Below are 144,179 nucleotides of genomic sequence, written 5' to 3' on the forward strand. Positions count from 1 at the left end.
CATCATCACTGGAAGATTCTCATTCACTGGGTGGGTTTTCAGAACCAGAAGACTGCTCCAACAATTCCCTAATTTCCTCATCTGACATACCTCTGCTTCATAACATTTTCACTTTGCAAAACAGACAGATTTAATGAAGTAATGCACCAAAATAAACATATGCTTATCACAAAGAGGACTTTTGAACACAGAAAGAGTAACAGTGTGAGTCAACGACAGAAAATTATGTATGAGATGCTGTGCAAACAGACACCTGGTTGTTGAAAAATTGCTTCTAACCAAATGGGCCTGTGACGCCCATATGGGAGGAAATGTGCACCAACACCTTAACGTGGAGTCATTCTTTTGAAAAATTATGACTAACTTCACAAACTAGGAAAATTCATAAAATTTCATTAAAATAAAATATATAGATAAGATATTACACATCAAGGACAGGCCTCTGATGCCCAATGGTAGGTAAAGGGTTAAAAACAAATTAAAAGAATTTCTGAATAACGTTTCCTTATACTCAATATGAAGTAGTCACAGCAACAACAAAAATTAATTATATTGTGTAAAGAAACCTTATGTTAAACTAACATGTTCCACGATATAATGAAAAGTCATATTCAAGATCTATGGAACAAGTCTTAATGTAATGCTAAACCAAGACTTGTTGAACGGCTACAATGACTCTTTTCCTCAACTTGATCAATAACCATAGTTTCCAAGTTTTCATATTACCCAGATACTACCATTATTCTCTCTCTCTCTCTCTCTCTCTCTCTCTCTCTCTCTCTCTCTCTCTCTCTCAGATCATGGAGAAATCTTTCACACACACACACACACACACACACACACACACACACACACACACACACACACACACATGCTTTCATGTGTGTGTGTGTGTGTGTGTGTGTGTGTGTGTGTGTGTGTTCTTATATACAAATATTTCTGAACTAATACTTGATATGTCCACTCCAATACTGTTGGACAAAATACTCCATGGACCAACAAATAACATTTAATAATAATCAAACTTCAATGAGATACATACACTTTATTAATACAAAATAATTTCCATTCCCGTGGCTACTAATCTATTTTGTAGACAGTGATGTGACTTTAAGACACAAAGGGACAGAAATATTTATACATCTCCATAGCTGTAAACATATACCCTGCCTGTTGAATAAGCAGCTGCAATAATTTCCGTCTTGCCATCGCCATCCAAATCAACTGCAACGGACTTGCCTGAAAATAAAGGTTTCATATTTACAAAACATTCTGTAACATTAAAGCAACTTCTTTTTTGGGGCCATCAATGTCATTTTCAATACTGATCCAGATTTATAAGTAATACTGGAATGTTTCAGTGGAAAATATCTTCAAATATACCACCTGGACTTACATACTAAAATTTTCAGTATAATCACTGCTGCCATCCTTGAGATCTAGTAAAGGCAAGCAACATTTTCAGACAACGAAATATCTTACCCATTGACAGGAGAAAACTGAAATTTACAAGGCACATTGCACATAAGTGATGTGAACCTTCTATTTAAGAAAAGATAATAATTTAGAAGGAAAGGTAACAACTCACTGAACATTAGAGGAATTGAGTCATTGACAGGCACATAAACAAGACGTGAAACTTTGCTATTTAACCTAGAATATATAGACACCTGTTATTGATGTGGTGTGCCTTCTGAATACTTAATGGTAGGACTGTATATTTCCGCCCCCCCCCCCCCCCCCCCAACACCACAACACAAAACACACACACACACACACACACAATACAGCTAACAGGTGTGTCTCTGTGTGTGTGTGTGTGTGTGTGTGTGTGTGTGTGTGTGTGTGTGTGTGTCACACATGTTCAGTGGGTTGTTAACTTTACTCCCAAATTATTTACATTTTACCAAAACTTTCCATTATCACATTTATTTTAAAAAAGAGGAACACGTGTATCTCAACCAGATCAGTAAATCAATTAAAAACAGATTTGCACCTAACACACATATTGTAAAAAAAAAACAGGCATTGGAAGACTTTCTACTACCTTCTTGGATGGTGTAATACCATACTTGATTTCTTTTTATTCTGTGCAAATTGCTTCTGCTCTGCTTGCTTATGATGTGCAATATCATTAGTAAACTGTAAATATTCCAACAATCTTCAAAAACTGAACTTGTATTTTGCCCCACAACACAGATGTATCAATTTGCTATTGGTTTGGCTCAAATATAAAAGAGTTGTTGACCGTACATTGGAAAGACATGTACCTAGCAGAACAGTTCATAATGGGAGGCACTTTCCATGGTACACAGTCACTGCAAAGAAACTTTCATAGAAACAAAGATTACTGCATAATAGATGTAAAACAAAGCATAGGGTTATGGATAGAGAGATTCTGATTACATGTGTTTTGCTGTCAAGGGAGGAATGCGTGATGCCTTCAACAATTACCATAGCAGAGTATTGTCAAATGATATTTCACAAAATCCAAAGAAATTCTGGTCATAAGTAAAGGCTTATTGTCAACAGTATGATCGTATGGAGTATAAAGTGAAATTTGTGATTGCAGTTGGATAGATAAAAAAACATCTACTCACCAGGCGGTGGCAGGAGAACACACACTTAACAGAAGGTTATACTTGTGCAAGTGTTTGTAGCCAGTGGCTCCTTCTTTCAGCAGAAAGGTTGAAGGAAAAGGAAGATGGGTGAAGGAAAGTAAGAGGAGCAGATTTTGGAAAAGTCATTCAGAAGTGTGGGATGAGAAGAAAAGTCCTCTCTTCTCATCCCATCCGGTAAGAGTCTTTCCACTGACCCACAGTTTAGGGTGACTTTTCCAAAATCTACCCTTTTTCCTAAACCTCTGCAGTTCTTTTCCTTCGCCCCTTTTCTTTCCCCTTCACCCCTCTTCCTTTCCTTTCAACCCTTCTGTTGGAAGAAGGAGCCACTGGTTCTGAAAGTTTGCATAAATATAACCTTCTTTTATGTATGTGTTGTCCTGTCACCGCTTGGAGAGTAATTTTTTTATCTATGCAATTACATTTTTATATTGTCAAAAATTGATTATTTTTGTTGAAATTTGTGACTGGATAGAGTACTTGTTTGTAGGGAGGATGTAGCATGTTACCTTGGATTGAGAGTCAGCGAGAGATGTATACATAACTTCAGGTGTGCCCAGGGAAGTGTGTTGGGACCCTTGCTGCTCATATTGTGCATCAATGACCTTGCAGACAATGTTAATAGTAACCACAGACTTTTTCTATGATGAGGTACTGTCTGAAAGAAATTGTATAAATATTCAGTCCGAACTTGACAAGATTTCAAAGTGGTGCAAAGACTGGTGATTTCATTTAAACGTCAAATTGTACTCCTCACAAAATGAAAAGACATAGTATTCTGTGACTACAATATTAGTGAGTCACTGTTGGAATCATACTAATCACACAAATACCTTGGTGTAACACTTTGGAGGAATGTGGAATGGAATGATCAATAGGCTCATATGTGGGTAAAGCAGTTGGTAGACTTCGGTTTATTAGTAGAATGCTGGGGAAACACAAACAGTCTACAATAGGACTAACAGGGGATATTGAACTTATACAGAGAGGTTTGTTTGATCCATAGGAGAGTGTCACAAAGATACTGGAGGAACTGAACTGAAAGACTCTTGAAGATGATGTGAACTATCCTGAATAAGTCTATTAAGAATGTTTCAAGAAGCAGCTTATATGATGACTCTAGAAATAGGCTACAACCCCTTATATATTACTCAAATAGGGATCATGAGAATATGAGGAGACTGATTACTGCATGCACAGAGGAATTTAAACGACCATTCTTTCCGCACTCCATGTGTGAATGGAATGAGAGGAAATCTTAATGGTTTGTACAGAGGGGCATCCCTTCGCTATGCACCTCATAGTGGTTTGGAGAGTGTAGATGTAGATGCAGATGTAGATGAAGAAGACAGAACATAATGTAATGGATACTGACTAGCAAGAAGTGTACATGGAATCATTTATTATGAAATATCAAACTATTTTGCCGCTCATGGAGAAAGTGATATGAGTGCCCCTCTCCCTCAGATCCTGTGTACATACTTGCCCAGAAAGTGCAGTGTTTTCAATGGTCCAACATATAAAACTGTGTCACAAAATTTTAACCCTGGAGAGCTGATGCCAGTAGGAACAAAACTACGGAAACTTGGTGTCACACGCTCTGATTGGCCTTGGAATTGCCCTGTTGCCATTTGTCGGTTGACAGACAGCGCTATGACTGTCAGTTCCCACATACCAATTTGTTCCCAGTACATCTTATCACGAAACTAGTCAATGGATGTGTCACGACGCTGGCAGATTTGCCACCAAGGGCCAATCAGAAGGTGTGGTGCCAATCTGCTAAGTTGAACTTTCTATTAGCACTTCAATATATTAGCAGATGGTACCTAATTTATTGTTCATATAATTCATACTTAGATTATCTTTTATCCATTGTCCAAGGCATCTAGTGGTTTTCACAGTTTCTAGTTGCTTTCTAGGTAGAATTATTTCTGCATTATGTAGGTGATCCTCTCTTAGGCATGAAACTACATTCAATTATTTGTGGTAAGAGTGTTTTTGGAGGACCACTCTGTGATGTTCAAAACACAGATGTGTATTTAATTCTGTTGTTCATATGCAGTTTTCATTCTAATTGTAGCTTTGTGCCATCTACACTTTTACTACTTTTTTTGGAATGGGAAGGACGAGTCTCAATAATTTATGAAAAGCAAGAACAGAATAGGGCCTAAGATTGATTTGTGAAGTACAACTTATTTTAACATTTGGTTTCTCTGAATGGCATACATGCATACTGTTCCCTTACTGTTTATGGCCTTTGACTATTGTTGCCTGTTTTTAAAGAAGGACTGACTCTCTTTATTTATATGCTATACCCAATATCTTAAAAATTCCAATTTTGTGAGTAACAGTTCATGGTTTATAACATCAAAGGTCTTTGTGATGTCTAAAAGAATGACCGGTGCATATTTCTTACTGTGTAATGAAGTCAAGTCCTCAGTGATAAAACCAAGGACAGCACTTTTTGTACACTTGCATTTCTGAAAACCATTGAGTGTGTTGAAAAACAAATCTTTCTTTATGAAGCGTACAAGTCTTTTGTATAATAATTTTCAAATATTTTATAACATACGGGTAACAGTGGGACTTGTCTACATATTTTTACATTTTTGTATCTCTTTCCTTCAAGAATGGCCAAAATAACAGGTGGTAGTGTCACAGCTTTTGTATTTCTACCAGTACTGTCTTAAAAATGATTATCAATATAGCATTGTGACTGTAGCTGGTTACAGTAAGAAAATGCTGTTTCATTTTCACATCCCACTTATGGCAAAACAGATAATGGACATAAGACTATAGAAATGAACTCGGAACAAGCTATTCAAGGCAGGGGCACCATCCTCCATGGGACCACATGGAAACACGATTTGTAGCCGCCAAGGAATATATATGCGAGCAGCAAATGCAAGCTATGAAACCTTCTAATGTTAGTGTACATTTTCTGCTTGTACAACAGTAAACAAATATTGCAAATGTTGAACATATTAAGCATATTACTGAGGGCAAAAGAAAAGTCAGTAGTAGCACAAACTCAACTGATTACATGCTAAGCAAATGACATAAGTGATAAATTATGAAGAAAGCCATGAAAATACATATAATGATAACATATTGGAGCAGACAGGCTTATCAATAAAATCCACAAAATCAAACAATGGACATTGCAGGTTTGAATATCAACAGTATATGAAAAGATAGATTGCTACTTACCATAAAGATGACATGTTAAGTTGTAGACAGGCACAGTTAACAGACAACAATGGAGGAAAAGTCAGATTCCTACTTACTTTCGTGTCATGTGTAAATGTCTTTTAATTGTGCCTGTCTGCAACTTAATATGTCATGTTTATGGTAAGTAGGAATCTATTTTTCCTACATTGTTAATAAAATTTACAAATAATTCGAAATCTAAATCAGTGTGTTATAATTACATCCCTTTCAACAAAACCCAGGGAACAGATGTGAAGTATAGCTGAACTGACCTCAAGCAGAATTCAGTACAATTCTTAGCCTGTGACCAGATCAAGAGTATCAAACTTCAGAAATGAAATGTCAATTCTGCAGCTGGTTTAGCAAAATTGAAAATTTCTTTCCTCTCATAATTTACAGACCAAAAACCAGGAGAATACTTATGTTTTTCACCAAATTGTTTTGTGAGGATGAGATCCAAACTAACTGCTCAGCTTAAAGTAAATTATCTGAAGTTAATCAATTTAATATGTATTTGTTCCCAAAAACTCACCTGTAGTAGTACCACCTGTTTCTAAGTAAATATTTTTCTGATAACTCCATTCATTTGCATCTTGGCTTACTGCAGTGAGGATGTAGTGATTTCCATCATCATCACCAGACAAAAGTATATAGGGCTTCTCGCTGTAAAAAATCAGTGTCATGCTCAGTATCATGTCAGTGGAGCCAAAGTGGCAATTAAGTAAGCACAGTTTGAACACTGTGTACTATTTTAATGCATATTATTATAAAATGCTACAAAAGAAAGAAAAGTCATAAAAATGAGTCAAAAATACAGAAGATACATAGTGCTTAGATCCATTTTTATGTGTTCGCCCATGTTAAAAATTCAATTTTTCTGAATAAGTCCAAAACCTACACAAAGAAAAGCTAGAGAAAGAGAAAAATCCTTTGAAAACATCATCATGGTTGCAGAAAACACCACTCACAGGAAACACAGCTCACTTTTTTCACACATGATATCTCGATAATAGTAGATACAGATCAGTGGATGGCTTCTGTCTTGTTTATTTTCAAAAGGCATTGGTTAAGGTACCACAATATTTACTGCTAACTGTGAGATGAATATACAAAGTGTGCAGCCTGTGAGTGGGTCAACAATATTTGACTGGTAGAACCACTTATATTGTCTTTGTCGAAAACACTTGTAGCGTGGAATTTACCCCAAGGAAGCATAACAGAATCGCCAATATTCTCAACATATGTATGTGGTTTGTCACATAAATCAATATTTCCATTTAAGATTTTGGTCGTGACAATGTTGTCGGTGATGTCTGAGCACTGAATGCCTCCGTGCTCAGTTAAAACACCAGCCAAGGGTCTTCAAGGTGATACCACAAAGTGATGTGAAATGTAATTAACATAAAACATTAGGGATCATAAATTGAAAGTCAGGTTTGTTGAAAAGATTCTAAGAAAGTCAGTTCATATATTACAGAAACTACATACATGTGATCTATTCTACAGTATTATCCACAATGAATGAGTTCTATCATGCAGGCTTAACAACAGATGGAAATAATTCACTGACACAGTGCTAGGGTTGTAATAGGTTTATTTTATTCACAAGAAAGTGTAACTGAATTGCTGAAAGACTTTACTGAGGAATCTATGGAAGGAAGAGGACATTGTTCTCACAGCATCCTGCTGGGTGATTGCAGAAACTGTATTTTAGGTAGATTCTGGAGTAATTCTGCTATTTCCACTGCATATGTAGAGGAGAAATATCGAAATAAGCTAAGAATTATTAACATGCATAACAGAGACAAACAATATCGCAAAAGAAGATCAGGTAGTAATTATTGGTGGGGAAAAATGGACACTTCACAGCAACTTCATTGCTGGAATGCTCCTCACAATAACTGTGAAGATCATGCCACTCTTTGGGTGATGCTACAAGCCCTGCATGTAGCATTCTGTCAAAGATGTAAATGCACAGCTTTAGGAGTCACCCAATTGGCTAGGATGATCATACATGGGAGTGATTAATTCCTCAGTTCTCACATAGTAGCACCACATATGATATAGCCTACATCTGACTGTTTCAGGTAAAAGGTTATTTGTATGACTAATGTCCACAAGCATTCAGTTTAACCAGAGATGTCAGTAAAATCCCTGTAATTTCCACTTTTTCCACTAGGCTGTCTCCCAAACTTTGCTTCTACCTCCATCACATTAATGGCCTCATCTACAGTTTATGCCACTCAGTGTGTTCACACACACAAATATCAAACACCACAATGTACCAGCACAATTGTGTGAGGGGTTGTGTTGGTTATGGTGGAAGAGGGGATAGAGAAGCTGAGAAGTGACAGGAGGGTTTGGGGTAGAGTGGTTGAATTTTGAGTGGGAGGGACTGGAGATACAAAGCATAGGAATGTGATATTCATGATTTCATTGTGGTTGCAGATAGGGGAGTTGTTGGCAGTGCACATCAGCATGGAGGAATGGATTAGTAACACCAATGTTTATTAGTTGAAATGTGACAGGTTCGCAGTCTTCATGTAACCATTAAATAAGATTTATTTTCCACTTATGGGTGTTACGTGAAAATGACTGTGTTTCTAATGTTCATATTAAACAGGTTTTAACTATTCCAGTGTATAGAGAGCTGATAGTGTTGTGTAAAATCAGTATATTTTACGTAGGTGCTTAGAATGAAGTAGCATGTGAAAATAGCAACTGTGGTATATAAGAAGAATAGCAACAGCCTTTTTACCAGTATAGGTACCTCCTTCTTAATATATAAATCTACAACTATAAGAAATGCAGCTAGAATGGGAAAAATGAGGATCTTACCTAGAGATGAGTTCATAATTCATTTGAATGTTCCTTGGACAATTGCATTAATTACCAGCTGATCTTTTAACAACAAAGCTATCATCACATTGAAAAAGAGCTTAGAATGGACATTCTTACTGACAAGTGTCATTATAATGTAAATTAACATTGCAGTGAAGGGTTTCAATATGAGAGGGATGTGTCTCCTACTCGAACATTCACAATGACAGTACGGCAGTGCTGTCCTTGACAAGCCTACCATATAGGTGCTCTTTCTTGGAATTATGGCTATACAGGATATGCAAATTCTCTTAATAAACATGAATAATGGAACCACAAATTCAGTTTCATTGTTGAAGAGCTCAGAAATTTTCATAATCAACCCATCATGTTTGTGAAGAGAGCCTTCAATAGCCATTCAGAATACGGATACTGTTGCAAATGGTGAGGCTGTTGCTGACTGGGTGGACTCAATTAGCCCAACTATGTTTTACAATAAAGACATCCCAGCTTCTTTAAACATTGGTCACTGAAATTGAAATTACACTCAAAGAATTCAGCTAGATAAGCAACCAACATCGCTCAGTTTTATGCCAATAAAGGTAGCAATCCAGCAACAGATTGGTTTATTTAATTGTAGATGTAATTTTAAGGAAATAAACTGACAAAAAATTCAATTCATGAACATACTCTCCATACAGAACCTCTTCTAATTCATACAGTGATTTTGTGCATGTTTTGAAATACTGGTTACTGTTGTTGTATCCAAAGGTTTGTCATCAGATTCTTATAAACTACTTGAAATGTATCAGGGGGGTAGGCAAAATTCCGTTAATGAAGTATTCAAACCAAATCTCAGGTAAACTTCACAATTTGAACTTGTATATGTGTGATGCAATACAGGTGATCACATAAAAATAAGCATGTTATCCAGTATGGGTTGTAACTAATACATGCATTTCTTCTGAAATGTATAACATATAGTAATGAAAATTCATCAGCTCATGATTTATTTGGAACAGAAGAGACACTTGTAATTATAAAAGAAAGATCTATCTTTCTTTTACATACTGTTGTCTTCTACAACTTTAAACTCTCACTAATCCAGCCCTCAGTAGTGTGGCCTCTAAGTAATGCAGCCCACATCCAACGTCTAGTCACCCAAACAGAAATGATGCACAAAACAATGAATTATTGAGTGGAACTTTGTTGTTAGTTAATAATAATGCTAAGTATCTTTGAAATTATGATTTTTGTTACAGTTCAGTATCATGGCTTCTAAATGTCTGCATATTTCACTAGATTCCATGCAGAAACTGGAAATTTTTGAGTAGTTGTACTGAGTTTCTTCCCAGAAAACAATTGCTGCTGAGTATAATGTTCGACAAGCAACTATTCATCACATGAAAAAACAAAGAAAATGTTATTTGACAATAAGCAGCCCCAAAGAAGAGCAACTTGGGAAAATAGAAGGTTATGTGAAAGAGTGACAATGAAGAACAGGACATAGCTCTTTGTAGATGGTTCATACAGCAACACAGTAAAAGAATTCCATTCAGTAGCTCTATAATAAAGGAAAAAGCAGTTGTATACAGCAACACAGTAAGGGAATTCCATTCAGTGGCCCTATAATAAAGGAAAAAGCAGTTGCATTTAACAAACAACTGGGTTACAGCAGCTTGTTTGCAGTGAGAAACAGTTGGCTATAAAACTGCGAAAAGCGACATGGCATGTGGCAGCTGACAGTCACTGGAGAAAGTTGCTCAGCTAACGAAAAAGATACAGAACAGTTTGTAAAGAAGATATGGAAAATAATAGGTAAAGAAGATTTAACTGCTGATGCTTTGTACAATGCTGATGAAACCAGCCTCTTGTAGAAAATGCTTCTTGCAAAAGATGAACGAGAAGGCAGTTTGTGGGTACAAACAACAGACACAACACACATTATAATGCAAATTCGAGTTGTAAACTACTGCTCATGGTGACCGGGAAATCACTACCAGGGCAATATTTTGATCAAAGGAAAGCATGTATGAACAGAGGAATATTACCTTTGCGGTTCCTGAAACATTTGTACCAGCTGTGAGAAAAGACCTGAGGAAGAAAAGGTTTCCATTGAAAACTATCCTTGTAATTGACACTACTTCCAGTGACCCTTCCAATTTGACTCTGAAGTCTGATGGTCTATAAGAACTCTTTCTACCACCCAACGTGACATCCTTCAGCATATGGACCAGGGAATTATGCAATCAATTAAAATTCATTATCGACATGGGCTTCTCACCTCTTTGCTGAACAAATATGAAAATGACTTTATCGAAGCTATGCTGAGTGTGTGAAAAGTAATCAACTTACATGATATTGTTTTCCAAACAGCAGAAGCATGGGATAAAGTGGAAAAAGCTACCATAATGAAGAGCTGGAGAAAAGTGTGGCCATTCACTGATGTAGAGGTGGGAGCCAGTACTTAGTGACAGGGGTGAGCAAGTCAATTCAGAATCATCAGTTGCTGACACTTTGTAGATTGACATGTTCCACAAATTTCCAGGAGGAGGGGAAATTGATGAAGTTGATGTTGCTAAGTGACTGAACAAGAAAAACTGTGTCAGAACAAACTTTAATGTTCAGGAAAGTAATTATGAAAGTGATGAAGAAGAGAGCAGTGATGAAGAGAGCGTGAAGTTTTCTCACACTGCTGATCCTGAAGCTGCAGACATCTTTCGGAAGTACATTTCGCACTCAACACTCAGAAACACAAGTGCTGATGTAATGCTTGTACAGCAGTTGCATGATAAGCATGCAACCATCACATATCATCATTACGAAAATTAAAAATTTTGAACATGTTTCATGGTGAGTGATATTGTTGTATATGTATATACACAAAGGCATAAGCTTTCTATGGAAATGAAGATTCTTTGAATTTTATTAAGCGTAGTCCCTATGTAGAAAGAGTAGGAAAAGGAAGAGAAGGAAACATAGTGGGTGAATATGGATTGGGGGAGAGAAATGAAAGAGGAAACCGTCTGGTAGAATTTTGCACAGAGCATAACTTAATCATAGCTAACACTTGGTTCAAGAATCATAAAAGAAGGTTGTATACATGGAAGGATCCTGGAGATACTAGAAGGTAACAGATAGATTATATAATGGTAAGACAGAGATTTAGGAACCAGGTTTTAAATTGTAAGACATTTCCAGGGGTAGATGTGGACTCTGACCACAATCTATTGGTTATGAACTGTAGATTAAAACTGAAGAAACTGCAAAAAGGTGGGAATTTAAGGAGATGGGACCTGGATAAACTGAAAGAACCAGAGGTTGTACAGAGTTTCAGGGAGAGCATAAGGGAACAATTTACAGGAATGGGGGAAAGAAATACAGTAGAAGAAGAATGGGTAGCTCTGAGGGATAAAGTAGCGAAGGCAGCAGAAGATCAAGTAGGTAAAAAGACAAGGGCGAGTAGAATCCTTGGATAACAGAAGAAATATTGAATTTAACTGATGAAAGGAGAAAATATAAAAATGCAGTAAATGAAGCAGGCAAAAAGGAATACACAAGTCTCAAAAATGAGATCGATAGGAAGTGCAAAATGGCTAAGCAGGGATGGCTAGAGAGCAAATGTAAGGATGTAGAGGCTTATCTCACTAGGGGTAAGATAGATACTGCCTACAGGAAAATTAAAGAGACCTTTGGTCAAAAGAGAACCACTTGTATGAATATCTATAGCTCAGATGGAAACCCAGTTCTAAGCAAAGAAGGGAAATCAGAAAGGTGGAAGGAATATATAGAGGGTCTATACAAGGGCAATGTGCTTGAGGACAATATTATGGAAATGGAAGAGGATGTAAATGAAGATGAAATTGGAGATATGATACTGCGTGAAGAGTTTGACAGAGCACTGAAAGACTTGAGTCCAAAAAAGGCCCCAGCAGTAGACAACATCCATTAGAACTACTAACGGCCTTGGGAGAGCCAGTCCTGACAAAACTCTACCATCTGGTGAGCAAGATGTCCCACCCCAAAGAAAGCAGGTGTTGACAGTTGTGAAAATTACCAAACTATCAGTTTAATAAGTCACAGCTGCAAAATGCTAATGCGAATTCTTTACAGACGAATGGAAAAACTGGTAGAAGCCGACCTCGGGGAAGATCAGTTTGGATTCCGTAGAAATGTTGGAACACGTGAGGCAATACTGAACCTACAACTTCTTAGAAAATAGATTAAGGAAATGCAAACCTACATTTCTAGCATTTTTGGACTTAGAGAAAGCTTTCGAAAATGTTGACTGGAATACTCTCTTTCAAATTCTAAAGATGGCAGGGGTAAAATAAAGGGAACGAAAGGCTATTTACAATTTGTACAGAAACCAGATGGCAGTTATAAGAGTCGAGGGGCATGAAAGGGAGCAGTGGTTGGGAAGGGAGTAAGACAGGGTTGTAGCCTGTCCCTGATGTTATTCAATCTGTATATTGAGCAAGCAGTAAAGGAAACAAAAGAAAAATTCGGAGTAGGTATTAAAATCCATGGAGAAGAAATAAAAACGTTGAGATTTTCCAATGACATCGTAATTCTGTCAGGGACAGCAAAGGACTTGGAAGAGCAGTTGAACGGAATGGACAGTGTCTTGAAAGGAGGCTATAAGATGAACGTCAACAAAAGCAAAACGAGGATAATGGAATGTAGTCGAATTAAGTCAGGTGATGCTGAGGGAATTAGATTAGGAAATGAGACACTTAAAGTGGTAAAGGAGTTTTGCTATTTGGGGAGCAAAATAACTGATGATGGTCCAAGTAGAGAGGATATAAAAAGTAGACTGGCAATGGCAAGGGAAGTGTTTCTGAAGAAGAGGAATTTGTTAACATTGAGTATAGATTTAAGTGTCAGAAAGTCGTTTCTGAAAGTATTTGTATGGAGGGTAGCCATGTATGGAAGTGAAACATGGATGATAAATAGTTTGGACAAGAAGAGAATAGAAGCTTTTGAAATGTGGTGCTACAGAAGAATGCTGAAAATTAGGTGGATAGATCACATAATTAATGAGGAGGTTTTGAATAGAATTGGGGAGGAGTTTATGGCATAACTTGACAAGAAGAAGGGACCGGTTGGTAGGACATGTTATGAGGCATCAAGGTATTACAAATTTATCATTGGAGGGCAGTGTGGAGGGTAAAAATCTTAGAGGGAGACCAAGAGATGAATACACTAAGCAGATTCAGAAGGATGTAGGTTGCAGTAAGTACTGGGAGATGAAGAAGCTTGCACAGGATAGAGTAGCATGGAGAGCTGCATCAAACCAGTCTCAGGACTGAGGACAACAACAACAACAACAACAACAACAACAACAATGACAACAGTGCCTATGTGTTGACACTAATTTTAAATCTCAGATTCTCTCCATAATCCATCACTTCCATTAATCCGGCACCAAAATGCTCAATTAATGGTCTGATTAGTGGGAGTCTGATGTATACAATCTACTGAATTCATAAAAATGGCTGCAAAAATTTCTGAAATTATAAAAAAATATTTAATATGATTTGGATTGAAATTACTCAGGATTTAGATATCTGTTACCTATTTGGAAAAATGGAATTAGTTTCATTGGAAACATGTTATTTAAAGAAAATAATCACAGAATGACAACACAAATAAAACAGGGATTACATAAGATTTCAATACACTCAAAAGTCAATTAAATTAATTGTCACCCACCTTAATAAAAATCTTTTTGGATCAACTGACAAAAGAATTAACTCGCCTTAATCAAGAAACACACCTTTCAAAACTGTTGTTTACAAAAGAAACTTTCAGGCACCAGAAACTTTGAATATAAATTGAAATTAATTTAAATAACAAAAATTATCCTTCTGTGGCACTAAAGTAATACTTTCTGAAAACATTTACTGTTGTTGAAAAGTATCTTTTAATTGCAAAAGTGTAATTTTCTAAAAGAATTTGTGGCAAACAAATAGGTTATAAATAGACAAAAAAAGCACCAACAGTTTACTCGTTAAGTTCAGATGTTGTTCAGTATTTCAGTTGTTCAGTCACCCTCTTGTTAAAACAAGATTAGGAAAAATGTTTCTGATGTGTATTCTCACTATTTCATCTAATAAGAAGTGTTCTGGAAGACAAAAAATGTCAAGAATTAAAGTGCTGAAAAGTGTTTCAATCAGAATGATAGTAAAATTGACCCTATTGGCAACGAGACGAGATGTTCTGCAAACTACCTGTAAGAAAGCCAGACAAGATAAATATATTCAATCAGTATTTGTAATTATTAGTTCCTAGTTATAAGTACATAATGTATCAGTGATTTGAATTTACACAAAAAAATGCACTTACAGTGATTTATGTCCAGCTTTATGATTATAGTGTGTCTGGGAAGCAATTTTAAATCCTGCAGGAGTCATTGGGATTAAATTACTTTCAGTGATGAAAAACTGGAAGCCTGGAGACATATTAAGAAACCAAGCAGTGACTCAACAACTACTGTAAAGCATGCGTAGCATACTACCTGTCAATTAGTCCTTTTAGCTCCTCATGAATGTCAGAAGGTGGAAATGTTGTATGAGTTTCCCACTGTTAAATAAAGTGGACTAAAGAACATGAAACCAATGAACTAATGTAGCCCCTTATAATATCTGAACTGAAATATATCAGCTGATAATTCAAAGAACAGTGACACAGCAGATGCAGGTGACATCAGAATGAAACAGATAAAATATTGCAGAAAGGAGATGAGAGAATGGGTCCTTGAACTTTGTGGTAACTGTCCCAAAATGTAATATATCCCAAAATTTTGGAGGAAAACATGTGTAATATCTGGTTTGAAGTCAGATCCTAAAAGCTATAGACAATTAATACTGTTGTGTCACTTATACAAAACTTTTGAAAGAATGTTGCTGAGCTGCTTGCAGCACACGACGGAACCTGCATTATTTCATCAACGGACAGGTTACAGACTAGTAAAAAAAAGTACATCTCAGATTCTTAATTTAACCCAGACTTCAGATTCTTAATCTAACCCAGTATACAGAGGATGGGTTGGAAAAATGTAATATTGCTGCTGCAGCTTGCATTAAACTGACAGCTGCTTATGATATTGTCAGTCAGTGTATACTGATAAGAAAGATCTGTAAGCTTACCAAGAAATATGGTTTCCCCAAACTTTTTCAAGGATTAATTAGAAACAGATGGCCTAATATAGACTTTCTGGGAAAATGCTGTTATGGCTATGTTTGAAAAATGGCTTACCACAAAGATGCCCTGCTCTTTTTAATATATATGCTAATGACCAGCCACTTCCAGAGCACGACAGGAGTTTCCTTTACGCACATGATCTGCCTTTAGTAACTCAGGCTAAGTTATTTAAAGATACAGAACTTTGATTTATAGCAGTTTTGAAGAAGATGGGTATTTTATGACTATCAGCTGCACCCAAACCCCGTTCAAATTCAGCTGTGCACTTATCATGATAAATACAGACAGATACAATGTAAATACAGCATACATGGATGCAGCACCATATACAAAATATTTACGTATCACCTTGATATACAAGCATCATTGGCATAAAACAAGGCTGAAAGTGGAACCCAGCAGTAACATACTTAAGTATAATTGGTTGTAGCTGGTGCTCTCAGTCACAAACATTAAGAACAATGGTGTTATAAATCTGCTACTCCATGGTATGCCCTATGTGATACAAGGTCAACAAGTCAATAAAGTAAAATGTAATGAAAGCTGAAGCTTTATGCTAAATCAGGACTGGAACCAAGATTTTATACTATTTGCAAGCAGTCAACTAACCATGAGGCTATTGAGAACACCAGCCTGGTTCAAACTTTCATTGTCACTGATGTTTTCAACTATAATTTTTGAAACAAAGAAGGTGTTGCATGAGTCATGAAAGCTTATTACTGACCACAAAGAGAAATGATCTACATGATGCGCCCTCAATCATCTACACTGAAGGGTTTGGAGTTCCAGATGTAATCACAAAAAAATGACAATTTCCAATTATCACTACTAACTGCATTTGCAGAGAAATGCAAACCAAGGTTCATTTGCTCTGCTGCTTGACTGTATCTCACATTCTGCAAAAAGGAAGATTTACTTCATGTGTTGCCGAAATGCTCTTTAGATTGCTTGTTTTGGGTTATTCATAGTGTAATCTGCACTTATACCTGGAGATGATCACCATTATTTATATCATATATTCTTTACTTTTTCCTTTACATTTTGAATTAAAGGTCTAAAACTAATTTCCATAGTTATACATGCTGGCACACTAACAATGGTCTTAAACAGCTGTTAGTACACTTTACAGAAGTAGTCTGCAGTGGTTGCTTTTGTTTGTTAATGTATAACTTCATTCACTGCATGTACCTTTTCTCAACTCGTTTCCTCCAATTTTATCTGTTTCTCCTAAAAATGAGCTACCTACTGAGGCAGCCTTGAATTTGATACTTCTTTTAGCTTTGTTTCAGTTTCTCCAATTCTGTAATTTAGTAAGATGTGGTCTTCCTTCCTGTTATGTAATTTTAATAAGTTAAGAGAACTTTATGCCAACATATGAAATCAAGATAATGAAATGTAAATAAATTCTTAACGAATTTATGGTGACAACATTACACTTACCCTGATTGTTCATGCTCATCAGAAATGTAAAACAGATGTGCAGCACCAGGTGTCATAGATTGACCTCCCAAAATGAAATTGGCCTCAAATCCATCTGCAAGTGTATGTCTTTCAAATGTTCCTGTCCTAAAAAAAAAAAATATTAAAACATTATACACAGAATGAGAACCGCAATAAATGGCCAGTGTACCAAAAATTCAAGAGAGTTTATCAGCAATATGAAAAACAATTTTTTGGATCATCACAGTTATAATATGATTAATTTTTTCTCAACAGCATATATTTTTTTCAATCCTATGCATTATCTAATATACGGTATTAACACAGAATTCTCAGTTAAGCTTATCAGTTATTCTTATATTTGCCTGTTACTTTTAACTAACTTCTTGAGAAGATAAGCAAGTACAGTGATGTCGTTATCCAACACAGACCTTTGTCAGGGAAACAGTACAAAAATTGAAAAACAAAAAGTCAGCAGACATAGATCAAGTGTCAGACCATGTACTGACAGTGTTTACAGAAAGCAAGTAAGCTCTCTTAACTAACATAATAAATGACTCCAACTCTGGTAACTTCCCATCCAAAGATCATAACCCTCCTTAAAAAAAAGGTAAAGCAGTAGACATGGAAAATTACAGGCCTGTCTCTTTCATCATTCTAAACAAAAATAAAGAACAATTCTAAAAGATAGACTGTTGAATTACCTGAACAAATATAACCTCCTCCACAAGGCCCAGTTTCATTGTTACGGTAGCAGAAATACTGAAGCAATTGTAGTGAAGTTTGCTAAAGTACTAATTATGGTAATGGATAGTAATGATGAAGCTTATAAAGTAAGCAGTAAAGTTAACAACAAACATTACTGTCGAGACACTGAATGGTCAACAGAAACATAAAGAGAGACTGAAAATGTTTCTAAGCTTTTGTGTGGCATCCTTTTTCTGAGCTAATTAGAGTACTGCGCGTATGTGTGCACATGCACTCACAGACATACACATGCATGCACACACACCCCCCCCCCCCCCCCCCCCCCCCCGCCCCACACACACACACACCTGCACTGCTCTATTGTCCTAGCAAGTACTAACACTGCAGCTCAACTGGAATGAGGGGTTTTGTCAAGTGGATTGGCTGAGGAGATAAAGGAAAAGGAGAGGGGGAGGCAAAGTTGGAGAAGAAGATAGGATGGACAGACAGTAAGTACATGGAATAGGAAAGTGGTGGAGTAACGTTCCTGACTCTGTAAATAATGATCGCTGCCCTGTAAGGCAGTGAGAGTTAGTATGCTCTGTATGCTCAAAATCCTTACACGTGTTATGTATAAGTGCTTGCTAATGAACAGTGTGGAAATCATATCCCCATTCTGCACAAACGCTGACCATTCCGAAAAGGGCTGTGCCCCCTGCCCTACAACTGCCATTTACAGGACCATAACAAGTGCTGAAACATGATACAAACACTCTTGACATCATAATTGCTGGAAAATAAATAACAGTCTTGGTGATCTGGCTTACACCAGCATGGATTTTAGTGGATCTGTCATAACAGATATTCCCTACCTAACCACCTCTTATGTACCTGTTAGTCAATTTCCAAGGGCATAAGAGTCTCCACAATTTTCTGTCTGATGGCATATCCATCACATTGTGTGATAATGACCTCATGTTTACTGCTACCTACATGGACAGGTGGTCGGATGCAAGCATTGTCACACACAGTTTTATACAACCATCCCTGTTTTGCCAGAAGTTGACATGGAAGATCTAACCTCCCATTTTTCATCAGATGGTACACTCACCATCACCATTTTGGCTTATGCCACCGCTGGCTCCGCAATGCCTCCTATGGATGCAACAATGCAAGGCAACGCTGCCAACATGCCTCCCTCTTCAAACACTGCCACCAAGCCAGCAACAATTAAAAATGCTGCCAAGAATACTTCCTTATTTGCTAATGCTACCAGTGGCAACCTGTTAGTCACACTGCCGATGTTGTGCTTTGGGCATACCCTGCACCCCCTTGGTGCAACTTGCTGACTACAACACGTCTTCCATCATATCCACCATCACACTCCTGCCTACATCACTTCAGACACACGACACCCAGGCACAGCTTCTCCTTACATGCTCCACGCTACTGGATGGGGTGAGAGGAGACATAGTGGTGGCATAACATCTCTGTCTCTGTAAATGAGGATCGCTGTCCCCCGAAGATAGTGACAGTTAGTATGCTCTGTATGCTCATCACGCTTATATGTGTTATGTATGTGTGCTTACTAAAAAACTGTATGGAAACAGTATCTCTACACTGTTTCACTGTTTTGTTATCACACTGATAGTAACCTATTTCTCACGTGAATGTGGCAATGTGGCATCAATGAGCTCACTGTGTCATTGGCTGGGAAGCTGCTCGTGGTGCACAATGACACAAAGGTGAGGACTGGAAGGGAGAGACAGAACAGAGGAAGAGGGTGCCTGGAGATAGTGGGTTGAAGGATGAATAGATGAATGGTTGAATCTACATTAGTCAGAGAAGCTAGAGTTGGTAGGTAGGATCTAGATGGCTACAGGTGTAAGTCAGCCTTTGAAATGCAGCATGTCATGCTCAGCAGTGTGCCTACAATTGGGTGGTGTAAGACACCATAAAATAGACCAAATCTACATTCTGAAAAAGACAGGGACCATTTTTGTTTCACTATTTGATACAATTTCAGACTTATACAATGTTATTATTTCTTTAATTTGTCAATAATTACCTTACACAGTCACAAGTTCACACAATATGTAATATTTCATAACCAAAATTTGTTATCCCATCATTTCTTTTGGAACAGTAAAGAACAATAAAAGGTAAAAATAGGTGATATTGACATAATTAATACTAACTTCCCTTTTGTACACTTAATGAGAAGTACACAGAATTTGTAACTTTAAAAACTTTGTTTAGGAGATTCTGATCAAAATGTTATTATTCATTACCTAATTATATTCCTCATGAATTTAATCATTAAATTAGTTTTGTCAGAAACAGAGGGTTCCAAGAAAAATACTTGAAAAGAAGAATGCAAACAAAGAGTGCACAAGCCTTATCATTCTAGAAAGTTCAAATGTAAAACTGAAACTAAATTTAATTGACACCACTATTTTGTAACATTTAAACTGGAACTTCAGTTTAACTAATCCCTATTTTGAAATTTGTAAAACATTCCAGAAGCTTTACTACATGTAACATGCAATTAATTGTTATCTGAAAGAGTTGTGTTAACTTCTTTGTGGGCCATTCTTTAGTAATTCAAGTACTTCTGTCACGATGTTTTAGGGTGTAAATAATGGAGTAAACTGTAAGACAAATTACCAAAGAGTGTTTCAGTCTACTAAGAAACGAACAAGACATTTATAATGATTACTCCTACAATATAACATTATGTCCTCAACAACTGATGTAATTGAAAGATAAGTAAGTTTGTAAATTACATATAATACATTTATTTGTGAACTTTATTTACAATATGCAGTATTAATAACAATAAGTATGAGAGTATGGAAAAATCTGTTTTACTGACTGAAATCACATATATGTTTTTTAGTGGCCAACTCTTCTCTTGACAGCAATTTAATGATGAACATTCATTTCAGATTGACAGCCAGTTGGCAGTCATATCCACATAACAGGCTGTGTGAAAGCATGTCTGATTTTATAGGCAGCCCTGTCTCTAACTGCATGGGACATGTCTGTGACATGATTGGAATACAAAATGCCAGATGGGTTCATAGGACAGGTCGTGTATCTAAATCTTCCAGAGGAGCATGGCCCCTTTGTGAAGAGGCTGGGAATAGATGCAGCATAAAGAAGGAGTAGATGAAGCATAAAGATGCATCAGGATGTTTCGTAGACTAAAATGGGCAGCAGGATATCACTTTGAGAGGCATGGGAAGGATTGTGGGTAGGATGTTCCTCATTCCCATTCCTGAAGCCCTGGAGAAGGATGTGTTTGTTGGTGGTAAGGAATTGCTGGAAAGTGACCAGGGGGCGGATAGGTGAGAGTGTGATAAGAGTCACAGTTTGTTGGAGGTGTTAACTGGGAGAGATAAGGCTCAATACTGACTACTGGTCAGTTCTGCTCATAGGGGTTGATAATAAAAAAAGTTTTCCTGCTGCAATGATCAGGGAAGGAGAAAATGTCTTTGACAAATACAGCATGAATGAATCTGGGTGTGGGGCTAAAGGTGAGGCCTTTGGCTAGGACTGAAGCTAGCGTGGGACTGAGGATTTTGGTAGCTAGATGAAGAGCAGTATTTGATTTTGGTTTGGGTTCTGGATTTTGTAGGATGTTGGGAGAAAGTTTTGAGGATGTAGCAGTTGCAAAATTTTAGCAAGGCAATGTCTAGGTGCTATGAGAAGTTGACATGCAAATATAGAAAGGAGTGAGGATATTTTATGGTTGGGGTTAAAACAGATATTGTTGGCCACTGACACTCCAGGATGGGAGTAGGATTTCAGTAAATTGGAAAACTTTTGGATGTGGTATCTGAAGTGTTCTTCTAGTTGGTGGAGGACAAGGGTTTCTGTGGAAGATGGGTGCAGGTAATGTGGTACTTCATGCACCAGCTAATGATTATGATGTGACAGGCATATTTTAAATCTACCCAAGTCTTTGATGCAAATAAAATAGAAAGAAACTTCCACATGGGAAAAATATATTAAAAACAAAGATTCTAAGACTTACCAAGCGGGAAAGCACCGGCAGACAGGTACAATGAACAAAACACACAAACACACACACAGAATTACTAGCTTTCGCAACCGATGGTTGCTTCTTCAGGAAGGAGAGGGAAAGACGAAAGGATGTGGGTTTTAAGGGAGAGGGTAAGGAGTCATTCCAATCCCAGGAGCAGAAAGACTTCCCTTAGGGGGAAAAAAAGGACAGATGTACACTCGCGCACACACACACATGCATACATATCCATCCGCACAAACACAGACACAAGCTGTTGACTATAAAACCCTACTGAAGAATGTAGAATCATTAAGAATAATAAGAGAAGCAAATGAATGGTTCCAAACATACCTTGACAGGAAGTGACAGAGGGTAGAGATGTATTCTCGTAAAACAATTTACCATATCCAAAATACAAATTCATCAGTATAGGAGACTCTCAAGAAAGTTTCTTACAACTATTGTTGATCTAGATATAAATCAGTACCTTTTTAGACAATGTTGCCAATCTTTTGTGTATGAAAGTAATTGTAATCACAGATAAAACACAATAAATCCTTATAGAGAAAGCAAAAAATGAAATCCTCAACAATGTTTGTAGTTAGTCAATAAGTAAACAAATAATGGTGAACAAGAAGGAAACAAACAGCATAAATTTCAAATTGAAGAATGAAAACAACACTCACATTAATTGAAGATCAGAAATGTAGATGTAGTAATCATTCTAAGGTGATGAAGCAACTTCAGTTGGCTTAATGCTGGCTTTTACTGAGAGTGAAGTCACTGTTTCTATAAGAAGCTGTATACGCTTTATGATAGGAAAGAGTGTCTCCTTATCTCTCTCACCTTCTTGACGACGTGCTGAGACTATGGCATAATACCAATATTCACAAGGATCACCCATCATACAAATACGATGACTGCCCACTGGATCACACGACAAGCAAGTCTCGCCATTGTACAAGAAAGGATCTGGTATATTCATCAGAGACTGGACACAACATCTAAAGAATTGCTCATACTCCATTTAGAGATGGCTTGTTTACTCTTTCCTTATTTCTGGGAACTGGATGACACTGTCTCTTGAGTTCAGGCAGACTGATCTCAACACAATGATACAACCAAATGAGTCTCCAAGTTCACAAGTCTGGCAGCAAGAGAACATCAGCCACAAGAACAGCAATAATGACAATAACAAGTCTCATGGTGAAAGAGATTGATGACATGGCGAAGCCATTTTTGAAAAAGGGGCTTAATTTTGCACCAACACCAACTGCTATACCTGATGCAGATTTCATCACTGGCATAGAGCAAGTAATTTCTACCCTCCTGAGAAATTATGTAGAATAGATACTTTGGGAAACATGCTTGTTTAGTCACTAGAGCCATACCACTGAAGACAAACATTCCAAAAGTGGAAACATCTGACATTTGAGAACTATGGAATGATCCTCAAATATTCATTTTGACATTCAAACAAAGAAAATGTCGGTTGACTACTTCTGCTGTCAGCATAGAATCACAAATAGCAGAACTTATTTGAGAATCCACTTTACAGGAAATTAAAAGGAGACCTGACCAAGTAGAGTAAATATTAACATCATCAAGATCCTATGCCAGTCTCTGGCAAAGGAAACCATCAAGAAGCTTTGACCATAGACAGCTGCACCACTGAGCCTCTACAGCTTATCAAAAATGCACAAACAACACTCCTCCATGTCCTATTTTAAGCAACATGGATGTAGCTCCATACCAAATAACTGCAATACAAAGCCCATATGTCAATAAAAGCCAGCACCACGTCAGGAATCCTGTACACATCATTCAAAGGCTACAAGAATTATGCCATTGTAACAAGAACCTTATGGTCAGCTTTGATGTTGTCTCCCTCTTTACCGGTGCTGCATGCTGACTCCCTCGAGCTGTTCGTAGAGAATTTCAACCCCACAATGACTAAACTCTTCAAATTTGTCCTCACATTTACATTATTTCCCTTCAATGGTGATTATTATGAATAAACAGATGGCATAAACATAGCGAGCCCTCTGTCACTACTCATGAAGGATTTAGAAGAGAAACATCCAAAAAGAACTGCACTGAAGCCCAAACTTCTTTCCAGATATGCTGATGATATATTTGTGGTGTGGCCACATAGGACTGCAAAGATTTATGGCTTTCTCCAAAATCTGATCTCTCTGCACCCCAGTGTCATAATCACTGAGGAGACAGAAGCAAATAGTGGACTCTCATTTCTGAGTATCCTAGTCAAGCACATAGTGGGTGGCACTATGTAACACAGTGTGTAGAGGAAAGCCACCTAAACTGATTTGTATCTCCACAACTCCAGCTGCCTTCACAGTGTGAAGGTGTGGTACATATATTGGTACACAGGACCTATGAATTATAAAGAAAGCCTGCCACTGGGGCTCAACCACCTTAATGACCTATTCAAGAAGAACAGAGACAGTGGGGGATAGTGGTGATGTGCTTTCAGGTAGGAGGTACAGAGCCAGCAAATAGAACAAGATGAGGATAAGACAATGTTGTAACTGACATACACTGGCAAAGCATTGAATAAAATCAGCAGAGTCTCAGCTCAACAAAACATTAAATGAGTTTTCTGTCCACATTTGAAAACATGTGTGCAATTATGTATGGCAAGGGATGACTTAGGAGCTCTTAAATCAAGTGTCTACTGTATTCCATGCGGATGCAGTACGGCACCCATCAGGGAGACTGTGCAGACAATCGAAGAATGGCGCCAGTAACACAGGAGACTCTCAAGAAAGTAACAAAATCTGCATAACGCTGCATAGTATAGAATTTTAGACCATATATTGGGTATTTCTATAGTGGGTTTGGTCATGTGTTTACCAGCAAAACACATGTTGCTGTGGATCAGATTCTTCCCTAAAACTTTGCACACTCTTAAATTAAATATTAAAAATTGCAACACCATCTTTTGATACCTATAGTTGTACGATGTTGCAATAGTCAACTTATGTTCTTATGAACAGCAAAGAAAAGATGATTTTAAAGAACCAATATTACGACTACGTTTTCAACACGCAAACAATCAAAACTAACAGATTCAAACTATTTAAGCATGAATGTCAGTCAGTCCATTTTGATAAAGACCATGACTTTTGTAAGAGACTGCAGAGCCATCTGAACTGTTAAAGAATACAAAACAAAACATAATTTTGTGTAATACTTTTTTTTAAAAATCTTGTGAGAATTTGTTGCTCATCAGAATGCTTAGAAGACAGAGTATTCACAGTGTACTTTAAATCTTGTCAAACTTGTTGTACTGGGCCATTATCAAAACATGAAATATTTAAATTGTACAGTAAATCAGAATTCCATACCACACTCAATTTACAAACTTTTTGACACAAGAATTCTATCTACGTGCTTACATTATTAAAGTAATATACAAACTTAGAAAGTCACTTTCAAAGAAAAGTAAACTTTAAAATCCAAGTTTTCTTAACGATTATTGGGCTCACATTCATTGTACCATTAGCACTTTGGAGAGCAGCCACTTAGAAGAATACTGGGCCTAGGAAACTAGCCATTTATGCCATTATTTAACGCATTAATAGCATGTATGTAATTGATGTATCTTCAAGAGTAACACATACTAAAAAGGACCAAGCTCCAAGATTTATTTTTCTTATTTACTTTAGTTGTTTGATGGATTGCAAATTTTAAAATAATGATGACAGAAAGTACAACTATCCTCTCAAGAAAATACTATGAGGTGAGTTATTGAGCAATTTCTTCCTCTTGAGCTTCCAAAATTACTTGCTCGCTCAACTGACATATTTGTAGCAAAATTACAGAAAACTGCAAAACCTAATGTGTACATGCATGAAGTTACCTCAAAACAATCATAGTAACTCAGGTGTTTGTAACAGCAGCTGCTAAGTTCACTATGTTTCTTGTGAAATAATTCTAGAAATTGTCAACAGAAGGCCACACTAGTCAAGGGACATGTGGTGAGACATCCGCACATTGTTCTCATAAGAAATGAGTCCAGTTATGGAGCAATAGGTGGCTTGTGCATAAAAAAAAAAAGAATTGCAGCCCAACCTATACTCGGATACTATGCTAGGGCTTGGTCTCCAAAGTGTGAAACACAGAAACTGTAACTTATATTTCTGTAGTTAATGATCACTACATGGAAGCAGAATTAGTATATGAAAATCACCAACATCTGTTTTAGCAACAAATACTGTCTTCCATTTGTCACCAACCTAGGACATTAGAATGTATTAAGACTAAATCAACCATGTTTGTTAGTGATACATCAGAAGTCGAGATGGTGTTTGGATTTCTGAGAGACAGCTGTGATTTATGGTCATGTGTATTTTACGTTATTCTACTGAGCAATAGTGGCAAGTCCAGGACTGTGGCTACTGTACAATAGTGTGACATGGTAAAATGGTGCATGATTATGAGTTCATGTGAACCTGCTGAGCAATATACCAGAGATTTTAACTAAATTTGTGACTAGCATTTTTATTTATGAAAACACAGAAGCACTATCACGAAAATTTACAGTGCAGAATATGAACTTGGAAAACCAACTACACACTTTTAACACCGACATGAACATCAAAAATTAAGTTAATTATTATAAACCAGAAAGAACTAAAGGCTCAAATGGACGCCAATATATTGGGAAAAATAGCTACATTTTAGCAACAAAAAGTGAAATAGTTGAGGACAGAGCACTCAGATTTCTGAGGTCTGAAGTGAGCTAGGTGGACGAGTAACGGCTATAAGTGGAAAAATAGACAAGTTGAGTGAGAAAAGAATAAGACAGATGACTGGTTAACTAACAGAGAATCCCGAATGCAAGCAGTAAATCTGAGAGTGACTGAAATAAAGCCAGGACTCAGAGATGAAATTTCTGCTGTATATTAAGAGATCAAATTGAAATTGTCAACAGCCAAAAAATTGTTCATGTTAGTACTTTAAATAAAACGACTGGAAAGGCAAAAAGTTTGTTTCAGGCTGCATATAACAACTGGTCTAACATACCTGTGAAAAGTTTCGTTGGAGATGGATTTCATAGAACACTGCAAAGATAATCAACTTTTTGAAATGAGAAATGAAATAAGAATTAAGTTTGTAAAGAGATTTCTTGAGATGGAAGCAGTGTGGTTTTGTATACATAACTGCTGAAGATATATTGTTAAGAAAAGACTGAAATCTCAGATATAGTGAAGTTGTTAGATGCTAAAGGGGGTATGAAGAAGAAGTGAGTTATCTAAAGTCTGTTGTGTTGGAAATGCCAAAGTCTGCTCAGGAATCAGATATTGGGGAAAGGGGGAGGGAGGGGGTTGAAGGTCATGTAAATACCAAACAAAGTTTGCAATGTGTAAAACCCGATTTTGGTGACTTCAGGAAAAATGCCTCATAACAATCACTTTTGAGAAAAGCTGGCAGTAATAAGTAAACGACTGTATCCACAATGGTGGAGAGTATCAGAGACAGTTTCATAAATGACTTAAGGGAAGATTGAGTAATCTACACAAAAATTCATTATATGAAGAAAAAATGTCTGAAAATGGTAGTGAAAATGTGATGGCTCACAACCATTAACTGAATGTTAAAGTAATGGAAAAAGTAACTGATCTTAATAACAGTAAAGGTATTGAATCTGATAACACAAAGTGATTTGTTGGAAGTGTATGTTGATTATATACAGGTGAAAGTGGGAAACCCTATATACATAAGGCTTAAACATCTATACTGGTACTTAATGACTACTGACTGGAAAAGAAAAACTTTTCACAAACATATGACATCAAGGGAATAGTCATTCTTAGAATGCCCTGCACCTGGCAAACAAAAAGTCTCTATTGTGCAGTGTTATTCTCCCAGTGTTAATTATTAGCATTGCACTATTTTTTGTGTTCTGATTTGATCCATTCTGGGTTTTCCACAGTTTGATTTTATTTATTGTGTTAATGTATATGTTATAAATGTCTTGCAATTATGTTATAAAATGAAAATTCGAAAATTCAAGTAAACTTTACTTATACTATGATAAACATGTAAGAAACATGGTTATTGCTTCTGATGATAACATTTCATCTAACTAACATGATACTTTCTCTTTATGTACTGACTGGTTTTATGCAAACTTTATTTCTTAAAATTCCTTGTGTTTAGTAGGATACATTGACATTATCTACACTTTCCTGTGTGTCTATTCAATGTAGCATTTACTTAGGGCTAAGTTTTCAACATACACACACACACTTTAGTGGTCAGGCAGAACAAATTAGCTTCTCTTGTTGTTAAGAGTTGCTTATTAACACACCACATGAAGGCTTGATAACTGTTTCTATGCCAAAATCAAATCTACTTTAATTTTTAACACAAAAGTATAGCAGTATATTGGAGGAATCAAAGTCAAATACAATGATATCTTAGTATAATCTCCACTACTATAAAAAATTTAACACAAGTATCTGATGTACAAATATTAGACCTACTTGCAGAGAAACAAGAACTGTTTGTTTCCAGCATGAATTTTCACTTGGCATGAAAATGTGCACTGATATGAAATTTCCTGGCAGATTAAAACTGTATGCCGGACTGAGACTCAAACTCAGGACCTGTGCCTCTCACAGGCAAATGCTTTACCATCTGAATTACCCAAACATGACTCATGATTCACTCTCACCACTTTATTTCTGCCAGTACCTCATCTCCTACTTTCCAAACTGCTACTCAGAACAACTTGCTGCCATGTTTTATTGCATAGCTGCTGTTTGTCTGCCATTAGTAGCTTACATTACTTTGATTAAAATGTTATTTTTCAAAGAGAATACTTTTTACATCTATAAATAATTCATAGTATATTTAGGGTGTATACATGGACAAGGAAACAAAATTCCCAGATTTTTTCCGGATTTCCCAGTTGAAAATACACTTTCTCCCAGGTGAAAATACATTTTTTCCATGTTAAGTGACAGTATACTTTTCCTCGGCACTGTAAAACTTATCAGTCCTTTGAATTTTTATGGTTTTATACACAAATGCAGAATTTCCCGGCACTTAGAAAGTGAAGCTCAGGGGGAAAAAAATATGTTTTGGAAAGATCTTTGATGTGCAGCAACATGTACGCTGCATATTTTCGTGTTAAGAAGGTATAAATTCGAATTCCACCAAACACCACATGTTACTTTCCAAAGCATACAAATCGAGATTGCGACACACTTTTGTAAGCCACTCATAGCTCACGTCACATGATCTCACCAGCTGATAACAGTGTAGGATACATGATGTAGTCAGCCAACAGCAAGATCACTTTTAAGTAGTGTGAACACACAAATAAGGAAAGTTAATGGTTTAAATTAATGTACATAGTGTTGCTACAAGAAAAACAAAGTTTTCACATATAATATTGGTCTCAAAGATTAATAAGTTGCAAGAGAAGCTAAGCTTCCACATATAATGTTGATCTTTTTTGCGCGTGTTACACTTTAAGATACATCACACAAATCTGCCAGTAAAATTTTTAATAACTATTGTAAACGTTGCATCATCTGGGTTCAAAATTCTTCTAGGTGGGCATCCTTGAAGAGTTGATTTTTATATGAGAGTTAAACGCCCTGTGATTTAAGAAATTCATCGTACATTCTCGCACATTGCTCATCTTGCGTAAAAGGAAATTTACTCTGAAAGTAACGCTTTTCAAATCACCATTCGCAATATTTTCCCATGACCTATTGGAAATTTATCTTACATTCTCGCACATAGCTCATCTTGCGTAATTCTGTTTCTAATTTTTTGCAGTTTGCTAGATTAACTGCCTGTGTAGAAACTTCCTTATTAGGTGCATACCTAATTATTATTATTATTATTATTATTATTATTATTATTATTATTATTTACTCTGAAAGTAACGCTTTTCAAATCACCATTCCCAATATTTTCCCATGGCCTGTTAGAAATTTATTTGTTTCAGCAGTTGCCAGAGAGCACGAGAGAACAGGCATCACTGCGCTTGTGCAGCTACGATGATGCATGAAAACCGCATGTTCATACATGTAAAACACTAAAAGATCTTGCATTCTGTCATAAAAGGAACAAATCATCATACAATACTTCAAGAGCAACGGAATTTCGTGAACCATACTAAAATGCATAATTCGGCTTAAAGGGCACATTCGTATGTCCAGATTCGGATGTAAATTTTCTTGAGTATCAGTACTGTATTATCTCATTTTCGGTTCTTTATTATGGCATAATGCCATATGAGCTAGAAGATGGAAAACATGCATTTCAAATGCAGTGAACAGTTGAAACTAGCCAACAGTGTGAAATTAAACACTTCGTTTCAAATAAATTGACTGCCTCACTGCAAAAAATTAATAAAAGCCAAATATTTTTAGCAAACCGACAAAAATAACTTCATTGTTCTGCAAGGCAATTAATGCTTGACTGTCAGAAAGGTGGAAATAAAACCTGAAACTAATAACATATTTTAGCTTTCCGTAATTATGCGAACGTATTTTAATTCATTTGAAAGCTCCCACCCATGGAAATCCATTTCGCTTTTGTTTAATGTGAGAGCAATAAATGAAGAGGAAACAGCAAAATCACTAAATGTAAGCACAGGTCACGTGGAGACTGCCACCATCCCACTACAACTGAGACTGCTCTGTAGATCAGCCCCAGATCTCCAATATTTCTGAACTGGGGCAATATTAGACAGTGGCACCCAGCCACACATCTGTAGCCAGAAGCAGGAGAAGGCACTACTCAAATGCGACTCTACTGCGCATTCACAAGAGCCCGCGCGCAACTGCTCAAAGGAATCTAATATGAACAGCTGTCACCTCGGACTCATCGGAGGCAATTTGTTGTTATGAAGCATTGCATAGTCTTCCTAAAGACTTTGATACACTTTGCTGTTGCCAGATGCTTGTATGAGCACTGTTTTTTATTGTTGTATGTGGCGTATTTCCTTTGTGATTTAAGTTGAGAGGCCAGACAAACGTGTGGTTCCTGAAGAGGGGCAGCAGCCTTTTCAGTAGTTGCCGGGGCAACAGTCTGGATGATTGACTGATCTGGCCTTGTAACAATAACCAAAACGGCCTTGCTGTGCTGGTACTGCAAACAGCTGAAAGCAAGGGGAAACTACGGCCGTAATTTTTCCCGAGGGCATGCAGCTTTACTGTATGATTAAATGATGATGGCGTCCTTTTGGGTAAAATATTCTGGAGGTAAAATAGTGCCCCATTCGGATCTCTGGGCGGGTACTACTCAAGAGGGTGTCGTTATCAGGAGAAAGAAAACTGGCGTTCTACGAATCGGAGCGTGGAATGTCAGATCCCTTAATCGGGCAGGTAGGTTAGAAAATTTTAAAAAGGAAATGGATAGGTTAAAGTTAGATATAGTGGGAATTAGTGAAGTTCGGTGGCAGGAGGAACAAGACTTTTGGTCAGGTGACTACAGGGTTATAAACACAAAATCAAATAGGGGTAATGCAGGAGTAGGTTTAATAATGAATAGGAAAATAGGAATGCGGGTAAGCTACTACAAACAGCATAGTGAACGCATTATTGTGGCCAAGATAGATATGAAGCCCACACCTACTACAGTAGTAGAAGTTTATATGCCAACTAGCTCTGCAGATGACGAAGAAATTGAAGAAATGTATGATCAAATAAAAGAAATTATTCAGATAGTGAAGGGTGACGAAAATTTAATAGTCATGGGTGACTGGAATTCGTCAGTAGGAAAAGGGGGAGAAGGAAACATACTAGGTGAACATGGATTGGGGCAAAGAAACGAAAGAGGAAGCCGTCTGTTAGAATTTTGTACAGAGCATAACTTAATCATAGCTAACACTTGGATCAAGAATCATAAAAGAAGGTTGCATACATGGAAGAATCCTGGAGATACTAATAGGTATCAGATATATTACATATATAATGGTAAGACAGAGATTTAGGAACCAGGTTTTAAGTTGTAAGACATTTTCAGGGGCAGATGTCGACTCTGACCACAATCTATTGGTTATGAACTTTAGATTAAAACCGAAGAAATTGCAAAAAGGTGGGAATTTAAGGAGATGGAACATGGATGAACTGACTAAACCAGAGGTTGTACAGAGTTTCAGGGAGAGCATAAGGGAACAATTGACAGGAATGGGGGAAAGAAATACAGTGGAAGACGAATGGGTAGCTCTGAGGGCTGAAGTAGTGAAGACAGCAGATAATCAAGTAGGTAAAAAGACGAGGGCTAGTAGAAATCCTTGGGTAACAGAAGAAATATTGAATTTCATTGATGAAAGGAGAAAATATAAAAATGCAGTAAATGAAGCAGGCAGAAAGGACTACAGACGTCTCAAAAATGAGATCGACAGGAAGTGCAAAACGTAAGGATGTAGAGACTTATCTCACTAGGGGTAAGGTAGATACTGCCTACAGGAAAATGAAAGAGACCTTTGGAGATAAGAGAACCACTTGTATGAACATCAAGAGCTCAGATGGAAACCCATTTCTAAGCAAAGAAGGGAAAGCAGAAAGGTGGAAGGAGTATATAGAGGGTCTATACAAGGGCGATGTACTGGAGGACAATATTATGGAAATGGAAGAGGATGTAGATGAAGATGAAATGGGAGATATGATACTGCGTGAAGAGTTTGACAGAGCACTGAACGACCTGAGTTGAAACCACGCCCCCGGAGTAGACAACATTCCATTGGAACTACTGACGGCCTTGGGAGAGCCAGTCCTGACAAAACTTTACCATCTGGTGAGCAAGATGTATGAGACAGGTGAAATACCCTCAGACTTCAAGAAGAATATAATAATTCCAATCCCAAAGAAAGCAGGTGTTGACAGATGTGAAAATTACTGAACTATCAGTTTAATAAGTCACAGCTGCAAAATACTAACGCGAATTCTCTACAGACGAATGGAAAAACTAGTAGAAGCTGACCTCGGGGAAGATCAGTTTGGATTCTGTAGAAATGTTGGAACACGTGAAGCAATACTGTCCCTACGACTTACCTTAGAAGCTAGATTAAGGAAGGGCAAACCTACGTTTCTAGCATTTGTAGACTTAGAGAAAGCTTTTGACAATGTTGGTTGGAATACTCTCTTTCAAATTCTGAAGGTAGCAGGGGTAAAATACAGGGAGTGAAAGGCTATTTACAATTTGTACAGTAACCAGATGGCAGTTATAAGAGTTGAGGGACATGAAAGGGAAGCAGTTGTTGGGAAGGGAGTGAGACAGGGTTGTAGTCTCTCCCCAATGTTATTCAATCTGTATATTGAGCAAGCAGTGAAGGAAACAAAAGAAAAATTTGGAGTAGGTATTAAAATCCATGGAGAAGAAATAAAAATGTTGAGGTTCGCCGATGACATCATAATCCTGTCAGAGACAGCAAAGGACTTGGAAGAGCAGTTGAATGGAATGGATAGTGTCTTGAAAGGAGGATATAAGATGAACATCAACAAAAGTAAAACGAGGATAATGGAATGTAGTCAAATTAAGTCGGGTAATACTGAGGGAATTAGATTAGGAAATGAGACAATCAATGTAGTAAAGGAGTTTTACTATTTGGGGAGCAAAATAACTGATGATGGCTGAAGTAGAGATGATATAAAATGTAGACTGGCAATGGCAAGGAAAGTGTTTCTGAAGAAGAGAAATTTGTTAACATCGAGTATAGATTTAAGTGTCAGGAAGTCATTTCTGAAAGTATTTGTATGGAGTGTAGCCATGTATGGAAGTGAAACATGGACGATAAATAGTTTGGACAAGAAGAGAATAGAAGCTTTCGAAATGTGGTGCTACAGAAGAATGCTGAAGATTAAATGGGTAGATCACATAACTAATGAGGAAGTATTGAATAGGATTGGGGAGAAGAGAAGTTTGTAGCACAACTTGACCAGAAGAAGGGATCGGTTGGTAGGACATGTTCTGAGGCATCAAGGGATCACCAATTTAGTATTGGAGGGCAGTGTGGAGGGTAAAAATCGTAGAGGAGACCAAGAGATGACTAGACTAAGCAGATTCAGAAGTGTGTAGGTTGCAGTAGGTACTGGGAGATGAAGATGCTTGCATTAGATAGAGCAGCATGGAGAGCTGCATCCAACCAGTCTCAGGACTGAAGACCACAACAACAACAAACATGTAAACAATGAAAAATTCCCAGACTTCTAAAAAATTCCTGGGTTTTTCCCAGTTTTCTCCCAGATGAAAAAATTCCCAGGTTTTTTCCCAGATCTCCCGGTTGTCCCAGGTCATATACACCCTGATATTCTTACTTGTCATACAGCTTTATAACAAACACCGCCTCTCAAATGATGAGACCTATAAATAATTATAAATTACTTCATGGAAAAGCTAGATTTGAATACTTTGCTATGATCTGATAGCTAGATATTATATTTTTATAATCAGTAAATCATTAGTAAATACTTTACAACAGAATTAAATTTTTTAAATTCTTGCTTAGTAAGATATAAAACCAATTTGTCTATGTTATGTTCCTGTTCTTCTTAATATATCTAAAAACAAAGATGGTGTAACTTACCAAATGAAAGCATTGGTATGTTGATATAGACACTAACAAACACAAACACACACACAAAATTCAAGCTTTCGCAACCCACGGTTGCTTCATCAGGAAAGAGGGAAGGAGAGGGAAAGACAAAAGAATGTGGGTTTTAAGGGAGAGGGTAAGGAGTCATTCCAATCCCGGGAATGGAAAGACTTACCTTAGGGGGAAAAGTGGGACAGGTATACACTCACACACACACATATCCATCCGCACATATACAGACACAAGCAGACATATGTATATAAGGTAAGTCTTTCTGCTCCCGGGATTGGAATGACTCCTTACCCTCTCCCTTAAAACCCACATCCTTTTGTCTGTCCCTCTCCTTCCATCTTTCCTGATGAAGCAACCGTGGGTTGCGAAAGCTTGAATTTTGTGTGTGTGTCTCTATCAACATACCAACACTTTCGTTTGATAAGTTACATCATCTTTGTTTTTAGATACATTTTTCCCACGTGAAATGTTTCCCTCTATTATGATCTTCTTAATATTTATTTGAACTGTGATTATTTGATAACTTCAGTATCTTATGAATATAAATGAACTGTCTTCCCAAGTTTCTCAGCCAGATATTTCACTTACCACAAACAAAACTGTTTCACTGTTGTTGAAAACAATTTTTAATCCCAGTCCCATCAAAAACCATAGTTTATGACATTAAAAGCATTCACTGACCACTGTTATATCATTGGCTTGCATAAGTAGATGGAAATGTATTCTTGTGTAAAGTTTTCTACTGTTGTGTCAGATAAATAACATGTTTCATCCTTGATGGCCTACATTCCCTAAATAATTTTAAATCATTTCACATTACATTAACACAAAACTACAGCTCTAACAAGATAATTAGCAAACTTGCTTCACAAGGAAATGTAAAGTATAATACAAGGTCAAAGGTATGTTGTCAATTTTTATAATTATGTCTTGCAGAGAATCAGAATAGCACATATAACTCACCTGAAATCTTCTGGTACAGTGTAAGCATACACATTTCCATAGCTGCCATTATAGGCTGTCACAACTATTTCTTTCACACCATCAAGATTAATATCCCAGTAATACACATCAAAAGGTTGACCAATTGTGTCATCAACAACAACTTCCTGCAGCTGTAAAAAAATATAACAATATTACAAATCTGGAGTCTCATAATCAGACTTATATTTGAATAAGTGCTGAGGTAAATTTTATTATGAGAGTAAATAAATTATTAAATTTCTTTGACAAATTTATAGGTCAGTATAAAAAAGAATATAAACCAAAAAGCACAAGCAGAAGTAAGACAATTTTAAAGCAGTAAAATCTCCTAGGCTTTCTTGCCTCATCAGTTTGCAGTGTGTACACAATGCTTTACAAGACATTTTATTTCCTTCCAAAATGTCACAGAACACTATGGTTTGATTCTGCAAAAAATCCAAGAAGATAATCGCAGTTACAAGAAATTAGAATATTCATTTGTATATTGCAGTTTAATCCAAAAGACCAGATTTAGGGGTACTGAGTAAATTGTTGACTTGCATCTGCTTTATCTCTGTCTCCAGACAGCAAGGTTGATAGCACAAGATCATCACTGCAGTACACTTTGTCAAGTGCCACGAGACATAATAAGAAGGCTATTATATGGCTAGAGCCTCTGACTTTATACAACTAATATAACTCATTTTCTAGCTGAGAACAATCACTCTGAAATGTGCTGCATTCTTGTTTACGTTTCTTACTGTTTCTGTGCTCCATTCTGCCTAGTTTTGAGTTATCACTATTTTCTGTCTACTTATTCAAACTGTTATACTCGGCAGTTGATTCTGTTTGGACATGACTATGGACTTTCTTGATGGATTGCAATCTATCATGTTTATGACATCGAGGTACGGACTGGTTTTGCATGCTATTAGCTTATTCTGTGTTGTGTAAAGGATAATGAAATAAGACTCTTTTTCTAAGCCATCACAAGCAGTTTCATGACAGTGAGGACTCCAATGAAGTGTAGGTGATAGGCTGACAGACCAGTTTTTCAGTTAAAAAGGATCTTATATTGATGAAACTGTGGCAGCAACAATTGCAACTTCACACACCCAGCAACAGGTATATCAATTGCAACAACTGGAACAGCAGCAGAGGAGCAGCTTGCTCATGTAACAAAAAGCTAAGCAGGCTGCACAACAGCATCACATACTACAGCTGCTTAACATGTCAGTGCAACAACCATTTTGTCCAGAAAATGGAGACCTGAACTTTTACTACAGATGTCCATTGTTTCACTGCCAGACTAGTAGTATCAGTGACATAGCTCTGCAGCGCACTTTCATTAGCTAATAACCAACAGTTAATGTGTCTTCTACAGAAATTGTAACCTCTTACTAAGGTCGAATGCATAGAATTATTGGAAAACTCATGTTGTAGCTAACAAACTCACATTTTTTCATTGTTGTAAGAAATCAGATTAACCACACACTGTGTGGGAAGCTGAAGTTGAGGTCCAACATAGTAGTGACACCTGTTATCTGGTGCTCTCTAGCAACTGCTGAAACGAACCAATTTCTAACAGATCATGGGAAAATATTGCAAATGGTGATTTGAAAAGTGTTACTTTCAGAGTAAATAATAATAATAATTAGGTATGCACCTAATAAGGAAGTTTCTGGACAATCAGTTAATCTAGCAAATTGCAAAAAATTAGAAACAGCAAAATAATTTGTAATTCCAGCTGCAGTAAACTTAATGTGATTTCTATAAAACAACATTCCAGTTCATGCCACACTAAGAAAGACCAGAACACATGCAGTATGTCGTCATCAAATTTGGGAGTGAAGCCTGATATGTAAATAATAAAAGCTCACGAGGATCCACACAGCAGCTGCACATGTTTCAGTCTTCACAGGAACCCTAATCAGCCCAAGGCTCTGTACTGAAATTGCCTAAACTGTTTTTGAAATCATTCTCACACTCAGTGCCCATACAAGGAAATGATCTGTGTGCTGTACTAATACACAGGGACAGTTTGCCAAAGTCACATTGTGTCAAACTTGGCAACTACATCCTGACAACAGTACAGCATAAATATACTTCAACCACAGATGAATCCTTTCACACCATGATCACAAAAGTTTTCTCTTCCGTTAATAATTAACAAACAGTCAACAGATTTTCTTGTTAATGTTGGTGTACCAGACCCCATCATAAATGAGAAGAAGCAAGTCTATATCTAGATTGGTTCACAACCACCCCAACCTACATAAGGATGACTAAGATCCTATAGCAAACAACACATCATATTGGGCAGAGTTCAGTGAATTTACAGTAACAGTATCGTATGAGAAAGTCAAGTGAGCCCTTATATTTTTAGTTGTTCCCTCACCAAGAGCAAAAAATATATTGACAACCAACACTTACAAAACTTCTGACTTTAAATGATAGGTTGTGCTGATATTTCATCTGCAGTGATACCATTCAGTGATTTCAAATTTTGGATCTCTTTGCTATAGGTTTAAGATGTGTCAGCAGTTATGTAGTTCATATTTAATTCAATTCTTTTCCAAGACATCTTTACTTAGAAACCTGACGAGTCCCAGCACCATTGTGACAAGACCTCAAAAGTGAGTTATATGACTTAGTGAAATATGATATCCTCACTTCTATTCCATCTAGTCAATGAGAATCCTGTTGATACTTTTACACAAACCAAATGTTTATGGTGATTTCAAAGCAGCTGTAAACCCACAATTGGTCACTGATTTGCATTTTGTTCCATGAACAGAAGAACTAATGTTAGAACTACCTGGTGGCCAGTACCTGTCCAACATAGACATGGTTTAAACATACGCTGCCTGACAAAAAAGTAAAGCATCCAGGAGAGGTGGTTGGACTTAAATTTAACTTCATACATGTATATGTATTTGTGACAGTAGTGTTTTTCATTTTTATTGATGTTACCAGACATGGTAAAGTACATAAGGGGTGTGAGCAACATCAGATGTTGAGTTATTACTGTGAAGGACAAGGAGATGCTGCATATTCATGTGAGACAACGTTATCAGTACCTGACAAATTTTTGAAGATGCTTCATGCTGGGTTTCCATTTCTTTGGCCAGTCAAACTGGGCAGTATCCAGATTTATGTGGCATTCAGATGTGATGGTGGCACAATGTTAGACTGCATATGAACATGTAGGCAGATATCCCCTTCATCAAGGTTCCTATTAATGCCACCCAATCCTCATAAGGGAGTGTGCCATAAATTGGTACACCTTTGCTTGTGGCAAGGGATTGGCACATTTTCACAGTGTGTAGGCTAGATCATCATGAGTGCCAGTGGCAGGAGGAGAGGATGGGCACAGGTCAGTTGGAGCACAAGTATGACCAGAAAAATTGATTTGTACAACATGATGTACGACTTTTAAAAGGGTACCATAAGGATTTGGTTGATGCACGGTATGTCTTGTGCTTTGGAAGCAAGTTATATAGCTGAAATCCAATGAGAGTTTGACTGATGGATATGCTGACGCTCATGCTTTAAAGCTATGATACTGCACAACTGAAGCTGTTGGACATGCAGTGGAAAAGGATCATGATAGTGTTGGTGAGCCTTATTACTGTTTATCATACTTTTCACGGCCTTGTCAGATGTTCTGTGTATTCTAACCTTTGTGGAACCATCGCACCTAATTTGTGTTGAATGCCAGGTTCTCATTAATGAAGTGGACCAGTGTTTGTTGTAAATGCCTTCAGACTGCAGGCTTGATTTCTGTACATGCTTGTATTATGCTAGTTTGTTGAGGCTAGCATATGATACTATGATGGTGTTAGGGAACACAATGCTTGTCAGTTATTTGTGTGCGCACAAGCACTAGGGTGTAGGTAAACTCACACCGAGTCTACATCATTATTTGTAGTAAAGCTGAGTGAGTTCCTATGATCTTTTATTGGTTCTTCAGTCAAGTGTTTGTTATCGTGTTACAGGTGGCTTTTAGCTGAAACCTAGTGCAGCCACTTCTCCTTAAGACTGTTAGTATAGCTCAGGATTTAGATTATTGGTTAATAATTGGTATCTGGCTTGTGGCTGGAATTCTTCTTTACACTGTTATACAGTAATTCTTAACAGTGCAATTTTTAATTTCATGGTTCTAAGTTATGGCTGTCAAAGGGAAAAGTGCACGCACTAAGAGCAAAGGGAATTGTTACTGTATGTTCCTGTGGTCAGATTCTAATATAGTTTTCCTTCAGATGGCTCTATTGTGATATCATTTATATTATTTGTGTCAGCGTCATTCCATGGACTGTTCCACTATATACAACTAAGGTGTCCACTTGTGCTGATTGTAATGTGGTGGTGGACCAACTGACTTGAGCAGATTATAAGATTAATTCAGGTTATGTATTTTGTACATAAATACTAACTGTGGTGGTAAAAATTTGAATGATGATTCAAAGGAATCCTTAATTTTTACTGTGTTTTAAGTTTTTATTTAATTGCTTGGGTAGTTGAGAAACGTTTTAAAAGGGCACTCTGCACTTAATGGACCCAGTTCCCACCCTACTCCTATATGCGTAATAGAAGGATCATCATATAGCACAAAGCCCATCGTAACCTCTTCACATCAGTGCCTGCCACCCAAGAACAAGAAATGGACTCTTTGCAACAATCTGTGTCATTCTGCTCATTACTCAGAGACTAGCAGCATAGGACTAGGGAATTATCGTTCCATGCGCAGGCTGCTGTTATAACACCACAACACAGTTGGCTGTGTTTGGAGTGGCGTCGTGACTGGGAAGAGTGGACTGCTGATGAATGGTGTTGCATTGTGTTCAGCAAATGAGTCACAGCTCTGCACTCTCTCAGATGATGGTCACCAGTGAGTATGGCAGTAACCTGGAGAGGTGTCTTATTCTTCCAATGTTTTGGAGAGGCACAGTGGTGTTACACCTGGTGTCAGTGTGAAGGTAGACATCAAGTATGACTTCAGGTCACGACTGGTAGTTATTGAGGGAGTACTGGTGGCACAATGGTATGCCACAGACATCCAGTGCCCTCATGTGTTACGTCTCATGTTACAGTATCATGGAGCCATTTTTAAACAGGACAGTGTTCATCCACACATAGCATATGTCTCTACAAACTGTCTGCATGATGCTGACATATTCCCATGGCCAACAAGAACGCCAGATACATTCCTGATAGAGCACATGAGGGGCCATCTTATATACCAACACTGTTCTAGTATCAGTATCAAGGATATGAAGGATCAGTTACAATAGTGTGGGCTGCCTTGCCCCAAGAGGGGATGCATGGCTTTGTGAAACCATTCTCAACTAAATCAGTGCATGCATTCAGGCAAACAGTGGACACAAGATCATACTGATAATTGGACACTTACTGCCAAGTTCTTTGTAAATTTGACTTTATTTTGATGGGTGAGGGATAGGGTTTATTGGAGATCTCAGCCAAGAGGATAGCACAATCAAAGGGCACTACCCATCTATGCAGTTCAAGGAGACTGTGTCAGAGAGGTTGGGAGAGGAAGAAGAATCAAGGTGGCATGGTCTATGAAGCAGCAATGTAAAATGAGGATGTTCTGATGATAGACATTTACTGCCATTGAGTGGGCAACATTGAACTTGGCATAATCCATATCATTTCAGGCATGGAGGGGGGGTTACCTTTATAGTCTCAGATATTATTGAATTTGGCATATGTTAAAATTCAGGAGTAAGTAAGAAACATGTACTTTTTTGTTTTTTCCAAAAAAAATTCATGCCCCAAGATACATGCCTCCAAAGATGACACTGCAAACACCATTTTGAAGATGCGAATTTCGGAAAAAATTTTAAAATGCTGTATCTCTGTAACAGTTCTAGATATTTTGTTAGAACTTTTTATTTGAAAGATAATTGCTTTATGATTACAATGGTATCCTCCATTTGGATATATCTGTCAAAGCTCTTTTACTTCCACCTTTTGAATTTTTTTATAATCTACAGAACTTTTTTTTTCAAAAATGTCAATCCAGAAAAGTTAGATTTTTTTCTATTGATTAATACCATGTGGTACTCTATTCTCTGTAAATGAGAGCTTCTGCTTTTAAGTTGGACAAGTTTTATTTTAAAAAATCATTTTTTAACTTTCAAGGGTAATGTACGTCTTCACTGAAGTTGTTTCTTACTAATTTCTTTGCTACAATGTTTATCTCTATTGTCTCTGTTGCAGTTATTTCTTATTACTTTCTTTGCTGCAGTTATTACTTTCACTTTCATTGTTGCAGATATTTCTTACACTTTGTTGTAGTTTCTTGTTAGTTTCTTTGTCGTGGTTATTAATTGCTGGTTTCTGTATTGTAGTTGTTCAGTGCTAATTTGTTTACTGAAGAGGCTTCTAAGAAATCTGAAACCATCCAGTGAGTTCTGTGTTTTCATGAGAAATTTTCTAGTTGACACAGTTGCTGTGTGTTTAGTGAAAAGGACTGTTTGAAATGTCTTCTGACTGGGGCATATCCATAAAAGAGTGATATATAAGACAAACAAACAAAAACAGACTTTGTTCTTGTTGGGAGTAAGTGTTCTCATTTGAAGTGAAGATGTTTCCACTGACGACTTTTTGTGTTCTAAATGTTTTGACAGAATAACAACAATGATAGTATCTGAACAAGGTGAACATACAGATTTTGCATCAATAGAGGAAGAATTAAATACCCTGAATCAATCAGTGAGAGAGGTAGGTGTTAGTCCTGTTAAGAAACTGTGGTCAGTCAAGTCGAATCATAAGCTCTATGCATCAAGAAAGTGCAGAGAAATTACTGGAGCTATGGATGAATATACTACAGCAAAACTGACTGCACTCTTCAAAGTACAAATTCCGTATTCAGAAGGAAATGAAACAAAGCACTCTTGCACCTCTTGCCAGGAATTTTCACAAATATCAATTCTGCTGTTGAATATTGTGCTTCATAAAGTGAAAAAATGCAAGTTTTAACTATTATTCCAGAGACATTTTCAAAGAAAACGATTTTGAACCACTTTCCATCATTATCAAAGTACATGGTAGACAAATCAAGAAATGTGAGGTTGTAAAAGGAGTCCTTGGTAGACCAGATCCCTATAATGGTCTTCCTGTAGAAGCTCAAGTTCAAATAGTGCACTCATTTTATCTGGAAGATAAATGGAACTGTTCTTTCCAGAGTGCCAACAAAAAAGGAACTATAAAAGGTCAAAATGTTGTGAAAGTGAAGAGGTACATGACTCGCTGTATTAAAGAAACTTTTGCAATTTATAAGAGCAAATATACAATTTCACATATCGGAAGATCAAAATTTTATGCACTATGACCCAAAGTGTGTAGTGCCATACCCAGCTAGAGATGTCTTTTTATGTGTGTATTGTGCAAAGTTTGAACTTTGTGTGGTAACTTTAAAGAACTTACTGAAGCACGTGACATATGACACCTTGGTTGTGAATGTGATGTCATCAGTAGTCTGTGACATAAAGCAAGAGACTTGTTTGTTTCAGGGATGTGGTGACTGTCCTGGAAAAAGAGGACTGTCTTTACAGACAATTGGCCTGGAAAACGTAGCAGATAACTCTGCAGAAATTACACATGCGACATGGGAGAAAAATGAACTAATTAAGAAAACTGTTGCCTTTGACAGTTTCATTGATGAACTTGGTAAATGGTCAGTGAAAGCAGTAACACACTACCACCTGAAGAAATTGCAACAACACATTGCAGAAGTCAAAGGGTGTGCACAGGCTGAAGAATTATGTTTAGTGCTTTACTGTGATTTTGCTGAGAACTCATCTGTAATTCTCCCACAAGAAGTACAAGAGTATCATTGGAGTAATGACCAGGTTTCAATTTTTACAGGAGTGACAATTTTCAAAACAAGACCACGTATTGCAGTCATAAGGATGACAAAGGACATGACTCAACACATGCTTTGCTATCAATGTGCAAAATTCTTCAACTGCAAACAGGTGCAGAGAATATCATCATTATTCAAAATCGTTACCAGCTGTTTGAATTGAGTAAGTCGCTTGTGCCAACTGACTGGGTATACAGTGCTACTGATCATGGGAAGGGGCATTATGATGGTGTAGGAGGCCTGCTGAAGCACCATGGTACAAAACATAATCTTTCCAGACCAAATACATCTGCAATTCAGAATGCTAAGGATTTTACAAGAGTCGTGAAATCTTAGACATCCACAGCCCTCGTTCTTTTGTCCAAAGAGTAAATCAAAGAATTCATGAGCAGTAAAAAGAACAATGGTCCAAACAAATGACTCCTGCGAAAGCAATTCAGAAAACACATTTTTGGACTCAAAGTGATGGGCAAACTCATATTGCATGCACTTTAAAGAGCAAGAAAGAAGAAATGTCATTCATTCAGTCACCACCTCAAAAACAGCAGGATACTATTCAGATTCATAACCTGAGAAAGGGGAGGTTTGTGGCATGTGTGTATAACTGTAACTGGTGGACTGCAGAGATTATAGACACCAGTTATGAATTAAACAAAATTGTAGTGAACTTTATGCTATCACATGGACCAGCTGCTGGATATAGGTTTCCAGCTGAAGGGCAGCAACGTCACCATCAGTGCTAACTTCCTGTTCACAATGTTTTGAAGATTGAAGTGCTCCAGTTCCTATTGGTTCAATAGGAAGGCATCGCTTTATATCAAAGGAAGATACCAAAGCAGTGGAACACATTTTTAGTTCATTGACTGGCTAATTTCAGTACAAAACAGAGTGCACAGAAGTTGTATAAATTGAAACTTGTAAGTTTTTTGACCTTTCACACACATTTTGGAACCATTTAAAATCTTAAAAAATGAGTTATTACTCATCTTTCAAAACTACAATTATTTTAAAAAAGGTTAGATTTTGATTTTTATGAGCCTGTTATGTGATAATGTGGTAATAAAACAGGTTTTATGTGCGGCAAAATCTTCATTTGTTTATAAAACCTGTTCAAACTAAAAGTGAAAGCTCTCCTTTTCAGAGAATGTAGAACTATATGGGAGTAATAAACAGAAAAAATCAAAATTTTATGGCTTGGCATTTTTGAAAAAAAATTGCCATAAATTATAAAAAAAGTTAAAAATGCTGTAGTAAAAGAACTTTGACATATAAGTCCAAATGGAGGATTTCTTTGTAAACATAAAGCAATTATCTTTCAAATAAAAAAATCCAACAATATATCTAGAACTGTTCCAGAGATACAGCATTTTTAAAAAAATTCCAAATTTCACATGTTCAAAATGGTATGCACAATGTCTCTTTGGAGGGCTGTATCTCAGAGCAGAAATTTTTTTGGAGAAAACAAAAAAATATGTGTTCCTTACCTAGTCCTTCATTTTAACATTTGTTAAATTCAATAACATCCTGCCTGAATTGATATGGACTATGCCACTTGACTATAGACAAACCACTCAAAATCCTCTGCACCACTTCATTCTGTGTCACCTGGAATTTCCCCTGCCTGTGGCAGGACAGGCCCTCCAAGCCACATTCTTTCCCTGTTCCCTGGGTGACTTTCACACCCCATCTGTCACCCTCCCTTCCTTTTACCTTTCCCCTTCTCACCCACATCCAACAGACACACTTCCTCTCCCCAGTCTGGCTGCAGCACCAAAACAATGTAGTGCGTGTGTATGTGTGTGTGTGTGTGTTTGTGTGTGGGAGAGAGAGAGAGAGAGAGAGAGAGAGAGAGAGAGAGAGAGAGAGAGAGAGATCATCTTGTGACCCTTCTCTTCCTCCCAACATAATTCACTGAATGATTTATGACCACAATGAGGTTCTGACACAGGTATCAAACCACTGGGGCTGTCATTAAACACCCATTCAGATCTCAGAAAAGTACCTGTTGATACACTGAGACTGTGCCAACAAGTGCAGTAATGCATGAGAACCAACACTTTGTTACAGTAAGGAGAGGTGGGAGACACTCTGCACCCAAAACAAAGTGACATCAAGGACAGGTGGAGCACCAGTATACATACCCAGGCATGGACCAAGCATGAAGCAATGTGATGTAGAAAAAGAAAAGATATATACTGCACGCTCATACTGAGATGGTCAGGTCTTCAGTGCACTTGAGCTCAATGAAGTTATATTGTCTGTTCACATAATAAAACTGTACAGGAAATGCTGGGGAAGTATAATCTGCCTGTAAATTGAAAAGCCAGCTGTGATCATGGTAGGGGAAGTTGCCTTTCCCAAAAAAATGCTGCAGCTGCCATACAGGATGACTAAGAACCAGTTCCCCTCTAGAGTGTAGAAAAGTGTGCACAGATTTACACAGATTATGTCCAAATGTATTCTTGTTTTAGTATTATTAGTAACTCCTATCTATATTCCATGCAGGGTAAATGTTCTTTGTAGAGCGGCTTCTTGTGTCATAGTGGGATAGATAGTGGGGAGTCATCAGCTCCCTCTTCAGTTTGTAGATTTATTAAAGAAAAAAGAAAACATGACCACAATCCAATGACATTCCTTTGCACTTCTCCTCCCCCACCCCTCCCCTTTCACTCTGTTACACAACCAGAACACAATATAGGCATTAACATGGCTCTACTGCACTTAAAAATGGGACACACATTAAATACCTGTAAATATTTGTTTCGATGTCACTTCATTTTACAATAAATATTAGTTTTATACCATGAAAACACTATATTTAATAATTTATGAGATTCCATCAGCTGCAGCCTGGAAACTTATTAGTCCCAGAGAAACAATGAATAGGAGCTTTTTTGTGATAAATTTAATGTAGTTTAATTTTGTACTGGGAAACATTTTTGCTAGCAGCAGCTGCTTTTGAGTTACTCACAAAAACCATAAAAAAGTTACCTTTAAACACAGACCCACACTTACATGCCAATGGTGGAGATTTTTAAAATGCTGCTACTCCCTCTTACCACTATACTAAAAATCTCTCTCTCTCTCTCTCTCTCTCTCTCTCTCTCTCTCTCTCTCTCTCTCTCTCTCTCTCCCCTCTCTCTCTCTCTGCACATTTATAAATTCTTTGTCTAACATTTACAGTAGTTTTTAGGCTTCATTTGTGCCTTGTACATAAAAGATAAAAAATTCTTAGTCATTTTTCTCATGACTTAGGTGATATCCCTGTATATAAACATGTGGAAGGAGTGGACATACTTTTAGTGATGGTACTTACCTCAGACGGGTCTTCCCAGAAGTTTGCATTGTTATTCCCGTAATATATTGTGAGTTTTTCATTCCAGAACTCTCCATTGATCTGGACATCATAAGTTGTTCCCCCTGCTGTCAGTTGCTCGACTTGGAAATGTATATCAGCTCCATCCTCTTTTACCATATGCTGAGTCCATCCCTCTAGCTGAGAATTACCGGGATTCTCAAGCCACAAGGACTGTTTTGTTACACTACCTGAAACATATATAGATATATGTTAACCATTGACTTTACCAGAGCAGAGTGGTAAATGATGCATTTAATTACATTAATGTATAGCTCTTGATATACAAGCTACTGAGACTCCTTACAACCCCTCATAATCAGGAAGTAAAAAATTGATTTAACTTATAGGACATAAATGCTTTTGATTTATTATTCTCAATCAAACGACAAATTTTTCACTCATGCTTACCTAAGAGACCGGTGTGGAAACGAGCTGTTACTGCATCCAAAAGACCATCACCATTAACATCCTTCCAAATTACACGATGATAAGAGTAATCTTGGTCCTGAAAAAATAAGCATTGCATAATATCCAACTAGAATTTGCTGCAACACATACTAATAAAAACATAATGTTAAATTCACTCCAGTTTCTTTAGACTTTCAAAGACATTTAAATCTGTTGGTATTGTTTAACTGCCTGGGACCATAATATCACTTTATGTGGAAATGTAAGTGCTTAAAATCTAACATGAAAGCTCTCTAACAACAATCACCTTAAATTGGCATGGCACATTACCTGTTTATTACAGGTTTCATGCTATGTTTGCAATAAATTTAACTTACATCTAGAGAAGCAATGTTGTAAGGCCCATCAAATGGCTCTGTACCAGTAAAGTAGATATTCAAACATCCTTTAGTTTTGGTGGGCACAAGAAACCCAGATGTCCAAATTATTCCCTCGCGGCCCACTACTGAACCTGTAATTCAGAGAAAGCAACTTGATGTAGTAATTCTAATCATATGTATTACGTCACAAATTTTATATTCATGAACAAAAGATTGGAACAATCCAATTAGGATGACATGTAATGATGAAAGGTAATTTACTGAATATCTACTTGATAACATTTCATAATATAATGAAAATGCATACTGTCATGTTAAAATAATAAGAACGACACAATCATATACGTATATTACAAGAAAGGCAACTAAATGGGTCTTCCTCTTCCGCTGTTGTTCTTCTTTTTTTTTTTGGGGGGGGGGGGGGGGGGGGCTTTATCAGCTATCAGACTGCTTTGATGTGATTCATCACAGCTCCTTCTTCTGTGTTGACCTCTTCATCTCAGTGTATTACTTACATCTGACACCGTACATTATTTGTTGGATATATCCCAATCCCATCAAAACCTGCAATTTTTACACACTAAAGCTCTCTACAACACCATGGACATCATTTCCTGCTCAAATGCTCTTTTTTATCTGATACTTCTTAAAATGAATTTATGTAACTTTACACAGAAATCTGTAAGCTGCCTCTATAATTGTAAAGTTAAAACCTGACTGATAAGAATACTAGGATTATACTGAAGTCAAGATCTTCTGACAAATTATAGAAGAAGCTAAAAAGTATTCTTTCACTATACTTCTGAATATCTGAGAACTTTTATTTCCAGACTCATGTACATTGGCAACCTGTTATACACTTTTGAACCAGAACTCCATTTTCCAGGGTTGTGCGGTAGCATTCTCGCTTCCCGCGCCCGAGTTCCCAGGTTCGATTCCCGGCGGGGTCATGACCATAGATGTTAAGTCCCATAGTGCTCAGAGCCATTTGAACCATTTTTTCCATTTCCCAGTATGGTTAGTGGGGCAGGTTAGGGATATTCAAGTAGCAGAGTGGCAAGCAGGTGAAAACTTTGCACCAGGCAACAGAGTCACTTGGAATTATTACATTATGGATGAATGTATTCAATTTCTGTGAACTCCAATTGATGGCTTGTAATGCATAGCAAATCTGTAAGAATACCTTTAGATTTTACAATTTCCTGTAAAATATATGAGATGACCATCTCTCTTATTTGATATCCTTCTTATATTTTGGCAGAAAAGAGTTAGAGTGTATTATCCTTTGTAATGTCCAAGATGCAATATATATATATATATATATATATATATATATATATATATATATATATATATATATTGCCACTTCTGTATATATAGCTATTCAGCAGCTTTGTCTTTCAGAAACACTTACCTTTTCATGGCCTAATGACAATATTGGAAAGCAAAGGGACTTGACAAACAGTGTCTGGATATACTAGACATTTCTGAAAAGTACACACTTGTGTTAGCTTGTCATTTATGTATATATGAAAAGAGCCTCTACCTGAATTGTAGTTTCTAATGTTATATTTCTTTTTTGTTATTTTTATCTTGTATTTTCTGTAGCTTTATACTTGGGTCCATTTCTTTCCGTTGGGCTCCTTTGCTCACTATTTCATTAGTTCTTTCTCATATTTTTGTCCATTGCATGCTTTTTGTGGATTTTTTGTTTTCCTTTTTCTTTAAATTTATTTTCATTTCTATTCTCTAGCTGGGACACCTGCATTTCATGTATCTCACTAAGAAAGAGAAACTTCAGGCCTCAACAGTCAGATAAGGTGGTCATATATGTGTGAGTTGCCTTTGCATGAGGGGAGCAGTGTGATTAATATTTTTCTTCCATTTTGTACTGATGTTCTAACAACGTTTTTTTTCTGTGTACAATTGTCTGATCATCTGTGAACATTTCTTATGGAGTTAAAATCATTATCTGGCAGATCATTTACATATAATCATGAACATCAATAGCCCTACCATACTTCCTTGACATACAACAAATGCCACTTTCACTTCTGACGATGTCACCTCATTAAGAATGAGGTGTTTGATTCTGTTATCCAGGAAATCTTCAGGCCAAATACATACCGGGTCCAGCATTTCATAAGCATATATTTTATTCAATATGTGATGCTGTAAAAATGTACTAAAGATTTTCCAGAAGTTATGAAAGATGTGTGGAAATGTTGCTCCACAGTGAAAACTATGCATGTAATGATGCAAATGAACACATAAGGTTTACTTACCACTCACTGGTGTACATAAAACACAGAATGGATAGTAACCAGCATGGTTAAAGAGCAGTACACATCAGTCATGAAAATCAAAGTTCTGTAATGTCTCTGTCAGTGACTATGTTTTACAATGGAAATAATCTCACAGCCATAAATGAAATCACCCTGATCTGTGTTATTAATAGGCTAGTGGACCTAATGGATGAGCAGAGCAAGCTGAATATCATGCAGCTGGTTCAAAAAGTTTCTTATAATCAGTTCAGGTTGAATTTAATATGGCTCTTTACAATAATTCTATGTTATTCCATCCTAGGATAGTGTGGGAAAAAAAAACCACCTATATCTTTCTATGCGTTTTCTGATTTCCCTTATTTTATTATATGATCATTTCTCCCTACGTAGGTCGGCATTGACAAAATGTTTTCACATTCAGAAGAGAAAGTTGGTGATTGAAATTTTGTGAGAAGATCATGGCACAATGAGAAATGTCGTTGTTTTAATGAGGTAAACCCCAAATCCTTTATCATGTCTGTGAAATTCTCTCCCCTATATTTCAATAATATAAAATGTGCTGTCCTTCTTTGAGCTATCTTGATATATTATGTTAATCCTATATGGTAAGGATCCCACATCAAGCAGCAGTACTCCAAAAGAGTAGTAGGCAAAATCTTTTGTGGTGTTTTTTTTTTTTTTTTTTTTTTTTTTTTTTTTTTTTTTTTTTTTTTTTTTTTTTTTTTTTGCATCTTCTAAGTGCTGTGGCAATAAAACACAGCCTTTGGTTCACCTTCTCTACAATAATATCTATGTTTTCTTTCCAGTTTAAATTGTTTGTAGTCATAATTCCTTGATATTTAGTTGACTTTACAGCCTTTAGATTTGATTGATTTATCATGTAAATGAAGTTTAATGGATTCCTTTTATCACTCATGTGGATAACCACACACTTTTCATTATTTAGGGTGAATTGCCAATTTTTGCACCTTACAGATATCTTATCTAAATCATTTTGTAATTGATTTTGATCTTCTGATGACTTTACTTGATGAAAAATGACAGCATCATGTGAAAATAACATAAAATGGCTGCTCAGATTCTCTCTTAAGTCGTTTATATAAATAAGCAATAACAGAGTGCCTATAACAGTACCTTGGGCAATGCCATGAATCACTTCTGTTTTACTCAATGTCTTTCCATCAATTTAGTCTATCATTCTAGAATTCCATTCATAATAATTAAGGAATGGACTGTATTTGTTTCTAATTTTAGCTAGGCTTATATGTTATGTGTAGACTGCTTTCATAAGTATGCAAGAGTAATTCTCAGAGCTTGTCTTTCACACTCCTGCTGTTGATTAGTGATACATTCAAATTTTCTTTGTATGACCAGAAAGATCATGAACTCTTTTAACTTAACAACACTTGTGGATTTTCCCACTAGAGTTACAGCTAATTCTACAAGTCGAATTGACAACATCTTCTTAAACAGCAGTAGAATTCTAAACATAACTATAAAACATATATTGAATGGGCTCTCAGACCATGATGGTCAACTACTTTCAATTGATAATGTTAGCCCTCTTTGTAAGAACAATTCCTGCAGTAAAACTTTCAGAGTAATTAACACACAGTCTATCAACAGCTTCTGTAATACCCTACAAGAAGTAGACTGTGACCAGATTGAGCTCTCTGACAATGTTAATGATAAGTACAATGCTTTTCTAAATGAATTTATCTGCCTATTCGAAGCAGCCTTTCCTAAAAGGACTGTCAAATCCAAATGTGAGACCTACTCTAATAAAAACTGGCTAACTCTGGGCATTAAAATGTCTTGCAGAAGGAAAAGGAATCTGTATGCCTCACTCAAATCCAGTTATAGTGTAGAAAAGGAAAAACATTACAAACTACACTGCTCTATCCTTAAAAAAGTTCTAAGAAGAGCAAAGAGTATTTCTATAAAATCAGAAATTGATGTCTCTAATAACAAAATTAAAACCATATGGGGCATAATAAAAAGGGAAACAGGTAAACTCCCCACTGCAGAAAAAACAATAGAAATTAAAACAAATGATACCATTCGTGACAATGTTGAAATAATCACTGATAGTTAACAACCAGTTTCTGGCATCAGCACTACAAACTGGAAAAACATGTACTGTTAATGAAGCCATGTTATCCCTTCAAAAAGCTATTAATGAAAAAAAACAAGCAGATTAAAGTGTCTCCTGTCACAGTACATGAAATTGAGAATATAATTAGAGAGATGAAGAGCAAGAATTCTGTTGGCATAGATGGTATCTCTTTAAGATTACTGAAGGAGTGCTATAAGCCGATAAGCAAAATACTGTGCCACATATTCAGTGAATCCATCCAGCACAGGATTGTTCCTGAGAGACTATAGTATGCTATTGTCAAACCTCTCTTTAAAAAAGGCGATAAAGCCGTCGTTACCAACTATCAGCGTATCTCCCTTTTGACAACATTTTCTAAAATTCTTGAGAAATTGGTTCAGAAAAGACTTATTGAACACTTCATGCAGTATAAGGTATTAAACAGTAGCCAGTTCGAATTTCAACAGGGTGTATCAACAGAACAAGCTATTTTTTCCTTCACCCATCAAATCTTAGAGGCTTTTAATAATAAATTATCTCCTGTTGGTATCTTCTGTGACCTTTCTAAGGCCTTTGATAGTGTTAATCATGAAATCCTCTTAGCAAAGGCTGAATATTATGGTATAAGTGGCTCAATTGGTTCATGGGTTAAATCCTACCTAGTTGGAAGAAAGCAGAAGGTCATGTATAACAACTCTGAGGGGTACTCTGTGTCATCTTACTAGCTTTCCAACTCACTTTAGTCTTTTTGCTGATGACACCTCTATCCTCATCAACAAAACTTCCAACCTCAATCTTCAGGAATCAGCCAATATTGTCTTTAGTGAAGTATGTAATTGGTTTGTAAATAATGGATTATCACTAAATGTTAATAAGACCCAGTTTGTGCATTTCCAAGTAAGGAAAAAAGTTGAGTATCAATTAAGTATTACATTGAGTGGTAGTGAGTTACTATAAGTTTCTGGGTGTACACATTGACAACAGTCTAAAATGGTCTGAACATATTTTGCACCTCCACAAAAAACTCAGCTCAGCAATATTCGCTATTCGTATTATTTCCACTATATGTGACCGAGACACCACAAAAACAGCTTATTTTAGTATTTCCATGAATTATTGCTGTATGGCATAGTTTTCTGGGGTAATCAGCCGCTATCCAAAAAAATATTCATTGCCCAAAAGAGAGTTATTAGGATAATTAGCGGAGTCCAGCCTAGACATTCTTGTAGGAACTTTTCAGAAAATTAGGGATACTGACAACTGCATGCCAATATATCTACTCCCTATTATGTTTCACTGGTAAAAATGGACAATCGTACAAAACCAATGATGCATACCATACCCACAATACCAGGAGGAAGATGGACCTCCATTATGAATCAAAAAACCTTACTAGTGTACAAAAAGCTTTACTTTGTCCAATCTCACCACTTTCATGAATGACGATGCAATGATGAGGATACCACAAACACCCAGTCATCTCAAGGCAGGTGAAAATCCTTGGCCCCTCCAGGAATCACAAATAGAGCAAGGGAAAACAGCTGTCTGTATGCCTCCACATGAGCGATAATTTCTCATATCTTATCTTTGTGTCCCTTGCACGAAATGTACGTTGGCGGCAATAGAGTAATTCTGCAGCTAGCTTAAAATGCTGGTTCTCTAAATTTTCTAAGTAGTGTTCCTCAAAAAGAATGCCACCTTCCCTCCAGGGACTGCCATTTGAGTTCGTGAAGCATCTCTGTAACACTAGCATGTTGTTTGATATTACCGGTAACAAATCTAGCAGCCCACCTCTGAAATGCTTCAATGTCCTCCTTTAATCTGATCTAGTGCTGTACTCAAAAATAGTGTCCTATATCTGATTTCCTTTGCAGATGAACCACACTTTTCCAAAATTCTACCAATAAATCACAGTTCATCGTTTGCCTCCCCTACCACAATCCTTACTTGCTCTTTCCATTTCATATCACTTGGCAATGTTATGCCCAGATATTGAAATGATGTGATGTGTCAAATGGGGCACTATAAATGCTGTTTCCGAACTTTAAGGGTTTGCTTTCTAAGATAAAACAACCACCTCTTAGGCACAAAACATGTACTGTGCTATTTGAACATCTGCTTTTTTAATGTTGTGCATGTCTGACATATTCTGGGAGAATCTGTAACTCCCCACACATTGTCATAAGCCAAGAACCCTGTACTTGAGATTGTCACAGTATCCACACAGTCTTTGGTTTAAGGCTTACACCTAGATTCAGGCTAGACAAGAGGACCACATTCAGTTCTTGTAATATTGTTAAATATTATGAGATGTGCTTCCATTTCATGAGCCACAGAGAATCTGTCTCCACTACCTTTGATAGCTGCTGAAGGCATCTAACAGCTTTAGAATCAAGATGGCAGATCTCACTGGTGCCTGCATGATCTAATCCTTGCAGCTAGTTGCATCCAATATGTTTGAAAGCTGCCAATAAAGCCTTCTTAGAAACATTGATTCCACATTGGTTTTCTTCCTAACCTGTTTCCCTGACAGCCTCCAGTATCTCCTTCTGTGCAATCATGAACCTTCCTTGGCAATCAGAGTCCCAAATGATGATGCAACTCATGATATCTCATCATGGCTCATGTGGTTCAGCCAGTATACCAGAAACAGTCAACATTTCATACACGATGTTGTGGAATACAGGGACAGCCACATGGGCACTACTCAAACTCTTTTTTTTCCACAAAAGATCCAAGACCAATTACTATCCATCATTTACTTTTCATATGAGGATTGGGCTGTGAACTACAGCATGTTGACACTGGACATGAGCAGTCATTGCTGGTCACTGGTCATCCAGAGATCACCTGAAGTGCCACAATGCTTTAGCTGTGAGAAATCTTGGGCAAAGACATTAGTCAGTCTGTGGAGAGCTATCGAGAAAAGACAACAACAGAGCAACAGGGACAGGTGTAAGCAATACAGAGAGTGTTGCAAGTTTGCTTGGGCAACAGTGGGGCAGCCGGGTGGGGTCTGAGTTTGAGATAACAAACAACGATCTTGTTACCAAAGCATGAACAAAGGTTCTTGTTCCATATGGGCAGATGGTGACTCGCGTCTTGCCTCCAGTGGAGGCTGAGCTGACAAAACACAAGTGGATACTAAATGTGGCATGTGCTCTTGAGCAATAGTGCACAAGAAGAGTGTCAAATGAGTGGTGCATGATGAAAGCATTGGTTGTGCAGTCATTTGCATTCCAGTTGCGATTCTTCTTCAAGCACTGCTAGCAGTTGGAGGGTTCAGGGCTTTCCTACTTACTGTTGTCCTAAAGGTGGGACTGCTGCAATGCTTTAGTGTGTTTGGCTGAAATATATTTAAGTTACTGAAGATTTATTGAATTAGACCCTGAGGGTATGCACTTTGTATGGTAACGTGGGATAATATGGCCATACAGCAGCTTTGCTGGCAAAGGAAATATCTTCTATGGAAAATGGATGGGATGTGAAAAGCACAAACACAAGTCAATACATTTATAGACTCATCTTTCCCTAATAAAGAGAAGGCAGCATTCAGCAGTTTCAGATGGTTTAAATTACTTGGTTACATAGTTGCATATAATTACTGTAAATGACTTAACACTTAAGTAAATAATGTAGAGTGTGCTCGTAATGTGAGTCCTTGGATTTTCTGCATACCTAATCAATGAAATAGAAGTCATGCGAAAAGGAGCTCTTCCAAGTAGTTCGCAATTTAAATTTAAAGCACAGTAGCTGAAATTATATGCTCATCTGGTGCACTTCGAGCAAAACATTTCATAGTAGAATTAAGTTACAAAGATGTCTAGAACAACTGCAAAGTAAGTAATTATTTTATCATGAAGACACCATTCAGTTTCGATCTTTGCAGTGCCAGACAAGTATTTGTATGTCTCATATTTTGTGCAAAGACATCATTAAATGAAGGGAGAAGGGTGAAATGAATCTGATAGCATGTCATAAATTAGTACTGGTTTTAATTTTCCGTGCTTAAGCATAAAATTATGTATTAAATGCAGAGTGAAAATAGTGTAATGCTAAATGGATATGAAAGTACTTGTTTTGTGTTTTGATGAGCGTTTGTAGTTCCGTTGCATAGCTTTTTTTTTTTTAAATTGCAACAAATTATAAAATTATGTGGTGATAAATGTGTGTAAAATTATATAATATATGTAGGTTTAAGTATTTAAATCTTATAAACAATCTTGTAAACAAATTGTGGCCATGTTTAGGAATTATTTTGATTAATGTAGTGTCACCTGACCCGAGTCAGGACTGGGGATATGAGCACGAAAGTGGGGCTTTTGGTCATTGTCCGTTGTGGTGGTAAGTTCGGAGCGGCAAAGTGTTGCGAGTGTAACCATGGACACCAGTGTATGCAAATAAATTGTGAAGGAACAATGTGAAAGTGTGAAGGAGCGAGACAATAAACCATGAGTACAAATTGCACCGATTATCATTCATCCAGATCGGATTTATTTGTGAACTTTAGTATGCATGGCCACAAAATTAGAAGTGTTTTTTTAAATAAATAAGTTTCAATGTGAACTTATATAGTGTACTTCATTTTGTGCAAGGTTGTGGTACAGACAACTGTGTATTCAATTCACTGCTGTTCAAAGGCTAGCCAATATATGACTCAGTATTAGGGGCGCAAATGCAACTGCTCACTACTAACCCCCTTAAGTTACAACTTATATTATTGTTGTGTTTTAATGGGTAATCTTATTATATCTAATTGGTTGGCCTATCATTTGAATTTGCTAGACCGGTCTATCTTGCCTATATGCAAGTATAGTTTAGGCCTTTTTCTGGACTATAAGTTGTCTATTTCCTGCTGCATTTGGTTAATTAGGATACTTAATATTAGCCTTAAGGGTTTCTGTGTCAGTTATCATTTTCATTTAAACTATGAATTGTTTCCTAAACTTGTCCATAGCTGCCCTATTCCATTGTTGTCCCCTCCAGCTTATACACTGAATCAGTTGTAGGTTTGTTGGATTTGAGTGCAAGTAATCTTTCCTTTGTTTTTTATTATGCTCATACTCTGTGATTTGCTTGATTGTATTATTAATAAATGGTTTTAAACTAGTTAAGTATTTACAACCCCCACAATACCCGCCACTTGGCACTCAAAAAGTGTCCTGTGCCACAACTGGCAGCACAATGTGGTTTTGTGTTTTGAGGATGTGTTGTTAGTACATAAGATAATTGTGCTATTTTTGTGTCCTTCTGCTCTTTTGCTATTGCTAATGCAGGGATGGTAGTTAGAGATGTGACAAGAATTACTACTTCACAGGGTAACTCATCCTTACACACCCATGCCATTTCCCATTCCTGACAAGTCTCTAACTGTCATCCCTGGAATAGTAAAAGCAAAACAGTGGAACAATGCTGAAATATCACTGTTACATTACATACTAACAATACACCCACACAACACACAATCACATTCTGCTACCAGTTGCGGCATAGTACATATGAGTGGTAAGTGGTTGGAGGATTGGGGCTGTAAATACCTGTCACTTTTAGAAACATTTATTAATAATATGATCCAGATAAATCAGAGTGCATCAGCACAATAAAAATTGTCAGGAAATATTACTTGCATTCAGCTCCAAAAAATACACACAAACACTGTTAAGCTCATCAAACCTATTTAAATGATATCGATATGTGGTTAATTATGTATATGTATCTTTTACTGTGTCTTACACCTTTGTCCCTACATGCTGTTGCCAGTCATTCCCAGTTCATTTACTTGTGTGTGTAAGCTAGCATCTAGCAAAGTGTACCAATGTGCACAAGTTCATCATGTTCTCAATATACACAGAACCTCAAGAGGTTATGGGCCCAGATACACAGATAACCGATCGCTGTTTAACACCCATGTGTCGTGATTTAATGCCGTTTAAAACCCACATGTCATGATTCAAAGTTCAGTGTGCTGTTATTCACAAAGAAGAATTGTTTGAGTTGATAAATATGGCAACAAATTATCTAATTAATGTACTGAATCTAAAAGGATGTGACATTCGCTATTGAAAATGTGCTTATTCTCGAAGGATTTGTGAAGTGTGTCTCAGAAGTAGTTTCATCAGATGATTCAAAGGCTAAAGCAAAGATAATTCTTATGATTGAGCCATCTTTATATGTGCACATATGAGAAGCATAAATGACAGTGAGCTTATGAAAGAAACTGAAATCAATGTTTGACGACTCTGGTTTTGCGAGAAGAATAAATTTATTGAGAACACTGATGTCAACACGTCTAGAAAAATATGATTGAATGATGAGCTATGTGAACCAGACAGTAGATAATGGTCTGAAATTACATGGAATGTGATGAGTGGATTGGTTTGCTATTGCTAGCAGGATTGCCAGAAAAATATTCTCCCATGATAATGGTAATTGAGCACTCAGGAATTCAAGTCACAACAGGCGCAATCAAAAGTAAGCGTCTTGACATGGAAGAAGAGGTCACCATGACTGGTAGTGCTTTTAGGGCCAAAAGTTGGCAAAGTAAACCAAAATTTTACCACCAAAATGGAAATACAGTGGGAAACAAAAACAGGAAGGACAATGTTTGCTATAAATGTAAGAAACCACGACATTTTAAAAGTAAATGCCCTAACAGTGAAAATGATACAAGACAAAACAAAACTTCAACTGTTTTCAGTGCAGTATTTTATTTACAAGTGGCTCTTTTGACAGGAGTGACTGGTATGTTGATTCCTGTGCTAGAGTGAATCTCACACCAAATGAAGAATGGATAAAAAACAAAGTGAATGATGTTAACATTCAAAATATGATGGCTGTAATTCAGACACAAATCCCAGTGTTGTGCTCTAGAGAAGTTGATTTAACAACAGTGGTTGGGAAGAACTTTTTTGATATTACTGTAAGAAATGTTATGTATGCTGTGAGCAGGTTGATTGAACAAGGAAATTTTGTTGAACTTAATAGTGATCAGTGCAATATTTATAACAATCATAAGGAACTAGTTGCAACTGCAGATCTGATTAATCGTGTGTACAAGCTAAACGTTGACAGAAGAAGTGATTTTCTGGGAATGATCACAGTTAGTTAGTTAGTTATTAGTTAGTTATATTACTTGTTCCATGGATCATGAACACGATTCTTTCGTAATGATGTGGAACGTGTCAAAGTACAAAAGATTCATTTATCCCAAATAATCTTTGTTAGTCTTATATACGGTACAATTGTTAATACTTACTGTATTTCTTTAGCCTATGTCTAAAAATTCATCTATGGAGTAGAAGGAGTTGTCATTCAGGAATTCCCTCAACTTACTTTTGAATGCTGATTGGTTGTCTGTCAGACTTTTGATATTGTTTGGCAAGTGACCAAAAATCTTTGTGGCAGTATAATTCACCCCCTTTTGTGCCAATGTCAAATTCAATGAGCGGTAGTGAAGGTCACCCTGTCTCCTAGTATTGTAGCTGTGGACTGTGCTATTAATTCTGGAGTGATCTGGGTTACTAACAACAAATTTCATTAGGCTGTATATATATTGTGAAGCTACTGGCAATATCCCTAATTCTTTAAATAATTGTCTACAAGATGATCTTGGATGAGCCCCAGACATTATTCTGATAACACGTTTTTGTGCAATAAATACGTTCTTTCTTAGTGATGAATTGCCCCAAAAGATGATTCCGTAAGAGAGCAACGAATGAAAATATGCATGGTAAGCTAACTTACTGATATGCTTGTCTCCAAAATTTGCAATGACACTAATAGCATAGGTAGCTGAGCTCAATCATTTCGGTAGATTGTCAATGTGTGTCTTCCAGTTTAAATTCTGATCAATACAGACACCCAGAAATTTTGAACAATCTGCTTTAGCTAAAGATTGGCATAGAAGATTAGGTCACCTAAATGCAAAGGATCTTATTAAAATGACAAATGGTGCTGTAAAAGGAATGTTATGTGAAGAGATCAACATCAACACTAGCAAGCAAAAATGTGTAGTATGCAATTAAGGCAAACAAACAAGACAGCCTTTTCCACTTGGAGGCACTATAGCCTCTAAACCACTTGAAGTAGTACACGCAGACCTGTGTGTATGAATGGAGGTTATGTCATTAGACGGTACAATGTATTTTTTTCATTTTGGAAGATGATTACACCAAAATGGGATCTGTCTATTTTCTGAAGACAAAGAACGAGACTTCAGAAAAATTTCAAGAATTCCAGAAAATGGCGGAAAATCAGCAAGAAAGAAAAATCAAAACAGTAAGAACAGATAATGGGAAAAAATTCTGGTTAGATTAGATTAGATTAATACTTGCTCCATAGATCATGAATACGACACTTCGTAATGACGTGGAACGTGTCATGTTAATAAAAGATGTCTGTACAAGATATTACATAACACAAAATATTGCATGACACTAATGTTTAAGTTGTTGTTGTTGGGTTTTTTCTCCCCTTAATTTATATCTAAAAATCCAGCCAATGAGTAGAAGGAGTTGTCATCTAGAAATTCTTTTAATTTATTTTTAAATGTTAGTTGGCTATCTGTCAGGCTTTTGATGCTGTTTGGTAGGTGACCAAAGACTTTTGTGGCAGCATAATTTACCCCTTACTGTGCCAAAGTCAGATTTAACCCTGCACAGTGAAGATCATCCTTTCTCCTGGTGTTATAGCTATGCACACTTCTATTACTTTTGAAATGGGTTGGATTATTAACAACAAATTTCATAAGTGAATATATATACTGTGAGGTTACTGTGAGGATCCCTAGATCCTTAAATACATGCCTGCAGGATGACCGTTGGTGGGCTCCAGCAATTATTCTGATTACACGTTTTTGAGCAATGAATACTTTTCTACTCAACGATGAATTACCCCAGAATATGATGCCATACGAAATCAGTTAATGAAAGTAGGCGTAGTAAGCTAATTTACTGAGATTCTTATCACCAAAATTTGCAATAACCCTAATAGCATACGTAGCTGAACTCAGACGTTTCAACAGACCATCAATGTGTTGCTTCCAGTTTAACCTCTCATCAATGGACACACCTAAAAATTTTGAAAATTCTACCTTAACTACAGACTTCTGTTCAAAGTCTATATTTATTACTGGAGTTGTGGCATTTACTGTATGGAACTGTATATACTGTGTTTTATCAAAATTTAAAGAGTGTCTGTTTGCTGACCACTTAATAATTTTGTGAATAACATCATTTACAATAGAACTGTTGTAGAAAAGGCAAGATGTTTACTATTTGGTAGCAAACTTGATAAAAGAGTTTGGGCTGAAACAGTTAATAGTGCAGTATACTTGCAAAACAGGTCAGTGAGTTGAAGTTTAAGGAATAAAACACCCTATGAAATATGGACCGGCAAGGAACCCAACAACTGTCATCTCAGAATAATTGGAAGCAAGGTCATGGTGCATATACCCAAAGTGAAGAGATCAAAATTGGATAAAAAGGCAAAAGAAATGATATTAGTGGGCTACAGCAATACTACAAAGGCTATGGACTCTATGAGCCTGAAGCAAATGTTATTTTGATAAGCCGAGATGTGACTATAATGGAAAATGCAAGTGCTGCAGAAACCGAAATACAGAATTGTTAAGAAATCACCACCTCAGTGGGGGATGATGAAGAAAATGAGAAGTATGATACTGTATTAAGAGAGGACTTATATGATGTCTCAAAAGCAGTCACATCAGAGAAAGAAATTGATGATAACAAATGTGTTGTGCAAGAACATAAAGTGAAAAATATCAGAAGATCACAGAGGCAGCCCAAACGAAATAGAAGATTTGATGACTATGAGGTTTTTTTTCTGCTGGAACTTCAGATCAGCTCAGGGGTCCAACAACTGTACAGGAAGCCCTTAGCAGACCTGATGCAGAAGAATAGAAACGTGCTATTCATGAAAAGATACAGGAATTTGAAGACAACAATGCCTGGGAAGTAGTAAACATGCCACAAAGTGCAATTTTTGTGCCATGTAAGTGGGTGTTTAAGAAAAAAATCAACAGTGAAGGTGAAGTATAGCATCGCACTAGACTAGTGGCAAAAGGACTCACTCAGAAACCTGGAATGGATTATGATGAGACCTTTTCTCCTGTAGTAAGGCATTCAACACTTAGACTTCTAATGGTTTTATCCACTGAACTAGATTTGAACATTACACATCTTGATGTTAAAACTGCTTTTTAAATGGTATTCTCAAAGAAAATATTTTCTTACAACAACCTGATGGATTAAATCTTTGTAATGATAAAAGAAAGGTTTTGAAGTTAAAATGGGCTATGTATGGTTTAAAGCAATCATCCAGAGTATGTAATGAGAGAGTAAATGATGTCTTAAGCTGTCTAGGTTACAAAAGATCTGATTTAGAACCTTGCTTGTTTACAAAACATAGAGGTAAATGCTTAGTTATTATGGTAGCTTTATATGTGGATCACTTTTATATTTTTGCAAATGACTCAAAAGAGACTGGATTTTTGAAAAATACGTTAATTTCAGAGTTCAAAGTAAAGGATTTAGGAATGGCTAAAAATTGTTTGGGGATGGAAATCAAATATGATAAAGTAAATGGAGTATTAGCTTTAAGCCAAGAGAACTATATTGATCAGTTATTGAAAAAGTTCAACATGATAGATTGTAAAACTGTAAAGACTCCTGTTGAAATCAAGCTTGATTTTCTAACTGAAAAAGAAACTAAAACTAGTGACGTGCCTTATCACCTAATTGGTAGTGTAATCTATTTATCAGTACTTACAAGACCTGACATCTCTTTCAGTGTGAGATACTTATGCCAGTTCAATAATTCTTATACCAAAAAACAATGGATATGTGCTAAGCAAATTTTGAAATATCAGAAGGAAATTAAGAATTATAGTCCAAAGTTTAGGAAAGGAGATTAGCATCATGTGTTTACGTAGATGCAGACTGGTCCAATTGTCCTTTAGACCAAAAACCATAAACTGATTTTATTTTCAAACTATGTGGATCTGTAGTGCCCTGGCAGAGTGTGAAGCAAATAAACTGTTGCTCTTTCTAGCACAGAAGCTGAATATATGGCTCTTTCAGAAGCTTGTTGGGAGGCTATTGATTTAAGGAACTTGTTACATGAACTGATAAGCTATAATAAGTATGTCACATTATTCAATGATAATCAGAGTGCATTGAACTTATCTGAAGATAATTCCAATCATAAAAGGTCAAAGCACATTGATGTTCGACATCATTTTATAAGGGAAGCAGTGTCCAAAAAAGTTGTAAAAACTGTTTACTTATAAACGGCTGATGTGCCTACTAACATAATGACAAAGGGATTGAAAAAGAAAAACATTTTGATTTTTTGGATCGTATGGGTCTAAGTATTTTTTAAGAAAATCATTTAAATGTTTTGAAGTAGGGGTGTTAATATGGTCAAACCTATTTAAATGATATTGACATGTGGTTAACTATGTGTATGTATCTTTGACTGTGTTTTACATCTTTGTCCTTCCATGCTGTTCCCAGTTCATTTCCTTGTGTGTGTATGCTAACATGTAGCAAATTGTACCAATGTGAACCATTACAATAAATTATATAATGCACAGAAGTTTATCATGTTCTCAGTATCCATGGAACCTCAACAGGCCCCCACATATACTGACCCAAGTTGACCCAGAAGCTTTGCCAGGTATTGGGGAAGCCAGTCTGATTAGCATCACGGGAGCAGCAGAATGCAAGTAGTGCAAATGCTATAATACTGTTAGCACTGGCTGAAATTGATGCATTTATTAAGTTCTTGAAAGGCAAGGTGCCCATCTGGTCATAGCTGAAGAGATTACAGACCAGGGTAGCATGTAACTTACATAAATTACATGATTTACATTTCCTAAGCAAGGGAAGGTAAACAGTGACATGCTGGAGACGCTTCAGGCAAATGAGGTACAAATAGAGTTGACACCTAATGAAATGCTGTCGCCATCTTCATTACAAGGTATCAGGGAAAAAATAAACATGATGCAGAAAGATGACCTTGTCAAGATCAGAAGTTAGTGAGTCCTGGTGTAAGGGTGGTACAGTGGAGTTAATATTTTTCTAGGTTAGCTTAGCCTCTTTTAGGGATGATGGAGCAGATGTTCTTGCTGTACTCTACCCCATATACTGCATAGTTTGTATACTATATTTGGTGTTGCTCAACGAGCAAACGGAAGTTTTTGGATTAGCAGATGTGGGAATCTTACAGATGTTGTATGTACTCATGAGAGGAAGTTTGATTCAGTGGGTTGCCAGGGCAATAATATCATGCAAAGCAGTAAAAGACCTCCATCAACAGTTGTGTAGATGAGTGATCCCCAATAGGACAATGAAGTGGTAGATAGATACTCATTATGCATGTGAATAAGGTGTTAGAGAGCTCTTCAGGGAATATGTGAATAGGGAAAAAAATGGCAGCCACAACTTTGTGCTTTTGTATATCGAGCTAGAAATGGTATCAAATATTGTGGAAGGAACCAATCCCTTGGACTGATCACATATCATATTTGTCCAACCATCTAAAACATTCAAAGACCTGGAAACATTGGCCTATATTATTGAGGGCATTAGTTCTGGTGTTATTCAGATGACTGGATTAATCCCTAATTGGGGAAGAGACCATGTTTCGATTCTGTAAACACTCTATCTTCTCATTTTGTCAGCATAATAAACTGCCAGTGAATTCTATACAGTCTAACAAAGGCATGGGCAGCATAGTTCAGTTAGATCATTTGCTGTTACATCAGAAGGAATGATTGGGTGACTTGTGTAATGACTTTGTGGATGTGTCATCGATAGATTTGGGAAAATGAATCTAATTAAATATGGAACAGATGTAATGAATATAGTTTCAGTCAGACAGCCACCATGTAGGTTATCCTCACAGCAGATGAAAGATTTAAAAGTTCTTATGAAGGAGATGGCTGACCAAGGTGTCATCCTCCCCTCCAAATTTCTGTACTCAGCACTCATTTTCCTGGTACCACAGCCACAGGGAAATGTAGACCAGCAGTTGATTAGAGAGAGCTGAAGAAAAAGGTGGTCCATCATTCAATGCCCTTACCCAGTTTATGTACTTGCTTTGGTTGGTTCGCCGGTGCTCAGAGTTTTACCACACTGTATCTCAACCAGATGTGCCACCAAATTCTCTTAAATGAAGGGTTCAACCTATTGCAGCTTTTGCCGTGGAATGGAATCTTTTTGAATTCAGTCATGTTCTGTTCGACCTTCCAATAGGTGCTGCAGTCCTTTCTCCATTGCTAGGTTTGTTGTTCTTGGACATTATTTTTGTCTACAATTACTTAGATGATTCAGTCATTTGTAGTAGCAACTGGGAAGAATATGTTTAGCATTTAAGGGAGGTCGTCACTACAATAAGTAAATTGTGTTTAACCATAAAACACATTACGATTAAGATTTCTTTTCTGGAATTGTTGTTTTTGGGGTATATTATATTATCATAGCTGCTATAGCATGAAGGAACAACCTCAAGCTCATTAACCATAGTCAGTGCCCTTTCTAGCAGTTCACAAATAGCAGTCAACTTCTCTATACCTGTGGAACTAACATTGACCCCATCCATACGTCAGGTCATGTAGAACTAATTGTTATGGATGTTAAAGAATCTAATCAACTGACAGTGTATAAAGAACTACATAATTCAATCCGGAGTTGAGTGTTTCCCACATAATCTTACAAAGGTTGGGATGTCATGATGGGAAGTAAGTTGTATACCAACAGATAACAGACTGTGATACACAATGATGCAGGTCAAGAAGTTGGGGGTAAGGACAGACCCTGTGGAACACCAGAACTAACTTTTACTAAGAGGGAAAGTGTATTTTTAACTGATACAATCTGTCTTCTGTTGTTCAAGTGGGAGGCAATTGCTGCTAATGTAGATTTCTGTACACCGTAAAACTCCAGTTTTGTTAGTAAAATGTTAGAAGGAATGTAGTCAAAAGCTTTACTTCAGTTGCTTGATCCTGGTCAAAAGCCAAAGTGATTGTTACAGTGAAGTCATGTTTTTCAAAATAGTGCCATACCATATTAATCTGGGAAGATGAAATTTGTGATGCATATGAATGGCAGTAGGTGTGTCCCAATGCACCATACATCAGCATTTTATCTCCTTCCAAACATTTACATTATTTTATTTACACGTCAAGTTCCATAGGCCAAATTGAGGAGCAAATCTCCAAGGTCATGAAACGTGTCAGTACATGAAATTACAACATAAAAGTAATAACAGATAAAAATAAAATGTTTATGAACCCAAAAAAGTCAAGCCATAAGTTTAAGTAAACATAATCAATAATACAACAATAATCAGGTTAATTATCAAGGATCTCCTCAACAGTATAGAAGGAGTGACCCATGAGGAAACTCTTCAGTTTCGATTCAAAAGTGTGTGGATTACTGCTAAGATTGTTGAATTCTAGTCGTAGCTTACTGAAAATGGATGCAGCAGTATACTGCACACCTTTCTGCACGAGGGTTAAGGAAGTCCAATCCAAATGCAGGTTTGATTTCTGCTAAGTATTAAATGAGTGAAAGCTGCTTATTCTTGTGAATAAGCTAATATTGTTAATAAGAAATTACAGTAAGGGCCAATTTCAAAATACCCACACTCATAACAGGGGTCAACAAGAGGTTCGTAAGCTTACACCACTTATTGCCCGAACCGCCCATTCCTGAGCCAAAACTATCCTTTGAGAATGGGAAGAGTTACCCCAAAATGTAATACCATATGACATAAGTGAATGAAAATAAGTAAAGTAGACTAATTTTCGTGCCGAACAATCTCCCATTTCAGATACCATTCAAATAGTAAAAATGGCAGCATTAAGTCTTTGAACAAGATCCTGAACATGGGGTTTCCACAACAGTTTACTATCTATCTGTACACATGGAAATTTGAACTGTTCAGTTTCAGTAATCATATGCCCATTCTGTGAAATTAAAATGTCAGGTCTTGTTGAGCTGTGTGTTAGAAACTGTAAAAACTGAGTCTTACTGTGATTTAGCATTAGTTTATTTTCTACAAGCCATGAACTTATGTCATAAACTGCACTGTTTGAAACTGAGCCAATATTGCATACATCATTTACTACCAAGCTAGCGTCATCAGCAAATAGAAATATTTTAGAGTTATCCGTAATACTAGAGCACATATCATTCATACAAATAAGGAACAGGAGTGGCTCCAACACTGACCCTGGGGCATCCTCCACTTGACTGTACCCCACTCAGACCCCACACCACAGCCATTCTCAACATTGTGAGTAATGACCTTTTGCTGTCTGTTGCTAAAGTAAGAGGTGAACCAAGTGTGAGCTACTCCCCGTATTCCTTAATGGTCCAACTTCTGGAGCAATATTTTGTGATCAACATGATCAAACGCTTTAGTTAAATCAAAGAATATGCCTAGAGTTTAAAACCTTTTGTTTAACCCATACAGTACCTCATAGAGAAAAGAGAATATACCATTTTCAGTTGTTAAATGACTTCTAAAGCCGAACTCTACTTTTGATAGCAAAATCATGTGATATAAAATGATCAATTATCCTTACATACAAGGCCTTTTTAATAAACTGCTTATTTGCTTCTGTCTCGGGTTCTTCGGCTGACGTTCGTGTGATGATTTTGCTGACGTTTCGCCAGCACGAGTGGCTGGCATTGTCAAAGCTTCACCCTCCATTGCCGGAGGGTGAAGCTTTGACAATGCCAGCCACTCGTGCTGGCGAAACGTCAGCAAAATCATCACACGAACGTCGGCCGAAGGACCCGAGACAGAAGCAAATAAGCAGTTTGTCAACAAGTGGCCACGAAAGTCTTAACAATTTTGTACCTTTTTAATAACTTTAGTAAACACTGATGGCATAGAAATAGGTCTAAAATTGTCTACATTATCCCTTTCTTCCATTTTATAAAGCAGCTTTACATTTACATATATGAGAAGAAGAATGACTGCTTGAACTCCTGTGTGTTTACTGTGATTAATCTAACCTTGTTTTCAAAGTCCCTGCAGGAGAAAAACAAGTGAGGTGAAGCATATTTCTACACACCACACTCAATACTGGTTCTTGAAACTTTGTAAGTGGAGTAATTGAAATATATCTTCAAGCTGCAGCCAGTACAAGTGTTTCTAGATTTTTGTGAGACTCCCCCACCTACCAAACAAATCTACAACTACTTGTGCTGCTTTTCCTCATACATGTTTAATATATTCTGTTACTCCTGTCTGGGATGGGTCTCACATACTTGAGCAATATTCTAAGAAGGTTTTCATGAGTGTTTTGGAGACAATCTCATTTGAAGTCTAACTGCATTTTCCCAGTATGCTACCACTGAACCAAAGTCTCCTACCACCTTTATTTATGAATGAGCCTTAGTGATCATTATATATCATGTTGTTGTTGTTGTGGTCTTCAGTCCTGAGACTGGTTTGATGCAGCTCTCCATGCTAATCTATCCTGTGCAGGCTCCTTCATCTCCCAGTACCTACTGCAACCTACATCCTTCTGCATCTGTTTCGTGTATTCAATTCTTGGTCTGCATCTACAATTTTTACCCTCCACACTGCCCTCCAGAACTAAATTGGTAATCCCTTGATGCCTCAGAACATGTCCTACCAACCGATCCCTTCTTCTAGTCAAGTTGTGCCACAAACTCCTCTTCTCCCCAATCCTATTCAATACCTCCTCATTGGTTATATGATCTACCCATTTAATCTTCAGTATTCTTCTGTAGCACCATATTTCGAAAGCGTCTATTCTCTTCTTGTCCAAACTATTTATCGTCCATGTTCCACATCCATACATGTCTACACTCCATACAAATAGTTTCAGAAATGACTTTCTGACACTTAAATCTATACTCAATGTTAACAAATTTCTCTTCTTCAGAAACGCTTTCCTTCCCATTGCCAGTCTACATTTTATAGCCTCTCTACTTTGACCATCATCAGTTATTTTGCTCCCCAAATAGCAAAACTCCTTTACCACTTTGAGTGTCTCATTTCCTAATCTAATTCCCTCAGCATCACCCAACTTAATTCGACTACATTCCATTATCCTCGTTTTGCTTTTGTTGATGTTCATCTTTTATCCTCCTTTCAAGACACTATCCATTCCGTTCAATTGATCTTCCAAGTCCTTTGCTGTCTCTGACAGAATTACGATGTCATCGGCGAACCTCAAAGTTTTTATTTCTTCTCCTTGGATTTTAATACCTACTCCAAATTTTTCTTTTGCTTCCTTTACTGCTTGCTCAATATACAGATTGAATAACATCGGAGAGAGGCTACAACCCTGTCACACTCCCTTCCCAACCACTGCTTCCCTTTCATGCCCCTCGACTGTTATAACTGCCATCTGGTTTCTGTACAAATTGTAAATAGCCTTTCACTCACTGTATTTTACCCCTGTCACCTTTAGAATTTGAAAGAGAGTATTCCAGTCAACATTGTCAAAAGCTTTCTCTAAGTCTACAAATGCTAGAAAAGTAGGTTTGCCTTTCCTTAATCTTTCTTCTAAGATAAGTCGTAAGGTCAGTATTGCCTCACGTGTTCCAACATTTCTACGGAATCCAAACTGATCTTCGCCGAGGTCGGCTTCTACCAGTTTTTCCATTCATCTGTAAATAATTTGTGTTAGTATTTTGCAGCTGTTACTTATTAAACTGTATAGTTTGGTAATTTTCACATCTGTCAACACGTGCTTTCTTTGGGATTGGAATTATTATATTCTTCTTGAAGTCTGAGGGTATTTCGCCTGTCTCATACATCTTGCTCACCAGATGGTAGAGTTTTGACAGAACTGGCTCTCCCAAGGCCATCAGTAGTTCTAGTGGAATGTTGTCTACTCCTGGGGCCTTGTTTCGACTCAGGTCTTTCAGTGCTCTGTCAAACTCTTCACACAGTATCGTATCTCCCATTTCATCATCATCTACATCCTCTTACATTTCCATAATATTGTCCTCAAGTACATTGCTCTTGTATAGGCCCTCTATATACTCCTTCCACCTTTCTGCTTTCCCCTCTTTGCTTACAACTGGGTTTCCATCTGATCTCTTGATATTCATACAAGTGGCTCTCTTTTCTCCAAAGGTTTCTTTAATTTTCCTGTAGGCTGTATTTATCTTACCCCTAGTGAGATAAGCCTCTACATCCTTACATTTGTCCTCTAGCCATGCCCGCTTAGCCATTTTGCACTTCCTGTCGATATCATTTTTGAGACGTTTGTATTCCTGTTTGCCTGCTTCATTTACTGCATTTTTATATTTTCTCCTTTCATCAATTAAATTCAATATATCTTCAGTTACCCAAGGATTTATACTAACCATCGTCTTTTCACCTATTTGATTCTCTGCTACCTTCACTATTTCGTCCCTCAAAGCTACCACTCTTCTTCTACTGTATTTCTTTCCTCCATTCCTGCCTATTGTTCCCTTATGCTCTCCCTGAAACTCTGTACAACCTCTGGTTTAGTCAGTTTATCCAGGTCCCATCTCCTTAAATTCCCACCTTTTTGCAGTTTCTTCAGTTTTAATCTACAGTTCATAACCAATAGATTGTGGTCAGAGTCCACTTCTCCCCCTGGAAATGTCGTACAGTTTAAAACCTGGTCCCTAAATCTCTGTCTTACCATTATATATATAATCTATCTGATACCTTTTAGTATCTCCAAGATTCTTCCATGTATGCAACCTTCTTTTATGATTCTTGAACCAAGTGTTAGCTATGATTAAGTTATGCTCTGTGCAAAATTCTAACAGACGGCTTCCTCTTTCATTTCTTAGCCCCAATCCATATTCACCTACTATGTTTCCTTCTCTCCCTTTTCCTACTTCGATTTCCAGTCACCCATGACTAATAAATTTTCGCCTTCCTTCATATATATCATATCTGCATAAATTTTTACACTCAAGTATGATGCAAGTATTTTTATAAAGGGAATTTGATGTACCTTAACTCATGACGAGGGCGTTTTCAGAGATTGTGCATCCATACAGTTCACAGGCCCACTTAGAGAGGCCATCTGGGTTGGCTTCCTGGCATGCTCCAGTGAGCCGCCAATGAAACAAAACTATTTAAGTGATTGCCAAACGATTGTTTGGCCTATTCTCTAAGCTGTATACCTGTTGTTCATTCAATGTGTTCAGTACTACACATAATCTGTGTTTCACTATATCTTACGTATTGCTCTATAAAGCACTATGTCCGATAAATAGTGTTTGTTCTTGCTACAGCAAACTTGTGACAAGTGAAGGTTCATCATAATTAAAGAATCACATTTTTGGTACAAATAGTTTTATTGTTCCTACAAATATCTGACTTAAAATGTATGCATTTTTACAAGTCTTTCAACCAATTCAGGGAATATTTTTTCCTCTATTCTGATGCTAGTAACACCAAACATGATTTTGGAAGGACCACATGGAAATCACACCCGTGCATTTTTGTTTGACTTAAGGAAAGCAAAAGAAGTCAACAGTCCATCAGTCAGAGGAGACATTAGAACTGATATATCCTTCATGAAATAAAAAAATGTCTGTCATGCTGTGTGACAGCTGGCACTGTCATGAGGAAGAATGGTGTAAATTTTTGCTTATTTTTTTTATGATGTCATTGATGACTTGTGACAAACAAATTGTTCACCATTAAATGATGTTCGATTCTTCAAGGCAACTGTTGCAATATATTCTGTGTACTGGTAACTGAAGAAATAATTCTCTCTCTCTCTCTCTCTCTCTCTCTCTCTCTCTCTCTCTCTCTCTCTCCTTTTTTTTTAAGTACTTTGTGAATCAAAAACTATTGGTGGTTTCTGTTAACCTTACTACACTCAATCAGTGGAATGTTGCTTAGCAACCAGCTGATATAAATGTATTTATACCAATTTTTTCTCTTGTTATAATTTTGTATACAGGCTTTCCGTTTCCTCTGCTGACATTTTTCATTATTTCCTTAGACTAAGTGACATGAAGTTCTGTTTGAGTTTCAGTCGAATGCCCTGTAATCCAACAGAGCATGATCTGTTTCACAGTTAAGATTTACACATCAACCACATTCCAGAACCTAAGGAGAGTCTTGGGGAACCCCACATGAGGCTTCTCCCCAGTCAGAATTATATAACCAGACTATATTGGTTGAATTATTAAATACAACTTTCAGCAACAATTTGGTTAGATGTGACACTATCCATTGGCTGGCTATATCATCAAAACCATGAAACTTCAATTTATCTAGGAGAAAATTTTTATGTATAACTACAAAGATGTTGCACAAGTTTCTACATTAAACAGACTGCTTCATTAAGATGAAAAATATAACTGTTTATTAACTACAGCTGATTTTTTTCTCTCATACCAGTGCATAAACAAAATTATAAGCAGTGGTATGTACGTTGACACATAAATGAGGTATTTTATCAGATCACTTATTTAGTAGAGGGAAAAGTTATAATCTATTTGCGAAATTTATTCATAATGTGCTGTAAGAGTAATGGAAATAAATATTTTTGTTCTTAAAGGAAAAATGGACAAATTCCTTAAGTGAATGCTACTAAAATCTACTCACTGTTCATGTAGTAGAGATCATTTGGCCAATAGTTCTCTTGGTCTATCCTTGTTGGCTCCCAACTGTCAACACTATCAAGCTGACTTCCGGGAGATTTTATATAGTAAATATAATCTTTCTGTAAACAAATAAACATAAGACTTCAGTCAGTGTAAAAATAAATGTCCATTAAAATGAACTGTGAGTTTATCCAAGTTTTCTGAGATTCAACCAATGTTAGAAATCATCAGAAGAAAAATCAGACCATCACTGTTATTACACATCTTCAAGTCTATGTATAGGAAATAATAACAAGAGATAAAAATAAAATGTCTACTTAACAAACACAGAAGGATTTTTAAAATCTCCCATAGGAAATTCACCCGGTACCCTGTAGTCAGACATGTAGCAGAATAGAATAAGATGGGAACTAATACAGGAAACTACGTTTACATGAAATTAGAAAGCCTGAAATATAAACATTGAAAGAGGACATTCAAAACGAGATTGTGAAAAGAAGAAGTGGGAAAATGAAGTAACTTAGAAAGAGCAAGACAGAAATAGTGCAATGAAAATGGAGAAGCATTTACTGGAGAGGAATAAGAAAAAAAAATTACAGATTGTACATAGTTGATGAAGGAAGAAAAAAGAATATAAACAGTCTGACTGGAGAGGAGCTGTCATGCATTACCCACTCCTAGTTATCTGTCCTCTCTAGTACTGTACTCTTTAAAAGTTTGCAATGTGCATGAAGCTAACACGGAATAATTTAATGGTGCCTGTTTCAAAAGGTAAACGTACAGGGTGTATCAAAACTGATGGCACAAACTTACACAGCTGAAAGTACACAAAAATAGAAGCACAAATGTGCCAGTAAACACAAGTCCACAAATGAGCTGCTTGCGAGATAATCACAACTGTATGGTTCCAAGCTGCCACTGACATCATTGTAAACATCGTCCTAGTTAGTCATTTAGACTTTACTACTGGGTTGTACATCACAATTAGTTCACATTTCACATATGGGGTACCTGTTAATGGAGCTGTTCAAAGTGTTTTCTTTGCATCTGGATGCAATACTGTGCTCATATCTGCAATGAATTTTGAATTCTTCGAAAAACCCCTGGATCATTCTGGAATTCTTGACAAGCAAGTACAACGGTCTGTTCCAGTTCTTCTACCATGTTAACAGGTGTGCTGCACACTTTGCTTTTGAGGTGACCCCAGACACAAAAATCCAAAGCATTTAGATCAAGTGATCTTGGAGGCCAAGGTACAGGTCCACCTCAACCTACCCATCTTTGGCCATATCTGCATGTTAGATGCCGTCTCACACCAGTAGCAAAATGTGCTGGAGCTCCATCATGCACGTACCACATACTCTGCCACTGCTGAAAGGGAACATCCTCAAGCAATCCTGGAAGCTGAAGTACCTCCGTACATTAAGTTGTGGTGGAAGAATGTGTGGACCAATGAGTTGATTGTCTAGTACCCCTAACAACACATTCAGTGAGAATTGTTGCTGATATGGTGACTCATGAACAGAATGTGGGTTTATTTCACACCACAAATGTGTATTATGATAGTTAAACACACCATAGCATGTGAATCCTGCTTTGTCTGTAAATAAAATGTTACTTGCGAAATTAGGGTTGACTACAGCCTGCTGTTGCAGCCACTGACAAAACATCACTCTAGGAACAAAGTCCGCATAATTGAGACATTGAACTCATTGCAAATGGTAAGGGTACAGAAAATTGCGATGTAAAATTCTCCATAACACAACTGTGGCTTATTACAGGCACTTGTGTGGCATTTCTTCTCATCGAGCTTCTTGGAGAGCGCTGTACTGCTTCCAACGCCATATCCTGAACCTCAGACACAATGCGAGCAGGCCTACCTCCTGCTCTGCCATGTGCAAAACCCCAGTGTTCTCTCAGGTGTTGATGGACCCTGTGTAAATGTATGACTTTCTGCATGTCTTCGTTCAGGATATGTTTCTTGGTACAAGCGTGCAACCTCCCGTGCATTGCCATTAGCCTACAGTACATGAAATGCATATCTGCATACCCTTCGTTACAACACAGCACATGTGGCATTCCTCAGACATGACTGATACCCTTTGAGACTATGTACTGTATCTGTCCTATATATTCTGTGTGTATGGTGTGATTCCAACTTCACCTCTCGACAATGTTCCATTATGTAAACAGCAAACTCAGGACAACCTCAAGTGCGCAAGGAGGAAACCAGACAATGTTACAAACAATGCCGTCAAGTGGCAACATGGAACCATACAGCCATGATTATCTCACAAGCGGCTCGTTTGCAAACCCATGTTTACCGGGAAATTTGTGCTTCTATTATCGTGTACTTTCAGCCAGACCTGAAATTTTGATTGTGATAACAGGCTGATCTGTAGCACAACCCAAGGTCTAGATTAGGTTGAAACATGGCAGTTTGGTTGTGAGTTGCCAAACCCAATGAATGTGAAAGCCAAATAAAATGTGTGATAAAAATATTTACCAGGAAGCCAATGTTTACATCCATGTGATATTGAAAAATACAAGGGGGTCCAGTACTGCTCTTATGTGTACCATACAGCTACATATTAGCCACGATGATTTGTAGAACTAATACTGCACATGGTGGAGTGACAATTTAAACAGAAGAAAATCTAAATTTGCAGCATTCACTGACAGACGTAAGCAAGTGCTCCACTGAAAGTGCATCTGAAGCACCAGCTGTAATACTGCACTAACAAAAACTTATCATTGCTTCTGTGTACCATACAACAACCTCTGATAAGGAAGTTCTTATAGATGAACAAATACCATTAATCAAGTTGTTCACTAAACACAAAAATCACGAATTCTGTATTGCAGGAGACTTTAACATAGACATATGTGAAAGCAGAACAAATGTAAATCACATGATTAACTGTCTAAAAACACTAAACTGTTACTGTGTAAATGAAAACCCTACTAGGTTACATGCATGCCTTGAAAATGTAATTAGGAATGTAAATAGAGATCAACTAATGTACTGTGAGATTACGCTGAAGTTATTTGATCATGACTGGATATGCTTCAGAACAGGCATTGTGAACCCTGATGGTACTAATAGTTAGTCACATACAGAATGTTAAATGAGGACAATATGGAGCCATTGAAACATGAACTGAAGGTGGTACATTGGCCAAATATACTGCCACATAACATAACATTGATGATTGTTTCTCTTTATTTTTATCTGTAATTAAAAATGCAATAGATGGGTATTATCCACTAACAAAAAAAATGTATCCCTAGCAATAGACAAATACACCAGCACTCTAGTAACTAATACACTCCAAAGCTCTAGGAAATGAGGTATTGCTACATATGAACAAAAATAAGGGTAGTAAAAGTGAGTATGCCACACAACAGTATATGACAATCAAGAAATTGTAGAGATATGAAATTAAGTCAGCTAAATGAAAAATCGATTATGGCTGTTATCACAGGCTAAAAAAGCAGTTGTCAAGCAGCTTGGAACTTGACAAAAAGTGAGCTAAGTATGGGCAAAGGGTAAACCTCAAACCCAACAGATACAATACTCTTAATGAATACTTCATAATCAGCGCCAGTTCCCAATCTTCATTCATTACAAATAAGTCTAATAACTGTACTGTTCCTGTGTCTCTGCTTAACCCGTAATTAACGTGGTGCGGTCTATTTGACCGAGAGCTTTCTTCAATTGCGATTTAGCCAGTTCCCGACCCATTGTTGCGGCCATCGGCTCGTTAGCTTCCAGTTTAGTTGTGAGTAGATCGGCAACGCCATGTGGTGTTATTCCAGAGATTCTATAATGTGAGTGATATTTTTATGAAAATCGTCGCGGTCAATTTCACTGCACTACGTTGTTTGTGTAATTTTTTCTACAGATACTTTCCTTACATATTCTCGATATTTAACATCTCACAGCTATTGAAATATGGCGAAACCTAGTAATTCTACAGGTAAAGGGTCTGATGCAAGTAGCAGACACCGTGTGAACACTTCAGACCGAAACTTTGAGGAAACTGTGAGCAGATGGTTGGAGGTATCAGACGATTGTCACTGTGACGATAATCGCGAAGAAACTGTACCCATTGTGAGTAAGCATGACACCTTGTCAGAACAAAGTACAACAGAAAATTACTCTGGTGAAAGCAGTGATCCATGAGATGAGCGAAGGAGAAACAATCACTTCTATGGCAAAAATCTGTACAAATGGGCCAAAGCACCTCCGATCCGAGCTGTTAGAACTCCTGCCATAACATCATCATGAAATTTCCATTTACCACGTTGACTACAGGAGATCAAAAAGACCCATTTTCATTATGGCATCTCTATTTTGATGAAGTTCTCGATCACATCCTACTATGGTCAAATGCTAAAATAATTTGCATCAGGCAGAAGTACTCTGATAAAAACAAAGCTGAATTCTGAACCTGGATTTGGATGAACTTTTGACTTTTTTAGGACTTCTGATATATTATTCTGCCTTTAAATCCAACCACTGCGAGATAACAATGGCGATGTAACTGACGACAGTGCCACTAAAGTAGAGTAACTAAACACGGTTTTACGAAATTACTTCAACAAAGAAGACGAAGCAAATATTCCAGATTTCGAATCAAGAACAACTGGTAACATGCGTAACTGAGAATTAGATATCCTCGTTGCAGGAGAAGCAGCTTAAGTCACTTAAAAATGGCAGCCTTTCGGTTCAGGTTGTATATCAATCAAGTTCCTTTCAGAGAATGCTAATGCAATGACTGCATACTTAGCAACCATATACAACCACTCGCTCGTCGAAATATCCGTTTCGAAGGACATCTACATCTTAATGGATACTCTGCAAATCATATTTAAGTGCCTGGCAGAGGGTTCATCGAACCACCTTCACAATTCTCTATTATTCCAATCTCATATAGCGCGCGGGAAGAACGAACACCTATGTCTTTCAGTACGAGCTCTGATTTCACTTATTTTATCTTTGTGATCGTTCCGCCGTATGTAAGTCGGTGTCGACAAAATATTTTCGCATTCGGAGGAGAAAGTTGGTAATTGGAATTTTGTGAGAAGATTCCGTCGCAATGAAAAACTCTTCTTTTAGTGATGTTCAGCCCAAATCTTGCATCAGTTCTGTGACACTCTCTCCCATATTTCGCGATAGTACAAAACGTTCTGCCCTTCTTTGAACTTTTTCGATGTACTCCGTCAGTCCTATATGGTAAGGAATCCACACCGCGCAGCAGTATTCTAAAAGAGGACGGACAAGTATAGTGCAGGCAGTATCGTTAGTAGATCTGTTACATTTTCTAAGTGTCCTGCCAATAAAACGTAGTCTTTGGTTAGCCTTCCCCACAACCTTTTCTGTGCGTTCCTTCCAATTTAAGTTGTTCGTAATTGTAATACCTAAGTATTTAGTTGAATTTATGGCTTTTAGATTAGACTGATTTATCGTGTAACCGAAGTTTAACGAATTCCTTTTAGCACTCATGTGGATGACCTCACACTTTTCGTTATTTATGGACAACTGCCAATTTTCACACCATTCAGATATCGTTTCTAAATTGTTTTGCAATTTGTTTTGAACTTCTGATGACTTTACTAGATAATAAACGATAGCGTCATCTGCAAACAACCTACGACGGCTGCTCAGATTGTCTCCCAAATCGTTTATGTAGATAAGGAACAGCTAAGGGCCTATAACACTACTTTGTGGAACGCCAGGAATCACTTCTGTTTTACTCGATGACTTTCCGTCAGTTACTACGAACTGTGACCTCTCTCACAGGAAATCACAAATCCAGTCACATAACTGAGACGATATTCCAGAAGCACGCAATTTCACTACAAGCCGCTTGTGTGGTACAGTGTTGAAAGCCTTCTGTAAATCCAGAAATATGGAATTGATCTGAAATCCCTTGTCAATAGCACTCAATACTTCATGTGAAGAAAGAGCTAGTTGTGTTTCACAGGAACGATGTTTACTACACCCATGTTGACTGTGTGTCAATAGACCATTTTCTTCGAGGTAATTCATAATTTTTGAACACAATATATGTTCCAAAACCCTGCTGCATATCGCCGTTAACGATATGGGCCTGTAATTTAGTGGATTACTCCTACTACCTTTCTTGAATGTTGGTGTGACCTGTGCAACTTTACAGACTTTGCGTACGAATCTTTGTCGAGCGAATGATTGTTAAGTATGGAGTTAATTCATCACCATACTCCGAAAGGAACCTAATTGGTATACAGTCTGGACCAGAAGACTTGCTTTTATCGAGTGATTTAAGTTGCTTCACTACTCCAAGGACGTTTACTTCTACGTTACTCATGTTGGCAGCAGTTCTCGATTCGAATTCTGGAATATTTACTTCGTTTTCTTTTGTGAAGGCATTTCGGAAGGCTGTGTTTAGTAACTCTGCTTTGGCAGCACTGTCTTCGATTTTATCTCCATTGCTATCGCGCAGAGAAGGCATTGATTGTTTCTTGCCGCTAACATACTACACATACGGCCAGAATCTCTTTGGATTTTCTGCCAGGTTTCGAGACGAAGTTTCGTTGTGGAAACTGGTATAAGCATCTGGCACTGAAGTCCATTCTAAATTTCGAGCCTCTGTAAAATATCGCCAGTCTTGTGGATTTTGCGTCTGTATAAATTTGGCATGTATGTTTCGTTGTTTCTGCATCAGTGTTCTAACCCGTTTTGTGTACCAAGGAGGATCAGCTCCGTCGTTTGTTAATTTATTTGGTATAAAACTCTCAATTGCTGCCGATACTATTTCTTTGAATTCAAGCCACATCTGGTCTACGCTTATATTATTAATTTGGAATGAGAGGAGATTGTATCTCAGGAAGGCGTCAAATGATTTTTTTCTGCTTTTTTGTATAGGTATATTTTTTGCTCAGTTTTGGAGGATTTGGGGATTACAATATTCAGTCTTGCTACGACAACCCTGTGTTCACTAATCCCTGTATCGGTTTTGATGCTCGTTATTAACTCAGCATTATTTGTTTGCTAAGAGGTCATGTGTGTTTTCACAACCGTGAGCGTGGGCTCATTAACTAACTGCTCGAAATAATTTTCAGAGAATGCGTTTAGTACAATTTCGGATGATATTTTATGCGTACCTCCGGAATTAAACATGGATTTTCGCCAACATATCGAGGGTAAATTAAAGTCACCACCAACTATTATCGTATGAGTCGGGTACGTGTTTGAAATCAAACTCGAGTTTTCTTTGAACCGCTCAGCAACTATATCATCTGAATTGGGAGGTCGGTAAAAGGATCCAATTATTATTTTATTCCGGTTGCCAACAATGACCTCTGCCCATACCAGCTCGCGGGAAGTATCTACTTCAAGTTTGCGACAAGATAAACTACTTCTGACAGCACCAAACAAGCCACCACCAACCGTGTTCAGCCTATCCTTTCGAAACACCGTTAGGTTCTTCGCAAAAATTTCGACTGAGCTTATATCCGGCTTTTAGCCAGCTTTCAGTGCTTATAACGATTTGAGCATCAGTGCCTTCAATTAGCACTTGGAGCTCTGGTACTTTACCAACACAGCTACGACAATTTACAACTGTTATACAATGTTTCCTGTATCTACGTTCTTCCTGTGCTCAGCCTGAAGCCCTTCTTGTGTTTTCCCAGGACGCTCTAACCTAAAAAACCGCCCAGTCCTAGCCAGACAGCCCCTGCTACCCGTGTAGCCTCCTCCTGCGAATAGTGGACACCTGACCTATTCAGCGGAACCCGAAACCCAACCACCCTTTGGCGCAAGTCGAGTAATCTGCAGCCTACACGATCGCAGAACCGTCTGAGCCTCTGATTCAGATCCTCCACTCGTTTCTGTACCAGAAGTCTGCAATCGGTCCTGTCGACTATGCTGCAAATGGTCAGCTCTGCTTTCATCTTGCCTGCAAGACTGGCAGTCTTTACCACTTCTGTTATCCGCTCGAAACCAGAGAGAATCTCTTCTGATCCAAAGTGACACACATCATTGGTACCGACGTGAGCAACCACCTGCAGTTGGCTGCACCCTGTGCTCTTCATGGCATCCGGGAGGACCCTTTCCACATCTGGAATGACTCCACCTGGTATGCACACGGAGTGCACACTGGTTTTATTTCCCTTGTTGTCAGCCAAGTCCCTAAGGGGCCCAATAACGCGCCTAACGTTGGAGATCCTAACAAGACTGGAAAGTTGCTCAAAGTCACACCAGTACACAAAAAAGAAAAACTGCTTGAAAAACACATTGAGGCTGATCATAGAATCAACCCGGAATGACACTGGGTCCAATCGAGGCAGCACTCACGTCCACAATACGACGTCCTTGACACGTTACATAGCCATCTCAGCATGTTAGCAACAATGTTATTGGAAAAGGTCCTTAACATGGGCTGGCATTTAACTATTTACTTATCAAACACGGCTTTTTCCTTGCTATATCAACTGAAGAAATTAAAGTAGTGACTAGTAGGTTTACTGTCTTGGCTACTGTCTATTATGTTCGCCAAATAATGGTGAAATAGTGAAGTTCAAGGTGTTTAAATTAGTGCGATAAAATATCAAGAAGGTCTGGAACGCTCGGTGAATGATCTCAGAAGATAGGAGAAAAAAGAATTACAAACAGAGTTCCTGTAAGGGACTTCGAAGAAATCAGCTAATCACCATTAACTACAACACACTTCTGGCATTGGCTGTGAAGTTGTTGGAATCTGTCAAGAAGCATTTCTTCTGAAATCGCTCGAAGCACCATGGTCACGCATTGTTTGATATCCGCTTCATAACAGATGAGACCTCGCATCATTATACACTCCTGGAAATTGAAATAAGAACACCGTGAATTCATTGTCCCAGGGAGGGGAAACTTTATTGACACATTCCTGGGGTCAGATACATCACATGATCACACTGACAGAACCACAGGCACATAGACACAGGCAACAGAGCATGCACAATGTCGGCACTAGTACAGTGTATATCCACCTTTCGCAGCAATGCAGGCTGCTATTCTCCCATGGAGACGATCGTAGAGATGCTGGATGTAGTCCTGTGGAACGGCTTGCCATGCCATTTCCACCTGGCGCCTCAGTTGGACTAGCGTTCGTGCTGGACGTGCAGACCGCGTGAGACGACGCTTCATCCAGTCCCAAACATGATCAATGGGGGACAGATCCGGAGATCTTGCTGGCCAGGGTAGTTGACTTACACCTTCTAGAACACGTTGGGTGGCACGGGATACATGCGGGCGTGCATTGTCCTGTTGGAACAGCAAGTTCCCTTGCCGGTCTAGGAATGGTAGAACGATGGGTTCGATGACGGTTTGGATGTACCATGCACTATTCAGTGTCCCCTCGACAATCACCAGAGGTGTACGGCCAGTGTAGGAGATCGCTCCCCACACCATGATGCCGGGTGTTGGCCCTGTGTGCCTCGGTCATATGCAGTCCTGATTGTGGCGCTCACCTGCACGGCGCCAAACACGCATACGACCAGCATTGCCACCGAGGCAGAAGCGACTCTCATCGCTGAAGACGACACGTCTCCATTCGTCCCTCCATTCACGCCTGTCGCGACACCACTGGAGGCGGGCTGCACGATGTTGGGGCGTGAGCGGAAGACGGCCTAACGGTGTGCGGGACCGTAGCCCAGATTCATGGAGACGGTTGCGAATGGTCCTCGCCGATACCCCAGGAGCAACAGTGTCCCTAATTTGCTGGGAAATGGCGGTGTGGTCCCCTACGGCACTGCGTAGGATCCTATGGTCTTGGCGTGCATCCGTGCGTCGCTGCAGTCCGGTCCCAGGTCGACGGGCACGTGCACCTTCCGCCGACCACTGGCGATAACATCGATGTACTGTGGAGACCTCACGCCCCACGTGTTGAGCAATTCGGCGGTACCTCCACCCGGCCTACCGCATGCCCACTATACGCCCTCGCTCAAAGTCCGTCAACTGCACATACGGTTCACGTCCACGCTGTCGCGGCACGCTACCAGTGTTAAAGACTGCGATGGAGCTCCGTATGCCACGGCAAACTGGCTGACACTGACGGCGGCGGTGCACAAATGTTGCGCAGCTAGCGCCATTCGACGGCCAACACCGCGGTTCCTGGTGTGTCCGCTGTGCCGTGCGTGTGAGCATTGCTTGTACAGCCCTCTCGCAGTGTCGGGAGCAAGTATGGTGGGTCTGACACATCGGTGTCAATGTGTTCTTTTTTTCCATTTCCAGGAGTGTAGATGAGACCTGGTGCTACAAATGCGATCCACAGATCAAGCGACAGTCAATAAAAGTCAGTAGCATGGTGTTCATCGTCTTCCCCGTCTCCCTCGGGTGGAAATGCATGATATGTTGTATGAACAATGTGCCATTGACTATCGCTTGGTCTCTGGATTATATTGGTAACACTAGATCTCACCTCCTGTAACTATGTGCATATCCATTAATGTGTGACCACTGTACCTCGAGTGATTCCAGAAGAAGTGCGTGCTCTCTGTTGCCAACAGCCTGACAGCCGTTGTCAGAAGTGTGCTGTAGCTAGAGGTGGTTACTTTGAAGGCCAGTAATGGCTTTTATTACTTTCTGAGACCATTTCACCGAACGTATCACACACATATTGTATTTTTATACATTACGTTCACTTCTTACACAGATTTAAAATAAAACATTAAAATATGGGTACATACGAGGTGGCCGAGGGATTCTAGGCGCTTGAGTCTGGAACCGCACTACCACTACGGTCGCAGGTTCGAATCCTGTCTCGGGCATGGATGTGTGTGATGTCCTTAGGTTAGTTAGGTTTAAGTAGTTCTAAGTTCTAGGGGACTGATGACCTCAGATGTTAAGTCCCAGGGTGCTCAGAGCCATTTGAGCCATACGAGGTGTGTGAGAAAAGTAATGAGATTGACCACACTACGAACGATTTGGTAACGCTGTGTTGTCCGACTTGTGCAGACTGGTGTATTAATCCCTTCCAGATGCTGAGTCCGAGTTTCAGTTCTGTACAGCCATCACGTTGTTCTTGAGAGCGCCATCAGTGTAGTGATGCTGTTGTGTGTTACGAAGCGTACAACGGAATTTAGAGCGGCGTTACGCAATCAACTTTTGTGTTAAACTTGGGCAATCCGCGAGTGTGACCTCTGATTTGTTAAAACTGGCCCTCGAGGAACGTTCCTGATCAAGAGTACAGGTTTTCCGCTGGCACAAATTATTTTTGGAAGGCCGATGACGCGTTGAAGATGAACCTCGATGACGGATTCACTTCAAAAACCGACGAAAACGTCCTACGTGTGCGTACTCGTGTGAAATCAGACCAACGTTTAACAATGAGGATAATGGGTGAGCCGTTAAACACTTTCACCGTGAGAAAGGTTTACGTCAGAGTGGATGCTGCATCATGACAATGACCCATTTCACACGGCCACTTCCATCACGGAATTTTTGATCTCAAAAGGCATTCCTGTTGTTCTAACCCCGTCCCCTCCCTATTCAACTGATCTGAGTACTTGTGACTTTTATCTTTCCTAGAAACCAAAAAAGATCTTAAAACGACGTCATTTTGGGACTAACATTTGAAGCCTTTCAGCGCTGCTACCAAGACTGGGAACAACTACTCCACCAGTGTGTGTTGTCTTCAGTCCTGAGACTCATTTGATGCAGCTCTCCATGCTACTCTATCCTGTGCAAGCTTCTTCATCTCCCAGTACTTACTGCAACCTTCATCCTTCCGTATCTGTTTAGTGTATCAATTCTTGGTCTGCCTCTACAATTTTTACGCTCCACGCTGCCCTCCAGTACTAAATTGGTGATCCCTTGATGCCTCAGAACATGTCCTACCAACCGATCCCTTCTTCTAGTCAAGTTGTGCCACAAACTCCTCTTCTCCCCAATCCTATTCAGTACCTCCTCATTAATTATGTGATCTACCCATCTAGTCTTCAGCATTCTTCTGTAGCACCATATTTCGAAAGCTTCTATTCTCTTCTTGTCCAAACTATTTATCGTCCATGTTTCACTTCCATACATGGCTACACTCCATACAAATACTTTCAGAAACGACTTCCTGATACTTAAATCGATACTCTATGTTAACAAATTCCTCTTCTTCAGAAACGCTTTCCTTGCCATTGCCAGTATACATTTTATATCCTCTCTACTTTGACCATCATCAGTTATTTTGCTCCCCAAATAGCAAAACTCCTTTACTACTTTGAGTGTCTCATTTCCTAATCTAATTCCCTCAGCATCACCCGACTTAATTCTACTACATTCCATTATCCTCGTTTTGCTTTTGTTGATGTTCATCTTAAAGCCTCCTTTCAAGGCACTATCCATTCCGTTCAACTGCTCTTCTAAGTCTTTTTCTGTCTCTGACAGAATTACAATGTCATCGGCGAACCTCAAAGTTTTTATTTCTTCTCCATGGATTTCAATACCTACTCCGAATTTTTCTTTTGTTTCCTTCACTGCTTGCTCAATATACAGATTGAATTACATCGGGGAGAGGCTACAACCCTGTCTCACTCCCTTCCCAACCACTGCTTCCCTTTCATGTACCTCGACTCTTACAACTGCCATCTGGTTACTGTACAAATTGTAAATAGCCTTTCGATCCCTGTATTTTACCCCTGCTACCTTCAGAATTTGAAAAAGTGTATTCCAGTCAACATTGTCAAAAGCTTTCTCTAAGTCTACAAATGCTAGAAAAGTAGGTTTGCCCTTCCTTAATCTAGCTTCTAAGATAAGTCGTAGGGTCAGTATTGCCTCACTTGTTCCAATATTTCTACGGAATCCAAACTGATCCTCCCCGAGGTCGGCTTCTACCAGTTTTTCCATTCATCTGTAAAGAATTCGCGTTAGTTTTTTGCAGCAGTGACTTATTAAACTGATAGTTCGGTAATTTTCACATCTGCCAACACCTGCTTTCTTTGGGATTGGAATTATTATATAGTTCTTGAAGTCTAAGGGTATTTTGCCTGTCTCATACATCTTGCTCACCAGATGGTAGAGTTTTGTTAGGACTGGCTCTCCCAAGGCCATCAGTAGTTCTAATGGAATGTTGTCTAATCCCGGGGCCTTGTTTCGACTTAGGCCTTTCAGTGCTCTATCAAACCCTTCACGCAGAATCGTATCTCCCATTCATCGTCATCTACATCCTCTACCATTTCCATAATATTGTCCTCAAGTATATCGCCTTTGTATAGACCCTCTATATACTCCTTCCACCTTTCTGCTTTCCCTTCTTTGCTTAGAACTGGGTTTCCATCTGAGCTCTTGATATTCATACAGGGGTTCTCTTTTATCCAAACGTCTCTTTAATTTTCCTTTAGGCAGTATCTATCTTACCGCTAGTGACATAAGCTGTATAGCTACTGAAAGGAACAACTTCGAAGGGCACAATATTGTTGTTTGAAAAAAAAAATAATAAAAAAGTTGGTAGATAAAAAAATCAATCACGTTACTTTTCTCACACACACCATGTATAGCTAATTATGAGTCCCATAAATCAACTGTTCGTGTTCTCTTATGAAGGAGGGAGGTTTCGTGGTCTTGTGCTGCGGACGACGGATTTTAGGGTAAAATTCCCGAGGCTCCATTGGTGGGCAGTCGTCGTTGGATAATTAGTGAAGTTTCCCGCGTTGATGCAGAACAAGAGGGGTTATTGGCTACAATTCTTATCATTGTGTCTATCTGTCTATCTATATCCGGATCCCACTGCACCTACTGCGGGTCTGGGTGCTGACGAGTCCTCTCCATTTGGCTCGGTCCTCCCAACACTTCTCTTCCTCCACTTACTGCCAGGTCACGACTCTCCTTTCCGCAGATATTTTCACTCCCGTTTTCCACCGTGTTCTTGGGCGCCCTCTAGGTCTTTTTCCATACATCTTCAGTTCTTCCATAATTTTGGGGAGTCTCTGCCCACACATTCTCTTAAAATTCCCAGACCATCTTAATCTCTTTTTTTCAATTTCTTCTCTCATACTTTCTTGGTTAAAGTCCTTTCTGAGATCTACGTTCCTTACTCCGCCCATTCTTGTTTTTCCCTTAACTGCTCTGAGAAATTTCATTTCCCCTGCTTGGAGTCTGCTCCAGTCCGTTTCTGGCATTGTCCATGTTTCTCCTCTATAGGTGACAATAGGGCAGTAATAACTCTTATACATAAGGAGTTTTGCTTTTCCTGAAACTTTCTTACTCCAAATCAGGTGTTTTATTGTTTGGTAGAAATTGCTTCCCTTCTGGAACCTCCTATTAATTTCGCTGGTTATTTTTCCGTAACTACATACTTCACTCCCTAAATAACTGAAACTGTCTACCACTTTGAAGGGTTCTCCATCCAAAGTAATATTTCCGTTGATCACTTTGTCTCTTACAAATACCATTACTTCACTCTTATCTTTATTTACTTTTAATCCATATCTTTTCATTATTTCCTTCCACGCATCAAGTTGTAACTGTACATCTACCTCTTTATCGCCCCATATCACCATATCATTTGCAAAAATCATATTTTTGTCTTTTTCTTTTACTATATCTTTGACTGTCCTATTCATTCCCTCCATCACAGCATTAAAAGGTAAAGGAAATAGAATACTTCCTTCTTTAAGTCCTTGTCTTATTTCGAAGTATTCAGAGTTCCCCAATGATGTTCTAATTCTTTGTACATTGTCTTTATTACGTTAATGTATGCATCTTCTATATCCATTTTCTTCATTTCTTCCCAGAGTATTTCCCTGTCATTGTGTAGAAAGGGATTTTTCCTGCGCTTATGCTAGAGAAGGGGTACTAGTCTAAATTCCTTCTGCTGCTGTTGGTGGAGCTCCGTCTGTCAGCAAACGCTTTTCGTGGAATCGCACGAAGTACTGTGGCCACGTGTTGTTGGATAGGAGCATCATTGCAGGAGATGAGGAGGGTTGATGGTATCAATATGATCTGGAGACCAAGCGACCGTCGATGGCATGGTGTTCATCGTTTTCCCCCGTCTCCCTCGGGCAGAAATTCGTGATGGATCAAGCCCTCACTGTCGAAATGACGGTCAACCTTGCCTGAATCTTGGATTTTGTTAGGCGAGTTTTTTTGACAGCCGGGGAAGACGATGAACATCAAGCCACTGACCGTCGCTTGGTCTCCGGATCGTACCGGTAGCACCAGGTTTCATCTCCTTTAACCATACGGATAACCATCAACGCATGGCCATGGTGCTTCGAGAAATTCCACTAGCAGCGTTTGCTGACAGTTTCCAAGAGCGTTACTACCTTCGACCATAAATATAATAGACTGGCCCTGACGTCATTTTCGTGGCTCCAACATCTCTGGGCTAAAGTCACGTGAATGTTGGCAAAACATGGTTGTTTCGTGTTGCGCTTATGGCTGTACTCAGCGTTTTGTCGGGGGGAAATAGCATTACATTTCACCTGTAAGTGTTTCTACGATAGTGCAGACGCGTTTATTGAAATCTGCTGAAGTGACTTTTATATGTTTTTTACGCTTGAAATAGAGAATCACGTAAATTAATGTGTTGAAAGTGATGCCTGTAAAGTCAGACTCATATTACATTATGGAAAGTATCTGTGATAATTCGCTTACAGTAGTAAGTATAACTGTTCCTGTTCCTACTCATAGGTTCCATAAGGATGAAAACCGAAGGCAGCTTTGGATACAGGCCCTGAAACGGAAAAACTTTAAGCCATCTGCACATGCGCGCCTTTTTGTGTATACAAGTGAGATTATAATAAGGTAAGAGCACCTGTAGTCGACACATGAAAAGAATTTTTTTCTACCTTCTAGTACTATTAAATAATTGTAGGCTCCAAAATTATTTTCTGAAATTTCAAATTTCTTACCTTTCATCTACAATATTATTTTTTTAAACTGATAGTTTAAACTTTTGTAAAAATAGTAAGAACTGAACCTTTGAAGTGCACCTAAAATTGATACTCTAAAATGGACCTGCTCCTAAAGTCGACAATTTTGGCACCTATAGTTGACATAATTCCCATATCCCATTTTCTTTTACAAGTGACTAGAGCTCAAAACTTGGCGAATGCAATGTTTAAAGTTTTGACACGAGCCCACTCTTACTGTTTTAAAGAATTTCAACATTTTACTTTAATTGATAGTTTATAGTAATTACGTCCCGCTGACCACCAGAGGGGCGTTTGATGTATTCGTTAGATTTTATAAATGGTACTGTGAACAAATCCAGGTCAAATGCAGTTCTGACATAAATTTCTTGCAAATAAAAAAGTAATTTTTGTTGGAAGCCTTTGGCAGTCAATTGAAAAATGTGGGTAAAATGCGATACAAATTTAGGATGGCAGACCGCTGATTTGAAATCCCGCCACGTTTTGCCAACTGTCACGTGGTTTATGTTGGTCGAAGGAGCCACACCAGCCCTATAGCTTCTGCACAGCAAGGCCAGTCTACTAGTATCTATGCTCGAAGGTTACTAACAATATCAGAAGTGTTCCGTGGTTAACGGTGATTACTCGGAAGAGCAGTAAAGGTATTTTGTTTCTAGCTCTAGTTTCCTTTATTATTCGCCGATCTTTCCAGACGCTCCTTGTAGTATGCTGGGGCATCCCAGTGCAGAAGTGACAGTCACAACCCTTTATCTTTAGTAAAATGTATCATTAGTGTCTATTTAATGTGTATAGTGTAAGATAGAAGTTATATATGAAGATTTATGTCATAAATATCTTGCCTGCAGCAGCGTAGCAGGGTTGAAGATGGAGATATAGAGCGTGTACTGGTCTGCGACAGTCTCCGTAGACTGTTCAGTGGCGAAGACCTCTAGGAAAGCGGCGTGCCCCAAGTGGAAACTGCCCAGCTCCTTCGGCAAAATGTCGAATGCGGCAGAGCTGGCCACTGCCGCGGCGAGGACAACCAATGTCACGCTCATCATGTTGGAATCTTGCACCAGCTGCCTCGACCTCCAACCTTTATGTAGGCTGTAGCGCCTGACACACAATACTTATTTGCAGACCCGCGAACAAGCATGTTACGCATTTACTTGCTTCTGTCTACCACGCAGGCGTAATTAAGTCACATTTGTTCACGCAGCTGTGCTTGTATGCGAAGAGAATGTACATAATTTTTGTAAACGCAGGTAGGTGCTGGATGCCTACAAAGTATACAAGCAGCCACAAATACAGACAACTGCAAATAAATTAATTTGCCAAACGAAGCTCCTTAAAATGCAGGCGGGCCACGTCACATGCGATGCTTGACAATCAAGTATTTTGTTTCGGCCGGTTAAACAGATAAGTAGCCTATATTTATAATAACTGGTAGATGTCTAATATTCTGTCAATTGATTCTTGGGCAGTTCTCGAACGAGCAGGTTATAGTTACCATGTCCCGAGGGGAACACGCTCTTTCTCAAGCATTTCAGTCAATTCGCTCGAATTAGCACTATGCATTGCACAAATCTGTTACTGGAACCAGTGAGATTGGAAACAGTTGTGCTATGTTTCAATTTGAGGTATATTTCTTTGATGCGACAAGTTCGTAAAGCCGAGCGAACAGTGTTCCTTAACTGCATTAACTAAGAACATCGATGATTTGCAACATGACGAAAATTTTTCATTGGCTGAATTTTGTTGAAAGCGTTAAACCAACGCAGTATCATTAATGTAAATGGAATGCATAACCTAATGCTCTCCGCTTACGTGTACAGAAAATGGTGGCACCTTCAGTTTTATTACGAGAAATACACTATTAGGTATTCCAATAACTCTATTTCTTTATGAAGTACCGTAATAAATATAATAGCAAGTATAACTAAATATAGATAAATGTAAATTACTGCACGATGGCTGTGGTGGCCGAGCGGTTCTCGGCACTGCAGTCTGGAACCGCGCGACCTCTACAGTCGCGTGTTCGAATCCTGCCTCGGGCATGGATGTGTGTGATGTCCTTAGGTTAGTTAGGTTTAAGTAGTTCTAAGTTCTAGGGGACTGATGACAGATGATGAGTCCCATAATGCTCAGAGCCATTTGAACAATTTTTTTTTTTTTTTAATTAATGCAGATGAATAGGAAAAAGAATCCCGTAATGTTTGAATACTCCATTAGTAGTGTAGCGCTTGACACAGTCACGTCGATTATATATTTGGGCGTAACATTGCAGAGCGATATGAAGTAGGACGAGCGTGTAATGGCAGTTGTGGGGAAGGCGGATAGTCGTCTTCGGTTCATTGGTAGAATTTTGGGAAGATGTGGTTCATCTGTAAAGGAGACCGCTTATAAAACACTAATACGACCTATTCTTGTGTACTGCTCGAGCGTTTGGTATCCCTATCTGGTCGGATTGAGGGAGGACACAGAAGCAATTCAGAGACGGGTAGGTTGTTACTGGTAGGTTTGATCGTCACGCGAGTGTTACGGAAATGCTTCAGGAACTCGGGTGGGAGTCTCTAGAGAAAAGGAGGCGTTCTTTTCGTGAATCACTGCTGAGGAAATTTAGAGAACCAGCATCTGAGGCTGACTGCAGTACAATTTTACTGCCGCCAACTTATATTTCGCGGAAAGACCACAAAGATAAGATAAGAGAGATTAGGGCTCGTACGGAGGCATATAGGCAGTCATTTTTCCCTCGTTCTGTTTGGAAGTAGAACAGGGAGAGAAGATACTAGTTGTGGTACGAGGTACCCTCCACCAAGCACCGTATGGTGGATTGCAGAGTATGTATGTAGATGTATATTTGTGTTACTGAAGATAATTGATGCACAGACCACTCGTTGCAACGTACTGAAGCACAACTTCGAATCTTGATGACTAACTGATACATCACGCAATGGAATCGTGAACGACGAACATAGGTTGGAACGAACGTAGCATTTACTTTCTACGGCAGTCATCATGAAACACAGGGCCACATTTATGGGCAAGTTATCAACGCTGCAGCCACAGGCTCAAACCACAAAAATTTAAAATAAAAAAATTGTTTCAATACTGTGGTACCGGCCCTCTTACAGCCCTAAAAGGCAAAGTCGTATTTTTTATTTTTTTAATGGTTTATTCGACCAAATTTTTCAATAGACTGCTGATACAGATTAAGTCAGTAGCATTATTGTTATAATCTGTAAACAAAAATGAATCAGACAGCACCATTTCCAGTTTGAGTTTTCCAAATTCCCCCATAACACACAAAAAAAAATTCTTGTACACATCATTTAGGTAACTTTTCTCCAAATATCTTAAGCCTACCTATTCCTTTCAACTATTACTTGTTATCAGTATTGGCAGCTTGAAGAGATGGAATTCTGTGTTCAGAGCCGTAGAATAATCGTACATACTAAAAAAATTATAATTCGAAAAACCAAAAATTTTAATTTGTAAATAAAAACCCACAACCTGACATAAATAAATAAAAAAACTGCTCTAGGGGCGCCACATTCGCTTTTTCCGTGCGTTTTTCATTGCTCTATCGATTTACCATTAACGCACCACCTAGATCTCACTTCGTAACTCGACAGTTCTATCCACTACGCTAGTGCAACACACAAAATCTCTGCCTGTGATTTTTACTTATATCTCCTGAAGGTTCTTAACCTGTATTCAGTCATTACCTTACATTCAATTACAATAAATATCAAAGCGTTTTCGAAAGATGCTCAGCATTTGAAACAGTGTAATTCATAGACATACGTTATAATACAAAAGCCTTCTAATAAAAGCTTCAAGTAAAACGACGCTATCTAATATGGCATCTCCTCAGAACTCGATTCGACCACGAATGCCGGTAAACGTCCCAAACGGTCGAAACTGGATTTGTGTACATCTTAGTTGTGACATGGACATGTATCACTGCGGGGAGCTTCGACCATAAATATAACGGTCGAAGGCGGCGAGCCTAACGTCTCCTACAAAGAGTTCGGGCGTCAATTAATTTGAAGTCATCTTGTGAATATCTAGAAAATTAAGTACGGTATCTGTTGTTTGAACAGGAATATCAGAGATGGCATTAGTCGTAAGGCTAGGCAGATAAAATCCTCCGTCAGTTCCCAAATACCGAAATTTTCTTCCCCAATAATTTCCGCAAGTTTTCCGTTTCCCCAAAAGTTCCTTCAAAAAAAATATTATTCCACAAAATTGCGAAAAGAGCCCCCAATTTGGAGTCGCTGTCAGACAGTAAGATTGTATGAGACTTTCATTTTAATGTAGATTAATGTGGATTGTTAAATATTAGTAAATTTTATTTGGTCGTTAAATTCTGTAGGCAGTCTATATCTGCCTACCAAATATGTTTGCTGATACACTGCTTGATGAAAAGAATGCGGACTCTCCCATGTAATGGGAATCAGCTAGTATCAAAGGAGGAGGGAGTGTACTGTGTTGAAGCAGAGTAGCTGTAAGGCATAGACCTCTCTGGAACAAGTTGCGGCTCTATGTTGCGGGGCTGCCCACACTCAGTGTCTGGCATCTGTTCAGGGTAGCCCCGCAACTTAGAGTCTTATCCACACTACAAGGGGCAATTCTGCTGTAAATGTTTCGGGAACTAGCCTATGCTGCTTTCTCTGTTTCGCTTTTAGACCTGACTAAAAATCGAAATGAACAAAAACGGAAAAAGTGGTGGATACGGAAGCTACTCAGTGTTACCAATGAACCATACCATGATCTGGAAGTATTAAAACTGGAAGATGGCAGTGGGTTTGTCAATTTTTAAGGTTGTTACGAGAGCCAGTGGCTTTGAACATCTTCTACGACTGATAGAAATTTTAGAATTTCTATTTCGCCAGTTGTGAGGCTTGCAACTACCATTTAGACACCTTACTGGTAGCGATTCCTTTACAAGTCTCATGTATACTTTCAAGATTTCTAAACAAAATACATCTTTGTTTGTCCCAGAACGTGTGAAGTCATCATCAGCGTTTTGAAATCATGCATCAAGGTGCGTGAAAAATTTCCCATAGTTTTTATAACCAGATCTAATATTGCTTTATTCTTTTATTACTTACACATCGCAAGTGCCAAGTTGTTGTGAAACACAGTACACACAATAATGAAACATCATTGTAACATACAAATGCATAATATACAAAATTTAGGTTCCTTTGTAGTTGGATACACATGACTGTATGTTATACTTAGCGCAAGGACCGCTTTAAGAAGTGAGAGACGCAAAAATGATATCGTTACTGCTATCCAGAAGCCGGCAGAGGTGGCCGAGCGGTTCTAGGCGCTTCAGTCCGGAACCGCGCGACTGCTACGTCGCAGGTTCGAATTCTGCCTTGAGCATGATGTGTGTGATGTCCTTAGGTTGGTTAGGTTTAAGTAGTTCTAAGTTTTAGGGGACTGATGACCTCAGATGTTAAGTCCCATAGTGCTCAGAGCCATTTTCTATCTAGAGACTGATTATCGTGTGGAATGAGGCTGGGAATGCCCAAGTTGAGAAGAGAAAAAACAGTTTACATTTTCATTTGGTGGAATGAAATATCTCGCGTAATTGTTTGTTCAGTACGGTTCATACCCGAATCATGGACATATTGTAAAGGAACTTAATATTTTTTTCTTATTGATAAATGTATAGATAATTAATTATTCGGGTATAGTGAAGCAGGGGATACAACCTGTCGGCTTTGACCAATGACGTCGTACATTACTCATAGATAATAATGTCTTCACTTTCAGCCATAGATGATAAAACAGTTCTGTGTTCCAGACAAGCGCTATCATTGTACATTAAAATAACTGAATGTGATATTAGAAGAGATCGCTACATATTGCTCAAAATATTCTTCGTGTGCGTTTATTTAAATAATTGGTTATATGCAAATCATACAGTACTTAATTTCATTCTTAGTGACATTGAGGTGATTTGGGCTATTAGTTTCTTATTTTAGGACAATTTTTAGTATCTCATTTTCGTTTGTAGAAATGGCTTTACCTGTCCCGATCAACCTGTATGATTTGAGAGAGGCTGTGGGCTTAGGGATGTTGAGCACAATTTGTTTTCCACAAATGTGTGGTCTCGTTGCCGAGTATGTTCGATGTCGTGAGTGCGGCGAATATATGCGCCTCGCGAGTGTACATGCGCCATACTCAGGCCTTACTCATATGTCGCTGCATCAAAGATCGGTTATGGCAATCCATTAGACGAGCGACGTGGTTCGAAAAATCTAAGCTCGCCTTGAGAGTCATTATGAAAATCACGTACTGTTGGTGTTTGAGATATCCTTATAGCTCAACTAAAGAATGGGATACTATTGTCACTGCTGTGATTAAAATTATAACTTTCAGTCGATACTATTAGCTTCGCAGGCGAAAAAAAGAAACTGTATCTCATAGTGAAGTACGGGATACAACTTGTATATGTGTCGTCTTCTTGCCTCTTCACGTAGTTCAACTGAGGTACAGGTTGCAAATGTATTGTACGTCCATTTCCACGTTTTCGTTAACAGTGTCAACTGAAGTATGGTATACAAATATTATACACGTAGCTCCTTCTGCCATAGGTAGTACTACTATCTACGTAAGAACAGATTATTAGTGGTAGCGGAAACGAGAGAAACAACGCATGTAAAATTTGTATCCCGTGCTTCAGTTGACCTATATAGTTCAACTGAACAACAGGATATTAATGCTAACGAAAAAGAAGAAATCGACATACGCTAAACTTGTATGTCGTACTCAGTTCAACAATACATTTCGAATGAGGTTCGAGATGCAACCCATATATATGTGACGTGAGGTATTCTATGCTACCAATATTTCCATCCATTCTTTCCCCTTTATTTTCCACAGAAATAATACGATACAAACACGCGATATCCTTAACGTGAAAATACTACTTGCATTGATATATGTCAACTATATTTTTCGTCTCTCGTATTCCTTTGTTTCTGAACAGTCTCGACAGCTCTTTCGTTTGTGTAATAAATGCTCTCTGGCCAACTCTGACGTCATTGGTCAAAGCCGACGGGTTGTATCCCCTGCTTCACTAGACCCAATTATTCGACTCTCACACCAAAGATCCACTCGAAAAGTATTTATAACTGACTGACACTAGAAGCTTTACGCTCTTCGTTTATTAGTTTTAGTATTAGTTAACTTTTGTTGTTCTCATGTCCTGATGATAAGACGTGCTTTGTAATTTTAAAGTGAAATTGTGTTATACAATGAAAGCGATTTCGAAACAGAACGACTTTCTCACTGACGATACCATGGATTCCAGGTCCTGTAACTCTGGAAGATTATTATTATTTTAATTTTATATGGAGAATTTAGATGGAGGCGACGATCTTCACGACGGCGCTGCTCAACAATAGAGGTACGTGAATGTGTTTATCTCTTTCCCTTCGTAGCCGCCAATTTCAGTTTCAATATACAGGGTGTTACAAAAAGGTACGGCCAAAATTTCAGGAAACATTCCTAACACAAATAAAGAAAAGATGTTATGTGGACATGTGTCCGGAAACGCTTAATTTCCATGTTAGAGCTCATTTTAGTTTCGTCAATATGTACTGTACTTCCTCGATTCACCGCCAGTTGCCCCAATTGAAGGAAGGTAATGTTGACTTCGGTGCTTGTGTTGACATGCGACTCATTGCTCTACAGTACTAGCATCAAGCACATCAGTACGTAGCATCAACAAGTTAGTGTTGAAACTTCCTGGCAGATTAAAACTGTGTGCCCGACCGAGACTCGAACTCGGCAGAAGTAAAGCTGTGAGTACCGGGCGTGAGTCGTGCTTCGGTAGCTCAGATGGTAGAGCACTTGCCCGCGAAAGGCATAGGTCCCGAGTTCGAGTCTCGGTCGGGCACACAGTTTCAATCTGCCAGGAAGTTTCATATCAGCGCACACTCCGCTGCAGAGTGAAAATCTCATTCAAGTTAGTGTTCATCACGAACGTGGTTTTGCAGTCAGTGCAATGTTTACAAATGCGGAGTTGGCAGATGCCCATTTGATGTATGGATTAGCACGGGGCAATAGCCGTGGCGCGGTACGTTTGTATCGAGACAGATTTCCGGAACGAAGGTGTCCCGACAGGAAGACGTTCGAAGCAATTGATCGGCCTCTTAAGGAGCACGGAACATTCGAGCCTATGACTCACGACTGGGGAAGACCTAGAACGACGAGGACACCTGCAATGGACGAGGCAATTCTTCGTGCAGTTGGCGATAACCCTAATGTCAGCGTCAGAGAAGTTGCTGCTGTACAAGGTAACGTTGACCACGTCACTGTATGGAGAGTGCTACGGGAGAACCAGTTGTTTCCTTACCATGTACAGCGTGTGCAGGCATTATCAGCAGCTGATTGGCCTCCACGGGTACACTTCAGCGAATGGTTCATCCAACAATGTGTCAATCCTCATTTCAGTGCAAATGTTATCTTTACGGATGAGGCTTCATTCCAACGTGATCAAATTGAAAATTTTCACAATCAGCATGTGTGGGCTGACGAGGATCCGCACGCAATTGTGCAATCACCTAATCAACACAGATTTTCTGTGGACGTTTGGGCAGGCATTGTTGGTGATATATTAATTGGGCCCCATGTTCTACCACCTACGCTCAATGGAGCACGTTATCATGATTTCATACAGAATCCTCTACCTGTGCTGCTAGAACATGTGCCTTTACAAGTACGACACAACATGTGGTTCATGCACGATGGAACTCCTGCACATTTCAATCGAAGTGTTCGTACGCTTCTCAACAACAGATTCGGTGACCGATGGATTGGTAGAGGCGGACCAATTCCATGGCCTCCACGCTCTCCTGACCTCAATCCTCTTGACTTCCATTTATGGGGGCATTTGAAAGCTCTTATCTACGCAACCCCAGTACCAAATGTAGAGACTCTTCGTGCTCGTATTGTGGACGGCTGTGATACAATACGCCATTCTCTGGGGCTGCATCAGCGCATCAGGGATTCCATGCGACGGTGGGTGGATGCATGTATCCTCGCTAATGGAGGACATTTTGAACATTTCCTGTAACAAATTGTTTGAAGTCACGCTGGTACGTTCTGTTGCTGTGTGTTTCCATTCCATGATTAATGTGATTGGAAGATAAGTAATAAAATGAGCTCTAACATGGAAAGTAAGCGTTTCCGGACACATGTCCACATGTCTTTCTTTGTGTGTGAGGAATGTTTCCTGAAAGTTTGGGCGTACCTTTTTGTATCGACGTACCACCCTATAAAAATATCGGCTACCCACATACTGCAGGTTTTAGGGCAGTATAAGTGTTGGTTTAGTGTTAGTCTCTACATCAACAAGCTAGCAGTCTGCCTATTCCCCTTAGAGCAAGAATTGAAAGGTAAGCGATGCACGTTCACGCTTGACGATAACCACTTCGCTAACAATGGTAACGGCATGTAAGTGGCACAATCAAATGTCTCAGATGGGTCTATTGTTCTGTTTTGCTCGCATATCGGATTTGTCCGGAACACCTATTGACAACTTTCATATTTTTCATTCTTGCCAAAGTCAGCGGCCTAGCAGTTGTAGCGTGGAAACTGCGTGATGAAGCTGAACGTTGCAGTTTCTGTTCACAGGACCGAGTGCCGATTAAGTTAGCATTTCCCCCTCAAACGTTTTCGCCCACCGTAAAGATCAATCTTATCATTCAGATTTGTTCGTCATTTGCAGTAACTGTATTTTCAGAATTTCGAAGTTAAGAAACAGCATACTAGCTGCGTTAGAAATTGTTTTTAACGCAGCTGGTGTGCTTCTTCTTCACATCGGAAATCTTGTTATTCCTTTCGCGCCGCCACCATAGAGTGCAATCGGGCTGTTCGTTTTCTGCCACATATACGAACTTCACACACAGAAATATTCGACGTGATGAAAGCTCAAAAAATAATAAGATGGCTTCACACAGTGAAAGTAAAATTATTTTCTATCACTATTTCAAATCAACAACTTCAAATATTTACCGAAAATTGTGAAAAACTGATACAAAATAAAAATGACGTCACTCAATATTCTCATTTTAGCATCGATATATCGAATTGTTAGGGGAGATATAGCGGTGACTTGCATAGTTAAATCTTATGAAAAATCGAGATATCGATATTGTACAATCGGCGCTAGTCAGCATGACTGCGAAGAGAACATTCTGAGCCAGTGACAAACGCGAAATTCTGACAGGCGCTTACGGCGGTTGTGTTCTAAGTGAGGTTACATTAACTTTTGATATTCAATAGCTTAGTTTCCACAATTGACCTTTGCCTGTGCCGCAACGGCGCTTCACGCGAAATATTTATTACGCAACATTCATACACAGTCTCATTTCAAAATTACGACACCGGCTGACAATGCTTCTAACAATTTTAACTGGGTGGTTACAATGGCGACCGAGTGCCATGACCTTTGTTTCAGAAAAAAATAGTACAAATTTTAAGTTGATATATTTAAGTAATTTTTTCCATCCATTATTGCGACTATAACCAATTGTCCCCGTTACATGTTACGCCAACTGCGTACCAGATAAGAAAATTATTACCGAAATCAGTCCATAAAATTCACAAATATTTATCCTATAATATAATTTAGAAAAGAAGGGACTTTTGAAACGTTAAATATTAAACCTACTATCTAGAAAACTGATCGGCAAAAGAAAATACGTAAGGTAAGCGCAGCAGCACTACTAGGCTTGTCTTCTTTTTCTTTCTTGGCTCTTCAGGTCATGATGAGCATTGGCCTCTTCTACAATCTCCTTCCATTTCTCTCAGTACTTTGCCAATACTCTACAGTTTCTATAGCCCATCTTCCCAAGATCTTCAATTACTCCATCTGTCCATCTCGCTCTTGGTCGACCATGTCCTCTCTACCCTCCCGGCTTTCCTTGTAATTTTCTTTTTGGTACTTCTGTATCATTCAAGCGAGCCACATGTCACGCCCACCTCAGTCTGAATGATTTCACTATTCTTCTGACGGGCTGGACTTTGTACATGACATACGAGGTGCATTCAAGTTCTAAGGCGTCCGATTTTTTTTCTCCGGACTGGAAAGAGATAGAAACATGCGCATTGTTTTAAAATGATGTCGCGTTCATTGTCAATACGTCCCAGAGATGGCAGCACTGTACGGCAGATGGAATTTTACCGCCAGCGGCGAGAATGAGAACTGTTTTAAATACTTAAAATGGCGACGATTTCCTTACTTGAACAGCGTGCAATCATTTGTTTTCTGAATTTGCGTGGTGTGAAACCAATTGAAATTCATCGACAGTTGAAGGAGACATGTGGTGATGGAGTTATGGATGTGTCGAAAGTGCGTTCATGGGTGCGACAGTTTAATGAAGGCATCGTGTGACAACAAATCGAAACAACCTCGGGCTCGCACAAGCCGGTCTGATGACATGATCGAGAAAGTGGAGAGAATTGTTTTGGGGGATCGCCGAATGACTGTTGTACAGATCGCCTCCAGAGTTAGCATTTCTGTGGATTCTGTGCACACAATCCAGCATGACGACCTGAAAATGCGAAAAGTGTCATCCAGGTGGGTGCCACGAATGCTGACGGACGACCACATGGCTGCCCGTGTGGCATGTTGCCGAGCAATGTTGACGCGCAACGACAGAACGAATGGGACTTTCTTTTCGTCGGTTGTGACAATGGATGAGACGTGGATGCCGTTTTTCAATCCAGAAACAAAGCGCCAGTCAGCTCAATGAAAGCACACAGATTCACCACCACCAAAGAAATTTCGAGTAACCGCCAGTGCTGAAAAAATGATGGTGTCCATGTTCTGGGACAGCGAGGGCGTAATCCTTACCCATTGCGTTCCAAAGGACACTACGGTAACAGGTGCATCCTACGAAAATGTTTTGAAGAACAAATTCCTTCCTGCGCTGCAACAAAAACGTCCGGGAAGGGCTGCTCGTGTGCTGTTTCACCAAGACAACGCATCCACACATCGAGCTAACGTTATGCAACAGTTTTTTCGTGATAACAACTTTGAAGTGATTCCTCATGCTCGCTACTCACTTGACTTGGCTCCTAGTGACTTTTGGCTTTTTCCAACAATGAAAGACACTTCGTGGCCGCACATTCACCAGCCGTGCTGCTATTGCCTCAGTGATTTTCCAGTGGTAAAAACAGACTCCTAAAGAAGCCTTCGCCGCTGCCATGGAATCATGGCGTCAGCGTTGTGAAAAATGTGTACGTCTGCAGGGCGATTACATCGAGAAGTCACGCCAGTTTCATCGATTTCGGGTGAGTAGTTAAACAGAAAAAAAATCGGAGGCCTTAGAACTTGAATGCAGCTTGTACAACTTATGGTTGTATCTCCTCCTCCATCTCCCTCTTTCACAGATTGGGCCGATAATTCGTCTAAGTACCAGTCTTTCAAACGCATCCAGTGTTTCAATATCTTTAGTTGTTAATGTCCAGGCTTCAGAGGCATACGTAAGCACTGGTTGTATAAGTGATTTATAGATAGTTAATTTCGTGGTACGAGTCAGGAGCCTTGAGGATAGAAGTCATGTTAGGACAAAATAGGGTCTATTGGCTAGTATTAATCTCTGCTTAATTTCATAGGAGGTATCATTTAGATGCGTAACTGTCGATCCCAGGTGCTTGAAATGTTCATCTCTCTCAGAAGTATAATTGCCTATTGTTATTGCATTTGGCATATTTTCTCTATGTGCTTTTCCAGCTGTCATATTTTGTTTTTTGTTCATTAATAATTAACCCCATCTACCTACTAGCCTGTTCGAGAGCTGTAAATGTCACTTCCATTGCTTTTTGGGTTCTTGCTATTATATCTATGTCAGCCGCATAGGCCAGTATCTGTACTGATTTATAGAAGATCGTTCCCTATTCAGAAGGTTTGTCTTCTCCACTACAGCATTAAAGAGAAGACATGGTAATGCATCTCCTTGATGCACTCCATCTTTAATACTCAATGTATTGGACATCATTCCTCCTATTCTTACACTACCTTGTGTTTCGCTCATTGTCAATACCACCAGCCTTACCAACTTTCCCGAGATTGCCAGTTCATCTAGATCTTGATATAACTGCTATCTATTTGTGCTATCATAAGCTGCTTGAAAGAGGTGATGCGTGCCAACCTCGTATTCGTTTGTTTTGCCAGGATTTGTCTTAAGGTGAATATGTGATTTATAGTTGACTTCCTGGGAAGGAATCCACATTGGTACAGCCCCGTCTCCCTCTGTATGATTGGGAGTATTCTGTTGAATAGTATATTAGAGAATATTTTATATACCAAATTAAGTAGTGTGATCCCTCTGTAATTGCCACCATTTTCTCCTCTTTCCATATTCTGGTGACCATTTTCAGAAGGCTTCGATCCAGCTCCTTCCTCCTTGCTTAAACAGTTCTGCTGAAATACCATATGTCCCTGCCGCCTTGTTGTTTTTCAATTTCTTCATGGCAGTTTTCACTTATTCTATATTAGGTGGGGTAGTGTTGTTGTCTGGGTCCTCTTGCCCATTCGTTTCTGTTGGATTCCCTGGTATAGTTATTCTAGGGTTGAGGAGACTATCAAAATACCCGCGCCATCTTTCGCATCTTCTCTTCTCTTCGCTTATTATATTCCCTGTCTCATCTTTTATTAAGCTTGTTTTACTACCAACAGGTTTCCGTGCTGCATTCTCCTCTCAATAGAATTTTCTTATTTCATTTTTGCTTCTCATGAGCTCCATTCTTTGACACCTGGCTTTCATCCATTCTCCTTTTTTTCTTTGGTGAGTCCTCTTTTCAATTCTCCGTTTTTCTTTGTATTCTTTTACTATCCTTCTCGTACAGTGTTACTGTCGTGTCCTTCTATACGCTTTGTTCTTTTCCTCAGTTACTATTTCGCATTCAGTATCAAACCATGGTAGTCTCACTTGTCTTGTCCCAATTCCAAATATCTCTCTTGCCGATGTCTCCATCGTCTTTTTTATCGCTTCCCACTGATCTTCGATATTGTTATATTCTCCAACGTTTCCCAGAATCCGAATTATGTTCTCCTGATACTGTGTGATCTTACTGAAATACAAAAAAATTTTCAACTTTATACGCACGTTAGAGTCCAAATACGCTGTTGAGGTACGATTTGTAAAAGTTATATGAGGCAAACGTAACACCGTCTCTTACAATAAAAAAAATGAAATATGTAATTCTTTACAGGTGGCGCTCATCGAGATGCTACGAGACTTCAACCGGCCATGAGAAGCAACTAAGTTACACTTATGTCACTACGATTTACGATCGACGTTATAAAATATTACCAAGGACACTGAGAAGTTTGACGCTCATTAACACCAGAGGTTTTTAGTAATTTGTCTTTTCTTCAACATGAACGTACTGAGAATCTACATTGACTTTAGAGGAATATACACACTGATTTTCTGTTATGTTTGAGTTGAAGATATTTTGTGAAAGAAGTAAAGTAAGGAGTGACTAAGGTCACCAGTGATACAATGATGAGCACACGACCATGAAAACATGTACAAACACAGACACAGATTTAGGAAGCAGTATAGCGTGCAGCAGCCAAGCTTCATTACCGGTCTGTTGTTTGTACTACGTACCATTTTAATTTTCTATTACTGTGTGTGAATTTAGGTATAGTGATTTATTTATTTATGCGTTTTTATTTCATTCTACTTGATTTTGTTGTGTGTACCGTGCGTTGTTACAGTGTTGAATGGGAAGCAAAATCTACCTTCAAATGGACGCTCACTACAGTGCAAAGGGATGCAGAGACACGTTTTCCTGACCCACTAAATAAAATCTTACCACTACAGCTCATGATCTACGTCCCACGTTACGATAGAAAAACGACACCCATGTTCATTGAACTTAATGCAGAACAGCACGTATGTTTATGTATATGTTAGAGTTAAGTTAGACTAAGTACTAATCTCTGCGAATTTTATTTGTTACATGTTTATCTTGCCCATGATGAGACAACTATAAAACCAAGGAAGGAGACATACTGGAACATTATCAAATAGATTCTGGTATAAAAGAGGCAGTGGGGAACTTAAGTAACTACTAGGAAGAATTTATCACACTTGCCACTCCAGATACCCCTGCTAGCTCTACGCCTGGATCGTCACACTTGCCACTGCAGATACCCCTGCTAGCTCTGCGCCTGGATCGACACACCAAAATATACGGCTTTCTTGTGAAACTTTCTTATTTTCAGCAAAAATATAATTTTAGAATCATAGAAAAGACTTGTGAAATTTAATTTTATTGTCAACATGCTATTGAAAATGTTATTTGTGTGCAGGAACTATGACGCTACAAACCAATCGTAAAGAACTGAACTATGGACTTGTATAAAACGTAATGAAATATTTATGTATTTGATGTAAAGGACGATGCAGGAATTTTTGCGTGTAGCATATAAGTTAATGTATATTTTGTGTACCCTAGTGTATATATTTTGTTTTCAGTGTTGAGTGCCAGGGCCAGCACCAGAACTATACAAGCAAAATGGTGATGAGAGATCCCGTAAAAGACACGAACAGTGCAATTCAAGTAAGTGTGTAAAAGAGTAAAAGTACTACCAGTGTTTTACTGTGGTTGGGCTCATTGCCCAGAATTTGACATTTCTTCAGACAATTCGCCCAAGGGGGGAATGTAAAGGAACTTAACAATTCATTTTATTGATAAATGTATAGATAATTATTCGACTCTCACACCAAAGATCCACTTGAAAAGTATTTATCACTGACTGACAAAAGAAACTTTACGCTCTTCGTTTATTAGTTTTAGTATTAGTTAACTTATGTTGTTCTCATGTCCTGATGATAAGACGTGCTTTGTAATTTTAAAGTGAAATTGTGTTATACAATGAAAGCGATTTCGAAACAGAACGACTTTCTCACTGACGATACCATGGATTCCAGGTCCTGTAACTCTGGAAGATTATTATTATTTTAATTTTATATGGAGAATTTAGATGGAGGCGACGATCTTCACGACGGCGCTGCTCAACAATAGAGGTACGTGAATGTGTTCATCTCTTTCCCTTCGTAGCCGCCAATGTCAATTTCAATATATAGGTCATAGACCTATTTTCCGCGACATTCAGAACCTGCAGTCTTTCTGTTCATTTAATTAGGAAGTCCGATAATTTTCTTTCTTAGATGAATAAAGGCATTTTAATCACAATTCTTTTTACCTAGGCCACGGGGAATGATAGTACTTACAACGTACGTGCCTCTATCTCGAGCGTACTTTGACATACAACTGAGTGTGTACCGACGTAATTATACTTATGACCCATTTCCTTTCCAGTATTAATTATTAGTTTTAACTACTCCCTCGTGAATGTACGTGCCCTCTTATTTTGTATAGTCATTCCTTAATATCATTACTTTTAATATTCAGTAGCTTAGTTTCCACAATTGACCTTTGCCTGTGTCGCAACGGCGCTTCACGCGATATATTTATTGCGCAACATTCGTACGAACTCTCATTTCAAAATTATGACACCGGCTGGCTAAGCTTCTAACAATTTAACTGGGTGGTTACATTATTTTAGGAGAAATCACACTCTTCCTACTTTCCTCTAATTTCTTGCGTTCTCGCATAAACTGGCTTTCAAAGTGCGATTTTCTCTATATTTCCGCTACTGAAGCGCCAAAGCTTTCCGACAAACATTTTAATGCCTATCCTCGTTTGTCGGGGTTTCTGCATTCGATATGTGTGGTATCCCACAAGCAGCTATTCATCTGAAATCTTTAATTAGTTTGATAATAGTTTCAGTGACCAACATGAAGGAAAATTTAAAAGACAACTATGCCAGACGCCGAGAATAACACTGATGACTATGTGCCTGACTGCCATACTTCCCCCGAACACGTCCACAACTGCCACATTACACAACATTGTTTCAGAAGATCCCCTTTCGACGGGATTCAAATACTGTATCACTATGGACCGGTAAAACACACTGGGCACATGGGAACATGTTATGGGTTGGAATCTCAGCGGAGCCGATTCAGATGTGCAGAAAAGATGCACAACGTTGAGTCCTGGTGTGGACTAGGTTCAACACCAGAATGGGTCAATCAGTAGAGCGCAGTGAATTCGAATGTGAACTAGTCTTTGGATGTCTATCAGTGACGTATAAATGCTTCCAAAGCTGCCGAAGTCGACTGTTAGTGGTGAGGAAATTCTAAGGAACAATTATAGTCATACTGGGACCATGCAGAACTCATTTACTGAGAGATAAGGAGCGTCGAGCATTGTGGAGGATCGTTGAAAAAAGTTGGCTGAAATCTGCGGAAGGAATTACTCATGAGTTTCAAAATGCTATCAGTAGTCCAGCTAGCGCAATTACCCTATCTAGGAAGTTAAAAAGAGTGGGTTATAATAGTCGACCAGCCCCTCGTGAGCCACATATTAGTGTAGCCATATCTCAGCAACGATTGAGGTGGTGTAAAGGGCGACGTACCCGTGGTCTAGGGGCATAATCAAAACGTCTTCGGTCCCGGGTTTGATCCCCGCCACTGCCCAATTTTGATAAATAATCAGCATTGCCGGCCGAAGACTTACGGCATAAGAAGTCAGCCTCATTCTGCCAACGGCCTTGTCAAAGAGGGCGGAGGAGCGGATAGAGGCTCAGGGCACTCTCTTGCCCTAGGGTTGGGAAATTGCCCCTAAAGGCGGAAGAATCAGCAATGATCAACGACATGAGGATGCAGAAGGCAATGGAAACCACTGCATTAAAGACACGTAACGTGTATCCACAGGACATGTGGCCTGTAGTGTCATGATGATCTCTCCATTGGCAAAAGATTCCGGAATAGTCCCCCATTCGGATCTCCGGGAGGGGACTGCCAAGGGAGAGGTTACCATGACAAAAAGATTGAATAATCAACGAAAGGATAATGATCTACGAGTCGGGGCGTGGAATGTCAGGAGCTTGAACGTGGTAGGGAACCTAGAAAATCTGAAAAGGGAAATGCAAAGGCTCAATATAGATATAGTAGGAGTCAGTGAAGTGAAGTGGAAGGAAGACAAGGATTTCTGGTCAGATGAGTATCGGATAATATCAACAGCAGCAGAAAATAGTATAACAGGTGTAGGATTCGTTATGAATAGGAAGGTAGGGCAGAGGGTGTGTTACTGTGAACAGTTCAGTGACCGGGTTGTTCTAATCAGAATCGACAGCAGATCAACACCGACAACGATAGTTCGGGTATACATGCCGACGTCGCAAGCTGGAGATGAACAGTTAGAGAAAGTGTATGAGGATATTGAAAGAGTAATGCAGTATGTAAAGGGGGACGAAAATCTGATAGTCATGGCCGACTGGAATGCAGTTGTAGGGGAGGGAGTAGAAGAAAAGGTTACAGGAGAATATGGGCTTGGGACAAGGAATGAAAGAGGAGAAAGACTAATTGAGTTCTGTAACAAGTTTCAGCTAGTATTTGCGAATACCCTGTTCAAGAATCACAAGAGGAGGAGGTATACTTGGAAAAGGCCGGGAGATACGGGAAGATTTCAATTACATTACATCATGGTCAGACAGAGATTCCGAAATCAGATACTGGATTGTAAGGCGTACCCAGGAGCAGATATAGATTCAGATCACAATATAGTAGTGATGAAGAGTAGGCTGAAGTTCAAGACATTAGTCAGGAAGAATCAATACGCAAAGAAGTGGCATACGGAAGTTCTAAGGAATCACGAGATACGTTTGAAGTTCTCTAACGCTATAGATACAGCAATAAGGAATAGCGCAGTAGGCAGTACAGTTGAAGAGGAATGGACATCTCTAAAAAGGGCCATCACAGAAGTTGGGAAGGAAAACATAGGTACAAAGAAGGTAGCTGCGAAGAAACCATGGGTAACAGAAGAAATACTTCAGTTGATTGATGAAAGGAGGAAGTACAAACATGTTCCGGGAAAATCAGGAATACAGAAATACAAGTCGCTGAGGAATGAAATAAACAGAAAGTGCAGGGAAGCTAAGACGAAATGGCTGCAGGAAAAATGTGAAGACATCGAAAAAGATATGATTGTTGGAAGGACAGACTCAGCAAACAGAAAAGTCAAAACAACCTTTGGTGACATTAAAAGCAACGGTGGTAACATTAAGAGTGCAACGGGAATTCCACTGTTAAATGCAGAGGAGAGAGCAGATAGGTGGAAAGAATACATTGAAAGCCTCTATAGGGTGAAGATTTGTCTGATGTGATAGAAGAAGAAACAGGAGTCGATTTTGAAGAGATAGGGGATCCAGTATTAGAATCGGAATGTAAAAGAGCTTTGGAGGACTTACAGTCAAATAAGGCAGAAGGGATAGATAACATTCCATCAGAATTTCTCAATTCATTAGGGGAAGAGGCAACAAAACGACTATTCACGTTGGTGTGTAGAATATATGAGTCTGGCGACATACCATCATCCACACAATTCCGAAGACGGCAAGAGCTGACAAGTGCGAGAATTATCGCACAATCAGCTTAACAGCTCATGCATCGAAGCTGCTTACAAGAATAATATACAGAAGAATGGAAAAGAAAATTGAGAATGCGTTAGGTGACGATCAGTTTGGCTTTAGGAAAAGTAAAGGCACGAGAGAGGCAATTCTGACGTTACGGCTAATAATGGAAGCAAGGCTAAAGAAAAATCAAGACACGTTCATAGGATTTGTCGACCTGGAAAAAGCGTTCGACAATATAAAATGGTGCAAGCTGTTCAATATTCTGAAAAAAGTGTTGTTGTTGTTGTGGTCTTCAGTCCTGAGACTGGTTTGATGCAGCTCTCCATGCTACTCTATCCTGTGCAAGGTTCTTCATCTCCCAGTACCTACTGCAACCTACATCCTTCTGAATCTGCTTAGTGTACTCATCTCTCGGTCTCCCTCTACGATTTTTACCCTCCACACTGCCCTCCAATGCTAAATTTGTGATCCCTTGATGCCTCAAAACATGTCCTACCAACCGATCCCTTCTTCTAGTCAAGTTGTGCCACAAACTTCTCTTCTCCCCAATCCTATTCAATACCTCCTCATTAGTTACGTGATCTATCCACCTTATCTTCAGTATTCTTCTGTAGCACTGAAAAAAGTAGGGGTTAGCTATAGGGAGAGACGGGTCATATACAATATGTACAACAACCAAGAGGGAATAATAAGAATGGACGATCAAGAACGAAGTGCTCGTATTAAGAAAGGTGTAAGACAAGGCTGTAGCCTTTCGCCCCTACTCTTCAATCTGTACATCGAGGAAGCAATGATGGAAATAAAAGAAAGGTTCAGGAGTGGAATTAAAATACAAGGTGAAAGGATATCAATGATACGATTCGCTGATGACATTGCTATCCTGAGTGAAAAGGGAAGAAGAATTAAATGATCTGCTGAACGGAATGAACAGTCTAATGAGTACACAGTATGGTTTGAGAGTAAATCGGAGAAAGACGAAGGTAATGAGAAGTAGTAGAAATGAGAATAGCGAGAAACTTAACATCAGGATTGATGGTCACGAAGTCAATGAAGTTAAGGAATTCTGCTATCTAGGCAGTAAAATAACCAATGATGGACGGAGCAAGGAAAACATCAAAAGCAGACTCGCTATGGCAAAAAAGGCATTTCTGGCCAAGAGAAGTCTACTAATATCAAATACCGACCTTAATTTGAGGAAGAAATTTCTGAGGATGTACGTCTGAAGTACAGCATTGTATGGTAGTGAAACATGGACTGTGGGAAAACCGGAACAGAAGAGAATCGAAGCACTTGAGATGTGGTGCTATAGACGAATGTTGAAAATTAGGTGGACTGATAAGGTAAGGAATGAGGAGGTTCTACGGAGAATCGGAGAGGAAAGGAATCTGTGGAAAACACTGATAAGGAGAAGGGACAGGATGATAGGACATCTGCTAAGACATGAGGGAATGACTTCCATGGTACTAGAGGGAACTGTAGAGGGTAAAAACTGTAGAGGAAAACAGAGATTGGAATACGTCAAGCAAATAATTGAGGACGTAGGTTGCAAGTGCTACTCTGAGATGAAGAGGTTAGCACAGGAAAGGAATTCGTGGCGGGCCGCATCAAACCAGTCAGTAGACTGATGACCAAAAAAAAAGAGCGACGCTGGCTGTAAACGAGTTATTTGGGGAGATGAATTCCTCGATACCCAATGCCAATCCTATGGAAGTGATTAGGTTTGGCGGATGTGTGGATAACGTTACCTACCATCATGTGTGGTGGCAACAAAGAAGTATGGAGGAGGGCATGTTACTGTATGGTTGGAGTGTGTCTTCTTATTGCGCTTAATAAAACGCCAAATGCAGAGGGATATGGACACATTTTATGGCATTTTGTTCTGAGCACAGGAGAGGAAAAGTTCAGAGACAATGACTGACTGTATTAGCATGGCAAAGCACTGTGTCATAAAGCAGCATCTGTGAGGCAGAACGTCTGCTTAGCTGAGTGTAGCCGGCATGGTAGCTCAACGTGTTCGATCAGAGCGCTGCGTGCTCTCTGTAACAAAAAAAGTGAGTTAACTGCTCAACGAACAACCTGAACGGGTGTCCTGGGACGTCCGCCCCGAACATACACAATGAACAATTTAGAACAAAACAGGATTTAAAAAAAAAAATGTGGTAACGTTCTTGCCTCTCATGCAGTGGGCCCGAGTTCGATTCCCCGCTGTGGACTGGGTGTTGAGTTGTCCTCATCATCATTTCATCCTCATGACCACCGCCCAATGTGATGTCGACTGAAATAAGACTTACACTCTGAAATATTACTCTATCTCATTGCTACCTATCAGAACCCCTCAGAGAGCATTAAAGATAAACACCAGTCCTAATTGCCCAATTGTAAAGTGACCTGTTTCCAAATTACATACAAAAATAACCACTATTTCAGTATACATATAACTCGAAAACGATGCTTTGCTGATTAACATTGTTCTTATGTGGAAAACACAATATAAATGTGAAATTAATCCTGTAACTAATCGAAAGAAATGTAGCACATGGTCAGAATGTACCAGTAAACCTATCATTATAAAATTACTACAGCAAATTAAATAGAAAATATAAATAAAGCATGTTAATTGAATCTCTGATATATGTTATCACTAAAATTCAGGCAGTAGTTGATTTGTTATAAACAAATTTAGAAATGTAATTGTTACCTGTAACATAATTAGTCAGAAAATGTTATATTAACTCGTAACTAAGTTGAAACTAGGTTCACCTTGTTCAGCACTGACATTATAAATTTGTAGCAATATGTATCTCATATTCTGTTTATCTTTTAATTGTGATTTTACATAAAATTGTAATTTTCATTGTAGGTAATTGTTAACAAAAGTATACATAGATGTCATGCAGGCGCCTTGGGGCACTCGTTTTTTGGCTAGGGTTTCAAGCAAATGTATTGTAGGCTCACTCGTTTGGTGATTGTTGTGAACACTGTGTCGTTTGAGGTCAACTTTGGGTACATGTGATGTAACCGGTACAGTTCACCAGGCTCAGACAACAGATTCCTGGAAATATATTGGTGTTAAAACTGCACTGTCCTTTGGAATTTATTTGGGAGTCTTCCGCAATCCTTTTCATAGGCTGCACAGCGACGAGACGAATTCAGGAATTTTACAACACCCCGAGAAATAAACAACTGTCACTGTTGGTAGAATTGTCGTGAAAACAACAGCACATCGACTGGGCATTTCACTCAAAAGTCAATACATTTGCAACGCGGAGGTGGAAAAATATAAACATCTCAACTCAGTGGCCGGACTTCGCCAGGTGGGGCTTGCCAGCCAACAGCGGCATAGGATCATTTCATTCTTTTATCTATGAGGCAATGCTTTGTGACCATTAACATTTCTGGCACGGACTGACCTGCCCAAAGTGCCGATCTGAACCCTGTGGAACGTATCTTGGATGAGCTAGAGCGTCCATTTCTCTCCAGACACAGCGTCTAACATCAGTACCGTCTCTGGTTACGACTCTTGAGGAAGAATGAGCTGCCATTCATTCCTCCACAGACATTCAGACATACCATTATAAGTTTTCTCAGCAGGGTTCAAACAGTTACAAAGGCCTAGTTGTGGGCACCCCTTATTAATGTTCACTAGTAGCTTCCGGATTAATTTTGATCAGATAGTGCACTTACAACATGTTATTTTCAAAATGTTCTCTTTTTATAAAATGTAATTCTTTATAGAGATGTTAATAAGTTGTGCTAAATACCTTAACGATTTCAGTCCATCTGATTAAATCAAAAATTTTACAATAAGATCGAGCAGCTCCTCATAAGCCACACATTTCTGTAATCAAAGTGACCCTTGAGGTGGTGTTAAGGTGGATAACTGGAAATGAATCACGCTTTACCTGTGGCAATCACATGTGAGAGTTTGGGTTTCGCTAATGCCTGGTGAACATTGCCTGCCATCGTGTGTAGTCGTTCATTGGTTGGTTGGTTAATTAGTTGACTCGGGAGAGGGGACCAAACAGCGAGGTCACCAGAAAGGATGGGGATGGGAAAGGAAGTCGGCTGTGCCCTTTCAAAGGAATCATCCAGGCACTTGACTGAACTGATTTACGAAGATCGCGGAAAACCTAAATCAGGACGGCCGAGGTTTGAACCGTTGTCCTCCCAAATGTGAGTCCAGTGTGCTAACCACTGCGCCACCTTGGTCGGTATGTGTCCGCACCACAGTTTCAGCCTTGGAGTTTATAGATTCTGAATACAGCGCTGACAAAGCGCATAAATAAGTTTTATCAGCTGTCATACGCGCCTATGACGACTCCATGCGGTTGATATAACAAGTCTTTTGTCTTGACCGGCGCAGTCCGTTCTCGGGGTGAAACACGTGAACGCTTATGATGGATTGTATTACGGAGTACCCGCTACTGCACTCGAAGTGAAGATGCAAATGATGTCAATTACTTGAAACATACCATCGAATTTTACTTTTTAAAAAAATTCGCCTTCTCAGCTTTTATGTGTAGTAATTGTTTCTTCTTTGCTTTGTGATCGAGTTCTCCGCGTCTGAGAGAAAAGTGAACAACGCAGTTGTTTTATATACAGTCATGCTCATAAATTGAGGATAATGCTGATACATGGTGAAACAACGCTCTGGTTTGCTGGTTTAAATTACCTCAGGATATGACCATGCGGTACATTTGGCCTATGGTCGTCGCACAGTGGCGCTGGCAACAGTCCACATATGCAGAGGTGTGATGGTGCATGTCAGAGTATGGTGCAGCGAGTAAGCGTGCAGATGTTTTCAGACATGCCAATAACGGTGACTGTGTGTTGAAAATGGCTCAAAGAACACATATTGATGACTCTATGAGGGGTAGAATACTAGGGCGACTGGAGGCTGGTCAAACACAGCAGGTCGCAGCACGGGTCCTCCGTGTGCCACAAAGTGTGATCTCAAGATTATGGCAACGATTCCAGCAGACAGGAAACGTGTCCAGGCGCTATAGTACAGGAAGTCCACAGTGTACAACACCACAAGAAGACCGATATCTCACCACCTGTGACCACAGGCAGCCACGGAGTACTGCAGGTAGCCGTGCTCAGGACCTTACCGCAGCCACTGGAACAGTTGTCTCCAGACACACAGTCTACAGACGACTGAACGGACATGGTTTATTCGTCCAGAGACCTGCAAGGTGCATTGCACTGACCCCTGGTCACAGGAGAGCCGTAAAGTTTGGTGTCACGAACACAGTACATGGTCATTGGAACAGTGGCCCCAGGTTATGTTCACAGACGAGTCCAGGTATAGTCTGAACAGTGATTCTCGCCGGATTTTCATCTGACGTGAACCAGGAACCAGATACCAACCCCTTAATGTCCTTGAAAGGGACCTGTATGGAGGTCGTGGTTTGAAGGTGTGGGCTGGGATTATGATTGGTGCACATACACCCCCGCATGTCTTTGACAGAGGAACCATAACAGATCAGGTGTATCCGGGGTGCACCAGTATGTCTGACTTTTCAGGGGTGTAGCGGGTCCCACGTTCCTCCTGATGGATGATAACGCATGGCCCCACCGAGCTGCCACCGTGGACGAGTACCTTGCAACAGAAGATCTCAAGCGAATGGAGTGGCCTGCCTGTTCTCCAGACCTAAACCCCATCGAGCACGTCTGGAATGTTCTCGGTCGACGTATCGCTGCACGTCTTCAAACCTGTAGAACACCTCAGGAGCTCCGACAGGCACTGGTGTAAGAATGGGAGGATATACCCCAGCAGCTGCTCGAACATCTGATCCAGAGTATGCAAATCAGTTGTGCAGCCTGTGTACATATGCATGGTGGTCATATCTCATATTGAAGTCAGGGTACATGCGCAGGAAACAGTGGCGTTTTGTAGCACACATGTTTCTGTACGGTTTTCTCAACTTATCACCAATACCATGGACTTACAATCTGTGCCGTGTGTGTTTCCTATGTGCCTATGCTGTTAGCGCCAGTTTTGTGTAGTAACACGTTGTGTGGCACCACATTCTGCCATTACCCTTAATTTATGAGCATGAGTGTAGTTCATGCAGTGTATATAGTCGACTCTTAATAACTGGAAGTTCAAGGCTCCTAGAAAAAATTTCGAAAAGCTCAGTCTTCGATTTAAGAAAGTATGACTGAGCAAGGTGGAATGAAGAGGAAGTCGAAATAAGTGAATCCTCTACAAAAAATGAAGATAAACATGGTACGACAATTGTATTTCTTTATGAAGGGAAGCAGAAACTACACTCCTGGAAATGGAAAAAAGAACACATTGACACCGGTGTGTCAGACCCACCATACTTGCTCCGGACACTGCGAGAGGGCTGTACAAGCAATGATCACACGCACGGCACAGCGGACACACCAGGAACTGCGGTGTTGGCCGTCGAATGGCGCTAGCTGCGCAGCATTTGTGCACCGACGCCGTCAGTGTCAGCCAGTTTGCCGTGGCATAATTAGCTCCATCGCAGTCTTTAACACTGGTAGCATGCCGCGACAGCGTGGACGTGAACCGTATGTGCAGTTGACGGACTTTGGGCGAGGGCGTATAGTGGGCACACTGGAGGCCGGGTGGACGTACCGCCGAATTGCTCAACACGTGGGGCGTGAGGTCTCCACAGTACATCGATGTTGTCGCCAGTGGTCGGCGGAAGGTGCACGTGCCCGTCGACCTGGGACCGGACCGCAGCGACGCACGGATGCACGCCAAGACCGTAGGATCCTACGCAGTGCCGTAGGGGACCGCACCGCCACTTCCCAGCAAATTAGGGACAATGTTGCTCCTGGGGTATCGGCGAGGACCATTCGCAACCGTCTCCATGAAGCTGGGCTACGGTCCCGCACACCGTTAGGCCGTCTTCCGCTCACGCCCCAACATCGTGCAGCCCGCCTCCAGTGGTGTCGCGACAGGCGTGAATGGAGGGACGAATGGAGACGTGTCGTCTTCAGCGATGAGAGTCGCTTCTGCCTCGGTGGCAATGCTGGTCGTATGCGTGTTTGGCGCCGTGCAGGTGAGCGCCACAATCAGGACTGCATACGACCGAGGCACACAGGGCCAACACCCGGCATCATGGTGTGGGGAGCGATCTCCTACACTGGCCGTACACCTCTGGTGATCGTCGAGGGGACACACATCCAAACCGTCATCGAACCCATCGTTCTACCATTCCTAGACCGGCAAGGGAACTTGCTGTTCCAACAGGACAATGCACGTCCGCATGTATCCCGTGCCACCCAACGTGCTCTAGAAGGTGTAAGTCAACTACCCTGGCCAGCAAGATCTCCGGATCTGTCCCACATTGATCATGTTTGGGACTGGATGAAGCGTCGTCTCACGCCGTCTGCACGTCCAGCACGAACGCTGGTCCAACTGAGGCGCCAGGTGGAAATGGCATGGCAAGCCGTTCCACAGGACTACATCCAGCATCTCTACGATCGTCTCCATGGGAGAATAGCAGCCTGCATTGCTGCGAAAGGTGGATATACACTGTACTAGTGCCGACATTGTGCATGCTCTGTTGCCTGTGTCTATGTGCCTGTGGTTCTGTCAGTGTGATCATGTGATGTATCTGACCCCAGGAATGTGTCAATAAAGTTTCCCCTTCGTGGGACAATGAATTCACGGTGTTCTTATTTCAATTTCCAGGAGTGTAATATCTAAAACACAAGTTTTAAAAAATTGGTTTTTACCTGTTTTATTCATTCTCGTTTATTTTAACATTTCAGACAATGGGCACATACAGATTTCCCAAAATACATGTGAAATCAGTGCTCAGTGACCATTGAGTTCCAGCGTCCTTGGTCAAGAGGTTTTCCTGCTGTGACCAACGGCGAAAATACACTGACAGAAAAAAATCGCAACACCAAAAAATAATGAGTAATGAAATTTTGGGAATAGATTTGTCTAGGTAATATATTTAAGTGATTAACAATGCAACATTACATGTTAATGTAAGTGCGAGATAAGCCATTGCAAAAGTGAAATGCTGGTGCATTAATAACCGGTTAACAGCCAGAATGTTATATGCAAGCATGCAAACGTGCGTGCATTGCGTTGTAGAGATGGCGGTTGTCAGTTTGTTGGATGGAGTTCCACGCCTGTTGCACTTAGTCGGTCGATACAGGGACGGTTAATGCTGGTTGTGGATGACGCTGGAGTTGTCGTCTGATGATGTCCCATCAGATCTGGGAACAGATCTGGTGATCGAGCTGGCCAGGACAACATGTCGACGCTCTGTACAGCATATTGCCTTACAACAGTGGTATGTGGGAGAGCGATATCCTGTTGGAAAACACCCCCGGGAATGTTGTTCATGAATGGCAGCACAATACGTTGAATCACCAGACTGACGTACAAATTTGCAGTCAGGGTACGTGGGCAAACCACGAGAGTGTTCATGCTATCATACGAAATCGCACCCAAAACCATAACTCCTGGTGTAGGTTCGGTATGTCTAGCATGCAGACAGGCTGGTTTCAGGCCCATAAATGGTGTCCTTCTAACAAAAACTCGGCCATCATTGGCACTGGGGCAGAACTAACCAATGAGCTCTTGCTTGACACCACTGAAGTCGAAAATGACTGTAGTTCAGGGTTAGAGCAATGCACACCACAGGGCGTCTGGCTCGGAGCTGTCCTTGGAGTAACAGATTTGAAACGGTTTGTTGTGTCACAGTGGTGCCAACTGCTGCTCTGACTGCTGCTGCGGATGCAGTATGATGGACCAGAGCCATATGCCGAACACGATGGTCTTCCCTCTCGATAGCGCCATGTGGCCGTCTGGAGTGTGATCTTGCGACCATACATTGTTGTGACTATCACTGCCACCAATTATGTACAGTGGCTACCTTCCTAACAAGTATTTCTGTAGTACTGTAGGAGGAACATCCAGCTTCTCATAGCTCTATTACACGACCCCGTTCAAACTCAGTGATGTGTTGATAATGGAGTCTTTGTTGCCTTCTTGACTAACATCAGGTCACCGCGTCCAATCTCAAAGATAACAAGCGAATATGATTTGCATCCTCACAATAGCGCTATTAGCGCCACCCTTACGCAACTGGCGCGATATTTGAACAGACATTACCCATCAGATGTAGCAACACGCCTACTCACTTCTATTGCCGTCAGTGTGCATTAGAATCAAATTCTTGAAACAGTTCGTAATTATTAATCCATGTTTTGTTAGCAAAAGATCGTCGCTGCTAAAACTTTTATGTTGGTTTTCTGACCATCGTCAATGATATCCATTATCACTGCCACAACTTCTTTGGGGTGCAAAGTTTTAAAGTAAGCATATAAAATTGAACAGATTTTTTCCCCCTGCACTGACAACGTTTCAATGAGCATTCTTCAAAATGCAAGAAATCACATAGCTAGGTCCTGCTGCCTTCTCCCATCAGATACGTTTTTGCCAATCCAATCTTTGTGCTTCATTTTTGTTGACAGCATTGATGGCGGAATTCTGTAAGATGTCGCCACATCATTTGCTTAGTCCACATTCCACGGTCTTAATAGTGCGCTTCTTTTCTTTCAGAATCAAACACATGACTTCTTTGAAATTGTACTTACAGCTGATTTATATACTGTAATGCGTTATGTTTTGTTGAGTAAATAAAGGACTGTCGCAAAGAGCTGAATAAGCAGTTACCGAACAACTACACAACAGTTGACTTATACAGTATTCCAGGAGATATCCCATGACAATAGCACCGATCCATCATTAAGAGACCAGACAACTAGATCTACTTATCGTGAACCACTATTTATTTAGGTTTCAGTCAGCAACAGTGGACTATTCACTATTGGTACCATGGTTGCGTAGTTGATGGTTTTGCCGGCTGGAGGTTAGTTAGGTTTAATTAGTTCTAAGTTCTAGGCGACTTATGACCTCAGAAGTTAAGTCGCATAGTCCTCAGAGCCATTTGAACCAGTTAATGGTTTTCCCCACTAAATCTGGTAGTGTTGAGTACCTGTCTAATGTGCAAAGTTTGCATATAGTGGCTAGAGAGAATTATATTGGATCTTTAAAATACATGGATGGTTTTACGGTAAAATTATTTTTAAATGTCACTTGAACCATTCAACATACAGCAAACAGAATTATTTATACGAATGCATGGTTTCGTACTGATAAAATTTTCTCATGCTACCAGCCGGCCGAAGTGGCCGAGCGATTCTAGGCGCTACAGTCTGGAACCGCGAGACCGCTATGGTCGCAGGTTCGAATCCTGTCTTGGGCATGGATGTGTGTGATGTCCTTAGGTTAGTTAGGTTTAACTAGTTCTAAGTTCTAGGGGACCAATGACCTCAGAAGTTGAGTCTCATAGTGCTCAGAGCCATTTGAATCATTTTTCTCATGCTACCAGCGGCGTTCAGTGGCTTAAAATCCACGAGCCCTTGGGCGAGATCTCCTCGGCCATTGTCAATTGGTGACTGTGGAATAATTTCTTTATATAGCCGCGCTGTGTTCCGTGACGTCACTGGTGCTCTCTCCAGCGTCATATACGGTAGGTTTTCATTGCGCGCTTGCCGCGCGCCCTTCAACTTTCCCATGGCCGGGTTCCAAGCTGTGCTTAGATGCAGGCCGCCGTCTTTATTGAGGGTGTTGTCACAAATTTTTAACTCGATCGCTTCTTCTATAACACTGTCCCAAAAACTACTAGTCCGCTACTAACAGATATCTTGGTGTCCGTTTTCTAAAGCATGTTCCACCACCGCTGATTTTCAGGGTACCATAGGCGAAAACATCACTCGTCTTCCACCTGGAGCTGTCCAGTAGCACGTACAGTCTGTCCAATATAGAACTGTCCACACCCACACGGTATTTTGTATACTCCTGGCGTTCTGAGTCCAACAGCGTCTCTCACAGGCCACATTAGCTGTCGAATCGTAGCTGATGCCCTAAAATCTGTATCGATTTTATGCTTCGTTAGAGACCGGCTAATCTTTCCTGTTATTGAGCCACAGAAGGGCAGAATGCAAGCTTCTTTGGGCCCTCCTCGAAGGTCTTCTGCTTCCGTTTCTTCGGCAAGATGGCTTGCGAAATCTGGCGGTTGTTGTGGCTGTTTTCTTTGAAGACTTTTGGTAAGTGGCTCAGTTCCTTCGGAAGGCTTTCAGCGTCTGAAACGGCTTCCGATCGACGCACCGATGCGCCAATGTCCTCAGAACAGAACTTTTCTGCGAAGCGTGATGATAGCTGGCAGCATGCACATATCGGTCTTTGTGGGTAGGTTTCTGATAAAAATGTGGCTAAGACGTCCATTTTCTTTCCGTCAGACGAGGACAGCTAAAAAAGGCAAGGCACCGTCTGTCTCTACTTCCATCGTGAATCTGATGTTATCATGGATGCTTCTGTTGCGGCTGGAAAATTCTCTCAGCTTTTCACTCCCATGAGGCCAAACAACGAATGTCTCGTCGACGTAACGGTAAAAGCAACTAGGCTTTGCAGGAGCCGTGTCCAGGGTGATGTCCTCAAAGTACTCCATGAAGAGGTTAGCTGCCCATCGCGACGCCGTCCGTCTGGTTAAAATAATCTCCATCAGACAAAAAATACGATGATGTCAGATTGTGCTTATTCACTTGGGCTCCCATCAAAGATTCCTTAGATTTGTTTTCCCAGTTATTTGACGACACTGTTGTGGAGCCGGCGGATGGCCGAGCGGTTCTAGGCGCTACAGTCTGGAACCGCGTGACCTCTACGGTCGCAGGTTCGAATCCTGCCTCGGGCATGGATGCGTGTGATGTCCTTAGGTTAGTTAGGTTTAAGTAGTTCTACGTTCTATGGCACTGATGACCTCAGAAGTTAAGTCCCATAGTGCTCAAAGCCATTTGAACCATTTTGAACAGGTGTGGATTTTGTGGATTTATTTAAGCATACTCTGACATCATCGTATAAACTTACATGATGAAATGGAACAAATTCTCACAGCGGCCGCAACTGGGCACTGAAATGAATTCAATAGCAAGTGAAAATTTGTGTCAGACCGAGACTCGAGCCTGGATTTCTCACTTTTCATGAGCTGTCGACTTAACCGTTGCGTTATCCAAACATGTATTCTGCCCAACCCAAATTCCCATCTTGTGGCACACATGACCGAAAGAACAGACACCGTTTTTGACCCAGCCAATCTCAGAATTTATTTCATATCATTATGTACATGTACAACTGTGGGATCCAAAATGATATTTGTTCTTTTGGACATGTTCAACAACGTACCCGTGAAAACCAAGACAGATTATTTAGAATTGAATTAGCCTCAGGTACCCTTGAATTACAGTATTTGTTTCCAGTCATTGTGTGATTGTGCCATGTGGTCACTTAAGTGATTTGTGCAAGAGTAAATTCACAAACACTCATGTTGTCAGAACTCTGCAAATATATAGAAAAAGTGTAGTGCAATTATAAAACATGTACGAAACCCTATTTTTCGGAACAACATTGGTGACAGCATACATAGCATTCTAATTGATTAATCAACAGATATTAGTGTGATCATATTTTTAGAAATAACAATAATATGTTACAGTGCTGAAACAATGCAATCATTTCAACATCTTTGAAACTAGCCAGCATTCAGCATTTTGAAATAACTTGAATCCAAGACAAATGTTCCATACTAGAAATGTTTTATGCAGAATTTTCTGATGAATATAATTTTCCATACTTAATATTTTTAAAGCCTACTCTTTTAGATTTGTAGGTGGTTAGTAAATATTTTGAATGCAACACAGGGGATCAGTGAAAATTGTTAAATGATCTCAACATGCTAATAGAGACAGTACTGAAGAAATATGTTGCCCTCACATACTCTGAGCAAAGAAAATTAAACTTAGACTTAGAAATATTTTAAATCCCAAACCATATCTAGGACATGAATTCGAAAAATAGTCTCATCACAAATGGATCCAGTTTGTCTGCCAATTAATAACTAGTTCTTGCAAAGACTTCCAGACAGTAATGAAATTTTGAGGAGAATATCACTTCTTTCAAAGTCCAAAGCTTTTCGTCTCATTAAATGGCCACTGACTCCTCTCCTTGTATTGTGTAATATCAATCCTGGCCAGAAAAAGTTGATTTTCAAAAGCAAAATTTAGCACTTGACAAATGGTCCGAAACTAAAAACATTCTTAATTCCTGGTGTGAAATTCTTAAATATAGAGCCGCAGGTGACACCAACCTATTTCACAGATTGTCAATGTTTGCATTGTTGAAACTACTGCAGGGTTGCCAGTTTCTTCCATTCCTCTGTAGCCAATTGCTGAACAAAGTAATAGCCAAAATTTCGCCATCTTGTTATCAATAAAAATAGCCAAAATATCAACAATTTAATCAGTTAACTTAGTTGCTCTAATTCTAGACTGTCATATGACTCGACAGTAACAATCCTGTAATAAGCTCTGTAAGCTAGGTGGTTATTCAACACTCACTCTAGCACGCACACAATCACATGGGCCAGATTAGACTTACTGAGGAACCTTCTTCCTCAAAAAATAATAATAATAATAATATTAAAATAAAAAACCCTTACTCGAGTTCAGCTGGGAACTGATCCCAGTTACACTAGCGACTGGGCTATGAATACAGTCAAAATATAGCCAGATTGTGAATGCAATTGTGGGAATCTGGAAGGTACAGTAGATACTAAATTCGAGTACAGACCCATTTAAATGTTAGATTTATTAATTTTTGAACTTCTAACACTTATATCATGAAATGGCTCGTGAATCAGTGTACCAAACTTGCGCAAAGGATATACTCATGCATATCTTCGATTACAAAATACTTTCACCTTCTTCAATATTGCTGTTGACAGCTGTTGAATAAACTGAGTTATTGAATCTTGCAAACATTTCTTTAGTACACACAAACTTAAGAGTTGAGATGAACTTTAATTTGAAACAATGCATTAAGCATTTCTGTTTTCATTCTATTTCGCCATTTATTTTTGTTGCATTCACGACGCTGTACATCTTTCCACTACAGTATTAGTAGTAGGTAGTGACATCAGCAATAATGCAGATGCAGCTAACACGTGGAAAATGAAAGAACATACAGCATTTGCATGGTGTAAAACTGTTGGCCAAAATTTGCATGAACTTGTCAAAATACCCTGTCCAAAAAACTTATCTCAGTTAACTTGATATATATCATTTGTTATGTAAATGAATGGAATTCGTTTTTGATGCTTGTGACAGACATATCTTAGGATTGAAATACTGGAGATTTTTAAAATTATTCAAGTTTGTGGGCAAGTTTTTCAGGATTTGGTGAGTTAATATCACATAGTGCACTGCTTTGCTCTGAGCTGCAACTGAAGCAACTTACTCTCTTTGAGCTTAAGTTTTGACGACACATGATAACATTCTCAATCAAGATCAGTATCTTTATTATCTAGGTATGCTAGATCGTTTTCAACAGGATCAATTATTTCTTGCAAACAGTTCTACACACACATGGGTTTGAAAATCATTCTGGATAGTGGCATGTCCGATTTTGACATTGGTGTGCTGAAAAATTAGATTGACTTCAATTACCTCGAAAAGAATTGGTTTCAAAAACGTTAATTTCCATGGTTGACATTATCCTGCAACATCTCATTTCTTGTCCTCGCCATAAAACATTTCTTTGTCTACCACAGCATGAAAATGCACCTATAGTTCTTCATAGTCATATAATATTTTGGTTACTATTTTACATCTACATAGCCAGCTGAATGTGCTTAGCTGTACAAAACTGTGAAATGTTTTCTCGTTATTATTAAGAACTTTAAATAACATTTGGTATTCTAATTTCCGTAATGGGATAGAATGAAACCAATTGTAAATTTCCCTGCACATCAATTGCAGGAAGGACTTCAGATGCCTGTGATGCATGATTGTCAATGGAATGACAAATGCACCGAAATAATTGAATTTTAACATTATCTTTTCTGAACAGAGCAAAAATTTAATTCTGAACGCCATATAAATTGCTACCATTGTCAATTCCCACCCCTAACATTTTATTTAAATTCAATAACAACTTTTGCAGATGCAACTGAAGTGCTGTATATAAATTCACTCTCATTGTTTACTGAACCTCTAGTAAGCCACCAAACAAAATGGCACGGTAGTTAACACACTAGACTTGCGTTCGGGAGGACGACGGTTCAAACCCATGGCCGCCCAGCCTGATTTAGGTTTTCCGGGATTTTCCTAAATGGCGTCAGGCAAATACCAAGATAGTTCCTTTGGGAGGGCACAGCCGATATCCTTCCTGATGCTTCCCTCATCCGATGGACTGATGAGCTCTCTGTTTGGCCCTCTACCCCAAATCAACCAACCAACCATCCCTTTCCAAGTACCTCCTTGGTTTTGTTTACTGTCTACTCCCCAGTAATCCAAGAAACTCTATAGTTACTGGCTCTTTTACCTTGCAGTAATATCTCATACAAATACAAAGATATTTTAAGTCCCCCACAATGGTGCTCTCGTCAATAATTAATGAGTAAAGTTCGTTATCAATGTCATGCAATAAAGGATCAATTAAATATGGTACAATAACATGATTGGTGAGAGACAGCATCTCGTCCTGTGAATTCTTACAGTGTTTTATCAGTCATCTTATTTACTCAGACTTCTAGATGACCAATGGCTTTTATCGATAAGTGCATTGCTACATAAACAGCTACTAATAGTTCTTTCTCCTTCCCTGCTTCTTTAACGACTTATACAAAATCATTTTATCCCTTCTGTTTCTTTTGAGTCCAGCGACGTTTCAATTTTGAGACATAGAATTCCCCAGTTGCATGTTTCTGCAGACCTGTCGTTGTGGGCACATACATATTTCCTAAAATCTCTGCTAAAACCTTCTTCGAAGCTGTTGGCATCTTTTGAACTGCCAGTGAGTAGCCTACGATACAATAGTGTATACTACAGTCGAAATTAATGTTTAGTGGAATAATCGTTTAGTTTAACCATAATTATGTAAGAACGCATTGCACTTGAAGAATTGAGTGGGTACTACATACGAGGGGTGTTTGAAAAATTCCGTGTGCAAAAATAAAAATTACTTACGTGTTTGGAGTTAACGTTTTTTATTTTTTGATATACACTCCTGGAAATTGAAATAAGAACACCGTGAATTCATTGTCCCACGAAGGGGAAACTTTATTGACACATTCCTGGGGTCAGATACATCACATGATCACACTGACAGAACCACAGGCACATAGACACAGGCAACAGAGCATGCACAATGTCGGCACTAGTACAGTCTATATCCACCTTTCGCAGCAATGCAGGCTGCTATTCTCCCATGGAGACGATCGTAGAGATGCTGGATGTAGTCCTGTGGAACGGCTTGCCATGCCATTTCCACCTGGCGCCTCAGTTGGACCAGCGTTCGTGCTGGACGTGCAGACGGCGTGAGACGACGCTTCATCCAGTCCCAAACATGCTCAATGGGGGACAGATCCGAAGATCTTGCTGGCCAGGGTAGTTGACTTACACCTTCTAGAGCACGTTGGGTGGCACGGGATACATGCGGACGTGCATTGTGCTGTTGGAACAGCAAGTTCCCTTGCCGGTCTAGGAATGGTAGAACGATGGGTTCGATGACGGTTTGGATGTACCATGCACTATTCAGTGTCCCCTCGACGATCACCAGAGGTGTACGGCCAGTGTAGGAGATCGTTCCCCACACCATGATGCCGGGTGTTGGCCCTGTGTGCCTCGGTCGTATGCAGTCCTGATTGTGGCGCTCACCTGCACGGCGCCAAACACGCATACGACCAGCATTGCCACCGAGGCAGAAGCGACTCTCATCGCTGAAGACGACACGTCTCCATTCGTCCCTCCATTCACGCCTGTCGCGACACCACTGGAGGCGGGCTGCACGATGTTGGGGCGTGAGCGGAAGACGGCCTAACGGTGTGCGGGACCGTAGCCCAGCTTCATGGAGACGGTTGCGAATGGTCCTCGCCGATACCCCAGGAGCAACAGTGTCCCTAATTTGCTGGGAAGTGGCGGTGCGGTCCCCTACGGCACTGCGTAGGATCCTACGGTCTTGGCGTGCATCCGTGCGTCGCTGCGGTCCGGTCCCAGGTCGACGGGCACGTGCACCTTCCGCCGACCACTGGCGACAACATCGATGTACTGTGGAGACCTCACGCCCCACGTGTTGAGCAATTCGGCGGTACGTCCACCCGGCCTCCCGCATGCCCACTATACGCCCTCGCTCAAAGTCCGTCAACTGCACATACGGTTCACGTCCACGCTGTCGCGGCATGCTACCAGTATTAAAGACTGCGATGGAGCTCCGTATGACACGGCAAACTGGCTGACACTGACGGCGGCGGTGCACAACCGCTGCGCAGCTAGCGCCATTCGACGGCCAACACCGCGGTTCCTGGTGTGTCCGCTGTGCCGTGCGTGTGATCATCGCTTGTACAGCCCTCTCGCAGTGTCCGGAGCAAGTATGGTGGGTCTGACACACCGGTGTCAATGTGTTCTTTTTTCCATTTCCAGGAGTGTAGCCTCCTTTTAAACTTATACACTTCGTCCAACGCCGTTCTGATTTGTTCTTCCAAATAATAGGAATTATCCAAGTCTGCAAAATAGCTATTAGATGCTGCAATAACCTCCTCGTTTCAATAAAATCTCTATCCCGCCAGCCATTTCTTCAAATTGGGGAACAAATAGTTGTCCGAGGGAGCCAAGTATGGAGAATAGGGGGAATGTGAAACGAGTTGAAGTCCTGTTTCCATTAAATTTGCGACCACAGCTGCTGAGGTGTATGCTGGTGTATTGTCGTGATGGAAAAGGACTTTTTGCGGTCCAATCGCCGACGTTTTCCTTGCAGCTCGGTTTTCAAGTGGTCCAAAAACGATGAATAATATGCAACTGTAATAGTTTTACCCTTTTCCACATAATCGATGAGGATTATCCCTTGCGAAACCCAAAAGACAGTCGCCATAAGCTTTCCGGCCGAAGGAATGGTCTTCGCCCTCTTTGGTGCCGGTTCTCCCTTGGTAACCCATTTTTTAGATTGTTATTTGGTCTTAGGAATATAGTAATGTATCCATGTTTCATCCACAGTAACAAAATGACGCTTGAAGTCCTGCGGATTCTTCCTGAACAGCTGCAAACCATCCTTGCAACACTTCACACGAATCCGTCTTTGATCAAGCGTGAGCAATCGCGGAGCCTATCTTGCAGATAGCTTCCTCATGTCCAAATGTTTATGCAAAATATTATGTACCCGTTCATTCGAGATGCCCATAGCACTAGCAATCTCACGCACCTTAACTATTCTGTCATTCATCACCATATCATGGATTTTATCAATGATTTCTGGAGTCGTAACCTCCACAGGGCGTCCAGAACGTTCAGCCACTCCAAAAATTTTTGAAACCACGTATAAACGGTTCTAATCGATATTGCAGTCACCCTAATGTTGATCAAGCTTCTCTTTAGTCTCCTGAGGCGTTTTGCCTTTCATAAAGTAATGTTTAATCACCACACTAATTCTTTGTCGTCCATTTTTTGACAGTGATTCGACTTCCTTGATTCACCAATGCCAAACACAAAGAAATAGACCAATATGGCTGAAAATTAGTGTGAGTTCATTCCAAAGATACTACTAACTATACATGACCTCGATATGCGCCAGTGGTGCCGTCTCTTGGACTTTGCAAGGAATTTTCAAACGCCGCTCGTACCTTCCGCACAGTCTTCTGCTTCCCATTCTCGGCGATATTTTCAAAGGTCCACAGTCCACAGCTTCTTCTCTGGATGGGCACCTACATCAGTTAATTGGTGCGTCAGCTCAATGACAATAGCTGACGACAGCGGTATCCGAGGTTGACCATTACTGCACTACAGACAAATGCAAGATCAGTGCAAATAACAAGGAAGTATCATTTTGTCGTGTCCTTACACAGGATAGGGAAAGACAGGGGGTTTGAGGTCAGCCTGCAATTTCCGAACGGTGAGGATCAAATGTAAGAAGACAAATTCCCGCTGAAGGCAGGCTGATAACTTGAATAAGCGCCAAACATTGTCACAGAGGACCTAGAACAGACGGGGATTCGGGGACTCGACACCTTGCTTGCAACAAGAGACTCGTGGAATTCAGAGACCTGATTTTCACTATTTATTAGCGATCAAACTAATCACTACAGCGAAGGATGATTCTAAGTATGTGAAAAAGGAAAGGAGGCAACTGGTTGCTGAACAGAGGTCAGTGTCTGAATCCACGGGGTCAGGCGCTAACAGAAGTAGCGAACTGAAGCAGCATTATAGGTACAAACTTGAGAGCAGCACTCGACGTGAGAAAAGCAGATATGTCGGAGCTTACCAAGGTTGGTTCAAATGGCTCTGAGCACTATGGGACTTAACATCTATGGTCATCAGTCCCCTAGACCTTAGAACTACTTAAACCTAACTAACCTAAGGACATCACACAACACCCAGTCATCACGAGGCAGGGAAAATCCCTGACCCCGCCGGGAATCGAACCCGGGAACCCGGGCGCTTACCAAGGCTGGTCAGACCGACACGGAGTCGGCACCCCAACGATCTGACTGAGAGCAACTCTGAATACAGAAACATAGGTTTTTATAAAGAATCGTGGCGGCGCACTATTTCTCCTTTCCTGTAGTCGACCCATCAATCCACCAGTATTTAACAAGCTCCGGCCACTATGACGAGTCGCTCTGCACCTCCAGGGCGCCTCTGGCCAACGACATTCAAATTCCTCCCCTTTTCCTACTTGGTAGGTAGGGTTGCTTCTTTACCTTACTTTAACAAACTCCAAGTTTGGTAGAAATAACGTTCAGCTGAAAGGTAACGTCACTGTCACTCCTATTACGGCCAGCAACAACAGTGTTTTACGTCACTTGGCCTCGCCCTTAGTCTTTTTATGAGTGTAGACAGCTTTAGTACCACTCTAACCTGTGTAAAGTCCCTGATGTTTCAGCTCTCAAGACCAAGAGCTCTGCTAAGACTGGTCTCTTCGTGGCCATTTTCTACTGTGACGCCTTGGGGACAGCATCTAGGAGGTGGATGGAGCTATCACAGCTAATTCTCTGAAGTTAAACTTGCAATTTGCAGGGCGCATAGTGTTACTATTTAGCTCCGGTAACCTAACCGCTACCACTTTTGCCCGCTTTCTGCGTTGTGCCGCGGATTTCCTACCTTGAAGTTCCATTGATGGCCTCCAGCGTAACAACGCACGGGTCATTACATCCTCAATATATGACAATTCTTTCGGTAGCAGAATGTCAGGTTTTGTTGTGTCATGAAATAATGCAACATCACCTGTGAGAAGAACAGAAAAATTACTGAATGCTCAGCTGGTATCGTTAACAATGATGTCCCAAGAAGGAATGTTTTACATTCGTTTTATTTGCATTCAAGTAGAAGAAAATAGCTATTAAGTTGCCAACCAATTCTTTTACTAGCCAAATTTTATAGCCAATCACCAGAAAGTTACACTGTTTAATAGTTTAAAATAAAAATAAAAGTTGGGCAAGAATGCGAAAAATTGCCATACCTGGTAACCCTGATGACTTGTGTTAACATGGTCTAATACAGAAGTCTAAAGACTTTTTAGCCAGATGAACATTATTAAAACTAAAGAGCGAAATAGGATGAAATTTGAAATGATGAATTAGCTTTTTTCGATTCGAGCAAGAATGAGACGGAAGAAACAATGTTGCCACTGTTATGAAATGCCAACAGAAGTGCTGCAGCAGATACGAACTGTCACGGCATGTAAAGCATCCTAGTGTACTTCTTGCGCCACCGCTTCTACCTCTGGTGTTGAACCTTCTATCAACAAAGGCGTTGATATCCAGAGCTGTTCATTTTCTCTTGCGTAAGTTTAGCGTGACACATTTTACAATACTGTTCTAGCTGTAAACACAATGGATAAATTGATTTGACTCATGTCCTGGTTACGACACATACTCATTGCTTTAAAAAAAACTACAGTCTAAGGGCTTTGTTGAACACACGACAAAAAATCTACTGGTTTCTGGGAGTTAAGAACAAGCTGTTTAGTGGAAAATCGCATTCGACTCTTGGCAACACTGACTGGTAATCACACGATCAAATTACGTTGGTAGGCTAGTAACCACTGGTATCGTTTGACAAAGCTGCTGAAGGAAGCTAAGGCTGTCTGCTACACGATACACACACTGTTCTGAATGACAAAATAATGGTAGAGCTTTCCTTAAATTTAGAGTGACCTGTAGTAAATGGACTTTAAAATTATGTGGGAATGCACTTGTGCACGGAGCGATTGGGCAATCTGTCAGTGTAGATTATGCTTCGACTGCTACATACAGAACTTCCAATAGAACTGAGTCCTTGTAATTATTGCTACACAACGTGTCTCAATATTTTAGGCTGAAATAGTGCAGATGGCAGAAGACAATGAACTGAGTGGTTTGAGATGGAGAGTCGATGTTCACAAATGCATATGCATTTGTTTTATTTGCACAAAAATGTTACACACGATAGCAACAGAGCAGAGTAATTTTCAAGTCGGCGAATACTAGCTGCAAAGAATGCTTTACATTGTACATGAATTTTTTCATACTCCCTCACATACCCCTTTTGGTGTCGCCCTAAGAGTGAGTTCCCAAAGTAAAAATGGTACCTCACAACACAGCCACGAGCTAAAGACAGCCGCTGCCAGATGCGGCCACGAATGAAGAAGCCAAAGAAGTTATGCCCTCAAGATGTTCCGCATGTCGCTGCTGCTGGAAGTTAAATTACATCAGAGCGCAGAGGCGATTGCCCCACTCCGTGCCAGCCGACTATGATAGAAGCATCAGGATAGTTCATATCTGGCAAGCGAACTAGTACCGTTAGAGAGAACTGTGGCCCGATGTTACGGATTGCGCGGCCCCTCCAAAAAATGGTCCAAATGGCTCTGAGCACTATGGGACTTAACTTCTTTGGTCATCAGTCCCCTAGAACTTAGAACTACTTAAACCTAACTAACCTAAGGACATCACACACATCCATGCCCGAGGCAGGATTCGAACCTGCAACCGTAGCAGTCGCGCGGTTCCGGACTGCGCGCCTAGGCGGACCCTCCCGCCGGAGGTTCGACGCCTCCCTCAGGCTTGGGTGTGAGTGTTGTTCTTAGCATAAGTTAGTTTAAGTAGTGTGAAGTCTAGGAACCGATGACCTCAGCAGTTTGGTCCCTTAGGAATTCATAGACATTGGGACATTTTTTCAGAACTGTGTACCAGAGCTGTGATTAAATGTGCACCCTTTGACATGCTCCTGGCCGGTGTGGCCGCCACAGTCGAAGTCCACGATTGTGACATGGGACAAATAAAGTGGCCATGTTGTTAATACTCTAAATATGGCTATTGGCAAAATTGGCAAAAATGTAGGTGGTGGCAGTTACTGGAGGAAGTCTTTGTCTCCTGTTTTAACTATTACGCTATGTCTGTGCCCATGGTGTATTAGTAAACCACACGTTGTCTGAATACAATGTCTCGCTATCGAAACTCATTGCCTAAATTTTTATAGTGCCTTTCGTCTGACTGCTAAAGTCCTAAGTGTAATGTTAGCACGGCTACAACGTTTTCACTTTCAAAGACACCAACTACAACACTTATGTCCAATAACGGTTTTGTGAAAGTTTTTTTAGCAGGCTCCCTTTGAACACCCTATGCACCAGTGCTCTCCGGAGCATATTATCTGGCATCCAGAAGCAGGGGGCGGTGGGGTTTCAGTGTGCCCAAAGCGTCAGCTACCGTTCGTCGCTTTAGACAGCACAAAATGCTTGACTGCTGTTGAGTGACTAAAATATACTTAACTCTGCCCAAACAGGCCATGAAGGCCCAATGGTACCGACCGGCCTCCGTGTCATCCTCAGCCCACAGGCGTCACTGGATGCGGATATGGAGGGGCATGTGGACAGCACACTGCTCTCCCAGGCATATGTCAGTTTCCGAGACCGGAGCCGCTACTTCTCAATCAAGTAGCTCCTCAGTTTGCCTCAAAAGGGCTGAGTGCACCTCGCTTGCCAACAGCGCTCGGCAGACTGGATGGTCATCCATCCAAGTGCTAGCCCAGCCCGACAGCGCTTAACTTCGGTGACGCTCCGCAAAAATTGTCTACGACTTGCATTTCACTCTCTATAGCAACAGAGGCAGTGTATGATGAGTATTGTACTACACTAATATGCAAGACATGAGTATGTCTCCAAATTAATATTGTACACTACTTGCCATTAAAATTGCTACACCACGAAGTTGACGTGCTACAGACGCGAAATTTAACTGACAGGAAGAAGATGCGGTGATATGCAAATGATTAGCTTTTCAGAGCATTCACACAGGGTTGGCGCCGGTGGTGACACCTACAACGTGCTCACACGAGAAAAGTTTCCAACCGATTTCTCATACACAAACAGCAGTTGACCGGCGTTGCCTGGTGAAACGTTGTTGTGATGCCTCGTGTAAGGAGCAGAAATGCATACCATCACGTTTCCGACTTTGATAAAGGTCCGATTGTAGCCTGTCGCGATTGCGGTTTATCATATCGAGACATTGCTGCTCGCGTTGGTCGTGATCCAATGACTGTTAGCAGAATATGCAACCGATGGGTTCAGAAGGGTAATACGGAACGCCGTGCTGGATCCCCACAGCCTTGTATCACTAGCCGTCGAGATGACAGGCATCTTATCCGCATTGCTGTAACGGATCGTGCAGCCACGTCTCGATCCCTCAGTCAACAGATGTGGAAGTTTGCAAGACAACAACTATCTGCGCGAACAGTTCGACGACGTTTGCAGCAGCATGGACTATCAGCTCGGAGACCGTGGGTGCGGTTACCCTTGACGCTGCATCACAGGCAGGAGCGCCTGCATTGGTGTACTCAACGACGAACCTGGGTGCACGAATAGCAAAACGTCATTTTTTCGGATGAATCCACGTTCTGTTCGGATGCATCCATGATGGTAGCATCCGTGTTGGGCGACATCGCGGTGAACGCACATTGGAAGCGTGTATTCGTCATCGCCATAATGGCGTATCACCCGGCGTGATAGTAAGCGGTGACATTGGTTACACGTCTCGGTCACCTCTTATTCGCATTGACGGCACTTTGAGCAGTGAACGTTACATTTCAGATGTGTTACGACCCGTGGCTAATCATTCGATCCCCGCGAAACCCTGCATTTCAGCTGGATAATGCACGACCGCATGTTGCAGGTCCTGTATGGGCCTTTCTGGATACAGAAAATGTTCGACTGCTGCCCTGGTCAGCACATTCTCCAGTTCTCTCACCAATTGAAAACGTCTGGTCAATGGTGGCCGAGCAACTGGCTCGACACAATACGCCAGTCACTACTCTTGATGAACTGTGGTATCGTGTTGAAGCTGCATGGGCAGCTGTACCTGTACACGCCATCCAAGCTCTGTTTGAGTCAATGCCCAGGCGTATCAAGGTCGTTATTACGGCCAGATGTGGTTGCTCTGGGCACTGATTTCTCTGGATCTATGCACCCAAATTGCGTGAAAGTGTAATCACATGTCAGTTCTAGTATAATATATTTGTCCAATGAATACCCGTTTATCATCTGCATTTCTTCTTGGTGTAGCAATTTTAATGGCCAGTAGTGTATTTTATGATACTGGACTACATTGTTTAACGTTGTTATTAATACTTTATATCTCGTATCTTTTCCTTTTAGGAGCGAGCCTTGAAGCAATTTTTTCCATCAGGAATTCTTTACGTTTTGTTTAGGCCACAGTAATAAACTGTGGCGTTAAGTTTTTTACTGTCGTTGTTTGATTCCTCACTGTTAACGTATGTGATAAACTGTGTGTCCTGGAAGTCGGTTGCCTGCATCTACAAGTGAAATGTAAGAGAGGAAGTCCGATTAGTGCAATTATATTAGCCTTAAAATTTTTTTCTTTCCATTCATATGTATGTTCTTTTTCTTTATTATAACACAACTGGCGACCGTGACACGACAAATTACGGGGTGTCACAAATGAAATTTGCATCAGTACCTCAGCATCTTGATTTCGGTTAAAGGTCTAGTGAAAAGAAATGAATTCTGTTTACGTTCCTCTCAAATGTGTGATCGTTTTCGTGTTCACTTGTATTATTCCCAACACGCTTTTCCTTTGGCGCACCTCCGTTTTTGAGCCTCCTAAACACGATGCAGGTGCGAACCACTGCAGAACAGTGCTGGAACAAAGCCCTTAATCATTTTTTGTTCTTTTCTCTTACCCTCTATTAATGGGTAAATGCCCTGTTCGCAGAAACTATTCAGTTCTTGCATTTTTTGACAGCAGATCGTTGCACTGGCCCCCGAAGAACGCGATCGTGTTTTATGCAATAGGTGTCCTACTTTCAGTCGCAGCAAAGCCTTTGTGCAAAATCGTCAGTCGTATCACTTATAATACATGGTTTGTGGATCTTTACACGCGTTTTTTATCTAGCTCATAGTCCACAGTATACAAAAGAAAGTTTTAATTTTCGTAGGAGTTCAGAAAAATGCAACTTTCAAGATGTTTTCCGTTTTTTTTTTTTTTTTTTTTTTTTTTTCAAGAGCATAATTGTTTGTTATGCTGTACGTAGCCATGTACAGAGGCTGGTGAGAGACAGTGCTGACTCTGGGGTAGAGTCTCACTGTGCCCTCTGATGTGGCTACAAAATCGTTATCTGCCTGTGAGTGAAGTCAAAACAATAATTTTGACAACGAAGCCGTATGTCATTTGAATACAAAAATAGTATACTTGGGCACACTGAGAAGACCCTCAGCGAGGGAGCTCATGGGAGTGTGCGTGTCGATTAAAATCGATTGCTGGTATCGATGCTGACTCCATTCACTAGCAACTTTAGACAGCAGACAATACTGTGTTTAATGGGTCTCACATGTCAATAAATCAGTCACACTTCAGCGATCGTTAACTAAACGTCCCACCTCTGCTCTCGTACATGTAGATGCACTAAAAAGTGTTGTCTGCTACACCACATTAGCAGAGGTCATAAATATTCGCATGACAATCAAAACAAATTACGAAAAAATGACTCGCTTAACGAGCGATGTTCAGCATGACGAGCGATGTTTCACATAACGAGTGACAACGGTTTAGTGTGACGTCACAGCCATTTGCGCACGGCAGTGGAAACGTTCAACGATATGAAGACCTTTCGTTGTCGGCAGCGGCATATGAACAATGTCTTTAGTGCATACTGCAGTCTGGGCTATATGTCTAGCTACCTTGAGTCTGGGTTTAGAGCTCCTTCTGCTTGTGATCACACATTTATCTACGCTTGTGGTCAAACAGAGTTTTTTGTGTGCAAATTTTAATAACCTTCGCAGGAATGTCCCCGAAGATAAGGCCGCAAAAAGACGAATATAAGAGAAAGAAAATGATCTTAGAAATGAAACGTAAAATCATTGAAAATCGCGAACGTGGTGTGAGCGATGCTGATTTAGCACACATATGCAATTGGTCTACATCGACTATTTGCATTATCCTGAAGAACAAGGACAAGATTAAGGAGATAATAGATGCTTCAAAGGGAGTGACAAGACTAGCTAAACATCGGTTTCGTATTCTGGACGATGTCGAATGGTTACCCCTTATATGGATAAATGAAAAGCAACTGCAAGGCGACACTATTAACAAGAATATCATTTGTGAGAAGGCGAGATGATTTTCGTCGACCTTGTTAAGAAGATGCCAGGATCGTCAGCGGCAGAAGAAGTGATTGAGGGAAGCCGTTGGTAGTTCGAGAAGTTTAAGAAACGAACCAGCATCCACAGCGTCGTAAGGCACGGCGAAGCAGGCAGCTCCGGCACAAAGGCACCAGAGAAAGTCATTAGCAACTCCAAGACGCTCGTAGATTCTGAGGGTTATCTGTCACTACAGGGTTTTAATTGTGGCGAGACGGGTCTATTCCTGAAAAAGATGCCGAAGCGTATCTTAATAAAAGCAAAGGACAATGCATTGCCCGATCATAAGCCAATGAAAGAACATCTCACGCTGCTATTCTGTGCCAATGCAAGCGGCGATTTGAAAATTAAACCGCTACTTGTTTGCCGTTCAGAAACTCCGTGAGCTTTCAAGAAGTGTAAAGTCCAGAAGAGCAGGTTCGATATGGTGTGGAAGACCATCAACAAGGCTTGCGTGAAACGTGATCTTTCTGTGATTGGATCAACTAAGTGTTTGGTCCTTCGGTGAAAATATGTTTGCATGAGATGAATCTGCCACTCCGTGTCTTGCTTGTTATTCCTTGAACAATTTCAATTAATCAGGATCCAGTTTCTGCCTCTCAAGGCCATTCCATTACTCCAGTCTAGGGACCGGCGAATTATTTCTAACTTTAACAAGCTCTATACTAAAGCACTCTTTATGCATTGTTTTGAGCTGACTTAGCTAGCAATCTCTCACAGAGTTTTGGATATATCATTTCAACATCGTTCCCTGCATCAAAATGATCGAAAAGGTGTTACCAAGAGAACTCTCACTTCTGCTTGCAAGAAGCTTTGGCCGGAGTGCGTTGTCGAATGTTACTGAGTCATTTGAGTCACTCACTACCTGTGGAAACTATAGTCAATGAGATCGTGTCTTTGGCCAAGAGCATGGAACGAGAATGGTCAGGAGTTCATACAGGGTGTTTCAAAAATGACCGGTATATTTGAAACGGCAATACAAACTAAACGAGCAGCGATAGAAATACACCGTTTGTTGCAATATGCTTGGGACAACAGTAGATTTTCAGGCAGATAAACTTTCTAAATTACAATAGTTACAATTGTCAACAACAGATGGCGCTGCGGTCTGGGAATCTCTATAGTACGATATTTTCCACATATCCACCATGCGTAGCAATAATATGGCGTAATCTCTGAATGAAATTACCCGAAACCTTTGACAACGTGTCTGGCGGAATGGCTTCACATGCAGATGAGATGTACTGCTTCAGCTGTTCAATTGTTTCTGGATTCTGGCGGTACACCTGGTCTTTCAAGTGTCCCCACAGAAAGAAGTCACAGGGGTTCATGTCTGGCGAATAGGGAGGCCAATCCACGTCGCCTCCTATATGTTTCGGATAGCCCAAAGCAATCACACGATCATCGAAATATTCATTCAGGAAATTAAAGACGTCGGCCGTGCGATGTGGCCGGGCACCATCTTGCATAAACCACGAGGTGTTCGCAGTGTCGTCTAAGGCAGTTTGTACCGCCACAAATTCACGAAGAATGTCCAGATAGCGTGATGCTGTAATCGTTTCGGATCTGAAAAATGGGCCAATGATTCCTTTGGAAGAAATGGCGGCCCTGACCAGTACTTTTTGAGGATGCAGGGACGATGGACTGCAACATGGGGATTTTCGGTTCCCCATATGCGCCAGTTCTGTTTATTGACGAAGCCGTCCAGGTAAAAATAAGCTTCGTCAGTAAACCAAACGCTGCCCACATACATATCGCCGTCATCAATCCTGTGCACTATATCGTTAGCGAATGTCTCTCGTGCAGCAATGGTAGCGGCGCTGAGGGGTTGCTGCGTTTGAATTTTGTATGGATAGAGGTGTAAACTCTGGCGCATGAGACGATACGTGGACGTTGGCGTCATTTGGACCGCAGCTGCAACACGATGAACGGAAACCCGAGGCCGCTGTTGGATCACCTGCTGCACTAGCTGCGCATTGCCCTCTGTGGTTGCTGTACGCGGTCGCCCTACCTTTCCAGCACGTTCATCCGTCACGTTCCCAGTCCGTTGAAATTTTTCAAACAGATCCTTTATTGTATCGCTTTTCGGTCCTTTGGTTACATTAAGCCTCCGTTGAAAACTTCGTCTTGTTGCAACAACACTGTGTTCTAGGCGGTGAAATTCCAACACCAGAAAAATCCTCTGTTCTAAGGAATAAACCATGTTGTCCACAGCACACTTGCACGTTGTGAACAGCACACGCTTACAGCAGAAAGACGACGTACAGAATTGTGCACCCACAGACTGCGTTGTCTTCTATATCTTTCACATCACTTGCAGCGCCATCTGTTGTTGAAAATTGTAACTACTGTAATTTAGAAAGTTTGTCCGCCTGAAAATGTACTGTTGTCCCAAACATATTGCAACAAACGGTGTATTTCTATCGCTGCTCGTTTAGTTTTTATTGCCGTTTCAAATATACCGGTCATTTTTGAAACACCCTGTAGGAGGAGGAGGAGACGGTAACAGCAAAGCAGCAATCTTCTGTCGCAATAAAAGAAATGCTGAAAAGTATAGGAATCGGTTCCATCGTACATCACCCCAATGAAGCAGTGGCTACGCGCGCTTCAAATTTATTTGACGACCAATGCTATGTCGCATTTTCGCCAAGTGTTGAAGCGTCGGCAGAAACAAATGACAACAGATAGCTTCCTGGTAAAAAGAATCAGTTGTGTGTCCTGAATAATAAAGTATGTAATACTGTGTATATAATTTCCTTTGAATAAATTGGATGCATACGATAAAAGTTTTAGTACTTTTTCTGCAAGGAACGGATTATCATATTTTACATTAATTTGTACAGGATAAATTGTTTCGCTTAACGAGTATTTCGCACTACGAGTTAGATTCTGGAACGAATTATGCTCGCTATGCGTGGTTCCACTGCAGGTAGTTGACGATGAGCGGTCTAGGAGACCACAACACGCGTCAGTACCACATCTCAACAGTAAACGAAGAAGGTGATAATGCAATCGACAGCAAATCAATGTAGGGTTGGCGGTTTAACGGTGGTAGGAGGTACAGAAGCATCCTGCCGGGACTGACCTTGGAGAGCGGGTCCGAAAATTTTCGCCCGGTCAGAGAGACCACACATATTGAGTTAATGGTTAACACCTGGCGATGAAACTGGGTTTCAATTGAGTCAGGTAGTCCCACGAGTCTCCAAGCTGCGAATCTTCTTAGAGAGCACATATAATCATTGGATATGCGCTATTACATTATAATAGTAATACAAACACAGCAAATACAATTTAAAATGGCATTTAGATCCTGCACCATGTTTTATAGTATGATTTAATAGGATGCAGTAGTCTAGGGAGGATTTTATTACCCCCAACGAAGTTCCTTCCTTCGTTGGATGCTACAGTAACGAGCTCAGAAGCACGGAAGAGAGAGTAAATCACGAAGTAGCGGAAACTACGCTCTATAATCGAGGGTCTCGTTTTCCCTTTTCTCAATGCCTTCTAACAAAATACAAACTTCTATTAATGAAATTCGCCTTTCTTATAATAAGGCTTTTAAAAATAGGTACTAAATGCGTGATGGCCGGGCGCCTTGGAGCACCCCGAGCCTTGGGGACAGTCATGAATTCTCTGGGATATACTAAGCTTCCTGCGAGTTCTATAAAATTTAGTTCTTTTGGTGTGACACATATCCAAACTCTCCGAATCAAGTTACATAGAGCCTCCCCCCCCTTTTCCCCCGTTAAATTTCTGCAGACTGTGATCCCAAGGCAAATATATACTTATCCTGACCACATTAAGCAATATGTTAAGACTATCGGAATTTTTCACTCAGGTCATGTATCTGTGCGAAATGACTAGGTCAGATGGATGACGAGAACTCCAATGAAGGCAAATAACTGGTACAAAGATAAAATCGCATGCCATTTCTTTGTGTGCCATCAGTCACGAATTATGTTCATGAAAGTAAGGGCTTTCGCTACATTAAAATCCAAGGGAGTAATAAAATACAAGGTGTCTAGCATGCCAGCAGTGACGTAAACAAAACGAGGTGGTGGGAGCAGCAGCAATTGCTGCTTATGTGTAACAATACTTTGTACAATTCTGCCCAAGAAATCTTACACTATACTTGAAAACCATTTCTTTGGTAGTTGTGCTATCTGAAACATTTGTTTTATCACACGACCAATAAAGATTCACTCTTGAAAACACACGCTAAATTCCTGCTTTGCATGGTCAAGATCTTCTTTAGTACGTTGTTTGCCCCAAAGAGTTGATACTTCAGATTTGCTTCGTTGAAAACTTGACTTAATACGGATTCTTGATGACATTTGTTGTGCAATCCATGCATTTCGCAAGATGCATAATGTACTCCTCTTCTTTCCTGGATTTTATAAATTACGCTTTTATTATTTACAAATTCTATCTTGATACAAACTAAAGCTCATAAACTGGAACATGTGTGGTTCAAATGAATGTAAAAGCTCGGTGATCCTGAATATCAGGGACTGATTTCTCTTTAATAAATCATGTTAATAGTGGCAATGTTTTAAATTTTTAAATGCATGTTTCATAGAAACAACGTAAGCACAATTTCTTAGGGTGTGTGGAACAAACTGACCTATTATAAATTGGTGAAGAAGTCATTCATTTTTTTAGTTACCTTACGTGTTTGTTTGATTTATCATGTCGAACAAAATCCGCGTTCCAACCCTGGTGCAACCGAAAATGTGCCTTTGCAAATTTTCTGTGAACTTCATAACTAAGCTGTTTCTCTCCAAGGAAAGGACATTTTTTCTTGAAGTTGGAAAAAACTTTGCTTTTAAATTTAGGCATAATAGCTTAGTTCACGTAGATAACACTACACTACAAATCCGAAACTATACTAACAATGACAACAAGTGAGATAAGCGCCAATCCAGAATTTCTAAAAAAAATGCAGAAATAGTTCTATTTATTTTTTTAATTAAGGAAGACGGTGTCAAGAAAATATAGGACGTACTCGCATGCCAATAAAAATGAGGGGAAGCGGAACACACAAGCAAAGAAAGGGGACTGTTCCACTTTGTATGGGACGAATGGCAGGCTTGTGTTCTCAACCCCCAACAGAATTCAATCCCATGCAATACATGAGCCACTTTCTCTGCCTCCCTCTGGTGACAAAAAAGATTTAGGGGGTAACACTGAATAACACAGTCTACGTTCAGATATTAACAAAGACGCTACCAGTGTAGGTACGAGAGTTGACCCTATCAACACTAGCGATTAACTCCTGTTTGTTGTTCTAGGAGTCGAAAGGTGTAAGCAGCCTATTGCATTCACTCCAGAGGGAAAAATACGTTGTTCTGATTATTATGAGTAGTACTAAAGACGAAATGCTGAAAAAATATCGCAGTGGCCATCTGCATCGGTGTGACCAATGGTTACAGTTTTGAATTAATTACGATTTTTGTACATGTCAACATAAGACAAGGTTTTCCGTATGCTTTCCTCATTTCAAACATAACATATCAAGAGATGCCATATCATAATTGGTTTTTGATGAAATAAGGACTGAAGCAAGAAATATTGTCCTCAGATTTGTACACCCAATCTAGAGTCATCGTTTTACAATGCTTGGCTTTCCTAAATGGGAGAAGCTGTGAAAAGACTGCACTGCTCATGGCACAAGGGCAAGATATGGAACAAAAATATAAATAAAATTAAATCGTAGTAAAGAGATGCTGTAGTTTGTAACATAGGGAGAATTTTTATGTAAGAGGGATAAGTTATTTCTTTCCGGTAACTTGAATTTATGTAAAGTTGAGCATAACGTGGTAGATCAGTGGTTGTCAACCTTGGGATAATTACTACTGAAGGGTAAAATGTAATTTTCTGAGGGATGAAAACGAAATGGTAGAATTGTATTTCAGTCACAAAACTGAATTATTTTCAAAAGATCATTGCTATTATCACTATGTCTAAGGTGGTAATACTGACTACATAAGTTACCAGAAATTAGATTTCTCTTCAAATGCTTGCATTAGCCCGTAACACAACGTGATGGAGGCTACAGCTTGTGAAACGAATTTATGAACAATATCTTCCTCACAAAGTCTATCCACTACACACATACACCGGCAGTGGAGGGTGAAGCTTTGACAATGCCAGCCATTCGTGCTGGCGAAACGTCAGTAAAATCATTAGATGAACGTCGGCCGAAGAACCCGACACAGAAGCCAATAGGCAGTTTGTCAACAAGTGGCCACGAAAGCCTAAACAATTTTGTACTACACACATACTTTGTGTCATGCATCTCTGACAGTGAAAACAGAGACTTATATACCACGTCGACTATGCTTAAATAACTCGTGGGAATGACTTCCCCATGTTGTTGAATTTGCTTCATTGTTCACTTCACAAAAACAAACTGAAAGTACAACACAACGCAACACAGACCACCATACTACACTGCCGTGGGGCCTACGCTGTATTATTATTATAATTATTGTTATTAGCGGTGTTTTTGGGAAGGGATTAAGACAGGGTTGTAACCTCTCCCCGATGTTATTCAATCTGTATATTGAGCAAGCAGTAAAGGAAACAAAAGCAAAATTCGGAGAAGGTATTAAAATCCATGGAGAAGAAATAAAAACTTCGCCGATGACATTGTAATTCTGTCAGAGACAGCAAAGGACTTGGAAGAGCAGTTGAATGGAATGGATAGCGTCTTGAAAGGAGGATATAAGATGAACATCAACAAAAGCAAAACGAGGATAATGGAATGTAGTCGAGTTAAGTCGGGTGATGCTGAGGGAATTAGATTGGGAAATGAAACAATCAAAGTAGTAAAGGAGTTTTGCTATTTGGGGAGCAAAATAACTGATGATGGTAGACGTAGAGAGGATATAAAATGTAGACTGGCAATGGCAAGGAAAGCGTTTCTGAAGAAGAGAAATTTGTTAACATCGAGTATAGATCTAAGTGTCAGGAAGTCACTTCTGAAAGTATTTGTGTGGAGTGTAGCCATGTATGGAAGTGAAACATGGACGATAAATAGTTTGGACAAGAAGAGAATAGAAGCTTTCGAAATGTGGTGCTACAGAAGAATGCTGAAGATTAGATGGGTAGATCACATAACTAATGAGGAGGTATTGAATAGGACTGAGGAGAAGAGAAGTTTGTGGCACAACTTGACCAAAAGAAGAGATTGGTTGGTAGGACACGTTCTGAGGCATCAAGGGATCACCAATTTAGTATTGGAGGGCGGCGTGGAGGGTAAAAATCATAGAGGGAGACCAAGAGATGAATACACTAAGCAGATTCAGAAGGATGTAGGTTGCACTAGGTACTGGGAGATGAAGAGGCTTCCACAGGATACAGTGGCATGTAGAGCTGCATTAAACCAGTCTCAGGACTGAAGACCACAACAACAACAACAACAACCACAACATTAGCGGTGTTGGTGAAACACAAAAGCCGGCCGTTGTAGCCTAGCGGTTCTAGGCGCTTCAGTACGGAAGCGCGCTGCTGCTAGGGTCGCAGGTTCGAATCCAGCCTCGGGCATGGATGTGTGTGGTGTCCTTATGTTAGTCAGGTTTAAGTAGTTTTCAAGTCAAGGGAACTGATGACCTCAGATGCTAAGTCCTATAGTGCTTAGAGCCATTTGAACCATTTTTGAGACACAAAACATTGGCAACCTGAAGGTTTCCGATTTCTGCCAGTCAAGTGATTTATAAACAGTAGGTCAAAGTACAGAACACACTTTTTCATTTGGTTCTATTAACTGGGTGGGATACGGGGTGTAGGTGAAGCAAGTGCCGCTGAGGAGAGGGCGTGTACAGAGAAAGCATATTATGTAACAGCAGTCTGGATGGTTAGCTTTCTTTTCTGAGATTTCATCATTCTACAAAAAAGTTGTTAGAAATAACCAGTAATTAATTATCTCATTGGTTCATCAGTTCCAGGTTTCATAAAACATCTACAAAAACTAAATACGTACCTTTCGTAATTTTAAAAATGAATATGTTCAAAGAAAATTCTTTTTTTATTTTTAAGGTTAAGTTAGGTGTTAACGTTAGGAATTGGGGGGAGAGCTGGGAGGGGGGGGGAGAAGGTAATGTACTAGCTAATACCTGGTTGCACCGATTGGTCGACGTCAGCAGGTGACACCTGAGCTGAAAAGTTGGAAGATATCTGGGGCAAATAAGCCTTTTTAGGTGGTTTATGTATTGGTAGTGGTTGGTTGGACGTAAATCATAAGATTAGCTGATGACATTGCTGCTGTCAATGGCAGTGGGGAAGACTTGCAGGACACTGAAATGAATGAATAGTCTATTGACCACAGATTATGATCGAGAGAAAAGAATAGAAACATAAAAGTAATGAGGAGTAGCAGAAATGTAATTAGTGATAAACCTACCATCACAATTGGCGACCACGAATAGATGAACTGCACGAATTATACTATCTTGGGAGCAAAATAACAAACCACCGAAGAAGCAAGGAGGTAACAATAAATACATAAATAAATGTAAAAAGAAATCACACAGACTATCACAGGCAAAGCAGGCATTCCTGTGAAAAGGAGACTAATAGTATAAATCACTGATTGACTGATGATGTCAGTCTGCAATACAGCATCGTGTGGAAGTGGATCATGGACTATAGGAAAACGAGAAAAGAATGAAATCGAAGCGTTTAAGACATGGTGCTATAGCAGGGTATTGAAAATTAGGTGAATGAGAAGGCATGAGGAGATTCTCCACAGAATTGGCGAGGAGAGAAAAGGGAAAAAACACTGACAAGAAGAAGGGCCTGGATAATAAAACACGTTTTCATACTTCAGGGAATAACATCCATGGTAGCTAATGGAGCGGCGGAGGGTGAAAACTGTGGGAGTAGGCAGAGATTGGAATATATCAAACGACTAAATAAGGACTCTGGGAGCAAGGGTTGCATTGAGATGAAGAAGAGGTTAGCACAGGAGTGCAATTCGTGGCAAGCACATCAAACCAGTCAGAAGTCAGATAGAGAAAAAATGATAAGGAAAGTTGAACAAAGGTCAGAAGATCTCTAACATTTGGGTCAGATTGAGTGCACCAGTAATAAGGAAACAAAACAATAGTTACAGAAATGCAGTATGGTCTAAAGATAGAATTGCAATAACCCTGTGTTTCTTTGATTCGTTAACATGATGTATTTTTTTAAAGTAACCAAACAAAGCATCTCAATGGTTGCTCCTGACATGTGCAGCGCTCTTTAATGACAAACTGAAAAATATATATTCTTTAATTGAAATTTATTTTGCTGTAAGTACTACTCAGGAGATAAAAGTATTAACAGATTCCTGCACAGAGTCATAATACTGATGGGGAAGCATATGATATCCTGGAAGGGGTGAATGGACTACCCAACGTCGAGAAAATGAAGGTGTTGGTGAAGGGGTAAGAAGTGAC

The 144,179-nt window shown here is 39.6% G+C and overlaps 1 protein-coding gene across 1 annotated transcript; it reads right to left on the reverse strand.

Moving 5' to 3' along the window:
• Positions 1 to 1,025: 1,025 nt before the first annotated feature.
• On the reverse strand, positions 1,026 to 89,572 carry LOC126335321 (uncharacterized). The gene is made up of 9 exons (XM_049998478.1): positions 89,335 to 89,572; positions 72,609 to 72,726; positions 47,607 to 47,740; positions 47,230 to 47,326; positions 46,780 to 47,009; positions 35,573 to 35,724; positions 17,295 to 17,420; positions 6,361 to 6,491; positions 1,026 to 1,239 (listed from the first exon to the last, which is right to left on the reverse strand). The coding sequence occupies exons 1-9, from the start codon at positions 89,533 to 89,535 to the stop codon at positions 1,136 to 1,138; spliced, it is 1,293 nt and encodes a 430-aa protein (XP_049854435.1). The 5' UTR covers positions 89,536 to 89,572; the 3' UTR covers positions 1,026 to 1,135.
• Between the last annotated feature and the right edge of the window lie 54,607 nt (positions 89,573 to 144,179).

The sequence above is a fragment of the Schistocerca gregaria genome, chromosome 2 (assembly GCF_023897955.1).
Source record: "Schistocerca gregaria isolate iqSchGreg1 chromosome 2, iqSchGreg1.2, whole genome shotgun sequence".
Taxonomy (NCBI): Eukaryota; Metazoa; Arthropoda; class Insecta; order Orthoptera; family Acrididae; genus Schistocerca; species Schistocerca gregaria.

Coding starts and splice junctions, on each gene's coding strand:
- LOC126335321 (XM_049998478.1), bottom strand. CDS start 89,535: ATGATGAGCGTGACATTGGTTGTCCTCGCCGCGGCAGTGGCCAGCTCT. Junction 47,741..72,608: donor TGATCTCTACTACATGAACA/GTGAGTAGATTT, acceptor TCTGAATTACAG/GTTCAGTAGTGGGCCGCGAG. Junction 35,725..46,779: donor TCTGGGAAGACCCGTCTGAG/GTAAGTACCATC, acceptor ATTTTTTTACAG/CTGCAGGAAGTTGTTGTTGA.